The sequence below is a fragment of the Pimephales promelas genome, chromosome 9, assembly GCF_988280905.1.
Source record: "Pimephales promelas chromosome 9, fPimPro1.hap1.1, whole genome shotgun sequence".
NCBI classification, from domain to species: domain Eukaryota; kingdom Metazoa; phylum Chordata; class Actinopteri; order Cypriniformes; family Leuciscidae; genus Pimephales; species Pimephales promelas.
The window spans coordinates 2469526-2612787 of record NC_142777.1 but is presented as its reverse complement, the minus strand read 5'-3'; the positions used below and the strand labels follow the sequence as shown (position 1 = coordinate 2612787).

The 143262-nt window shown below is 41.0% G+C and overlaps 6 protein-coding genes and 1 pseudogene across 9 annotated transcripts in view; 5 read left to right on the top strand and 2 right to left on the bottom strand.

The window, feature by feature from the left end:
* The window catches only part of LOC120494801 (sialidase-3), a 6506-nt gene extending 2076 nt beyond the window's left edge, over positions 1 to 4430 (bottom strand). Inside the window, exons 1-2 of the mRNA XM_039694135.2 lie at positions 4373 to 4430; positions 1 to 236 (exon numbers count right to left, since the gene is read on the bottom strand). The exon at positions 1 to 236 is cut by the window's left edge and continues 25 nt beyond it. Of these exons, the coding sequence (XP_039550069.2) occupies positions 1 to 221 (221 nt within the window). The 5' untranslated portion in view covers positions 222 to 236; positions 4373 to 4430. The remainder of the gene's footprint in view (positions 237 to 4372) is intronic.
* A 1952-nt stretch (positions 4431 to 6382) lies between these two features.
* On the top strand, positions 6383 to 7877 carry LOC148977465 (uncharacterized; annotated as a pseudogene).
* Positions 7878 to 11858: 3981 nt separating this feature from the next.
* On the top strand, positions 11859 to 22713 carry LOC148977464 (uncharacterized). The gene is made up of 4 exons (XM_089134682.1): positions 11859 to 11974; positions 13355 to 13423; positions 13537 to 13656; positions 13743 to 22713. Exons 1-4 carry the CDS (start codon positions 11890 to 11892, stop codon positions 22658 to 22660), a joined length of 9192 nt encoding a protein of 3063 aa, XP_088990808.1. The 5' UTR covers positions 11859 to 11889; the 3' UTR covers positions 22661 to 22713.
* A 5355-nt stretch (positions 22714 to 28068) lies between these two features.
* Positions 28069 to 39659, top strand: LOC148977463 (uncharacterized). The gene is made up of 4 exons (XM_089134681.1): positions 28069 to 28155; positions 29561 to 29629; positions 29743 to 29862; positions 29951 to 39659. Exons 1-4 carry the CDS (start codon positions 28071 to 28073, stop codon positions 39604 to 39606), a joined length of 9930 nt encoding a protein of 3309 aa, XP_088990807.1. The 5' UTR covers positions 28069 to 28070; the 3' UTR covers positions 39607 to 39659.
* Positions 39660 to 45387: 5728 nt separating this feature from the next.
* plp1a (proteolipid protein 1a) lies at positions 45388 to 65780 on the top strand. Of its 2 annotated transcripts, none has more exons than XM_089134678.1 (7): positions 45388 to 45576; positions 52662 to 52848; positions 53051 to 53207; positions 54281 to 54449; positions 55455 to 55528; positions 55634 to 55699; positions 65465 to 65780. In XM_089134678.1, exons 1-7 carry the CDS (start codon positions 45573 to 45575, stop codon positions 65624 to 65626), a joined length of 819 nt encoding a protein of 272 aa, XP_088990804.1. In that variant the 5' UTR covers positions 45388 to 45572; the 3' UTR covers positions 65627 to 65780. The 2 variants fall into 2 exon arrangements, with proteins under 2 accessions (XP_088990804.1, XP_088990805.1); XM_089134679.1 differs by lacking the exon at positions 65465 to 65780 and adding an exon at positions 57146 to 60920 and having other exon boundaries at positions 45401 to 45576.
* rab9b (RAB9B, member RAS oncogene family) lies at positions 65779 to 74191 on the bottom strand. 2 transcript variants are annotated; one of them, XM_039694120.2, is made up of 2 exons: positions 74101 to 74191; positions 65779 to 70872 (listed from the first exon to the last, which is right to left on the bottom strand). In XM_039694120.2, exon 2 carries the CDS (start codon positions 70848 to 70850, stop codon positions 70242 to 70244), a length of 609 nt encoding a protein of 202 aa, XP_039550054.1. In that variant the 5' UTR covers positions 70851 to 70872; positions 74101 to 74191; the 3' UTR covers positions 65779 to 70241. The 2 variants fall into 2 exon arrangements, with proteins under 2 accessions (XP_039550054.1, XP_039550055.1); XM_039694121.2 differs by having other exon boundaries at positions 65779 to 70902; positions 74101 to 74189.
* Positions 74192 to 74935: 744 nt separating this feature from the next.
* Positions 74936 to 85098, top strand: pofut4 (protein O-fucosyltransferase 4). Of its 2 annotated transcripts, none has more exons than XM_039694132.2 (4): positions 74936 to 75042; positions 76502 to 77174; positions 79919 to 80541; positions 82509 to 85098. In XM_039694132.2, the coding sequence occupies exons 2-4, from the start codon at positions 76509 to 76511 to the stop codon at positions 82654 to 82656; spliced, it is 1437 nt and encodes a 478-aa protein (XP_039550066.2). In that variant the 5' UTR covers positions 74936 to 75042; positions 76502 to 76508; the 3' UTR covers positions 82657 to 85098. The 2 variants fall into 2 exon arrangements, with proteins under 2 accessions (XP_039550066.2, XP_088990803.1); XM_089134677.1 differs by lacking the exon at positions 82509 to 85098 and adding an exon at positions 80701 to 80930.
* The last annotated feature ends 58164 nt before the right edge of the window (positions 85099 to 143262 follow it).

The following is a 143262-nucleotide window of genomic DNA, read 5'->3' as shown; positions in this document are numbered from 1 at the left end:
AATCCTCTTCTCATCACAAGCACTTTTGCATCAATATCTTCAGGAGTGTCCCGCTTTTCAGCGAAGGCAAGGTAGGTTTTTTCGGCACTGCTGTAGATGAGAGCTGGAATTCTGTACGTCACCTGCTTTTTTTTAACTTTTGGCTCCTGTTTGAATAATGTTGTTGCTGTTATGTTGTTGGGAGGAATTGAATTCCTTTTTGAAGATGTGATGTTACCCATTGTAAAATTCTTGCTCTATAAACAGAAAGAATAAATAGAAGTATCAGTAACAGTATCACCATGCACTTCTACAACTTGTTTGAATGTATAAATTACATTGCTTGAGATACCAACTCAAATCAAATCAAAATGATTTAGACCTTTTCTTAGAATTATGTTGGCTTGATAAAAGTCCTATAGACTTTCATTGAGGGGGTCAACACTTTTAAACAATAACCGTTCTATGCTTGGTTTCACAGACAGGGCTTAGATTGATTCAGTGTTAGGCCTTAGTTCAAGTGACCTATTGGTAAGCCCCTCCCCTCGAACACAGATGAGCCAATGGCAGTTGAATATCAGTTGTACTGGGACCAGAAATCCGACATCTTTAGGTTTCAGCACCATAGAGAAACGTTGGAATCGGCCAAAATTGATCAAACACATCTTGAGACAAGGTGACATTTGTGACATCCAAGTAGCTATAAACATATGGGTCAGATATTTCAGTGCAAATTGCTTTCAGTTTAAACTATAGAATGTAAAAAAATATGGAGGTATTATCCGTGACGTCACCCGTAGGTTTCTAAAGAGCGTTTTTGAAGCCTAAAGTGGGCGGGGCCGGCCGTCGCCATCTTGGCAGCGCGTCACCTCTCGTCACTATCGGATAAAATTAAATGGGCAAAGTGGCGGAACGTGGGTGCCTCGGGCTAAAGCTAAAGATAAACTTAATTCAGAAATTTGCATCTGTTTGAGTTCAATGATTCAGGTCAAATCATTGTGATATAATGATTATGTTAAAACACAACCAATATCCACAGATCACATTTTCTAGTTGATTATCCGGCTGTTATAACTCAGACAAAATCAAAACTAAATAATGTGGGGGTCAAGAGCCCAACTAAAACAAATACTCATCTCCATAATGGTTACCTTAAATTCCGGTTTTCTCCTTCAGTGATTCTGCTTGTTAACATCAGGTGTCTTCAATAATGCTCAATCATCACTCAGTTATTCACTTAATTGTCTCATTAACTTTAACACTGCTTCAGTGTTCATTTAACACTCAGCTCAGAGTTTGATTGGATGGCTTAAAATGACTTCCATGATGTTGAAGTTACATGAACAAAGAACAAATTATGTTTGTTGACCAAAACGGTCCCACTTTATATTAAGTGGCCCTAATACCTGTGAACTTACATGGTTACTAGATATGTACTAAGTATGTAAGTACAGTGTACGTACACATTGGTACATAGTATTTACAGCTGTAATATGTGTGTAACTACACAAATGTAATAACACACTGAAAGGTATGGGTGAGTACAAATGTGTAACAGGACATTAGTAACAACACTTTTTTAACTAGAGTAAGTACACATGTGTAACAGGCACTATGTAACTACATTTTGTAACAACAATGTATTTACACACGTTCTTCCACTTCCACACAGTCTTCAATACTGTAGTTACTAGTTTGGAAGGCACTGAAACTCCACTGAAATCATGATAATTCCTATGTGTATACCATGTATTTATTGTATGACTGGCAGGACTCACGCTGAATTACAGCTAAAGTTTCCCCTTGTGGTATCAGTGTACTGTACTTACACGGTAACTCCTCTGCACTTGATAGAATGTGTTAAACAATCATAACTTACTGTGTATAATAAAAACAACCAAACCTCTGTACAACTCTGTATTAACAGTGTACTTACACGGTAACTCCTCAGGAAGTGTCCACTTAATATAAAGTGTAAAAGGGCCATAACTTACTGTGTATAATAAAAACAACCAAACCTCTGTACAACTCTGTATTAACAGTGTACTTACACGGTAACTCCTCAGGAAGTGTCTACTTAATATAAAGTGTAAAACGGCCATAACTTACAGTGTAATATACAAAACCCAAAGCTGTGTGCAACACTCTATTAACAGTGTTACATGGTAACTCCTCAGTAACTCTGCACTTGATACAAAGTGTAAAACGGCCATAACTTACTGTGTATTATACAAAACCCAAACCTCTGTACAACACTGTATTAACAGTCTACTCGCGTTGTAACTCCTCAGGAATGGTCCACTTGATGCAGTGTAAAACGGCTTCAACTTAACGAGTAATATAAAAAAAAAACACAAACCTCTGTGCAACACTGTATTAACAGTGTTACATGGTAACTCCTCAGTAACTCTGCACTTGATACAATGTGTGAAACGGCCACAACTTACGGAATCATCATGATTTCAATGGAGTTTCAGTGCCTATTGAAGACTGTGTGGAAGTGGAAGAACGTGTGTAAATACATTGTTGTTACAAAATGTACTTACACAATGCCTGTTACACATGTGTACTTACTGTAGTGAAAAAAAGTGTTGTTACTAATGTCCTGTTACACATTTGTACTTACCCATACCTTTCAGTGTGTTATTACATATGTGTAGTTACACACATACTACAGCTGTAAATACTATGTACCAATGTGTATTTACACTGTACTTACATAAGTACATATCTAGTAACCATGTTCACAGGTATTAGGGTCACTTAATATAAAGTGGGACCAACAAGGCAAAGTTATGTGCAACCGGTGGAACCTGTTTACATGAAAAAGTTAAGTAAAGCCAACACATCATTTTTTTCAGTGAACTACCACTATCATCTGTGGGCAATTACTAGTTTGTTAATCAGAGTTTCTTGTTAGTTAATAATAGTTACTAGATTGTTAATGTTGTGTTACTTATTGGTTCTTGTGTAGTTATTCATTAACGAAGGAACCGTATTGTCATTTTTAGAATATTTGTAGAGAATGTTATCCTATCTTTTGAGAAGAGCATTCAAAGAATAAAAAAAAAAACTTTCCGCTAAAAACATTCCAAGAATGTTAAGGGATAATGTTCTAAAAATGTTATGATTAAACATTTATAGAAGGTCATCTTTAAAATGTTCTTTAAAATATTTGTAAAATATTTAAGAGAATGTTATCCTATAGGAGAACGCACCGGGAACAAAAATAAAACTACCTACTGAAAACATTATTAGAAAACTGCATGGTAATGTTCCCAGAACATTTTTAGAACAAAAAAAAAATGTTCCTGGGAAGTAGAATAAATATACTTAGACCTCTCTTTAATAAAGTAAAGTATACATAAGTGCAATTTTAAGTATATTTATTGAATATATATAACTTTAAGTATATTTTAGAGAAGTATAAAAAGTTGACAGGAAAGTACTTTCTTGTTTTTAGTTTAAAAGAAGTATAATAGCACACTTTAATAAACTTATTTTTCGTAAGGGGCTGTCTTTTCAAACTGTTCCAAATTTTCACAGTTTTCCTGAAAAACTATGATCAAAACTCGGAAAAACTCCCATAGACTTACATCGACGGAATGTTCAGACTTTTCAAACTCCAACTGTCAAAAACTCAAATCCAAACTCCCTGAACCCCATTAGGCTCACTTACAGTTCCATTATTTGTACTATTTCTATTAAAATAAACTCAAACTCTAATCATATGCTCTAAACGGTAACACTTTGCGGTAAGGGTACAATGTGCTATTAATGGTGGCATAACTGTGAACAAAGAAAACATGAAACTATGATCATGCGTAATAAATCATAATTCATGATGATCATCTTAGTTAATGTTTTACTTAAGGTGTTGTTTATTCATGAAGTCATGAATAAAAAATGTTGAACTTGTGTTAGTTTCTGATGATTCATGAGATATTAATGCATGAATAAAAACTAATTCATGTACCCTTACCGTAAAGTGTTACCCTCTAAACTAATATACTCAAAATCTAAACTCAAAAACTCTAAACTTAAACTTTAAATTCATAAACTCAAAATCAAACTCTAAACTATCTCTAAACACTATCTATCTATCTATCTATCTATCTATCTATCTATCTATCTATCTATCTATCTATCTATCTATCTATCTATCTAGATTTTAAAACTACAAACTAAACCTTCAAACTTTAAAAATACTTCAAACTTTCTGGCTAGACTTTTTTAAGCCAAGTTAAATGTTGTAAACAAACGTTTTATATTGTTATTATTACAGTTATTATTATCTAATTTATACTTAAATTGTTGTTTACCATAACCTGTACTGCCATGGTCTCTGTCCTTGTTGATAATTCTCCAATAAACTATGAAAAGCAATACTCACAAGAAAGGTTGTTTTCTGCAGCTATGGATTCTTACAGCAGGTTTTTCTCCACTCTTATGAGGTTTAACCAAAGCATCCTGTATTTATAATAATTCATCAACCAGGAAACAACCTCAAATCTTTAGCTTTTGACTGGTGATTGTTGAAATTTGCCTACCTCCCACACACACACACACACACACACACATGCACACACATACAGAGACGCACCACATACTGTAAGTGACTTCAGCCTATCCTAGAATATCAGAGGTGCACAAAACAGCAAACAATCTCACAGCAATTACAGTTTTTCTGAATTGGTAAAACACATTTCTTGAAATCATAAAGTTTCTCAGTTTCTCAAAACCTTAAACTAAAAAATAAAATAAAATAAAAAAATTCAAACCATATTCAGAGAACTTGTGACTTATCTGGCAAAATCAAACAACTGCCCTCAGATCATTTTATCTGTGCACAAAAACAAAACGTGACATTGAAATTGATATGGGTCTGTGTAACGCTTTGCAGTTCTTTGTTCTGACAACAATCGCTAGATGACACTGGTGTAGCGCTGTCGCCATTTTGGACTGAACCAACGGTTTTACCTGTAATTATACAGCATTTTGTCTGGAAATAACTAGAAACAAAGAAAACAGGGTTCTGCCATCAATGCAAACAGTACATTTTGCAGAGTTAAATTATCTCTATAAGAGTTAAATAAACACTTGGTCCGAGTGTATTTGGTCCCACTCAGAATTGGTGATAAATTCACTCTACTCATGGTGTCAAATTTTCAACACTGCTCTACACTGAACAGTGTTACCACAGTTTAACACTAGGGGAAATTAACTCTGTTTGGTGTTACCATAGTTTAACAATAGGGGAAATTAAATCTGTTTGGTGTTACTATAGTTTAACAATAGGGGAAATTAAATCTGTTTGGTGTTACTATAGTTAACAATAGGGGAAATTAAATCTGTTTGGTGTTACCACAGTTTAACAAATCAGAAATTAACTCTTATTGGTGTTAATATTTCATTAATGTAGAGTTTATTTAAATTTTTAATAGTGAAAAATTCTTGCTCAAGGTAAAATTCTTAAAATCCATTGTGGTGCAACAGGTGAGTAAGTATCAGTATTTTTCATTGTGGTGCAAGTACAGTAAAATAGTTAATCATCCACAATGTCAAATTAACTCTAAAAACAAGTTTTCAAAACAAAGAAAACACATGTCACATTTAAAACATTTATTAAAACAATGAACATTCAGGCTCAGGAAACACTCTTTAACAAAACATACAGTTTCCATCAGTGTTCCACACAACAACACATTGTTGTCTTTCACAGCAATAGTCTTGATCTTACAAAACACTGGCATCTCACATGTTACTTCTGTACAGATAATAAAGTCAGGGCGATACTCAGTGCCGTGGTGTTTGATCCACTTTACAGAATAGACAGCTTCTGACAAACCCACTCCTAGTTTGGAAGCGATCTCTTGGCCACATTTAAGTTCAGAGAGTTCTACCATTTTTCCTGGACCAAGAGACAGTCTGTACTGGCTAAAAGACCCCCTAAGTACGTCACAATACAACATTGGTGCTTTTTGGCTAGTGTTTTGGTGATGTTTTTGAAACTTTTAAATTGCGTTTTAAAAAAATGTTTAGCGCATGTTTAGCTTCATAACGCATACATCACGTGTGAAGAATTGGTCAAATTTTTCTTATAAACTGTGGGTAATGTATCATTATATGATGCTTTGGCAAAAGATTTCTTTCAGGAAATATTTTTTTTAAAGCTGGTGATGTTCAATTATTAAAAAATAAGATAAATGCTCATGCCTTCTGTTAGGACTGGTGAAAATACAATGTTGACAATCTGCAAAAGTAAAAGCAAAAGATGCCAGTGTTTATCATCTCTTTGGACTAAATCAACAAATAATAGGGGCATATTGTGCAATAAGCACCAAGATTGGATTGCATTTAAACCCAAATTGTTGCTTCCATCAAACAGTTTGACCACTGGATGATGGTTCTTCTGCTGATTCTAACTGCACGTCCTGATTTTGCCAAGTGGGAGCTGTCCTGAGACCAATATCTTTATGATGACCCTGGAACAACAACTGCCTCGGCCAATCAACGTTTATGATGTCATCAGAGTGTGCCCCCCATCGAGTCCGCCAAATTTAAAATAAAAAAAACACACACACACCAACAAGCACACAAGTTACAAGGTAAGACCAACGGCTTCTTACATTCTCTTATTAATTAACAGCAGTCTTGTACCACGACTAAACATACTTGTTTTTAGAAAAACGTTAGCATTTTTCCACCACTGAAGTTATGTAACGCTAATAATCTGAACAGTAAAATGAGCAATTGATCAGCATCGCTGACATTCTGGCTCTTAAAATAAAAACTATAAAAGATGAAATTACTGTTTAGATATTTTTTATAGTGTGCCTAGCTAAAAAAAAAAAGGAATTTAGTTTTTTTTTTTACAAAAAACAAACAAACTGGTGCAACAGAAATGTTTACTAAAATCTCTTTAAGTAACATTACGTTAGCATTTGCACATCACACTGACCATTCAGCTTGGTCAGACTGTAGCCTACAGCGTGATTTGCTGCGAGATCCAGGGAGAAACGTTTGAATTAGCTTATTTATTCTGATGTTGTCCTCAGACAATCATATGAATACGTTGACCTCAAGTCGTCTCTGATTTATTCTGTTACATGATGTTGTCCTCAGACCATCATATGAATATGTTGACCTCAAGGTTGATGGGAAGCTAACAGTATCCAACAATGTCCCTGCTGAGGTTGATGGGAAGTTGACCGCATCCAGCCAAGTCCCTGCTGAGGTCGATGGGAAGCTAACAGTATCCAACAATGTCCTTGCTGAGGGTGATGGGAAGCTAACAGTATCCAACAATGTCCCTGCTGAGGTTGATGGGAAGCTCACTGAATCCAGCCATATTCCCGCTGAGGTTGATGGGAAGCTAACAGTCTCCAACAATGTCCCTGCTCAGGTTGACGGGAAGTTGACGGCATCCAGCCGAGTCCCTGCTGAGGTTGATGGGAAGGTCACTGAATCCAGCCATATCCCTGGGATATGGGAAGCTATCCAGCCAAGTCCCAGCTGAGGTTCATGGGAAGCTAACAGTATCCAACAATGTCCCTGCGGAGGTTGATGGGAAGTTGACCGCATCCAGCAAAGTCCCTGCTGAGGTTGATGGGAAGCCAATAGTATCCAACAATGTGCCTGCTGAGGTTGATGGGAAGCTAACAGTATCCAACAATGTCCCTGCTGAGGTTGATGGGAAGCTAACAGTATCCAACAATGTCCCTGCTGAGGTTGATGGGAAGCTAACAGTATCCAACAATGTCCCTGCTGAGGTTGACGGGAAGCTATCGGTATCCAACAATGTCCAGAATGAAGTTAAATTTGCCAGACTTGAGCACAAGCACTCAGAGGTTAATTGATTTAACTTTCAGATCTTGATTTTAGTCAATAAAACAGCTTTTTTACTGGAAAATATCTGCTCTTTTGTTTGATTTATCCTCTTTTGCAATGTGTCCTAATGAACATCTACTGTCCTCAAATATTCCAATGAGGTTTTCATTGCAACTTTAAATGTCTGTCACGATTCCTGTCTTGTGTTTTCCTTGTCTTGTGTGGACTTTAGTTATTTCCTCTTTCTGTGCCATGTTTTGTAGTCCTTTGTAGTTTTTCTTGTTTATAAGTTTCCCCAGGTGTTTCTGATTTACCACACCCCCTTGTTCCCTCATTTAGCTTGTTTGTCTGTGTATTTAAACCCCTGTGTTTCAGTTGTTGGGTGTCGGTCGATGTTTCACTGTAGCGTTGTTTCGAGTTCTTGTTTCTGAGTTTTGTTCTGAGTTCCTGTTTCCAAGTTCTTTGTTCTCCGTGGATTTCCCTTTTTGTTTTGTTTATTATTATTATTAAAAACTGCTTACTGCATTTGGATTCCTCCTTGCTTCCTCAACGTTACAGAGAAACATCGACCGACACCCAACAACTGAAACACAGGGGTTTAAATACACAGACAAACAAGCTAAATGAGGGAACAAGGGGGTGTGGTAAATCAGAAACACCTGGGGAAACTAACAAGAAAAACTACAAAGGACTACGAAACATGGCACAGAAACAGGAAATAACTAAAGTCCACACAAGACAAGGAAAACACAAGACAGGAATCGTGACAATGTCCAAGTCTGATTTGTTTTGGGGCCTGAGAACTGGTTCTGAAGTGGAAGATTTTGAAAATGAACATGTAATATGCATTTGTAGTTTGCACAGATGATAAATTGAGTACATGAGTACTTAACCAAAAGAATAATGGTGGACTTTGTGCTGCAGTTTAACACTTCTCCAATGTGTAGCTTTACTAAAAACAGTGGAGATCTATTTAAATGCATATAAGAATGCTTGTGCACAGGCATGTATAAGGGATAGCCAAATACTGGCCAGGCAGCAGAATGGTGTTTTTGTTGATATGTGCAACCCGGTCTCATCCCAAATCGTCATATAACTGACGTTTTGGGACGTCTTTTGACCATACGTCAATATTCGCCTTTTTAGGGCCCCCTTAAACGTCGGTAGATGAGGTTATGGGATCCTAACTCTACCCCATACCTAAACTTAACCCTAAACCTAACCCGTCACCTAACTGACGTTAAAGGTAAAGCGTCAGTTGTATGACGGCCCGGGATCGCCATCTACCGACGTTTAAGGGGGCCCTAAAAAGGCGGATATTGACGTATGGTCAAAAAACGTCCCAAAACGTCAGTTATATGACGATTTGGGATGAGACTGTGTTAATATGTGAATGGAAATCTCTTGTGGCTGTGATGCCGTCTGTATGTAGAACCTCACATATCTTTTAGTACTTTGTTGATTAAAATGCATCCTAAAACTGCATTTAAAAATTGGCACAATGTGGGTTTTTGGTGAGTATTGCATGTCCCTGTGCAGAATGTGAAGTCACCTTTTTGAAGCACTTTATACAAGTTGTTTGAAAAGCGCTTTACAATGTGCATTTAAGGTGAAGCCAGTTCAGTTGAAAATAAATCATTACATTAATTTAATCTGTAAAGCAGTTGCAAAAAAGTCATCCAATTCAGTTTTCATACAGCATTGTTATTAGATCAAAAATATTGTTGAATTTAAGTATTGTTAAACTTTTACTGATAATTTACTCACCCCCGTGTCATCCAAGATGTCCATGTCATTCCTTCTTCATTCAAAAAGAAATTAAAGTTTTTGATCAACATTCCAGAATTTTTCTCCATATAATGAACTTTACTGGGCACCAAACGGTTCAAAGTCCAAAATACAGTTACAGTGCAAACTGTTCAAATGGCTTTAAACGATTCCAGACGATGAATAAGTGTCTTATCAAGCGAAACGACCGGTCATTTATAAAAAATAAATACAAAAGTTTAAGTTTTATAAGCTGAAATGTTCACCTTGCTCTGTTCTGTGATGCGTGTTTGTGACTATCCTGTTTGAACTCGTTCATCAAAACGAACACATTTTTTTCGAGTCATTTGGTTGATTAAACAAATGAAATGAACGAATTGACTTGGAAAAAGATTCATTAATTTTGATGTTTGCACTGAAACTGTCTTTTGGATCTTGAACCGTTTGGTGCCCAGTAAAGTGATTTATATGGAGAAAAATCATGGAATGTTTTCATCAAAAACCTTAATTTCTTTTCAAGTGAAGAAAGAAAGACATGGACTTTTCTTTATAGTCCCTACCCTGCCCCCAAGGTTGTTTCTCTAAGCCAAATGAAGATATACCTTAACCATAACTAACACTTTGTTAGATTTGCTTATCTTATAGTGGAGGCCCTCTGTCTCGGTCATACTCATCAGCCACACATTACTTTTTGTCAAGCAATGTATACAAGGTCATACAAATTATTCTGTTCTGACCAATTGCGTAGGTTGAGCAAAGCCAGCAAACTGTCATATGCAATGGTGAAAGAATTAAATTAGTCAAGTCTTGTTTGTCTTAAAAAACAGTTTGCATGTTCTTCACTGTACGAAAACAGAACAGACATCATATTTAATGGTGAAGCAATCAAATCTGTGACACATGTTAAATATTTAGGAATAATAATAGAACAACACCTGTCATTTAAAAAGCAAGTAAGAAGGGTTATAAAATAATGTTAAATATAATTTAAATAATTTTTAATTTCTCAATCAGCTGCACTATTTTTGTACATACTCTGATCCTCCCTCACTTGTCTTAGTGTATAACAACTTGGTCACAAGGAGGTGCAACTTCACTTAAGCTGGTGTACTTCCCCCATAAACAAATTATGAAAGTGCTTGACAAAAAAACAAGGGACTATCATCATTGTCCTATTTTATAATGGTTCAATTTTTAAAATTTTAATAATTTTGTATTTTATACTGTTGTAAAAAATGTATTCATAATCTTGCTCCCCCTTCTCGTGCCTGGCCCATAACGGAAGCACTTTGGACTACAGCATCTGCCTGGTGAGATTGGAGATTTTTCGGTTAGAGTAGTGGGGATATGGAGTTCCTTACCCACAAAAATCCGAAGCACTGATAGCTCCTCAATTTTAAAAAAACATGCTCAAGTACTGGCTACTAGAACAAATCTGCAACCATTAATGACTGTGTTGTAAATTATCGGTTTTATATACTGATGTAGTAAATCTTACATTCCTGGACATATGTATTGTTATGTTTTATGTGGTCTATATGTAATATTGTTTGCTTTTTTATTTGTTTACCTGCCCAGATGTAAAGGTAGCAGATGTAAATGAGCTATTAGCTTACTCTGCTGCAATTACTTTTAATTGTGCATTGTCCCTGTAAAAACAAACAATAAAATGAACTGAAATTAAAGGCTTAACAGACTTAGCATATACAACTTGAAAAAAGAACTCCAGAAATAGGTTTGCTGGATTTGCTTCTCAATATTTTTTTCTATATTGTTCATATTTACCAACACATAGCCAGCTTAACATTAAGTCAGTCACCTCAGAAAAATTAAATTACTTCTAATATTATATTCCTTATTACACTGGCAGAATCTGTTCTTGTGTTCAGCATAAACTCATCATGATGGTTTTTCATACAACAAGACTTGTAATAATATGTCATCTTGATTCTCAAGTAAATGTATCTTGATTTAAGAATGTTTAGATTCTCAGGAAGAAAATCTTTTTATTAATATTTGTATTTTTCCATCTTCATGACAAAAACCTTTGATTTGTTCACTGCTTGCAGAATAGTGCTCTGGTAAAAGTAGCAACAGTAATATCTTGACTATTTTTTTTTTATGTTTGACAGTAGTTTTTAAAATAAAGTAGTGCAATGAGCTCAATAATTTTTCAACCAACCAATCAGTGCACGGGAATGTTAACGAGCAGATCCTCTGTCACTAATTTCACAGGAACAAACCCAGGTGATGAAAATCTGTGTTTTTTTTAAAGCCTTGGCTTGAAGACTGTTTTAAATAAGCACAGAGAGGATGGTGGTTGTGTCATCTGTAATCAAGATGGCAATTTTATACTTTATGCTTTTGGTCTTTTTGTGTCATCAACTGGTGCCCAATGGTAAAGCTGTTTTCACGTTAGTGTAATGTTTTAAATGTGAAATACTGGGTGTGATTGGGGGGTTAATAGGGAAACGATGCTGCTAATTTTTCAGGCAGTGATTAGATCTGCTCTAGATTCTGGGTGCTTAGTATATGGATCTGCTTCCAAAACTGTTCTAGATAGGTTACATGCGGTGCAAGCAAGGGCTTTGGTGCTTTGCTGTGGAGCCTTTAGTTCCTGCACTATTCATTGAAATGGGAGAAATGCCCTTATGGTTAAGATGTATTAAATTAGGTCAACAGTACTGGGTAAAACTTAGTGGGTGTAATCACACCTTCCCAGCAAGGTGTCTGTAACAAGAGGTTGCTGGACCTAATAGATATAATAGATTTTTTTTTTTTGTCATAGTAAATCAGTGGACCGGGAAGATGAGCATGGATCAGGGAGGTGTTGTAGAGCACACAAGTTGGTTACCAATACCATATTGGGTGTTGCCTGAAATGACTATTGAGCTTGGTTTTCTACAGGGAAAAAAGATAAGTGGGAAGTGGCACCAAAAATAGAGGAATATCTTAATTTAATTGGAGCACAATGATTGTTTTTACAGCTGGATCTCGAGTTCCAGTTAGTGGGGTGTATGTGGAGTAGCTAGGGTTGGCATATTTATAATGGAAGCTCTGTCTTCACTGCTGAATTAATGGCAATTGTATGGGCTCTATGGTGGATTGAGGAAGTCAAACCTAGAGAAGTTATTATATGCTCTGATTCTGTTGGTGCTCTAGATAATTTAAAAGTAGGAAAATCTAAAGCTCGTCCTGACCTTGTCAATGATGTGTTGAATGTGGTTTTTAGTACTAGGTTTATTTGCAACATCAGTTTTTGCTGGGTTCCTGGGCACGCTGGGAGGAGGGGTAATGAATGGGTGGATAATATTGCAAAGGAGAGCTTAGGAAGAGAAGTAGATGTCCACGTATTATTAGGGAGAGTGGAATTTGAAGAGGGATCATAAAAGAATTGCAGAGAGGGTGGGGAAAGGATATTAGGGGTATAATTACTTTTCTATACAACCTGAATTTAGGAAAAGATGCTCGTAACATTTTGTTCTGCAGGCACTCTGTTAAAATGTGCAGATTGAGATTGGGGCACTATGGGTTAAATTATTCTTTGCACATTGTAGGGAAGCATGTTTCTGGCTTGTGTGACTGGGAGTCTTGAGACTATGTGTAGGGCATGTTTTCCTGTAATGCAGTGATGAACATAAACTGATTGTAAGAATTTAGTTCAAACTTTGACCTGTGGTGGGCAGTAATACGCTCAGCAGCGTCTACACTGCTGGAGTCTTACAAGAAGATGAAGTGTAAATACATTTGTAACTTTTACTTTGCATCTTGTTTTCAGGATTTGCCTCTCCAGTTGGGCGTCATTTTTTCCAGACTGATATTGAACAAGCACGCTTGGAGAGCAAAGGTTTGTAACTATGGTTAACATTGTTTTCTTCTGTTGTTGTTTTCTTATATTATGCAAAGATAACTTAACAAGGCCTGATTACTTGTATTCAAATAACACGTCTTATTTTCCAGATGGTCCCTTGTCTGTCCCTTGTGTGAACGGACAAAATTCAACAGGGCCAGTGGTAGTGAAGTGTAAAATGGCTGTTGAGATGTCTTTGCCAAATGCATCTGGGCTAACTATCCAAAAAGGTGACTTGTGCTGATGTTATGAAGTTGACAAAGAAACTGAGGAAAGATACTTTTTTTCTCTCTTTATTAAAACCAATATTTTTTAGGCATTGATTGGAAATTGATGGAGATTCCTGCTGAGGTGGATAAGAAATTAACAGCATCAAGCAGTGTCCCAGCTGAAGCGTCCAACCGTGACGGAGCTGAGGTTGATGGGAAGTTGACAGCATCCAGCCATGTCCCTGCTGAGGTTGATGGGAAGCTAACAGTATCCAACAATGTCCCTTCTGAGGTTGATGGGAAGTTGACCACATCCAGCCAAGTCCCTGCTGAGGTTGATGGGAAGCTAAAAGTATCCAACAATGTCCCAGCTGAGGTTGATGGGAAGTTGACCGCATCCAGCCAAGTCCCTGCTGAGGTTGATGGGAAGCTAAAAGTATCCAACAACGTCCCCACTGAGGTTGATGGGAAGTTGACCGCATCCAGCCAAGTCCCTGCTGAGGTTGATGGGAAGCTAAAAGTATCCAACAGTGTCCCTGCTGAGGTTGATGGGAAGCTAACAGTATCCAACAATGTCCCCACTGAGGTTGATGGGAAGTTGACCACATCCAGCCAAGTCCCTGCTGAGGTTCATGGGAAGCTAAAAGTATCCAACAATGTCCCAGCAGAGGTTGATGGGAAGTTGACCGCATCCAGCCAAGTCCCTGCTGAGGTTGATGGGAAGCTAAAAGTATCCAACAATGTCCCAGCTGAGGTTGATGGGAAGTTGACCGCATCCAGCCAAGTCCCTGCTGAGGTAGAAGGGAAGTTGACCGCATCCAGCCAAGTCCCTGCTGAGGTTGATGGGAAGCTAACAGTATCCAACAATGTCCCCGCTGGGGTTGATGGGAAGTTGACGGCATCCAGCCAAGTCCCTGCTGAGGTTGATGGGAAGCTAAAAGTATCCACCAATGTCCCAGCTGAGGTTGATGGGAAGTTGACCGCATCCAGCCAAGTCCCTGCTGAGGTTGATGGCAAGCCAACAGTATCCAACAATATCCCTGCTGAGGCTGATGAGAAGCTAAAAGTATCCAACAATGTCCCCACTGAGGTTGATGGGAAGTTGACCACATCCAGCCAAGTCCCTGCTGAGGTTGATGAGAAGTTAACAGTATCCAGCCATATCCCAGCTGATGTTAATGGGAAGATAACAGTATCCAACAATGTCCCTGCTGAGGTTGATGGGAAGCTAACAGTATCCAATAATGTCTCTGAGGCTAATGGGAAATGGACAGCATCCAGCCAAGTCCCCGCTGAGGTTGATGGGAAGCTAACAGTATCCAACAATGTCCCCGCTGAGGCTGATGGGAAATGGACAGCATCCAGGAGTGTCCCAGCTGAAGTTGATGGGAAGCTAACACCATCCAACAATGTCCCTGCTGAGATTGATGGGAAGCTAACAGCATACAACAATGTCCCAGCTGAGGTTGATGGGAAGCCAACAGTATCCAATGTCCCAGCTGAGGTTGATGGGAAGCCAACAGTATCCAATGTCCCTGCTGAGGTCGATGGGAGGTTGACCACATCCAGCCACGTCCCTGCTGAGGTTGATGGGAAGCTAACAGTATCCAACAATGTGCCTGCTGAGGTTGATGGGAAGCTAACTGTATCCAACAATGTCTCCACTGAGGTTGATGGGAAGCTAACACCATCCAACAATATCCCCACTGAGGTTGATGGGAAGCTAACAGTATCCAACAATGTCCCTGCTGAGGTTGATGGGAAGCTAACAGTATCCAACAATGTCCCTGCTGAGGTTGATGGGAAGCTAACAGTATCCAACAATGTCCCTGCTGAGGTTGATGGGAAGCTAACAGTATCCAACAATGTGCCTGCTGAGGTTGATGGGAAGCTAACAGTATCCAACAATGTCCCTGCTGAGGTTGATGGGAAGCTAACAGTATCCAACAATGTGCCTGCTGAGGTTGATGGGAAGCTAACAGTATCCAACAATGTCCCTGCTAAGGTTGATGGGAAGCTAATAGTATCCAACAATGTCCCTGCTGAGGTTGATGGGAAGTTGACCACATCCAGCATTGTCCCTGCTGAGGTTGATGGGAAGCTAACAGTATCCAACAATGTGCCTGCTGAGGTTGATGGGAAGCTAACAGTATTCAACAATGTCCCTGCTGAGGTTGATGGGAAGCTAACAGTATCCAACAATGTGCCTGCTGAGGTTGATGGGAAGCTAACAGTATCCAACAATGTCCCTGCTGAGGTTGATGGGAAGGTAACAGTATCCTACAATGTCCCTACTGAGGTTGATGGGAAGCTAACAGTATCCAACAATGTCTCTGCTGAGGTTGATGGGAAGCTAACAGTATCCAACAATGTCCCTGCTGAGGTTGATGGGAAGCAAACAGTATCCAACAATGTCCCTGCTGAGGTTGATGGGAAACTAACAGTATCCAACAATGTCCCTGCTGAGGTTGATGGGAAGCTAACAGTATCCAACAATGTCCCTGCTGAGGTTGATGGGAAGCTAACAGTATCCAACAATGTGCCTGCTGAGGTTGATGGGAAGCTAACAGTATCCAACAATGTCCCAGCTGAGGTTGATGGGAAGTTGACCGCATCCAGCCAAGTCCCTGCTGAGGTTCATGGGAAGCTAAAAGTATCCAACAATGTCCCAGCAGAGGTTGATGGGAAGTTGACCGCATCCAGCCAAGTCCCTGCTGAGGTTGATGGGAAGCTAAAAGTATCCAACAATGTCCCAGCTGAGGTTGATGGGAAGTTGACCGCATCCAGCCAAGTCCCTGCTGAGGTAGAAGGGAAGTTGACCGCATCCAGCCAAGTCCCTGCTGAGGTTGATGGGAAGCTAACAGTATCCAACAATGTCCCCGCTGGGGTTGATGGGAAGTTGACGGCATCCAGCCAAGTCCCTGCTGAGGTTGATGGGAAGCTAAAAGTATCCACCAATGTCCCAGCTGAGGTTGATGGGAAGTTGACCGCATCCAGCCAAGTCCCTGCTGAGGTTGATGGCAAGCCAACAGTATCCAACAATATCCCTGCTGAGGCTGATGAGAAGCTAAAAGTATCCAACAATGTCCCCACTGAGGTTGATGGGAAGTTGACCACATCCAGCCAAGTCCCTGCTGAGGTTGATGAGAAGTTAACAGTATCCAGCCATATCCCAGCTGATGTTAATGGGAAGATAACAGTATCCAACAATGTCCCTGCTGAGGTTGATGGGAAGCTAACAGTATCCAATAATGTCTCTGAGGCTAATGGGAAATGGACAGCATCCAGCCAAGTCCCCGCTGAGGTTGATGGGAAGCTAACAGTATCCAACAATGTCCCCGCTGAGGCTGATGGGAAATGGACAGCATCCAGGAGTGTCCCAGCTGAAGTTGATGGGAAGCTAACACCATCCAACAATGTCCCTGCTGAGATTGATGGGAAGCTAACAGCATACAACAATGTCCCAGCTGAGGTTGATGGGAAGCCAACAGTATCCAATGTCCCAGCTGAGGTTGATGGGAAGCCAACAGTATCCAATGTCCCTGCTGAGGTCGATGGGAGGTTGACCACATCCAGCCACGTCCCTGCTGAGGTTGATGGGAAGCTAACAGTATCCAACAATGTGCCTGCTGAGGTTGATGGGAAGCTAACTGTATCCAACAATGTCTCCACTGAGGTTGATGGGAAGCTAACACCATCCAACAATATCCCCACTGAGGTTGATGGGAAGCTAACAGTATCCAACAATGTCCCTGCTGAGGTTGATGGGAAGCTAACAGTATCCAACAATGTCCCTGCTGAGGTTGATGGGAAGCTAACAGTATCCAACAATGTCCATGCTGAGGTTGATGGGAAGCTAACAGTATCCAACAATGTGCCTGCTGAGGTTGATGGGAAGCTAACAGTATCCAACAATGTCCCTGCTGAGGTTGATGGGAAGCTAACAGTATCCAACAATGTGCCTGCTGAGGTTGATGGGAAGCTAACAGTATCCAACAATGTCCCTGCTAAGGTTGATGGGAAGCTAATAGTATCCAACAATGTCCCTGCTGAGGTTGATGGGAAGTTGACCACATCCAGCATTGTCCCTGCTGAGGTTGATGGGAAGCTAACAGTATCCAACAATGTGCCTGCTGAGGTTGATGGGAAGCTAACAGTATTCAACAATGTCCCTGCTGAGGTTGATGGGAAGCTAACAGTATCCAACAATGTGCCTGCTGAGGTTGATGGGAAGCTAACAGTATCCAACAATGTCCCTGCTGAGGTTGATGGGAAGGTAACAGTATCCTACAATGTCCCTACTGAGGTTGATGGGAAGCTAACAGTATCCAACAATGTCTCTGCTGAGGTTGATGGGAAGCTAACAGTATCCAACAATGTCCCTGCTGAGGTTGATGGGAAACTAACAGTATCCAACAATGTCCCTGCTGAGGTTGATGGGAAGCTAACAGTATCCAACAATGTCCCTGCTGAGGTTGATGGGAAGCTAACAGTATCCAACAATGTGCCTGCTGAGGTTGATGGGAAGCTAACAGTATCCAACAATGTCCCAGCTGAGGTTGATGGGAAGTTGACCGCATCCAGCCAAGTCCCTGCTGAGGTTGATGGGAAGCCAACAGTATCCAACAACGTTCCCACTGAGGTTGATGGGAAGTTGACCGTATCCAGCCAAGTCCCTGCTGAGGTTGATGGGAAGCTAAATGTATCCAACAATGTCCCCACTGAGGTTGATGGGAAGTTGACTGCATCCAGCCAAGTCCCTGCTGAGGTTCATGGGAAGCCATCAGTATCCAACAATGTCCCCACTGAGGTTGATGGGAAGTTGACCGCATCCAGCCAAGTCCCTGCTGAGGTTCATGGGAAGCTAAAAGTATCCAACAATGTCCCAGTTGAGGTTGATGGGAAGTTGACTGCATCCAGCCAAGTCCCTGCTGAGGTTGATGGGAAGCCAACAGTATCCAACAATGTCCCCGCTGAAGCTGACGGGAAGCTAACAGTATCCAACGATGTCCCCGCTGAGGTTGATGGAAAGTTGACCGCATCCAGCCAAGTCCCTGCTGAGGTTCATGGGAAGCTAAAAGTATCCAACAATGTCCCAGTTGAGGTTGATGGGAAGTTGACCGCATCCAGCCAAGTCCCTGCTGAGGTAGAAGGGAAGTTGACCGCATCCAGCCAAGTCCCTGCTGAGGTTGATGGGAAGCTAACAGTATCCAACAATGTCCCCGCTGAGATTGATGGGAAGCCAACACTATCCAACAATGTCCCCGCTGGGGTTGATGGGAAGTTGACGGCATCCAGCCAAGTCCCTGCTGAGGTTGATGGGAAGCTAAAAGTATCCACCAATGTCCCAGCTGAGGTTGATGGCAAGCCAACAGTATCCAACAATGTCCCTGCTGAGGCTGATGAGAAGCTAAAAGTATCCAACAATGTCCCCACTGAGGTTGATGGGAAGTTGACCACATCCAGCCAAGTCCCTGCTGAGGTTGATGGGAAGTTAACAGTATCCAGCCATATCCCAGCTGATGTTAATGGGAAGATAACAGTATCCAACAATGTCCCTGCCGAGGTTGATGGGAAGCTAACAGTATACAACAATGTCCCCGCTGAAGTTGATGGGAAGCTAACACCATCCAACAATGTCCCTGCTGAGGTTGATGGGAGGTTGACCACATCCAGCCACGTCCCTGCTGAGATTGATGGGAAGCTAACAGCATCCAACAATGTTTCAGCTGAGGTTGATGGGAAGCCAACAGTATCCAATGTCCCAGCTGAGGTTGATGGGAAGCCAACAGTATCCAATGTCCCTGCTGAGGTCGATGGGAGGTTGACCACATCCAGCCACGTCCCTGCTGAGGTTGATGGGAAGCTAACAGTATCCAACAATGTCCCAGCTGAGGTTTATGGGAAGCTAACTGTATCCAACAATGTCTCCTCTGAGGTTGATGGGAAGCTAACAGTATCCAACAATGTCCCTGCTGAGGTTGATGGGAAGCTAACAGTATCCAACAATGTCCCTGCTGAGGTTGATGGGAAGCTAACAGTATCCAACAATGTCCCTGCTGAGGTTGATGGGAAGCTAAAAGTATCCAACAATGTCCCAGTTGAGGTTGATGGGAAGTTGACCGCATCCAGCCAAGTCCCTGCTGAGGTAGAAGGGAAGTTGACCGCATCCAGCCAAGTCCCTGCTGAGGTTGATGGGAAGCTAACAGTATCCAACAATGTCCCCGCTGAGGTTGATGGGAAGCCAACACTATCCAACAATGTCCCCGCTGGGGTTGATGGGAAGTTGACGGCATCCAGCCAAGTCCCTGCTGAGGTTGATGGGAAGCTAAAAGTATCCACCAATGTCCCAGCTGAGGTTGATGGCAAGCCAACAGTATCCAACAATGTCCCTGCTGAGGCTGATGAGAAGCTAAAAGTATCCAACAATGTCCCCACTGAGGTTGATGGGAAGTTGACCACATCCAGCCAAGTCCCTGCTGAGGTTGATGGGAAGTTAACAGTATCCAGCCATATCCCAGCTGATGTTAATGGGAAGATAACAGTATCCAACAATGTCCCTGCCGAGGTTGATGGGAAGCTAACAGTATCCAACAATGTCCCCGCTGAAGTTGATGGGAAGCTAACACCATCCAACAATGTCCCTGCTGAGGTTGATGGGAGGTTGACCACATCCAGCCACGTCCCTGCTGAGATTGATGGGAAGCTAACAGCATCCAACAATGTCCCAGCTGAGGTTGATGGGAAGCCAACAGTATCCAATGTCCCAGCTGAGGTTGATGGGAAGCCAACAGTATCCAATGTCCCTGCTGAGGTCGATGGGAGGTTGACCACATCCAGCCACGTCCCTGCTGAGGTTGATGGGAAGCTAACAGTATCCAACAATGTCCCAGCTGAGGTTTATGGGAAGCTAACTGTATCCAACAATGTCTCCTCTGAGGTTGATGGGAAGCTAACAGTATCCAACAATGTCCCTGCTGAGGTTGATGGGAAGCTAACAGTATCCAACAATGTCCCTGCTGAGGTTGATGGGAAGCTAACAGTATCCAACAATGTCCCTGCTGAGGTTGATGGGAAGCTAATAGTATCCAACAATGTCCCTGCTGAGGTTGATGGGAAGTTGACCACATCCAGCATTGTCCCTGCTGATGTTGATGGGAAGCTAACAGTATCCAACAATGTGCCTGCTGAGGTTGATGGGAAGCTAACAGTATCCACTGAGGTTGATGGGAAGTTGACCGCATCCAGCCAAGTCCCTGCTGAGGTTCATGGGAAGCTAAAAGTATCCAACAATGTCCCAGTTGAGGTTGATGGGAAGTTGACTGCATCCAGCCAAGTCCCTGCTGAGGTTGATGGGAAGCCAACAGTATCCAACAATGTCCCCGCTGAAGCTGACGGGAAGCTAACAGTATCCAACGATGTCCCCGCTGAGGTTGATGGAAAGTTGACCGCATCCAGCCAAGTCCCTGCTGAGGTTCATGGGAAGATAAAAGTATCCAACAATGTCCCAGTTGAGGTTGATGGGAAGTTGACCGCATCCAGCCAAGTCCCTGCTGAGGTAGAAGGGAAGTTGACCGCATCCAGCCAAGTCCCTGCTGAGGTTGATGGGAAGCTAACAGTATCCAACAATGTCCCCGCTGGGGTTGATGGGAAGTTGACGGCATCCAGCCAAGTCCCTGCTGAGGTTGATGGGAAGCTAAAAGTATCCACCAATGTCCCAGCTGAGGTTGATGGGAAGTTGACCGCATCCAGCCAAGTCCCTGCTGAGGTTGATGGCAAGCCAACAGTATCCAACAATGTCCCTGCTGAGGTTGATGGGAAGTTGACCACATCCAGCCAAGTCCCTGCTGAGGTTGATGGGAAGTTGACCACATCCAGCCAAGTCCCAGCTGAGGTTGATGGGAAGTTAACAGTATCCAGCCATATCCCAGCTGATGTTAATGGGAAGATAACAGTATCCAACAATGTCCCTGCTGAGGTTGATGGGAATCTAACAGTATCCAACAATGTCCCCGCTGAAGTTGATGGGAAGCTAACACCATCCAACAATGTCCCTGCTGAGGTTGATGGGAGGTTGACCACATCCAGCCACGTCCCTGCTGAGATTGATGGGAAGCTAACAGCATCCAACAATGTCCCAGCTGAGGTTGATGGGAAGCCAACAGTATCCAATGTCCTTGCTGAGGTTGATGGGAAGCCAACAGTATCCAATGTCCCAGCTGAGGTCGATGGGAGGTTGACCACATCCAGCCACGTCCCTGCTGAGGTTGATGGGAAGCTAACACCATCCAACAATATCCCCGCTGAGGTTGATGGGAAGCTAACAGTATCCAACAATGTCCCTGCTGAGGTTGATGGGAAGCTAACAGTATCCAACAATGTCCCTGCTGAGGTTGATGGGAAGCTAATAGTATCCAACAATGTCCCTGCTGAGGTTGATGGGAAGTTGACCACATCCAGCATTGTCCCTGCTGATGTTGATGGGAAGCTAACAGTCTCCAACAATGTGCCTGCTGAGGTTGATGGGAAGCTAACAGTATCCAACAATGTCCCTGCTGAGGTTGATGGGAAGCTAACAGTATCCAACAATGTCCCTGCTGAGGTTGATGGGAAGGTAACAGTATCCTACAATGTCCCTACTGAGGTTGATGGGAAGCTAACAGTATCCAACAATGTCCCTGCTGAGGTTGATGGGAAGCTAACAGTATCCAACAATGTCCCTGCTGAGGTTGATGGGAAGCTAACAGTATCCAACAATGTCCCTGCTGAGGTTGATGGGAAGCTAACAGTATCCAACAATGTCCCCACTGAGGTTGATGGGAAGCTAACAGTATCCAACAATGTCCCTGCTGAGGTTGATGGGAAGCTAACAGTCTCCAACAATGTCCCTGCTCAGGTTGATGGGAAGTTGACCGCATCCAGCCAAGTCCCAGCTGAGGTTGATGGGAAGCTAACAGTATCCAACAATGTCCAGAATGAAGTTAAATTTGCCAGACTTGAGCACAAGCACTCAGAGGTTAATTGATTTAACTTTCAGATCTTGATTTTAGTCAATAAAACAGCTTTTTTACTGGAAAATATCTGCTCTTTTGTTTGATTTATCCTCTTTTGCAATGTGTCCTAATAAACATCTACTGTCCTCAAATGTTCCAATGAGGTTTTCATTGCAACTTTAAATGTCCAAGTCTGATTTGTTTTGGGGTGTGAGAACTGGTTCTGAAGTGGAAGATTTTGAAAATTAACATGTAATATGCATTTGTAGTTTGCACAGATGATAAATTGAGTACATGAGTACTTAACCAAAAGAATAATGGTGGACTTTGTGCTGCAGTTTAACACTTCTCCAATGTGTAGCTTTACTAAAAACAGTGGAGATCTATTTAAATGCATATAAGAATGCTTGTGCACAGGCATGTGTAAGGGATAGCCAAATACTGGCCAGGCAGCAGAATGGTGTTTTTGTTGATATGTGAATGGAAATCTCTTTGTGATGCCCTCTGTATGTAGAACCTCACATATCGTTTAGTACTTTGTTGATTAAAATGCATCCTAAAACTGCATTTAAAAATTGGCACAATGTGGGTTTTTGGTGAGTATTGCATGTCCCTGTGCAGAATGTGAAGTCACCTTTTTGAAGCACTTTATACAAGTTGTTTCAAAAGCGCTTTACAATGTGCATTTAAGGTGAAGCCAGTTCAGTTGAAAATAAATCATTACATTAATTTCATCTGTAAAGCAGTTGCAAAAGTCATCCAATTCAGTTTTCATACAGCATTGTTATTAGATCAAAAATATTGTTGATTTTAAGTATTGTTAAACTTTTACTAATAATTTACTCACCCCTGTGTCATCCAAGATGTCCATGTCATTCATTCTTCAGTCAAAAAGAAATTAAAGTTTTTGATCAACATTCCAGAATTTTTCTCCATATAATGAACTTTACTGGGCACCAAACGGGTCAAAGTCCAAAATACAGTTACAGTGCAAACTGTTCAAACGGCTTTAAATGATTCCAGACAATGAATAAGTGTCTTATCAAGCGAAACGACCGGTCATTTATAAAAAAATAAATACAAAAGTTTAAGTTTTATAAGCTCAAATGTTCACCTTGCTCTGTTCTGTGATGCGTGTTTGTGACTATCCTGTTTGAACTCGTTCATCAAAACGAACACATTTTTTTCGAGTCATTTGGTTGATTAAACAAATGAAATGAACGAATTGACTTGGAAAAAGATTCATTAATTTTGATGTTTGCACTGAAACTGTCTTTTGGATCTTGAACCGTTTGGTGCCCAGTAAAGTGATTTATATGGAGAAAAATCATGGAATGTTTTCATCAAAAACCTTAATTTCTTTTCAAGTGAAGAAAGAAAGACATGGACTTTTCTTTATAGTCCCTACCCTGCCCCCAAGGTTGTTTCTCTAAGCCAAATGAAGATATACCTTAACCATAACTAACACTTTGTTAGATTTGCTTATCTTATAGTGGAGGCCCTCTGTCTCGGTCATACTCATCAGCCACACATTACTTTTTGTCTAGCAATGTATACAAGGTCATACAGATTATTCTGTTCTGACCAATTGCGTAGGTTGAGCAAAGCCAGCAAACTGTCATATGCAATGGTGAAAGAATTAAATTAGTCAAGTCTTGTTTGTCTCAAACAGTTTACATGTTCTTCACTGTACGAAAACAGAACAGACATCATATTTAATGGCGAAGCAATCAAATCTGTGACACATGTTAAATATTTAGGAATAATAATAGAACAACACCTGTCATTTAAAAAGTAAGAAGGGTTATAAAATAATGTTAAATTTAATTTAAATAATTTTTAATTTCTCAATCAGCTGCACTATTTTTGTACATACTCTGATCCTCCCTCACTTGTCGTAGTGTATAACAACTTGGTCACAAGGAGGTGCAACTTCACTTAAGCTGGTGTACTTCCCCCATAAACAAATTATGAAAGTGCTTGACAAAAAAACAAGGGACTATCATCATTGTCCTATTTTATAATGGTTCATAATAATTTTGTATTTTATACTGTTGTAAAAAATGTATTCATAATCTTGCTCCCCCTCCTCGTGCCTGGCCCATAACGGAAGCACTTTGGACTACAGTATCTGTAGATGTAGTAAATCTTACATTCCTGGACATATGTATTGTTATGTTTTATGTGGTCTATATGTAATATTGTTTGCTTTTTTATTTGTTTACCTGCCCAGATGTAAAGGTAGCAGATGTAAATGAGCTATTAGCTTACTCTGCTGCAATTACTTTTAATTGTGCATTGTCCCTGTAAAAATAAACAATAAAATGAACTGAAATTAAAGGCTTAACAGACTTAGCATATACAACTTGAAAAAAGAACTCCAGAAATAGGTTTGCTGGATTTGCTTCTCAATATTTTTTTCTATATTGTTCATATTTACCAACACATAGCCAGCTTAACATTAAGTCAGTCACCTCAGAAAAATTAAATTACTTCTAATATTATATTCCTTATTACACTGGCAGAATTTGTTCTTGTGTTCAGTATAAACTCATCATGATGGTTTTTCATACAACAAGACTTGTAATAATATGTCATCTTGATTCTCAAGTAAATGTATCTTGATTTAAGAATGTTTAGATTCTCAGGAAGAAAATCTTTTTATTAATATTTGTATTTTTCAATCTTCATGACAAAAACCTTTGATTTGTTCACTGCTTGCAGAATAGTACTCTGGTAAAAGTAGCAACAGTAATATCTTGACTAATTTTTTTTAATGTTTGACAGTAGTTTTTAAAATAAAGTAGTGCAATGAGCTCAATAATTTTTCAACCAACCAATCAGTGCACGGGAATGTTAACGAGCAGATCCTCTGTCACTAATTTCACAGGAACAAACCCAGGTGATGAAAATCTGTGTTTTTTTTTAAAAGCCCTTTTTGTTGATATGTGAATGGAAATCTCTTTGTGATGCCCTCTGTATGTAGAACCTCACATATCGTTTAGTACTTTGTTGATTAAAATGCATCCTAAAACTGCATTTAAAAATTGGCACAATGTGGGTTTTTGGTGAGTATTGCATGTCCCTGTGCAGAATGTGAAGTCACCTTTTTGAAGCACTTTATACAAGTTGTTTCAAAAGCGCTTTACAATGTGCATTTAAGGTGAAGCCAGTTCAGTTGAAAATAAATCATTACATTAATTTCATCTGTAAAGCAGTTGCAAAAGTCATCCAATTCAGTTTTCATACAGCATTGTTATTAGATCAAAAATATTGTTGATTTTAAGTATTGTTAAACTTTTACTAATAATTTACTCACCCCTGTGTCATCCAAGATGTCCATGTCATTCATTCTTCAGTCAAAAAGAAATTAAAGTTTTTGATCAACATTCCAGAATTTTTCTCCATATAATGAACTTTACTGGGCACCAAACGGGTCAAAGTCCAAAATACAGTTACAGTGCAAACTGTTCAAACGGCTTTAAATGATTCCAGACAATGAATAAGTGTCTTATCAAGCGAAACGACCGGTCATTTATAAAAAAATAAATACAAAAGTTTAAGTTTTATAAGCTCAAATGTTCACCTTGCTCTGTTCTGTGATGCGTGTTTGTGACTATCCTGTTTGAACTCGTTCATCAAAACGAACACATTTTTTTCGAGTCATTTGGTTGATTAAACAAATGAAATGAACGAATTGACTTGGAAAAAGATTCATTAATTTTGATGTTTGCACTGAAACTGTCTTTTGGATCTTGAACCGTTTGGTGCCCAGTAAAGTGATTTATATGGAGAAAAATCATGGAATGTTTTCATCAAAAACCTTAATTTCTTTTCAAGTGAAGAAAGAAAGACATGGACTTTTCTTTATAGTCCCTACCCTGCCCCCAAGGTTGTTTCTCTAAGCCAAATGAAGATATACCTTAACCATAACTAACACTTTGTTAGATTTGCTTATCTTATAGTGGAGGCCCTCTGTCTCGGTCATACTCATCAGCCACACATTACTTTTTGTCTAGCAATGTATACAAGGTCATACAGATTATTCTGTTCTGACCAATTGCGTAGGTTGAGCAAAGCCAGCAAACTGTCATATGCAATGGTGAAAGAATTAAATTAGTCAAGTCTTGTTTGTCTCAAACAGTTTACATGTTCTTCACTGTACGAAAACAGAACAGACATCATATTTAATGGCGAAGCAATCAAATCTGTGACACATGTTAAATATTTAGGAATAATAATAGAACAACACCTGTCATTTAAAAAGTAAGAAGGGTTATAAAATAATGTTAAATTTAATTTAAATAATTTTTAATTTCTCAATCAGCTGCACTATTTTTGTACATACTCTGATCCTCCCTCACTTGTCGTAGTGTATAACAACTTGGTCACAAGGAGGTGCAACTTCACTTAAGCTGGTGTACTTCCCCCATAAACAAATTATGAAAGTGCTTGACAAAAAAACAAGGGACTATCATCATTGTCCTATTTTATAATGGTTCATAATAATTTTGTATTTTATACTGTTGTAAAAAATGTATTCATAATCTTGCTCCCCCTCCTCGTGCCTGGCCCATAACGGAAGCACTTTGGACTACAGTATCTGTAGATGTAGTAAATCTTACATTCCTGGACATATGTATTGTTATGTTTTATGTGGTCTATATGTAATATTGTTTGCTTTTTTATTTGTTTACCTGCCCAGATGTAAAGGTAGCAGATGTAAATGAGCTATTAGCTTACTCTGCTGCAATTACTTTTAATTGTGCATTGTCCCTGTAAAAATAAACAATAAAATGAACTGAAATTAAAGGCTTAACAGACTTAGCATATACAACTTGAAAAAAGAACTCCAGAAATAGGTTTGCTGGATTTGCTTCTCAATATTTTTTTCTATATTGTTCATATTTACCAACACATAGCCAGCTTAACATTAAGTCAGTCACCTCAGAAAAATTAAATTACTTCTAATATTATATTCCTTATTACACTGGCAGAATTTGTTCTTGTGTTCAGTATAAACTCATCATGATGGTTTTTCATACAACAAGACTTGTAATAATATGTCATCTTGATTCTCAAGTAAATGTATCTTGATTTAAGAATGTTTAGATTCTCAGGAAGAAAATCTTTTTATTAATATTTGTATTTTTCAATCTTCATGACAAAAACCTTTGATTTGTTCACTGCTTGCAGAATAGTACTCTGGTAAAAGTAGCAACAGTAATATCTTGACTAATTTTTTTTAATGTTTGACAGTAGTTTTTAAAATAAAGTAGTGCAATGAGCTCAATAATTTTTCAACCAACCAATCAGTGCACGGGAATGTTAACGAGCAGATCCTCTGTCACTAATTTCACAGGAACAAACCCAGGTGATGAAAATCTGTGTTTTTTTTTAAAAGCCCTGGCTTGAAGACTGTTTTAAATAAGCACAGAGAGGATGGTGGTTGTGTCATCTGTAATCAAGATGGCAATTTTATACTTCATGTTTTTGGTCTTTTTGTGTCATCAACTGGTGCCCAATGGTAAAGCTGTTTTCACTTTAGTGTAATGTTTTAAATGTGAAATACTGAGTGTGAGTGGGGGGTTGATAGGGAATCGATGCTGCTAATTTTTCAGGCAATGATTAGATCTGCTCTAGATTATGGGTGCTTTGTATATGGATCTGCTTCCAAAACTGTTCTAGCTAGGTTACGTGTGTTGCAAGCAAGGGCTTTGGGGCTTTGCTGTGGAGCCTTTAGAACTTCCCCAGTTCCTGCACTACTCATTGAAATGGGAGAAATGCCCTTATGGTTAAGATGTATTAAATTAGGTTAACAGTACTGGGTAAAACTTAGTGGGTGTAATCACACCTTCCCAGCAAGGTGTCTGTAACAAGAGGTTGCTGGACCTAATAGATATAATAGATTTTTTTTTTTTTGTCATAGTAAATCAGTGGACAGGGAAGATGAGCATGGATCAGGGAGGTGTTGTAGAGCACACAAGTTGGTTACCAATACCATATTGGGTGTTGCCTGAAATGAATATTGAGCTTGGTTTTCTACAGGGAAAAAAGATAAGTGGGAAGTGGCACCAAAAATAGAGGAATATCTTAATTTAATTGGAGCACAATGATTGTTTTTACAGCTGGATCTCGAGTTCCAGTTAGTGGGGTGTATGTGGAGTAGCTAGGGTTGGCATATTTTTAATGGAAGCTCTGTCTTCACTGCTGAATTAATGGCAATTTTATGGGCTCTATGGTGGATTGAGGAAGTCAAACCTAGAGAAGTTATTATATGCTCTGATTCTGTTGGTGCTCTAGATAATTTAAAAGTAGGAAAATCTAAAGCTCGTCCTGACCTTGTCAATGACGTGTTGAATGTGGTTTTTAGTACTAGGTTTATTTGCAACGTCAGTTTTTGCTGGGTTCCTGGGCACGCTGGGAGGAGGGGTAATGAATGGGTGGATAATATTGCAAAGGAGAGCTTAGGAAGAGAAGTAGATGTCCACGTATTATTAGGGAGAGTGGAATTAAGAGAGAAAATTTGAAGAGGGATCATAAAAGAATTGCAGAGAGGGTGGGGAAAGGATATTAGGGGTAGAATTACTTTTCTATACAACCTGAATTTAGGAAAAGATGCTCGTAACATTTTGTTCTGCAGGCACTTGGTTAAAATGTGCAGATTGAGATTGGGGCACTATGGGTTAAATTATTCTTTGCACATTGTAGGGAAGCATGTTTCTGGCTTGTGTGAGTGGGAGTCTTGAGACTATGTGTAGGGCATGTTTTCCTGTAATGCAGTGATGAACATAAACTGATTGTAAGAATTTAGTTCAAACTTTGACCTGTGGTGGGCAGTAATACGCTCAGCAGCGTCTACACTGCTGGAGTCTTACAAGAAGATGAAGTGTAAATACATTTGTAACTTTTACTTTGCATCTTGTTTTCAGGATTTGCGTCTCCAGTTGGGCGTCATTTTTTCCAGACTAATATTGAACAAGCACGCTTGGAGAGCAAAGGTTTGTAACTATGGTTAACATTGTTTTCTTCTGTTGTTGTTTTCTTATATTATGCAAAGATAACTTAACAAGGCCTGATTACTTGTATTCAAATAACACGTCTTATTTTCCAGATGGTCCCTTGTCTGTCCCTTGTGTGAACAAACAAAATTCAACAGGGCCAGTGGTAGTGAAGTGTGAAATGGCTGTTGAGATGTCTTTGCCAAATGCATCTGGGCTAACTATCCAAAAAGGTGACTTGTGCTGATGTTATGAAGTTGACAAAGAAACTGAGGAAAGATACTTTTTTTTCTGTCTTTATTAAAACCAATATTTTTTTAGGCATTGATTGGAAATTGATGGAGATTCCTGCTGAGGTGGATAAGAAATTAACAGCATCAAGCAGTGTCCCAGCTGAAGCGTCCAGCCGTGACGGAGCTGAGGTTGGTGGGAAGTTGACAGCATCCAGCCATGTTCCTGCTGAGGTTGGTGGGAAGCTCACTGAGGCAAGCTATGTCCCTGCTGAGGTTGATGGGAAGCTAACAGTATCCAACAGTGTCCCTGCTGAGGTTGATGGGAAGCTAACAGTATCCAACAATGTCCCCACTGAGGTTGATGGGAAGTTGACCGCATCCAGCCAAGTCCCTGCTGAGGTTGATGGGAAGCCAACAGTATCCAACAATGTCCCCACTGAGGTTGGTGGGAAGTTGACCACATCCAGCCAAGTCCCTGCTGAGGTTGATGGGAAGCCAACAGTATCCAACAATGTCCCCACTGAGATTGATGGGAAGTTGACCGCATCCAGCCAAGTCCCTGCTGAGGTTGATGGGAAGCCAACAGTATCCAACAATGTCCCAGCTGAGGTTGATGGGAAGTTGACCGCATCCAGCCAAGTCCCTGCTGAGGTTGATGGGAAGCTAAAAGTATCCAACAATGTCCCAGCTGAGGTTGATGGGAAGTTGACCGCATCCAGCCAAGTCCCTGCTGAGGTTGATGGGAAGCCAACAGTATCCAACAATGTCCCCACTGAGGTTGATGGGAAGTTGACCACATCCAGCCAAGTCCCTGCTGAGGTTGATGGGAAGCTAAAAGTATCCAACAATGTCCCCAGTGAGGTTGATGGGAAGTTGACCACATCCAGCCAAGTCCCTGCTGAGGTTGATGGGAAGCTAAAAGTATCCAACAATGTCCCAGCTGAGGTTGATGGGAAGTTGACCGCATCCAGCCAAGTCCCTGCTGAGGTTGATGGGAAGCCAACAGTATCCAACAATGTCCCCACTGAGGTTGATGGGAAGTTGACCGCATCCAGCCAAGTCCCTGCTGAGGTTGATGGGAAGCCAACAGTATCCAACAATGTCCCAGCTGAGGTTGATGGGAAGTTGACCGCATCCAGCCAAGTCCCTGCTGAGGTTGATGGGAAGCCAACAGTATCCAACAATGTCCCAGCTGAGGTTGATGGGAAGTTGACCGCATCCAGCCAAGTCCCTGCTGAGGTTGATGGGAAGCCAACAGTATCCAACAATGTCCCCACTGAGGTTGATGGGAAGTTGACCGCATCCAGCCAAGTCCCTGCTGAGGTTGATGGGAAGCCAACAGTATCCAACAATGTCCCAGCTGAGGTTGATGGGAAGTTGACCGCATCCAGCCAAGTCCCTGCTGAGGTTGATGGGAAGCTAAAAGTATCCAACAATGTCCCAGCTGAGGTTGATGGGAAGTTGACCGCATCCAGCCAAGTCCCTGCTGAGGTTGATGGGAAGCCAACAGTATCCAACAATGTCCCAGCTGAGGTTGATGGGAAGTTGACCGCATCCAGCCAAGTCCCTGCTGAGGTTGATGGGAAGCCAACAGTATCCAACAATGTCCCCACTGAGGTTGATGGGAAGTTGACCGCATCCAGCCAAGTCCCTGCTGAGGTTCATGGGAAGCTAAAAGTATCCAACAATGTCCCAGTTGAGGTTGATGGGAAGTTGACCGCATCCAGCCAAGTCCCTGCTGAGGTTGATGGGAAGCCAACAGTATCCAACAATGTCCCCGCTGAAGCTGACGGGAAGCTAACAGTATCCAACGATGTCCCCGCTGAGGTTGATGGAAAGTTGACCACATCCAGCCAAGTCCCTGCTGAGGTTGATGGGAAGTTAACAGTATCCAACAATGTCCTGACTGAGGTTGATAGGAAGCTAACAGTATCCAACAATGTCCCGAATGAGGTTGATGGGAAGCTAACAGTATCCAACAATGTCCCCGCTGAGGTTGATGGGAAGCTAACAGTATCCAACAATGTCCCTGCTGAGGTTGATGGGAAGCTAACAGTATCCAACAATGTCCCTGCTGAGTTTGATGGGAAGTTGACCGCATCCAACAATGTCCCTGCTGAGGTTGATGGGAAGCCAACAGTATCCAACAATGTTCCTGCTGAAGCTGACGGGAAGCTAACAGCATCCAACGATGTCCCTGCTGAGGTTGATGGGAAGCTAACAGTATCCAACAATGTCCCCGCTGAGGTTGATGGGAAGCTAACAGTATCCAACAATGTCCCTGCTGAGGTTGATGGGAAGCTAACAGTATCCAACAATGTCCCCGCTGAGGTTGATGGGAAGTTGACCGCATCCAACAATGTCCCTGCTGAGGTTGATGGGCAGCTAACAGTATCCAACAATGTCCTGACTGAGGTTGATGGGAAGCTAACAGTATCCAACAATGTCCCCGCTGAGGTTGATGGGAAGTTGACCGCATCCAACAATGTCCCTGCTGAGGTTGATGGCAAGCCAACAGTATCCAACAATGTCCCTGCTGAGGTTGATGGCAAGCCAACAGTATCCAACAATGTCCCCGCTGAGGTTGATGGGAAGTTGACAGCATCCAGCCAAGTCCCTGCTCAGGTTGATGGGAAGTTGACCACATCCAGCCAAGTCCCTGCTGAGGTTGATGGAAAGCTAACAGTATTCAACAATGTCCCTGCTGAGGTTGATGGGAAGTTGACCACATCCAGCCAAGTCCCTGCTGAGGTTGATGGGAAGCTAACAGTATCCAACAATGTCCCAGCTGAGGTTGATGGGAAGGTAACAGTATCCAACAATGTCCCGACTGAGGTTGATGGGAAGCTAACAGTATCCAACAATGTCCCGACCGAGGTTGATGGGAAGTTGACCGCATCCAACAATGTCCCTGCTGAGGTTGATGGGAAGCTAAAAGTATCCAACGATGTCCCTGCTGAAGCTGACGGGAAGCTAACAGCATCCAACAATGTCCCTGCTGAGGTTGATGGGAAGCTAACAGTATCCAACAATGTCCCCGCTGAGGTTGATGGGAAGCTAACAGTATCCAACAATGTCCCTGCTGAGGTTGATGGGAAGCTAACAGTATCCAACAATGTCCCCACTGAGGTTGATGGGAAGTTGACCGCATCCAACAATGTCCCTGCTGAGGTTGGTGGGAAGCTAGCAGTATCCAACAATGTCCCGACTGAGGTTGATGGGAAGCTAACAGTATCCAACAATGTCCCCGCTGAGGTTGAAGGGAAGCTAACAGTATCCAACAATGTCCCTGCTGAGGTTGATGGAAAGCTAACAGTATCCAACAATGTCCCTGCTGAGGTTGATGGGAAGCTAACAGTATCCAACAATGTCCCCGCTGAGGTTGATGGGAAGCTAACAGTATCCAACAATGTCCCAGCTGAGGTTGATGGGAAGCCAACAGTATCCAACAATGTCCCCACTGAGGTTGAAGGGAAGTTGACCGCATCCAACAATGTCCCTGCTGAGGTTGATGGGAAGCTAACAGTATCCAACAATGTCCCGACTGAGGTTGATGGGAAGCTAACAGTATCCAACAATGTCCCCGCTGAGGTTGATGGGAAGCTAACAGTATCCAACAATGTCCCTGCTAAAGTTGATGGGAAGCTAACAGTATCCAACAATGTCCCAGCTGAGGTTGATGGGAAGCTAACAGTATCCAACAATGTCCCTGCGGAGGTTGATGGGAAGTTGACCGCATCCAACAATGTCCCTGCTGAGGTTGATGGGAAGCTAACAGTATCCAACAATGTCCCCGCTGAGGTTGATGGGAAGTTGACCGCATCCAGCCAAGTCCCTGCTGAGGTTGATGGCAAGCCAACAGTATCCAACAATGTCCCTGCTGAAGCTGACGGGAAGCTAACAGCATCCAACAATGTCCCTGCTGAGGTTGATGGGAAGCCAACAGTATCCAACAATGTCCCTGCTGAAGCTGACGGGAAGCTAACAGTATCCAACAATGTCCCCGCTGAGGTTGATGGGAAGTTGACCGCATCCAACAATTTCCCTGCTGAGGTTGATGGGAAGCTAACAGTATCCAACAATGTCCCCGCTGAGGTTGATGGGAAGCTAACAGTATCCAACAATGTCCCTGCTGAGGTTGATGGGAAGCTAACAGTATCCAACAATGTCCCAGCTGAGGTTGATGGGAAGCCAACAGTATCCAACAATGTCCCCACTGAGGTTGAAGGGAAGTTGACCGCATCCAACAATGTCCCTGCTGAGGTTGATGGGAAGCTAACAGTATCCAACAATGTCCCGACTGAGGTTGATGGGAAGCTAACAGTATCCAACAATGTCCCCGCTGAGGTTGATGGGAAGCTAACAGTATCCAACAATGTCCCTGCTAAAGTTGATGGGAAGCTAACAGTATCCAACAATGTCCCAGCTGAGGTTGATGGGAAGCCAACAGTATCCAACAATGTCCCCACTGAGGTTGATGGGAAGTTGACCGCATCCAACAATGTCCCTGCTGAGGTTGATTGGAAGTTGACAGCATCCAACAATGTCCCTGCTGAGGTTGATGGGAAGCCAACAGTATCCAACAATGTCCCCACTGAGGTTGATGGGAAGTTGACCGCATCCAACAATGTCCCTGCTAAGGTTGATGGGAAGCTAACAGTATCCAACAATGTCCCCGCTGAGGTTGATGGGAAGCTAACAGTATCTTACAATGTCCCTGCTGAGGTTGATGGGAAGCTAACAGTATCCAACAATGTCCCTGCTGAGGTTAATGGGAAGCAAACAGTGTCCAACAATGTCCCGACTGAGGTTGATGGGAAGCTAACAGTATCCAACAATGTCCCCGCTGAGGTTGATGGGAAGCTAACAGTATCCAACAATGTCCCTGCTGAGGTTAATGGGAAGCTAACAGTATCCAACAATGTCCCGACTGAGGTTGATGGGAAGCTAACAGTATCCAACAATGTCCCCGCTGAGGTTGATGGGAAGCTAACAGTATCCAACAATGTCCCCGCTGAGGTTGATGGGAAGCAAACAGTATCCAACAATGTCCCGACTGAGGTTGATGGGAAGCTAACAGTATCCAACAATGTCCCTGCTGAGGTTGATGGGAAGCTAACAGTTTCCAACAATGTCCCTGCTGAGGTTGATGGGAAGCTAACAGTATCCAACAATGTCCCAGCTGAGGTTGATGGGAAGCTAACAGTATCCAACAATGTCCCAGCTGAGGTTGATGGGAAGCCAACAGTATCCAACAATGTCCCCACTGAGGTTGATGGAAAGCTAACAGTATCCAACAATGTCACTGCTGAGGTTGATGGGAAGCTAACAGTATCCAAAAATGTCCCCGCTGAGGTTGATGGGAAGCTAACAGTATCCAACAATGTCCCCGCTGAGGTTGATGGGAAGCCAACAGTATCCAACAATGTCCCTGCTGAGGTTGATGGGAAGCTAACAGTATCCAACAATGTCCCTGCTGAGGTTGATGGGAAGCTAACAGTATCCAACAATGTCCCTGCTGAGGTTGATGGGAAGCTAACAGTATCCAACAATGTCCCTGCTGAGGTTGATGGGAAGCTAACAGTATCCAACAATGTCCCAGCTGAGGTTGATTGGAAGCCAACAGTATCCAACAATGTCCCTGCTGAGGTTGATGGGAAGCTAACAGTATCCAAAAATGTCCCCGCTGAGGTTGATGGGAAGCTAACAGTATCCAACAATGTCCCCGCTGAGGTTGATGGGAAGCCAACAGTATCCAACAATGTCCCTGCTGAGGTTGATGGGAAGCTGACAGTATCCAACAATGTCCCAGCTGAGGTTGATGGGAAGATAACAGTATCCAACAATGTCCCTGCTGAGGTTGATGGGAAGCTGACAGTATCCAACAATGTCCCAGCTGAGGTTGATGGGAAGATAACAGTATCCAACAATGTCCCTGCTGAGGTTGATGGGAAGCTAACAGTATCCAACAATGTCCCAGCTGAAGTTGATGGGAAGCCAACAGTATCCAACAATGTCCCAGCTGAGGTTGATGGGAAGCTAACAGTATCCAACAATGTCCCTGCTGAGGTTGATGGGAAGCCAACAGTATCCAACAATGTCCCCGCTGAGGTTGATGGGAAGCTAACAGTATCCAACAATGTCCCTGCTGAGGTTGATGGGAAGCTAACAGTATCCAACAATGTCCCTGCTGAGGTTGATGGGAAGCTAACAGTATCCAACAATGTCCCTGCTGAGGTTGATGGGAAGCCAACAGTATCAAACAATGTCCCTGCTAAAGTTGATGGGAAGCTAACAGTATCCAACAATGTCCCCGCTGAGGTTGATGGGAAGCTAACAGTATCCAACAATGTCCCTGCTGAGGTTGATGGGAAGCCAACAGTATCCAACAATGTCCCTGCTGAGGTTGATGGGAAGCCAACAGTATCCAACAATGTCCCAGCTGAAGTTGATGGGAAGCCAACAGTATCCAACAATGTCCCTGCTGAAGTTGATGGGAAGCTAACAGTATCCAACAATGTCCCTGCTGAGGTTGATGGGAAGTTGACCACATCCAGACAAGTCCCTGCTGAGGTTGATGGGAAGTTAACACCATCCAACAATGTCCCAGCTGAGGTTGATGGGAAGCTAAAAGTATCCAACAATGTCCCTGCTGAGGTTGATGGGAAGTTGACAGTATCCAACAATGTCCCTGCTGAGGTTGATGGGAAGCTAACAGTATCCAACAATGTCCCAGCTGAAGTTGATGGGAAGCCAACAGTATCCAACAATGTCCCTGCTGAAGTTGATGGGAAGCTAACAGTATCCAACAATGTCCCCCCTGAGGTTGATGGGAAGCTAACAGTATCCAAAAATGTCCCCGCTGAGGTTGATGGGAAGCTAACAGTATCCAACAATGTCCCCGCTGAGGTTGATGGGAAGCCAACAGTATCCAACAATGTCCCTGCTGAGGTTGATGGGAAGCTAACAGTATCCAACAATGTCCCTGCTGAGGTTGATGGGAAGCTAACAGTATCCAACAATGTCCCTGCTGAGGTTGATGGGAAGCTAACAGTATCCAACAATGTCCCTGCTGAGGTTGATGGGAAGCTAACAGTATCCAACAATGTCCCAGCTGAGGTTGATTGGAAGCCAACAGTATCCAACAATGTCCCTGCTGAGGTTGATGGGAAGCTAACAGTATCCAAAAATGTCCCCGCTGAGGTTGATGGGAAGCTAACAGTATCCAACAATGTCCCCGCTGAGGTTGATGGGAAGCCAACAGTATCCAACAATGTCCCTGCTGAGGTTGATGGGAAGCTGACAGTATCCAACAATGTCCCAGCTGAGGTTGATGGGAAGATAACAGTATCCAACAATGTCCCTGCTGAGGTTGATGGGAAGCTGACAGTATCCAACAATGTCCCAGCTGAGGTTGATGGGAAGATAACAGTATCCAACAATGTCCCTGCTGAGGTTGATGGGAAGCTAACAGTATCCAACAATGTCCCAGCTGAAGTTGATGGGAAGCCAACAGTATCCAACAATGTCCCAGCTGAGGTTGATGGGAAGCTAACAGTATCCAACAATGTCCCTGCTGAGGTTGATGGGAAGCCAACAGTATCCAACAATGTCCCCGCTGAGGTTGATGGGAAGCTAACAGTATCCAACAATGTCCCTGCTGAGGTTGATGGGAAGCTAACAGTATCCAACAATGTCCCTGCTGAGGTTGATGGGAAGCTAACAGTATCCAACAATGTCCCTGCTGAGGTTGATGGGAAGCCAACAGTATCAAACAATGTCCCTGCTAAAGTTGATGGGAAGCTAACAGTATCCAACAATGTCCCCGCTGAGGTTGATGGGAAGCTAACAGTATCCAACAATGTCCCTGCTGAGGTTGATGGGAAGCCAACAGTATCCAACAATGTCCCTGCTGAGGTTGATGGGAAGCCAACAGTATCCAACAATGTCCCAGCTGAAGTTGATGGGAAGCCAACAGTATCCAACAATGTCCCTGCTGAAGTTGATGGGAAGCTAACAGTATCCAACAATGTCCCTGCTGAGGTTGATGGGAAGTTGACCACATCCAGACAAGTCCCTGCTGAGGTTGATGGGAAGTTAACACCATCCAACAATGTCCCAGCTGAGGTTGATGGGAAGTTGACAGTATCCAACAATGTCCCTGCTGAGGTTGATGGGAAGTTGACAGTATCCAACAATGTCCCTGCTGAGGTTGATGGGAAGCTAAAAGTATCCAACAATGTCCCTGCTGAGGTTGATGGGAAGTTGACAGTATCCAACAATGTCCCTGCTGAGGTTGATGGGAAGCTAACAGTATCCAACAATGTCCCAGCTGAAGTTGATGGGAAGCCAACAGTATCCAACAATGTCCCTGCTGAAGTTGATGGGAAGCTAACAGTATCCAACAATGTCCCCCCTGAGGTTGATGGGAAGCTAACAGTATCCAACAATGTCCCCCCTGAGGTTGATGGGAAGTTAACACCATCCAACAATGTCCCAGCTGAGGTTGATGGGAAGCCAACAGTATCCAACAATGTCCCAGCTGAGGTTGATGGGAAGTTAACACCATCCAACAATGTCCCAGCTGAGGTTGATGGGAAGCTAAAAGTATCCAACAATGTCCCCGCTGAGGTTGATGGGAAGCTAACAGTATCCAACAATGTCCCTGCTGAGGTTGATGGGAAGCCAACAGTATCCAACAATGTCCCTGCTGAGGTTGATGGGAAGCTAACAGTATCCAACAATGTCCCAGCTGAAGTTGATGGGAAGCCAATAGTATCCAACAATGTCCCTGCTGAAGTTGATGGGAAGCTAACAGTATCCAACAATGTCCCTGCTGAGGTTGATGGGAAGTTGACCACATCCAGACAAGTCCCTGCTGAGGTTGATGGGAAGTTAACACCATCCAACAATGTACCCCCTGAGGTTGATGGGAAGCCAACAGTATCCAACAATGTCCCAGCTGAGGTTGAAGGGAAGCCAACAGTATCCAACAATGTCCCAGCTGAAGTTGATGGGAAGCCAACAGTATCCAACAATGTCCCAGCTAAGGTTGATGGGAAGCTAACAGTATCCAACAATGTCCCAGCTGAAGTTGATGGGAAGCCAACAGTATCCAACAATGTCCCAGCTGAGGTTGATGGGAAGCCAACAGTATCAAACAATGTCCCTGCTGAAGTTGATGGGAAGCTAACAGTATCCAACAATGTCCCTGCTGAAGTTGATGGGAAGCCAACAGTATGCAACAATGTCCCAGCTGAGGTTGATGGGAAGTTGACCACATCCAGACAAGTCCCTGCTGAGGTTGATGGGAAGTTAACACCATCCAACAATGTCCCAGCTGAGGTTGATGGGAAGCTAAAAGTATCCAAAAATTTCCCTGCTGAGGTTGATGGGAAGCTAACAGTATCCAACAATGTCCCTGCTGAGGTTGATGGGAACTTGACCACATCCAGCAGTGTCCCCAATGAAGGTACTGGAAAGTGGACTGTATCCAACAATGTCCCACCTAAGGTTGATGGGAAATGGACCGCATCCAGCAGTGTCCCAGCTGAGGTTGATGGGAAGCTAACCGTATCCAACAATGTCCCCGCTGAGGTTAATGGGAAGTTGACTGCATCCAGCAATATCCTCTCTGAACAGTCCACCCAAATCCCTTTTGAGTTTGAGGGGTATTTGACTGCATCCAGCCAAGTCCCTGCTCAGGATAATGGGAAGTTGCTTGAGCACAAGCATTCAGATTAATTGATTTGACTTTTAGATCTTGATTTTAGTTAATAAAACCAGCTTTTTTTCTCTCGAAAGTTTCTTCTCTTGTTTGATTATTCTCTTTTGCATAACATGTCCTAGTTATCTAATGTTTTCAAAAAAGAATTCCAAAAAGGTTGTATCATATTTCATTGTTTTTTAAAGGTCCAAGTCTGCTTTGTTTTGGGCCATGAAAATTGCGTCTTAAATGCAAGTTTGAAAGAATGTATCATCTGTGAACTACAAATACATATTACATGTTCAGAGCACTTGTTAAATGAACAATGGTGGACTGTTTGTGCTGCTCACTAAATAGTTTATTAACACTTCTTTAGCAAAGTTTAGGTTTACTACAAACAGTGGAGATGTATTTAAATGCATATAAGAATGCTTGGCATGCACAGGCATGTAGAAGGGATATAGGCAGGGCTCGACTGGGACAAATCAGGCCTGGACACTTCATCCAGACCGGCCCACTATGCATGTAAACACGCATACATACACGCATCTACAACCCGGTCTCACCCCAAGACGTCATATAACTGACGTTTTGGGACGTCTTTTGACCATACGTCAATATTCGCCTTTTTAGGGCCCCCTTAAACGTCGGTAGATGAGGTTATGGGATCCTAACTCTACCCCATACCTAAACCTAACCCTAAACCTAACCTGTCACCTAACTGACGTTAAAGGTAAAGCGTCAGTTGTATGACGGCCCGGGATCGCCATCTACCGACGTTTAAGGGGGCCCTAAAAAGGCTGATATTGACGTATGGTCAAAATACGTCCCAAAACGTCAGTTATATGACTTTTTGGGATGAGACTGTGTTAGCATCTACACATGCATTAATCTGCATGTAAAAATGACTGATTAGATTGTATTTACTATCAAAACCAAGAAAAAAACTATTAAACTAAAAAACAAAGAAAATGGAAATGATTTTACAAGGCTTTATTGTAAATAATTGGTCTTAATTTAGTGTATGTGCAGCTTATTCTAATAGAAATATTAATGCTTAGGGTATACTGTGTGTATATATATATATACACAATGCAGTTTTCATTATGATAATTATTTAATGACACAAATGAAAATATAATAAACATCATGTAATATACTGCACATATTTAGCAAAATACTCCTCTATAGCTGTTTTTCAACTCAACTATGTGCTGTGGTGGTTAAATACCTGCAGGTAATGAACCTGCGTGAAGTTGGCCCCCACCCAACGCAAAACGTCGTCAAAATATGCTCAATCGTTTGTGCTCCGTTTGTGCTGGTTTGTGCTGTAAAAAGTTTTGTTTGTGCTGCTTCGGTTTTTTAGATATTAAAATAATATTTTTAGGTCATTCTGAGGTCACTCAGCCCCCCCACATGATCAAAATTCACCCAAAATAGTTAATATCACTTAAGTCTTTTGCTGGCCTTCCAGCAAATAATTCATTTATTTTAACACATCTGCCTCAAGTTCTTGTCGTTTTGTCTCTCTCAACTTCTCAGCCCCCCGTTTACATTTAGAGATTTTATGCTTTAACATGAATTTCGTTGCACATGAAAAAGCGGCCGCTTTTCAAGTCTAGAACTTGAATTTGATTCCGATTGGCCAATGTTGAGTGAACACGTCATGTGTCCTCTTCACACAGTTAGATCTGTCAGTCTCGCAGCTCACGTCAGCTTCATGCGACTTCATGAGAGAGACACATAAGCCAGGAATTGGACAATACAACAATGTATTTACGATAGTGATGTACTTGCGATATTTACAATTAATAATGATTTAAAAACAAAATACAAAACATGCAAGCCCAACCAGACCGCGGCCCACCGGGAATCTTCCGGTAGTTCCGCTGGCCAGTACATGCCTGGATATAGACAGCAGAATGTTGATCTATGTGAATGGGGATCTCTTGTGGCTGTAATGTCATCTGTATGTGAAACCTCACATACCTTTTAGTACTTTGTTGTTGATAAAATGCACCCTAAAACTGCATTTAAAAATTGGCACAATGTGGGTTTTAGGAGAGTATTGCATGTCCCTGTGCAGAATGTGAAGTCACCTTTATGAGTTGCTTTATACAAGTTATTTCAAAACCGCTTTACATTGATAACAGGAAAATTATGCATTTCAGCTGAATTCAGTTCAACACTCAAAAAAATGAACTAGGGAGGTTGTGCACTTTACATAATATATTTATATATAGTTTACTTATAATAATTATATTTTTTGAGTTTAAAGAGTTTAAATGTTAAATGTTTTCTATTAAGGTCTATGTAATTGTGTCTCAACTTAACAGTACAAAATCCTAATGAGTTGTCTAAACACAAACCATTTATGTTAAATAAAAAAGTGTGTACATCCAGAGGGTGGCAGTATAGTGCGAGCTGACTGCCATTTTGCCTGAACTTAATTTTATTGTGTTCAATCTGCTTAAATCTATGAACAACATAAGTTTACTTAATCCGTTTGTGTTGGATTACATGATTGATTTGTGTTGCCTTAACTGAAACTGGGCAGTGCTTTTAGTTCCCAGCATGCTTTGCATATGGTTGAATTAAGAGAGAATAAATGTTAAAATTAAGTGTTATTTTATGGGTTTCTAGAAAAGGGGAAGACTTGATAGTGTGTAATAGTGTTTAATGTTAAATTACATTGGAATTATTAAACCATTTAAATTACAGTGGGTTACCATTGTGGAGAAGAGTAGAGCATTTTGTTTGTCTGTCGACTGATTTTCATTATTTTCAATTGCTTTGAATTAAGAAGCATGTAAATCTTAGCATTCAAGATGCTAAGATGTGCTTCTGCTAGCAAATAGCTAGTTAAGGTCTATCAATTTAATTAAATGTAATATGTAATATGTAATATTAAATGTAATATTTCAAATGAAATATAAATGGATGAATGAATATAATAAAATGCCTTTGAATCATGGCAAGAAGCCTTTAGAAATTCACGTTGAGACTACTTAAATTGGGTAATTTAAAATTACATAATTCCATTATGTTGAAGTTACATGAACAAATTATGTTTGTTTAATGTAATCCAGTTATGTGGAACCTGTTGACAAATTAAAATTAATTAAAGCCAACATATTATTTTTTTTGAGTGAATGTTGATTCAGTTGAAAAGATAAATTATTTTTTAAATTAAATTAATTTCATCTGTAAGGCAGTTATAAAAATGTCATCCAGTTCAGTTTTTCACACAGCATTGTTGTCAGATAAATAATTTTGTTCAATATTACTTGTTGCTATTGGTAACATGCTGTTGCTCAAGCTTTTTGGGTACTGGCAACATGCTTGTTGCCTTGGCTTACTCAGGTACATTCAGATTTGCTCTGTCAGTTTTATGTTGGGAGATATTGGCATTTGGTTTTGTTTTGGGGGATTATTGCTGCTCCCTGCTCTTATCCATATTAGGCTGCCTGGATCCACAGGGAGTTCTTGCCCAGAAAGGACCCATACCGCCAATCCAAACTGTGCGCTAATTGTCAATTTGACGATAGTGGTCCTGACAGAAATCAGATGCCATTTTTCTTGTGGTGCAACGAGTACATAAGGATTTAAAGGAAGAGTTCCCGGTTCCGGCTGACATAATCTATGCAGCCTAAAACTGAAATATAAAAAATGTATTATGTTATCTGTATGCAAGGTCAAAGAGATGTGTGATTTATATTTAAACTGAGAGAGTGTGTCTGCTGCCCGGACAATGTTTGGAAGACTGTTCCAAAGTTTGGGTGCTAAATAGGAAAAGGATCTAGTGCCAGGAGTCGATTTTGATGTTTTAGGTGTTATCAACTGTCCGAATTTTGAGATCGCAATAGACATGAAGGACTATAATGTGTTAAAGGGATGGTAAAATGCCATTTTCACAAGATGTAAAATAAATCTCTGATATCCCCAGAGTGTGTGTGAGAATTTTTAGCACAAAATACCCCCCAGATATTTTGATATAGCATGTTAAAGTAATCACTTTTTGAGGGTTTTCAAAAACGCACAGTTTTGTGCCTGGCCCTTTAAAATTCAAATGAGCAGCTGCAGAGGGCGGGGTTTCAAGAGCTCGTGTGTGTTAGCAGCTGCGATTTCCACACGCTGACACACTAAAATGTCAGAAACTGTTCTCCCTTTAATGTTAAAATGGAGTCAGTCAAAGATGGAGAGACTCAAGAAGAAGTGACAACATGTAGAATGAAAAAGGACGTCAATGATTAGTTGATGAGTAGGGCTGTCAAACGATTAATCGCGATTAATCGCCTCCAAAATAAAAGTTTGTGTTTACATAATATATGTGTTGGTGCACTGTGTATTATTATTTTATATATATAAATACACACACATTCATGTATAGATTTAAGAAACACTTTCATGTATATAGTGTATAAAGATTTATGTATAATTTATATTATATATAAATATAAATATTTTATATATAAATGATTTTTTTTACTTAAATATAGATGCATGTGTGTGTATTTACGTATATACAAAATAATTATATGTAAACACAAACTTTTATTTTAGATGCGATTAATCGCGATTAATCGTTTGACAGCCCTATTGATGAGTTTGTTGCTGATGTGGAGTTAACTATCTTCAATTCAGATATTCTTTCATTGTAATCTATAAATCGCTCATATAGGAACAGTTTTTAGACCCACTCAGAGTGACTTTCTATTGCATGTGAAAAGATGGATGCTAAAGTTTGAGCTGACTCACAAATGTACTCTTATAGACCTCATGCACCAGAGAAACGTGGGCACCGTCATCTTTAGAATATTGTCTTTGAACTTCCGTTTTTGCGGTCGCTCTGTATGTCTATGGCATCGCTGTCGATGAGTAATTAGCAGGTGAATAAGATTTAGGCTACTTATTGTAGAGTTAACAAAAGTTATCATGAGCTAATGTATATCATCAGCATTGTAGAGCAGATGTATTACAAATGTCGACCGGGAAATCAGTTCCGCATCAGGAAATCGGGAAAATTAGTTCTGCATTTGACGCAAGGATGCTCTTCAGTTTCCGGTTGGGGAGATTAAGCGGAGGAAAACCAAGGAAAACGGGATTATGGCAGAGTCTTCAAAATTTACTGTCCTCCTGTCTTTGAAACGAAACTTTCATATGTTTAGATGTAATTTTATATACAGTTATGTTTATTTAATATAATTTTAAAAAGAAGCATAAACATAACGAGGGGTGTCTGTTTTGTCTGTTTTTGTGCCTAACGTTTCTTTAGTATAACCATGGAGTATAAAATTCAATATAAATTCTCGGTATTGCATTGGACTCTACGATCGCCGGAAGTTATCGAGCAGACCTTCACCGGAAATACCGCCGTGCATAGAGCCCAAATACACAACATAGGATAAGTTCGTTCCTGCTTCTTTTTTATGTTCTGAAGATTTAAAAAATGTATTTATCAATTTATAAATTTCACTGTAAACTATGAAAGAAATGTATGTACATTTTTAGAATAATACATTTCGACATTAAACACAACAATGCACGCCATCGCATTCGCGACTCTATGAAAGCTCTCTTCCCAAGCAGTTTGAGGTGTGAACACTAGAGGTCAGCAGAGAGTCGGATAGATCTCATAGAAATCCACACCAAACAAAGATTTAGCTCATTAGCAGTACCTTTTTCCACAGCTGTATACTTTACAATCTTATATTGAACTTAAATTAAGGGTAAATAAAATTACAAACACATTAGGTTTTTAATAAAATTAAGATTTAACACTCAATAGACTGAGCTGAAAGTGTAATTCTTTATCTTGAAGCTGCTGCTGATACTTGTCTTCAGAGAGCATGTTTCTGCATCATCATGACCCTGTCAGTCTGCTCCCTGAACTCTGAGCCTGTCCTTTGAAAAGACACATTGTTTCTTAAGGCTGTTCTCTGAGTCTGTGTAGGAGAGACTGAGAGCAGCATTACACTGAAGCACAGCACTGCTGCCTACAGACATGGGTAAGCTCAGCATTTCTACTCTTTAAAAGGGACGTTTTGGCCAATTTTGTTTATGATTTGAGTGAAAAATGTTATCTGTAGTTTGATTAACTAGTACACACTTGTATATCTCATTTTTGAGAGTGTCTGAATGTCACTGCAATACTAAATTCCTGCACAGGGGAGTTGCTCAGAACTAACTTTTCATTCATTCATAATTTTAGCATGTGTTTTAGTGGATGTTTGAAGTCAGTTCCTCACACAGGTGTAGATCATAGCTTTAACAATCATTCACTAACGCCATTGCTTTTTGAACAGTATATGCCTTGTGGAATGCTTTGCTTGTGCTGTATTTCTTGAAAATCAAATTGCATTTTGTTTGATTTTTGGATATGTTAACTAGTGCTGTGTATGAATAGCTTTCTTTGTGTCTGTAGTAATTCAAATTATATCATTTTTCATTAAGTTTAACCAACTTTTCATACGCCGCTGTTCGAAAAGTGAGGAATCTGTAAGATTTAAAATGAGCTGCTCACCAAGGCTGCATTAATTTGATCAAAAATAGTAATATTGTGAAATACTTTTACCGTTTAACATAAAATATAATTTATTTCTGTGATCAAACAGAATTTTCAGCATCATTACTCCAGTCTTCAGTGCCACATGATCCTTCAGAAATCAGTCTAAGATCATTTCTGATTATCAATGTTGAAAATAGTTGTGCTGCTTCATATTACAAAATTACAAAAATAACGTTTTATAATATGATATTGCTGAGTCACAACTAGGGTTGGATATCGTTTTAATTTTAGCGATTCCGATTCTTATGGATTCCTAACTTTAGTCTTTAGTTTAAAAATACCTCGCAAAAACAACTAACCTATCAAATATAAATTAAATTATTTTATTTTATTTTATTTTTTCCCCCTCTGGCTTAATTTATTTATTTATTTATTTAAGTGTATTTAAGGAGCCCTGTACTCATTGTGTTATGAATTGTTTCTGCCTTTCCTGTTTTAACCTGTGAAGCACATTGGGTTGTTCAGTTAAATGTGCTATACAAATAAAATGACTTGACTTGACTTATTTTAATAAATAAATATTGTTATTTATATTATTTAAATACTCAGTAATTAAAATAAAAAAAATAAACAAATTATCAAAGCATACCTGAACATTAGAAATAGATAGAAATAAACAGTGTTTTAAGACGTTCAGACTGTCTTTAATTGTTTGGTTAACCTTAATATAGAGACGACAGCTGGAATAATAGGCTGCTGTCGCTTTAAGAGCTGCACGGATCCAATATACTACTGACACATGTCTATTTTCTTTTTCAACTGTTTACAATAATTTAAGACATAACCGACTCTGTTTACGAGAATATTTTGACATATTTTTGTGTGTAATTGTCCGTTCAAGTGCAGAGAACTCAGTTCAGTATATCGTGCACTATACAGTATGAGTGGTGGCTTTCTGTGTGTGTGCTTTCAGAAAACAGCGCACGAGTCTTCTTGAGCTTGAATGGTTTAAATATGCACACAAATGAAATCTAAAAGCGGAATCTAAATTTTAATTTTGCAATAAGAATCTGATTCCTGACCTTAAAGCCTAGTTCACACTACATGATTTTAAAACGTCGGGCTGAACCGTGTGGCTCACATTACGTGACTTGCTCTCTGTGAAATCAGGAGTGTTCAAGTTGTTGAGCTGTTCACACCACACAACACAACGTGATCGATCCGCAACTGGAGGTAACGCACTATTCGAGTTGACAACGATTCTATCTTGTCTACAAACCACGTATTGTCACGAAAAAATCACACGATAAAACGAATCGGAAATACCCAGCGAGGAAGATGAAGAACACAACATGCGAATATGGACGTCAGACAGAAACTAGAGCTGGGAACTGTTTGCGTGATGATTTGCTCTGAGAGAAAATTTAAAAAATACGATTTACCCCGTGACCTCAACCCATGCCTTGCTCTGATTGGCTGTAGCTCATGACATCACTGAGGTTGAGTCGTGCGACCACTCTGGATAACTAGCTTGCTAGATATTTTTCTGGGCCTGGCGAGGCGTCTGCGAGCGTCTTTGATGCGTTGATGGCTCTTTCATACTAACAGATTGGCGAGCGTTCATCATCCGCTAATCCCCCGATAACACCCTGACCTGTCCGCGAGCTCAACGATTTGCAAATCGGGCTTAATCATGTAGTGTGAACTAGGCTTAAGGCAAATAACCTTTATTTATATAGCACTTTTAAGAGTAGAGATTGTTTTACAGTGATAACAGGAAAATTATCCAACTTAAAGGGATAGTTCACTTTGAAATTAATGTTTGGTATGTTTTATCTTACCTCAAGGGCATCCAAGATGTAGGTGTCTTTGTTTCCGCAGTATTTTCAATTTTGATATTTTTAGGTCAAACCGTTCTTGTCAGTCAGTCATATAATGGAGGTTTAGGGGGTCCACCTCAAAGAGCATGCACAGAGAAGTCCAAATTAAACATGATTTAATGACTCGTAAATGTAAGTACACATTGATGGCCTAAGACAACACATTCTTACCCCAAAAAGTCATATAACTGACTTTTTTGGGACGTCTTTTGACCATACATCAATATTTGCCTTTTTAGGGTACCCTTAAACGTCGGTAGATGGCGATCCCGGGCTGTCATACAACTGACGCTTTACCTTTAACGTCAGTTAGGTGACGGGTTAGGTTTAGGTCTGGGGTAGAGTTAGGATCCCATAACCTCATCTACCGACGTTTAAGGGGGCCCTAAAAAGGCGAATATTGACGTATGGTCAAAAGACGTCCCAAAACGTCAGTTATATGACTTTTTGGGGTGAGACTGCGCTGCCTAAGACACGAAACGAGCGGTTTGTGTGAGAAAACAAACAGTATTTATATCGGTTTTACCTCGTGTAACCACAGTCACGTCCTGAGGGCGCGGGCACTTCGGTCTGCGCAAGTGCCGGAAGTGATCTCTCGCGTGTGTACGTCACTCATTGTTTACACAGATTTCGGAAGTTTTATCCTTTCACTGTGAAGATCTAAACATATTTAGATTACGACTGATAGACAAGAACGGTTTGACCTAAAAATATCAAAATTGAAACTACTGTGGAAACAAAGACACCTACATCTTGGATGCCCTTGAGGTAAGATAAAACATATCAAAAACTAATTTCAAAGTGTGAACTATCCCTTTAAGTATTTGATCTTCGATTCCTAACCTTAGTCACACAATGCATTTAATTCAAATTTGACGGGATTAAAAAAAAATAATGATTCAAACAAAACCAGATATTCCTCTGTTGATAAATCAAACAGCATGGGTGATTTAACCCTCAGCGCAGTCGAAGCACCCCCTCGGTGTTGACTCTGGTTCCTCCCCTAGGCTCATGTCAGTCCGTCTGTAGGGCCTGCGGTGGCACCGGCTCTTTGTTTGCGTGCCATTGCTGGCCCTTGTGTGGCATCGAGACAAAGGCTATTGTCAGTGCAGCCACAAAAAGAGACACTCTGGCTCTTGGTCCTCCTTATTTTCTCACACTCCTCATGCCGTGGTACGGAGCAGCTCCGTCGCTCCCCCACACACACACACACCAGCACATGATCCGGGTGGAGGAAGAATCACACACACTCACACTCGCACTCCTCGCTGCAGCTGCTGCTTTGTCGCAGTGTTTCAGATTTGGCACATGTGAATGGATTGTGAATAGACATCTATGAGAGTATGGGCTTGTTATATTGTTTTAGGTTTGAATGAGCACTGTTTGCTGTGTGTATTATTAGTCTATATTATTTACTACGCTGATGTTGAATTCTTAAGCACTGAGCAGGCATTACTAATCACACTAACAATACATCTAGCACCAGTGCTCAATAAATGTATTTTGGGTTATACGCAATAACCCTCGCTATATGCAATACAAGTTGTATTTGTGTAGCGCTTTTCACAATAATAGTTTCAAAGCTGCTTCACCGAAATGCATGTTTAACTGATGCAGTGTCATTTGGCCCTAATGAATCTAGCATTAAAGGCACACTATGCAGGAATCCCGTTTTTGTCAAACATTGCCCCCTAGTGTAGCTGTGGAGTACTTGTGTTTAACGTTGTGAATACCACTCACACATAGACTGGTGTCTGCACTCACGGCAGCTTTGAAGCTGTTGTATTAAAGGGTTAGTTCACCCAAAAATTAAAATTAAGTCATTAATTACTCACCTCCATGCTGTTCAACCCCGTAAGACCTTCGTTCGTCTTCTGAACACAAATGAAGATATTTTTGATTAAATTTGAGAGTTGGATCACTGCTACATATGGCGCTTTTCCACTGCATAGTACGGTACGGTTCGGCCCAGTACGCTTCGACTCGGCGCGGAACAGTTCGGATCGCTTTGCGTTTCCATTGCAGTAGTACCCCTTCCAAGTGTGTGGGACTGATCGTTATTTGCGCGCGCCTCTACTGCCATGACATCATCTTAAAAGCGCCACATTTTCAAACTCACAACACAGGAACAATGGAGACTATCGAGGGGATGGTGTTCCTGATTCTCGGTATGTGGTTGTTTTTAACTGCTAGACTTAAAAATGTGTTTAAAATGAGGCTGATGGCAGCAAAACAAAAATACTGCTAAAAAAGTGTCTCGTGTCGCAAATTTAATGACGCTAGTAGTGACGCTGGTAGTGACGATTCTGTCTGACCAATCAGTTATCTGCAGTGTTTCACGTCACATTTTAGTACCGGTACGGTACGCTTGGAACCTCAACAGACCAGGTACCATTTAAAGCGACCCGAAGCGAACCGTACTGTACCGTACCATGCAGTGGAAAAGCACCACAAGTGAGCCGTACCGAACCGAACCGTACCGTACTATGCAGTGGAAAAGCGCCTATAGACTGCCTAAGGGATTGAAACTTGACAGCCCAGAAAGTCAATGAAGAAAATGTTTAAATATTCCATGTGACTACCGTGGCTCAACTATAAGTTTATCAAGCGACGAGAAAAAATTTTGTGCGAAAAAACAAACAAAAATAACGACTTTATTCGACTATTCCTTTTCTTCCTTCTGGGCCTGAGATTTCCACGACGTATGCGCAAGAATTGCGATCTCCTTCAACTAATTCAGTTCAGTTCTCGCGCATGCATCGTGGAATTATGCGTCGTTATTTTTGTTTGTTTTTTCGACACAAAAACAAGTATTTGCGTCGCTTGATAACCTTATAGCTGAGCCACTGTTATAAGATTTTCTTCAATGGCTTTCTTAGCCGTCAAGTTTCAATCCCTTATTTTCATTTTTGGGTGAACTGTCTCGAGTATCGAGCTTTTTCCATCGTCGAGTATCACCTCTGAAATGCGCGCAATTGTCTTCCTGCTTCATCGGTTGTGGTTGATGTGTGTGACATCGTTGGTATAAAGCATGTTGTGATACTCGCGAGATTTGTCGCTCCTCTCAAACTTGCATTGCTGATTTTTTCCTTCGGCGTCCCCCTCAAGTTTTACTACCAGGAGGATTCGGCCTAATACGAGTTTGTTAACCACCGAAATGACTTTGAAGCTGTTATGTTAAATTACAATTCTTGCATTGTGTGGCTTTAAAGGTCAACTTATGACGTTCGCTTGGTTTTTGCATTCAAAAACATCAAAATGAATAAGTAATAGGCTATTTTCTACCCTTTCTCAAAAACGCTGGGTTTTATATGTGTGTTTTGCACTGAAGACTTGGAAGTAAACGCCCACTGCTGTGAGTGGATAACAGTTTTGCGTATTATAATGAGTTTCGACTCACCCGTCAGTGCACGTGGGGGAAATTGTTTTGAAAATGTCCAATGTTGTAAAATGGCAACAGGTCTGCAAATCCAGTCTTGTTTCCAAAACAATCCTCAGTGAAATGAAGCGAACAGACGGACAATGTTTTACCCTCATCAGCTGGAACGTCATTAAAAATAAAGTTTATCCATGCAGTCCTATTGGAATCCAGAGGAAGCTTAAGCAGCGACTGTCTTCTTCCACAACCAGGCGCTATATTCAGAAAACAGTTATATACAAAGTAGCAAGACCGCTTCGGACCTTATAAGCTAGTGTTTAGCAATATTTTATCATCGATGCGGGACTTAACAAGCAGCCATTATAGAGTTATGACCTAAAAACTCTAACCCCGGTTTCACAGAAAGGCTTAAGCCTAGTCCCAGACTAAAATGCAATGAGCTGCTTTACCTGAAAGCATATCTTAAAATATGTCACTGTCATTGTTTTGTCTCAAGATTTTTTTTATTTTTTTTCTTTCCTAAGGCACGTTTATAAAAGTTTGGAACTAATACTGGTTTCATCTAAGCCCTGTTTGTGAAACCGGGGCTATAAACTGCAAGCTGTCTAGATGGAAATTAGGTTGTAAGATACTATGTGTACATGTTTTTGGTTAAGGGAATAATGTCTCTGTTTTATCAGAATTAAATAGAGCAGTGTAAATAAATGAATGTCAATTTAATGGCAATGGTAATGTAACGACATGTTGACTGGTTAAAAGTAAGTTCCATGTGGAAATGTAGTTTAAGAAAAAAAGGCAATAAAATGTTGTTAAATTTACAGTGTTAAAAAAAAATCCCAGAATTCCATGTTTCTTAGTTGTTTTTTTATCAGCTTTATAAACTACGATTTTATTCTTAACTTGTTGTTAAATTAATGTTTATTGAATTGTTTTGCATCATGTGTGTTACCATAATGGTGTTGTGTGTGTGTGAGGACTGGACTTTTGAAATTCAGTTTTGAAATTCGGTGAAGGAAATTACTGGTCATCCAAATATTTAATCTCTTTAATACACTCTGTTAACTTGGATAATTTTGACATTACTTGAAGAAATACACAATATATCAGCATAATAATGGAAACTAATCTTGTGTTTACTAATAATGTTTCCAATGGGAAGCTTGTATAAGCAAACAGCAGAGGGCCTAACACAGAGCCTTGCTGCACTCCATCCCTTCCTGGTGTCACATTAGACGGTTCCTCTTTTGAACAGAGGATATGATGTGTGTGAAGGTCTGATATAGTACATAAGCTGACCTTTCATGTGGCGTTGTTCTGAATCCCCAGGTTGTTATGAATGCTGTATGCGCTGTCTGGGAGGAGTGCCGTACGTCTCTCTCATGGCCACTCTACTGTGTTTCTCTGGCATTGCTCTGTTCTGCGGCTGTGGACATCAGGCCCTTACAGAGAGCGAAAGACTCATCGAGACTTACTTCGCCCGTGACCATCAGGACTACATCACCCTAGCGTACCTGTGCGTGACAGAAGTATCTCTATGTGCTGTTTTAAAACAATTTTTTCGCCTATAATCAAAAGCTTCACAATAAAAATCTGAAAAGGGAAGTTTAATTAAAGAATGTTAAGGTGTCAAAAGTGAATTTGTGCTAAAATTAGTAGTCCATGTTTGTATGTTTGAAACGATCAATCATTTTAACATCTTTCTCTCTCTCTGGTAGTATTGAGTATTTTCAGTACATCATCTATGTCCTGGCCTCCTTCTTCTTCCTGTACTGTATAGTCCTGCTGGCTGAAGGCTTTTACACCACCAGTGCAGTTCGCCAGTCATTTGGAGAATTTCGTAGTACAGTTTGCGGTCGCTGTCTCAGTACAACGGTGAGTGATTCGCAATGTAGGCTGCAGTTTGTATTGGCTACTTTCCACACACATTTGCTTTACTTTCTTCCTGACTGCAAAATGAGAAATTTTGCTGAAGTTTTGAAGAACGCTGCACATTTCCATTCAATTAATCTACTTAGCTTCCAAAGGCAGTCCAATTCAAAAAGTTGATATTCACTGAATATGTTCCCCTATATCACTGCTATGTATTCAAAATTGGTGCTACATTTTTAGTTTAATGTGTCGTTGATGTTAAACCTGGTGAAATGGATCACTTGAATAAGCATAAGTGCAATTATTTATTATTAAAGGAGTAGTTCACTTTTTAAAAAACTTTTGCTGATAATTTACTAACCCCCATGTCATCCGAGATGTCCACGTCTTTCTTTCTTTCTTCAGTCGAAAAGAAATTACTGAATTACATTACATTTTCTCCATATAATGAAGTCCATTATATGGAGTATTATGGACTCCCATTGAAGTCCATAATTCTCCATATAATGGACTTCAATGGGAACCAAACGGTTCAAGGTCCAAAAGACAGTTTCAGTGCAAATTGTTCAAAGGGCTTTAAACGATTCCAGACGATGAATAAGAGTCTTGTCTAGGACCCTTCCAGTCATGATTCGAAAAAAGATTCGTTCATTTTGATGAACGAGTTCGAACAGGAGAGTCACAGAAGAGAGCAAGGCGAGCATTTGAGCTTATAAAACTTAAACTTTGTTATTTATTTATTAAATGAGCGATCGTTTCGCTTGATAAGACCCTTATTCATCGTCTGGAATCGTTTAAAGCCCTTTGAACCGTTTGCACTGAAACTCATTTAGACCTTGAACCGTTTGGTTCCCATTGAAGTCCATTATATGGAGAAAATCCTGGAATGTTTTCATTAAAAACCTTAATTTCTTTTTGACTGAAGAAAGAAAGACATGACATCTTGGATCACATGGGGGTGAGTAAATTATCAGCAAACGTTTTTTTTTTTTTTTTTAAAGTGAACTACTCCTTTAAATACTATTGAATTAAAATAAAATGCATCAAACTGATATGTGTATGCATTCGTCCCACAGTTCATCGTGATCACATATGTCCTGGTTGTTGTCTGGTTGCTGGTGTTCTCCCTGTCTGCGATTCCCGTGTATTTCTTCTACAACATGGCAAACACCTGTCAGACTATCAACTTCCTCTCTGAAACGCCCTCCAGCATCAACCAGCTGTGCATTGACACCAGACAGTACGGTAATGACCCCACGATGCATTCAAACAGTTTGGACATCAGATATCACAGCTCTGTAATAATCCTGTTGATGAAGTGTCCTGATGTTCTCCGGAAAGCAGCGTATGAAAAAGAAACACTTGATTTCACATTTTGCTGTTATCTGAAATGTGTCAGATCACTTAATTCACGTGCATTGCCACATGAGGTGCTATTTTGTGCATTCGCCATGTGTGTGTGCTTCTCAAATGTTTAATTTTCAATTTAAGCCTTCCTGCTGGCTTGAAACATGTTTTTAATTTACAAATTAAAATGTTTATTTTGCAGTCAACTATCCTGACATCATAATTAAGATAAAAACCCAATAAAAGAAGGCGTTTTTTGAAAAGGAATTATTTGGTTTGATGTTTTTTTTTTTTCTTTTTTTTTTTTTTTTAATACAATATTGATATTTTTAAAATACGTATTTTTAAAAACACAAAACTGGAGAGTATGTCATAGAGACTGTGTGTCAAGGTCAATAATTTATGTCTCTAAAAAATATAAAATATAATAATTCAACCTTTTTATGACATGTGAGGTCAATTTTAGTTCTCATAAGGTGACAAGCTTTCTCCCACAGAATAAAACAATTACCCTTTTAATGGCGAAAATATTCCATAGGTGTGTCTAAAAATCGAATTAGTAATAAATAACAATTATTTAAAATCATTTTTCTTACCTTAATAATGATGTTCAAAATATAAGGTGGAAAGTAGGATACTTGCTTGACATTTTAGAGTCACTACTAGTAATTTTTTTGTAAAAAGAATATACGTCCATCGCCATAATAAACCAAATACACAGAGGACATTTCTAGGAACTTGGCGTGTAAGTAACCTAGATTGAAAAAAAAAAGATTTGTCCATTTTGGGCATTATTATTTGTCATTGACCCACGTGTGTAAATGTAAATCTCAATAAAACTGTAAAATTGTGCCTTGATCTCTTTCATGCTGTTACAGTGTGTTGTGTCTCTGTCTCTCTAAGGTTTACTTCCATGGAACGCAGTCCCAGGAAAGGTTTGTGGGATGACCCTGTCGAATGTGTGCAAGACAAGAGAGGTAAGATTCAGTGCCTTGCCCTAACTCCTTAGAAAACTTCCTCGAAGCTGAGATCAAACATTGAGTGTTCAGGACGTCACGTTTCGTTTCTGACTTGTTTTCCAGTTTTTCTTGACCTATGACCTGTACATCGCTGCCTTCGCTGGAGCGGGGATGACGGTCTTGGCTCTGGTGAGTGTGTGCAGAACTGAACACAATCACAGTGTGTTTTCATGACGCCATTCCTGTAGGTGTCGAGGAATTCTCTCCCTGCATTTATTAAAGGGCTGGCTGTCATTTATTGTTCTCAAATGCCTTGGATGATTGTGAGAACCGCTTATTTCGCGTTTGGAGGGAGCACTGTGAAAATGTCATGACCGCACATGTGACTTTCTCATATCTGACGTTTGAGTTTCTGCTGAGCTTTCTTATAAAGTGCAATGTGATTTTCATTAAAAGGTTAGTTCACTCAAAAATGAAAATTCTGTCAGTATTTACTCACCCTCATGTTGTTCCAAACCTCTATGTGTTTATTCGTTCGGCTGAACACAAAGGAAGATATTTGGAAGAATGTTTTAATGAAACAGATCTCAATCCCCATTGACTTCCATAGTAGGAATGGTAGTCAATGGGGAATGAGATCTATATGATTAAAACATTCTTCCAAATACCTTCCTTTGTGTTCAGCCGAACAAATAAACACATAGAGGTTTGGAACAACATGAGGGTGAGTAAATAATGACAGAATTTTCATTTTTTGGGTGAACTAACCCTTTAAAGTAAAGGAGTAGTTCACTTATGAAAAAACTTTTGCTGATTAATTTACTCGCCCCCATGTCATCCAAGATGTCCATGTCTTTCTTTCTTCAGTCGAAAAGAAATGAAGGTTTTTGATGAAAACATTCCAGGATTTTCCTCCATATAATGGACTTCAATGGGGACCAAACGGTCCAAGGGCCAAAAGACAGTTTCAGTGCAAACTGTTCAAAGGGCTTTAAACGATTCCAGATGATGAATAAGGGTCTTATCAAGCAAAACGATCGCTCATTTAATAAATAAATAACAAAGTTTAAGTTTTATAAGCTCAAATGCTTGCCTTGCTCTGTTCTGTGATGCGCGTTTGTGACTCTCCTGTTCGAACTCATTCATCAAAATGAATGAATCTTTTTCCGAGTCATTTGGTTCATTCAGCGAACGAGAAAAAGATTTGTTTGAAATATTTAATTAATGAGTGATTGTTTCGCTTGATAAGACCCTTATTCATCGTCTGGAATCGTTTAAAGCCCTTTGAACAGTTTGCACTGAAACTGTCTTTTGGACCTTGAACCGTTTGGTTCCCATTGAAGTCCATTATATGGAGAAAATCCTGAATGTTTTCATCAAAAACCTTAATTTCTTTTCGACTGAATAAAGAAAGACATGGACATCTTGGTTGACATGGGGGTGAGGAAATTATCAGCAAAAGTTTTTTTGAAAAGTAAACTACTCCTTTAAGGACGGTACTCAAGTAAATTTACTTTGTTACTGTCCACATGAGATCTCATCACACCCCTAAGTAACAACCACCCAGAACATTAGCATTGTGGGTTGGGTTTTTCTGATTGGTTTTATCTTTTGTTTCTGTCTTTCTGTCTTCAGCTCACATATACTGTGTCCACCACCTATAACTTTGCGGTTCTGCGGTATCTGGGGAGGAAAGGCATCAGTCCGCGGTGTTAACATCTCTTCTGTCCTGGTGTCCACTGGTCCCTCTACCCTCAATAACAGCACTATTTCTCATCTCGTGCTTTTCCACAACACCGTTTCCTGGCTGTTTTTTACATATTTGGATTTAAGGGTTTAGATTTTGAAATCTTTTCTCCAAACTATCTCCTTTTTCCACCTATACCCCTCCCGTCCACCAGGGGAAGTATTCTGCCTTCAAGTCTTCTGGGACGTTATACAAAACGGGTGTGCAAAAGATCCATGTATTTTTCATTCTTGTGCTGCTACAACGAATGACGGCAGTTGTAGTTTTGGTCTCAGTCGCCTCATAATCCAGCTAAACAAGTCGTTTTTTTCATGTTTTCAAGCCAACTTTATCAATATTCTTCTTCAGCAGTACACAACTAAACTATACAGTCAACTTATGACCTAGCATAGGCCTAGATAGTGATTTTGAACTGACTGTAAAACACTGACTGTAAAATATTTATCTATGGGGTGGCATATTTTGAGTTTTGATCATTTTACCGGGCTAGTTTTGTTACACAGAGCTAACGACTGTGATCATGCCAACACAACTTGAAGTCAACTATAAGCATTGGATTCCATTTTTTACCCTTTATAATTTTTTGTTTTTGAGATGTGATATTATAGATCATAGATGTACATATATGCCTCATTAGTGGCAGTTTCTATGAGTCGCTTTACATAAGAGGTCCGCCATATTGGAACAGTCAAAGCAGGTCCATGAACATTTGAGAGCAAGTTGATTGGGCGTCTGTAACTTTTTGAATGAATATCTATATATGAAATAGACTTCAGCAGATGATTTTACTGAACTAACACAATAAGACAAGATGAAGGCGTCAGCTAACATGACATTAAAAAGTTACCATAATATAAGTAAAAACATTGAGACAAACCAACACATTCTCATCTGTGAAAGGTTCTCCCATTTCTTTAGGAATTTAAATCTGGGTAGTTTCACAACGAGAAGCTGTGCAATGTCGTGGCATCACTGGCCCTGTTTACTCCTGGTGTTAAGGTGTGTTTTGTTCGATCGGATCACAAGTAGACGAATAAGACACATTCCCGTTTACACCCAGTGTTTTAATCCGTCTCTTTTGTCCACTTTCAACCACTTCTGTCCACTGTCATTGTCTATAGGCGGGAAATGGAATAGGTTTTCAGATCTTTCGATCTAATGGACAAAATAAGCTCATGCAATTTACATATGAACGCGCCCGGAGACCGCAAGACCAGCCGAACGCTGTGAGTGTGTGTCAGAGATCAGAAATGGTGAGAGAACTTTGTGCTTGGTACGTTTTTCATCTTCAAACCAAACTTGGGTCTCCAGCCAACAAAGTTTATCTCCTGTCTGGTTACCGTTCTTCCCATAATGTTCACTCATTAGATCAGGAGAGCAGACGATTTTTTATGGCTGTTTCAACGCATTCGACCCCATGAGCGTTTCCACCCCAGGAACTTTCCCCAGGAACTAGGAACTTTGGTTCGCGGTGTAAACGCAGTAAGCAAGCGGTCTGGGGCAAAAAAAGTTCCTATGAAAGAAGTTCCTGGGTGAAATAGTTCCTGGTAATTGCGGTGGAAACGTGGCTTATGTTGCTGTCTGGGAAGTGGACAAGCTCAAAATGTTTTAGACCCTGTTTACAAATGTATTTGGCGAAAACCACGTGATCCGATCGACCAAAGTGGAGATGGTCCTCACTGCGGAACATGAAATCCATGGGGAGGAGTCGGATCCAGATCCAACTCCTCCCACCTTACATACACCTAAACCTAACCAACTCCGCCCCCTGATCCCTAAACCCAACCCTAATCCTACCCGTCTCCACCCCTTGGATCGTGATCCGACTCCTCCCCGTGGTTCTCATGTTCTGCATTGAGGTGCTATTGCCAAAGTGCTTCATAATAAAACCAGCTTTAATTCTTACGGTGAGTGACAAAATGCTGACTGTTCCAAGATGGCGGGAGCGCCGACATGTCTAATATGGCATCTACGTATACATATCTATGCTATAGACTTTACATGCCAGAGAAACAAGTGCTCTTTAGATCGCTGTCGAAGAGTAACTAGCTGAAGTGGATCTACTTACTGTTGAGTTAACGAAAGTTTAGCATTGTAATGTTTGAAGCCGATGTCATAAGAAATGTCAGAAGACCAGGAAGATTTTCATGCTGTGGGAATACAAACCGGAAGACCGGACACAACGAGCACAGAGCTGAAAAGGGGTGGAGCTACATGAGGTCAATAGCAGGATAGTTTGATTGTTTCTTTATGAAATATTAGTTTACAGTCCATTTGACGCCGTCTGCTGGTCTATTCATGACTGAAATTACTTGATTGGACAGCTTTAGAAAATAAAAAACAAAATGGCTACAACTTTATTATTGAGGTGTCCGTGTTACAATTATGCATTTAAGTAATGAGTAATAATTAACTACATGTACTTACTATAAAGTTAGGTGCATGTTATTAAGCTTGGTGGTGGTGATGGCTCAGTGGATAAGACACATGCCTTTGGTGTGAGAGTCCCGGGTTCGAATCCACTGTGAGACACCAATGTGTCCCTGAGCAAGACACTTAACCCCTAGTTGCTCCAGAGGCGTGCGACCTCTGACATATATAGCAATTCTAAGTCGCTTTGGATAAAAGCATCAGCTAAATGTAAATTTTAATTTACTCTAAGTATGTAGCATGTAACAAGGACACCGTAAAATAAAGTGGTACCAACAAAACCATTGGGTTGTAATACCACAACATCAGATTTTTAGACCCTCAATCGTGGTGATCCCTGGTTTCCATGGTGACCATCCCTCACATCTGGTTGCCATGGAAAGAGAGACAGCAATGTGTGACCCCAGAACTTTTTTCTCACAGTCTCTTGAAAGGACTGAGTAAAGCCTAAACAATGGACCCGCCCCTCTTTGTTGGAGGAAAGCCCACTCCACAGGGGTCAGTTTACGCGTCACAAGATATCGCCCGCGCACAAAGAGGCTTCTGGGACTTTCAGCCGCTTGAATAAAAGCCTGTGCACAGATGGGGCAAATGATGTCTAATGCATAGAGGGTGTCAGTGCTAATAGTGTTTCACGCCTGGGATATTTCACTCATAATTGAGAGCAAAAATGTAGAAAAGTCTTCCTAGCCGTAGCTTAATTTAGTTTTGTTTTCTGTATATAGATTTTTTTTTTTTCATAACAAAAGTTAACCAATTCAGGGATTGATTATTTGAACTTTTTTTTTTTTACAATGAAAGTGTTTTGTTGGCTGCTTGATCGCCCCCTAGTGTTTGGTGACAGCAGGATTCTAGTGTAGATTTAAAGCAGTAGTTCACCTAAATAGTTCACAAATGAAAACGGTCATCAGTGAATCGCCATACGTCGTTTCAAACCGCCTCACTAAAAAACAATGTTAGGCAGTGAAGTATGCACTATATTCCAAGTCTTCTGAACTCGCACTAAATCTAAGATTTTTTTTATTTCCCTGGAAAAAACATGCCCTTTACCATGGGTTTTCATCTCATTTGTGCTTCCTCCTATTCAAATTTAGCTCAATGCAATTTTGAGTAATTTGAAAACAATCCTGTCAGGATCCATCATAGAAGACTTGAAATTATATGGACAACTTTAATTACGCCTTTATGTCATGATGGAGCTTTTGCTTGCTATTCCTGTTTGAAAAAGAACAGCGTGAACATTCTTAGAAATATCACTAAAAATGTATACTCAAGTGATCACATTTAGTTAATATAGAGCTTCATATAAGGATTGTTTCAAACTAAGCAGGTTCACATTAATAAACAGGAAAATAACAGTGTTGGGGCTTCTTCAGCTGGTTGCTGTTAAAAATGCGAGATGAGGTCAGTGGAACAAAAAAAAGCGGAACTTTTTAAAAGTTGAACTTATTATAACTTGAGGGCCATGTTTTTAGAATGCTGTCTTTAGAATGCTGTGTTTATCACGCTATATCTTTAGAACACCATGTCTTTAGAAGACCATGTTTTTAGAACGCCGTGTCTTTAGAATTCTGCGCTGTGTTTTTAGAACGTAGGCTGTGTTTTTAGAATTCTGCGCTGTTTTTAGAACGCTACGCTGTGTTTTTAGAACGCTGCCCTGTGTTTTTAGAATGCTACGCTGTGTGTTTAGAATGCTAGCCTGTGTTTTTAGAATTCTGTGCTGTGTTTTTAGAATACTACGCTGTGTTTTTTTAGAACGCTGCCCTGTGTTTTTAGAATGCTACACTGTTTTTAGAACACTAGGCTATTTTTAGAATGCTAGGCTGTGTTTTTAGAACGCTACGCTGTGTTTTTAGAACACTAGGCTGTTTTTAGAACGCTACGCTGTGTTTTTAGAACACTAGGCTGTTTTTAGAACGCTACGCTGTGTTTTTAGAACACTACTCTGTTTATAGAACACTGCCCTGTGTTTTTAGAATGCTATGCTGTTTTTAGAACGCTACGCTGTGTTTTTAGAATGCTACGCTGTGTTTATAGAACACTGCGCGCGCTGTGTTTTTAGAACGCTGCCCTGTGTTTTTAGAATGCTGTGCTGTTTTAAGAACGCTGCCCTGTGTTTTTACAACGCTGCCGTGTTTTTTTAGAACGCTGCACTGTGTTTTTAGAACGCTGCGCTGTGTTTTAAGAACACTGGCTTGTGTTTTTACAACGCTGCCCTGTGTTTTTACAACGCTGCCGTGTTTTTTTAGAACGCTGCGCTGTGTTTTTAGAACGCTGCCCTGTGTTTTTAGAACGCTGCCCTGTGTTTTTACAACGCTGCCCTGTGTTTTTACAACGCTGCCCTGTGTTTTTACAACGCTGCCGTGTTTTTTTAGAATGCTGCGCTGTGTTTTTAGAACGCTGCCCTGTGTTTTTACAACGCTGCCCTGTGTTTTTAGAACGCTGCCCTGTGTTTTTAGAATGCTACGCTGTGTGTTTAGAATGCTAGCCTGTGTTTTTAGAATTCTGTGCTGTGTTTTTAGAATACTACGCTGTGTTTTTAGAATGCTAGCCTGTGTTTTTAGAATTCTGTGCTGTGTTTTTAGAACGCTACGCTGTGTTTTTAGAACACTAGGCTGTTTTTAGAACGCTACGCTGTGTTTTTAGAACACTAGGCTGTTTTTAGAACGCTACGCTGTGTTTTTAGAACACTACTCTGTTTATAGAACGCTGCCCTGTGTTTTTAGAATGCTATGCTGTTTTTAGAACACTACGCTGTGTTTTTAGAATGCTACGCTGTGTTTATAGAACACTGCGCGTGCTGTGTTTTTAGAACGCTGCCCTGTGTTTTTAGAATGCTGTGCTGTTTTAAGAACGCTGCCCTGTGTTTTTACAACGCTGCCGTGTTTTTTTAGAACGCTGCGCTGTGTTTTTAGAACGCTGCGCTGTGTTTTTAGAACGCTGCCCTGTTTTTACAACGCTGCCCTGTGTTTTTACAACGCTGCCGTGTTTTTTTAGAACGCTGCGCTGTGTTTTTAGAACGCTGCCCTGTGTTTTTAGAACGCTGGCCTGTGTTTTTACAACGCTGGCCTGTGTTTTTAGAACGCTGCCCTGTTTTTACAACGCTGCCCTGTGTTTTTACAACGCTGCCCTGTGTTTTTAGAACGCTGCCCTGTGTTTTTACAACGCTGCCCTGTGTTTTTAGAACGCTGCCCTGTGTTTTTACAACGCTGCCCTGTGTTTTTAGAACGCTGCCCTGTGTTTTTAGAATGCTGCCCTGTGTTTTTACAATGCTGCCCTGTGTTTTTACAACGCTGCGCTGTGTTTTTAGAACGCTGCCCTGTGTTTTTACAACGCTGCCCTGTGTTTTTAGAACGCTGCCCTGTGTTTTTACAATGCTGCCCTGTGTTTTTAGAACGCTGCCCTGTGTTTTTAGAATGCTGCCCTGTGTTTTTAGAATGCTGCCCTGTGTTTTTAGAATGCTGCCCTGTGTTTTTACAATGCTGCCCTGTGTTTTTAGAATGCTGCCCTGTGTTTTTACAACGCTGCCCTGTGTTTTTTTAGAACGCTGCCCTGTGTTTTAAGAACGCTGCCCTGTGTTTTTTTAGAACGCTGCCCTGTGTTTTTTTAGAACGCTGCCCTGTGTTTTAAGAACGCTGCCCTGTGTTTTTTTAGAACGCTGCCCTGTGTTTTTACAACGCTGCCCTGTGTTTTTAGAACGCTGCCCTGTGTTTTTTTAGAACGCTGCCCTGTGTTTTTACAACGCTGCCCTGTTTTTACAACGCTGCCTTGTGTTTTTAGAACGCTGCCCTGTGTTTTTACAACGCTGCCCTGTGTTTTTACAACGCTGCCCTGTGTTTTTTTAGAACGCTGCCCTGTTTTTAGAACGCTGCCCTGTGTTTTTACAACGCTGCGCTGTGTTTTTAGAACGCTGCCCTGTGTTTTTACAACGCTGCCCTGTGTTTTTAGAACGCTGCCCTGTGTTTTTACAACGCTGCCCTGTGTTTTTAGAACGCTGCCCTGTGTTTTTACAACGCTGCCCTGTGTTTTTAGAACGCTGCCCTGTGTTTTTAGAATGCTGCCCTGTGTTTTTACAACGCTGCCCTGTGTTTTTAGAATGCTGCCCTGTGTTTTTACAATGCTGCCCTGTGTTTTTAGAATGCTGCCCTGTGTTTTTACAACGCTGCCCTGTGTTTTTTTAGAACGCTGCCCTGTGTTTTAAGAACGCTGCCCTGTGTTTTTTTAGAACGCTGCCCTGTGTTTTTTTAGAACGCTGCCCTGTGTTTTTACAACGCTGCCCTGTGTTTTTAGAACGCTGCCCTGTGTTTTTTTAGAACGCTGCCCTGTGTTTTTACAACGCTGCCCTGTTTTTACAACGCTGCCTTGTGTTTTTAGAACGCTGCCCTGTGTTTTTACAACGCTGCCCTGTGTTTTTACAACGCTGCCCTGTGTTTTTTTAGAACGCTGCCCTGTGTTTTTACAATGCTGCCCTGTGTTTTTACAACGCTGCCCTGTGTTTTTAGAACGCTGCCCTGTGTTTTTAGAACGCTGCCCTGTGTTTTTACAACGCTGCCCTGTGTTTTTTTAGAACGCTGCCCTGTGTTTTTAGAACGCTGCCCTGTGTTTTTAGAACGCTGCCCTGTGTTTTTACAACGCTGCCCTGTGTTTTTTTAGAACGCTGCCCTGTGTTTTTACAACGCTGCCCTGTGTTTTTAGAACGCTGCCTTGTGTTTTTAGAACGCTGCCCTGTGTGTTTAGAACGCTGCCCTATGTTTTTACAACGCTGCCCTGTGTTTTTACAACACTGCCCTGTGTTTTTAGAATGCTGCGCTGTTTTAAGAACGCTGCCCTGTGTTTTTTTAGAACGCTACGCTGTATTTTTAGAACGCTATGCAGTGTTTGTAGAACGCTACACTGTGTATTTAGAATTCTGCACTGTGTTTTTACGACTGCCCTGTGTTTTAAGAACGCTGCCCTGTGTTTTTTTAGAACGCTGCCCTGTGTTTTTACAACGCTGCCCTGTGTTTTTACAACGCTGCCCTGTGTTTTAAGAACGCTGGCCTGTGTTTTTACAACGCTACCCTGTGTTTTTAGAAAGCTACGCTGTATTTTTAGAATGCTATGCAGTGTTTGTAGAACGCTACACTGTGTATTTAGAATTCTGCACTGTTTTTAGCGCTGTGTTACGTGCAAGAAACTTTAAAAGATGTGAGCACAACACTCAAACACATCAGTCTAGTGTGTGTTTGCACTGAAAAAGAATGCACAGTAATAGCACACAAATAGCACAGTGGAATGAAAACACGCGTTCTTAGTGAACGGCCCTTTAATGTTGCAAAATGAATCAAGTATAAAACAAATTCCGTTTCAGCAGTTAAGCAGCCCCGCAGAAGACAAAAGTGTTATTATATTCAGCTCAACTCAGTTCAAGTAGTGTTCCCATTGTGTCAGTGCAGTCAAATCGATAATATTAGCATCTTTTTAAGGGGACCAAAACAAAAATGAGGTTTGGAACGACATGTGACTGTGACAAAATATCTGAACCGTGACCTATTTTGTTATGTAACTCTAATTATCAGGAGATTATTGTAGTTATTGTATAACTCTTTCTTTTTCTTCAATTAATCAGTGATTTTCTCTCATCAAAGGACTTTTTTAGTTTGTTATTTGCTGTTATTATCACTATCAGTATTTAGTTGTGTGTGTACAGACACACAGGTACTGTAAAACTGGAGAATAAAGCTCAATGCCTTGCAGCGGGGGTGGAGTTGTGTGTTAATGTGTGTGTTGTGTTGTAGATCCACTGTCCACTGCACCTCACAGCATGGCAGCTCGTGTTAGCAGAGCGAGATCGCAGAGAGAAGGAGGAGAGGAGACTACATGCGCTCTTCGGACGAGTGTTAGATGAGCACAGAGGAACCCTGCGTTCCCCTTACGATCTTCACACACCAGATGTGTGACTCCAGATCACATATTGACTTGATTTGTTATAAACCAAACGCTATATTTGAGTTGCAAAGTTTGTTACCTGGCTAAACAGGACAGAGCATTTTGTTTAACATAGTTTTGTTTAAAACTATAACCGTTAAAGCATAAACCACACATTATATGATTGCTGTTGCAGTTTGTTTATTCGTCGCACTGGATTCTTGCAAAGTAAAGCAGTCTTGACCTCCTTATTGCATCGGAGATGATGTGAAACAGACATAGTCAGGGATTATAACACAACCCCTGCTTCCCACACACTCATTTGGTCCGTTTAAAGCATGTCAGTGAATAATACAGGATTGATTGAACACTGGGGTACCAAGCTTATACCAATCACACGGTAGAAAGTGACAGTTAGTACATTCAATGCAGTAATGCCCTTAATTCACTCACCACACAGCTGAAAAATAATAAAGAATACACTAATATTAATGCAATTCAACACTCCTGTGAACTGTAACATGATAAATACTGCGTCAGGAACACTGAATCTCACCAAAAACATCCAGGATAAACTTCACAACCAAATACATAAAAAAAATTATAATATCGTGCAAAAGTTATCTTTTTGATGATTATGGCGTACGGCTTATGAAAACCCCAAATTCAAAATCTCAGAAAATTTCAATAATCACATGAAATCAATAAAAAAAAGGATTTTAAATACAGAAATGTTGGCCCTTTGAAAAGTATAATCATGCATATAGTAGAGGCAGACCGATATTATCGGCATTTTCCAAACTGCAGTTATAATGGCCGATAGACTAATTTTTCAAAAATAAAATAAAACCGGACGATACACACTTTTTGCAAGAATTGCAAGTTTGAAAATTTTTGAAAAGTCAAAATCTTGCAATTTTTTTTTTAAACATCGGCCGATATATCGGATTTTAAAACCAACAAATATTTGTATCTGTATCGGCCTTCAAAATCCTTTATGGGTCGGGCTCTAGCATATAGTTATATACTAAATATATTAGTTTCATCGATTAATTTGAATTACTGAAATACACAAACTTTTGCACGATATTCTAATTTCTGGAGTTTGACCTGTATATAAGTGTATGTATAATATACACACATGCGTACTGTATGTCCATCATTGTGTCTAGATTTTCATTTAGCTAGCAAGTAATTGCTTTCGAAAAAAAGTTTAATTGTCATAAAATCAGAATGCAATGGTTTCATTTCTTTCTTTTGCTCGTGTGGTGAAACATGCCCTGCACATTTCTCTGTGAGATTCACTGCTTATTGCAAAGCTTTAGTTCACTTATCAAGTTGGCATTTCCACTGACTATGACTAATCAAAAGACTTTAGTAACAAAGAAACACGTAAAGAGTCTTTCCATCACGTAACGAGATCTGACGTAACATTTCTTCACTGTAAACCCAGACGTTCGGTACCTTCGTTTACTGGAAAACACAATCCGATATTAGGAATGAATATGTTCAGCAGTTTGACACAGTGTTGCATCTATTTCACAGTGTACCAAAAACCAAGTAACAACAAACAATTTCCTGTGTTTTACATGTATAACAAATGCATGATACGCGAAGGTCTGTAAATGGAAACATGTGACCACGACCAGTGGTGGAAAGCTGTCAGAACATCAGGCTGCGAGCTGTAGCAGTACAGGTGTAGAAAACATTCATATATGGCGGAAAGCACTAGGAAATGAGTCGATATTATAAAAGAGAGAAGTGAAATAAGTACCTATAATGCAAAAAAGTGCCCTCTAAGCAGGGTCAAAGGTCAGTGCAAGATACTGGGTACCATGTGCTTAGGCTTCGTATCAACCCTGAACTGAAACTGAGGAAACATGAGGGCCAGTGAAGCTGCAGACGGTGTTGTTGAACGGTTCAACTGTGTGTGTCTACCCATCAGTGAGACAGAATATAAAGCACAAAGTATATTGCGTTTTAAACACACGAGTGCAGTCGAACGTGTTTCCTTTACAAAGTTTACTCCGCATGATACGTGCGCTCTGGGAAGTTTCATCTTCGCCCAGCGTCTGCGCTGTTTTTCTCCAGAAGTTATGAGCGTTAAAAATCATCATATTCATAACACACGCGTTGGTCAGTGCGGGGGTCTGTTGCTGTCGGAGTCTCCGGGATTTTGATGTGCCTCCGTCTCTTTAGTATGGAAGCTTGTTTTCGCCACAGAATAAAACATTTAAAAAAGTTTACGACTTTATATCTCGCAATTCTGAGAAATAACGTCAGAATTGCGTGATATAAAGTCAGAATTAATAAACGAAACTAAAAAAGTCAAATCTATGTTAAAAAAAGACTTTTCTTCAGGATTGTGAGTTTATATCTCACAATTCTGACTTTATATCACGCAGTTGCCTGTTTTAAAATCAGAATTGGAAGATAAACGTGCAATTCTGCGGAAAAAAAGTCAGGTGACTTCCCAGATAGCACAGGTACGTCTGCAAGATGTCTGTTAAAGACCACTTCATCTGGAAAGCATCTGCTGTTTACTAATATATCTGATAGACATCTTAAAGATGTCAGTTTAACATATTACATTGTAAATCATTACATCTTAAAGACATCTTCTAAACGTCTATTTGACATCTGACAGGAAATGTCCTGAGAAATAATGTCAGAATTGATTGATATAAAGTCGCAATTGCGTGTTATAAAGTCAGAATTGCGAGAAATAAACTAAACAACTTTTTTTTTTTTCAGGATTGTGACTTTATAGGCTATCTTCCAATTGCCTAGGCCTAAAGTCAGAATTGGAAGATAAACATGCAATTCTAAGAAAAGAAGTCTGGTGACTTTATATCATGCAATTGTGACTTTATATCACACAATTCGGAGATGAAAAGTCAAAATTGTGAGGTAAAAAGTCACAATTACCTTTTTATTTTTTATTCTGTGGTGGGAAAAGAACTTCCATATTTTAGTTTAGTTTTTTTTCTGTTAAAAACAACGGCCCGGGACAGTGTTGCCACCTAGTGGAACGAATGATTAATGCAAAACAAATTCAGAGTGCGTGTGTACAAAAATGCCAAATAGTTATTTCGGAAACGAAAGAAAGACACACTTTACGCACACTCTCACATGTAAAAACCACAGTATACTTTGTGCTTCACCCTCAAACAAACACGTACACCTCACACAACAAGAGACTTTCTCTCTTCAGCGCAGCCTTCAATAAGACACTGTAAAATTGCTCAAATATACACAACACAGGCTGACAACTGAAACTAAATCATTAAAAAATAATAATAATAATATCTGACACCAACTCTCTGTACCTCACAAAACAAAACAATGGTTAACTTCGATCGAAAGAAAAAGAAACATGTAGCTCGTTAGCAATATGCTAATCTGAGGTTGTGTTTTACCACACACGTACCATAACGTAAGTGAATCTAACGAAGAAATGGTCATATTTCATCCCAAAATCAACTTTAAGGTTTTTCGTACTAGAATTAATTTGTCCTGTCTGGACACAATTATTTTTAATCATTACTGAAACAATACAAAAACAAAAACGCTACAATAATTTACAGTTTAAATAATGTTATGAAACTTTTTTTTCATATTACAGTAATGATCATCCAATGTTTTTTTGTTTGTTTTTTTACATTACGATAATGAGAATGTGTTTAAAATGTGTAATGATAATGACACATTATCAAACATGTGGTGAATTTGTGCTGAAATATGACCCAAACATATTCTCATCAGACTTTACCCGAAGAATAACTTATGAGCAAAATAAATTAAAAATGCCTTATTTCTTTCAATACCACATAAATGCCCTTTCTCTTATATCACTGACAGCAGTGGTCAACAATGTGTCACTCTCTAAGGTTATGCATCATAAAATATCAGACAAAACAAGTACCACAACACAGTAATGTGCATTTAAAACAGCAGGATGTAGAAGAGCGGCCGATCTGCGCTGAAACTCAACACACACACCGCGAGCAGAAAAGCCTTCAACTGGGGAAAGATCACGATTAATCACATCCAGAATAAAACTTTGTGTTTACATAATATATGTGTGAATAATTACCTTGTAGTATCTTGTATTAAAGAAAAATGAGTTACACAAAATAATTACACACAGTACATACACATATATTAAGTAAACACAAACTTTTATTCTGGATGCGATTGCTCGTTGCTCGCTACTTTGTGCCAGACTGTGGGGAGATGAGTGTGTGTAGCTCGCGAGACGCGTCCGGTCCGGAAAGCTCTCAGGCACATCAGCGGGAGAGGGCGAGTCCACACGGGCTAGAGTTGACGAAAGTACCGACTTCGGTACCAAGTCGAGGCTGAAATTTAAAAAATGTGGCGCTTTGAGTGGAATCGTAACCGCCTCTGATTGGCCGTTGTACTCGCGCGCTCATCAAACGTGTCTGTGATTGGCTACACGCGAGCGTCTATCAGCGGTCGGATCGGTTCAAACGCTCACTGATCATTACAGCCAATCACAGACATATCCGATGAGCTCGTGAACACAACGGCCAAATCAGAGGCGTTTACGATTCCGCTCAACAGATTTTTTTAAACTGAAGTCGGTACTTTCAACTCTAACCCGACAGGAGCGGTTGGAAAGACACCTCAGCAACAGGACGAGCGAGACACTTTACGGTTCCCGTGAAGATCGATGGAGCTGCTCAGGAGAGCGTGATCAATCGGGTCCTCGCTAGCCAGGACTTCCCGAACCGCAGCCTCGAAAGCCGCCCCCACGTTCATGTCGTCTTTAGCGCTGGTCTCGAAGTACGGACAGCACCCGTTCTCCTCACACCACGCCCTGGCCTCGTCCTCCCCGACCTCGCGCTCCTCCTTGTCCACCTTGTTTCCCAGCACCACGAAGGGGAAGCGCTCGGGGTCTCGTACGTCCGAGTAGTACATGAACTCCTTCTTCCAGCAGCCCAGGTTCTGGAAGCTCTGCAGGTCGTCCACGGCGAAGGTTAGCAGGCAGCAGTCGGCGCCGCGGTAAAAGGGCGTGCGCAGGCTCTTGAAGCGCTCCTGGCCCGCCGTGTCCCAGATCTGCAGCGTCACCAGCCGGCCTTCGATCTCCAAGTCCCGGTTCAGGAACTCCACGCCGATGGTGTGGAACGACTGCGAGTCGAAGCGGTCCGTCACGTAGCGGTTCATGAGGGAGCTTTTGCCCACGCCGCCGTCCCCCAGCAGAATGACCTTCAGCAAGAGGCTCTTCCCACTCATAGCGGCACGCGCTCAGTGCAGCCTGACAAACACACATGCACACAAGCGTACACTACATGAAGCACAACACACATTAAACACACATTAAAGGGTTAGTTCACCCAAAAATTAAAATTCTGTCAGTATTTACTCACCCTCATGTTGTTCCAACCCCGTAAGACCTTCGTTCATCTTCGTTCAAGATATTTAAGATATTAAGATCGCTCCTGCATACTAGTCCATTGGCTTCTTGAGGGAATGACACTTGCTGGCCTCGAAAAGTCATTAAAGACATCGTTAAAATAGTCCAAGTGACTACAGCGGCTCAATCTTAAGTTTATCAAATGACGAGAACACTTTTTGTGCGCAAAAAACAACAAAAATAACGACTTTATTTCAACTATTGGTTTATTTCTCCCTCTGCCTTGAGTCAGGTTACTAGTTTAATAGCGTAAGCTTCTGTTATTGTACGTCACACGCATCACACACACATGACCAGCATCGGCCAATAGTGAGCCTTCGTGTGACGTAGCTCTACGCTATCAGACTACGTTAACTGACTACAGGCCCATAGAGAAGGAAGTGAATAGTTGAAATAAAGTCGTTATTTTTGTTTGTTTTTGCGCACAAAAAGTATTCTCGTCGTTTGATAAAGTTAAGATTGAGCCACTGTAGTCACTTGGACTATTTTAACGATTTAACTTTAATGACTTTTCGAGGCCCTCAAGAAGCCTATGGACTAGTATGCAGGAGCGATCTTAATATCTTAAATATCTTAATTTGTGTTCCGAAGATGAACGAAGGTCTTACGGGGTTGGAACAACATGAGGGTGAGTAAATACTCACAGAATTTTTGTTTTTGGGTGAACTAACCCTTTAAAGGAGTAGTTCACTTCAGAATTTAAATACTCTCCCCATGCCTTTCTTCGGTCGAAAAGAAATGAACGTTTTTGAGGAAAACGTTCCAGGATGTTTCTCCATATAGAGACTTCAATGGGGTCCAACGGGTCGAGATGTGAGTTTCAGTGCAGCTTCAAAGTCTCGACGCGATCCAGCCGAGGAGTAAGAGTCTGATCTAGACGAACCAGCGGACATTTATCAGGGTTCCAGACTGCGAACAAATTCGTTGCATATGTGACCATTTTTTGAGAATGTACGAGTTCAAATTGTATGTGGTCAAACGCAAATAGATAATTGTATATAATTAAAATGTAAAATGCTTAAAATTGCATATTACAATTACTGTCCAAAATCCATCAAAATCCTGAAATTTGCCAATGATAATTAAAGGGGTGATGAACTGAGAAATCAAATTTTCCTTGAGCTTTTGACATCTAAGAGGTCATCATATTATAAGAATATCCTGTAAGTTTCAGAACTGAAAACGTCCTTATTAGTCCAATAAAAGCTTTTATTGACAACAGCCTCAGCAAACGGCATGTAGCAAAAAAAAAAAAAAAAAAAAAAGTGCGACCAAATCAAATTGAGAAAGTTGGTAGCACCAGTTCAACCAGTGGAAAAGTTAGTCTGGAGCCCTGTTTATAACAAAATACACATTTATATACTTTTAACCACTAATGCTGGTCTTGCACGCGCTGTGATGCGACACACATCACATGTTTCGGTTCAGAAATGTAGAGTGGGGTGAAAAACTCCATCTCATTTTCTCCTCCAACTTCTAAATCGACCAACATCGTTATTTTACCTTTTAATTTATTTATTTTGTAAATGGCACTTGACTTAATCTTTTCACATTCGCTCTGTAAACACTAGGTCTGTTCTTCACACGTGACCTTTCAACCCGTTTACGTAATGCATGAAGTCATGGTCGTTCAAGACCAGCATTAGTGGTTAAAAGTATATGTGTATTTTGTTCTAAATGTCGCTGGTTTGTCTAGATCAGACTCTTATTCCTCAGCTGGATCTTGTCGAGACTTTGAAGCTGAAACTCACATCTGGACCGTCGACCCGTTGGACCCCATTGAAGACACTATATTGAGAAACATCCTTAAAAACCTTCATTTGTTTTCAACTGACGAAAGAAAGACATGAACATCTTGGATGACATGCGGGAGAGTAAATTATCACTATTCCAATATAGTCCAATTCTCACTATTATGCCTTTTACCTCAATAAACTCCTAATAAATGCTTATCAATAGTTAGTAAGGTAGTTGTTAAGTTTAGGATTAAGGGATGTAGAATAGTCATGCAGAATAAAGCATTAATATGTGCTTTTAAACAGCCAATATCATAGTAATATGCATGCTAATAAGCAACTTTTTAATAGTGTGAAGTTAAACTCCTATGGAAATTGGAAAATGCCAGAACTGATTGATCTGTATTTTCGAAAAGGTTGTGTTCACACTTCACAGATGATCTCTAAGCTGTAATATAGCTACCGGTCATTTAAAAAGTCTATGAGTAAAAGGCTCATTTGACTTTCCAGGTTAAATAAACAGACATTGATTCACAGCAGATTAACAGTTTACAATTAATTAGCAGATTACATATTAAAAATGACAGTTTAGACTATTTTTAATACTTTTCTAGAATTTTTATGGTCTTAAATTTGATAAGTAGATTTTTTTTTTTTAAAAGGACTAACCTAATTAATTTATCCGGTAAAATAAATAGCCTTCAATTGTTTTTTCCACTATATAGTAAGCTATACATATTTTACATTAATATCGTTAGTATGTACTTTGTATAATCATCAACCGACAGTTGATAGAGACCCGATTTCATGGGAGAACCCAATGCGACCTGACACGTTATTACACAGGGCGAAATAGTTGACTACTCTGGATTTAAACAGTTTTGGGGGAATTTTGGATAATGTAAATACACAAGTCAAAATACTTGGATATTTTAACCGAAAACCCGTATATTATGCACCAAGAGCAGGAAACAGATGATCGCTCCCTGCGCATGCGCAAACCTGCATGACAGCTGTGTTTTTAGCATACGAGTGCTCAAGCTATGGTTTATCATTATTACTCTGTCTTCAATAACTCCAACTCAACTCTTATCAAGACTAATAGACACAACTGATATTTTTATGTTCGCCTTTGGTGTTTTTAATTATTCACACATCCTCAGCCCCGTTAGCTATATAGCCCCATGATTAGCACAGGTTTGGATGCTTTATTAAATTAACTGCAGCACTGTTACACATTCGCGACCTCACACACAGGAGAAATACAACTCTGCGGAAATAATCACTCTGGTTTTAAAAGACTTCAATGATGTAAAAATACTCTCTGAATTACCTCATATTGTACCGCGAGCAGTGCTGCTGTCAGCCGAGATTTCACGCGCTGCGTGTGTGTGTGTGTTTCGCAGAGGGAGAGAAAGAGTGTGTGTGTGTGTGTGTGGTGGAGGGGAAATAGAGAGAATGCTCAGCAAATTTCAGAAACTGTGGTCAAAATCCTGTAATTAAAGGAAGGTTTTTTCTCCATTATGTTGTTTCTGTACATACCAGTCAGAAACAATCTTGCATTTATTTTTCAGTTACACTCAAATATTTTTTTAGTCTAAAGGCTCATTATTTTAATTTATTTTGATGTTTTGTTTTGTTTGTTTGTTTGTTTGTTTGTATTTTACAATAACTGATACATGGTCTCGTTTATAGAACACGATACTGGTTTAGTGGAGATAATATAATACATTTTTTAAAAGAAAATTCATGTCAGTTGTACCAAAATAAGACAGTTCTTTTCCAAATGACTTTAATCTTTAATTCCTCAATAATCTCGATAAAGAACAACCGTAAATTGAGACCTCTCTGCTGTTGAAAAAGATAATGTATATTACAATTAGTTTAAAAAAAAAGAAAAGAAAAAGATAAGATTTGTGATGGCTCTGTGTTCCTCTACTGTAAATTCAATAATAAAGAGTGTTCAGAAAAATGTAATTGATTATTGAATGTATAATTTTATTCAATTGTTTGATTACACAAGTTAAAATGAGAAAATATTAAAAGTCAGATAGTTTATGGTTTATGCAGTTCTTCTCATAGACTGTAAAGGTTCTTCTACATCTCATCCAGAACTGTAGGTGGCGGTAATGCTCAGATTTTTCCTCAGTCATTCCTCAAAGCAGGAAGAGCATTCACGCCACAAGCATCAATCCTGATCCATTCTGATCCTGATCCTACAGGAGGAGAAACAGTGGGAAAGCAACAACACACCATGCGTTTATCCTGAACTAAAGTAAGAAATCAAGGAAAACCAGCGCCTGTCTTTGTGGGAAATGTGTTAGTAACTTAGATTCTTAGGCTGTGCTAGTAAACCAAAATACATTTTTTGAAATAATAGTTGCATATGATGCCCACAATTATTTTGTATGCAGGCTGCTTACTGAATTTTGGTACGATGATACTCAAAGATGTGGACTAACTTCGCCACCTTAGTAGATTTTGGAAATCTTTTTCTGTTTAATATGTACCCAACTTACCCGGATGGGATTCCCAGTTTTACTTTTTTACTTGCCCAATTTTTTCACTTGACCTGCTAAAAAAATAAATAATAATAATAATAAATAGCTTTCGTTGTTTTTGACTGTTGTATGCTGGTAAATTAGGGTGTTACGACACAAAAAATGTTAACGATAGACACCAGTGATTTCTCAATTCTTTATTTCGAGGCAAAGGCAAAGACTACCAGGCTAATATCGTTTAAATGAACAAATTACAAGAAACAAGACCTTATCAGGTCACAAACGGAGAATTTAAAAAACTTGTCCTCGTCTAATAGCGACTTAAAAAAATAGATAAATATAATATAAAATGTACATTTTAAACACAAGTAATCAATCTGTAATAAAATAAGAAAAAGGTTTGTTAGGTTTTGCAGCCAGATCTAACACAATCTATATTAAATATAGATGAATCCTCAATAAAGTTGCAGAAGTTATTCAGTTTCAGCAATTTCTTCTTTTTTTTTCTTTTTCTTTCTTTTTTTTTTTTTTTTTTTTTTGCAGTGAGTCTTGTGTTGTTTGACTAACAGTATAAACAGACAGCAGCTTTAGGGATAGAAAAGAAATTATGTTTTTTGAGGAAAGCATTTCAGGATTTTTCTCCACACAATGGACTTCAACTGTTGCCAAATTGTTGAAGTCCTAATCAATGCAGTTTCAAAGAGATTTGAAGAGCTGGACGTTGTCTGAAGTTCCAAATTGAATTGTATGTTGAATTACATATTTATGTCTTTGTGTCAGTTTATTGTTTAAAATGGTACTTTTGTGCACGTATCCTGTATGTTTAAATCAATGGGGTGGTACTTCCACCTGTGTCCAGCATGACCTCTCCAACGTGATGACGTAATGCCCGATGAACAACTGTGGTTAAAAAGTGTAGAAATGTTTATTATATTTAGAAAATGGCTGCTGGTTTCGCTAGATAAGACCCTGTTCCTTCTTCAAACTCCTTTGAAACTGCATTGATTGGGACCTTGGTTACAGTTGAAGTCCTTTGTGTGGAGAAAAATCCTGAAATTTTTTTGTCTAAAAAGAAAAAAGAAAGTTATGAACATCTTGCATGACATTGGGTAGAGTAAATTATCAGGAAATTTGTATTTTGAGGTGAACTACTCCTTTAATAATATTCCCAATCACAGTCTGGTGTAGATGTACAGCAGCAGTTTAAGGGTGAAGTGTCCTTTCCCTCCTCAGGTTGGCGATGGCGCTCCGCCTGTGGTGTATCGCGGCGTTCCCGCTGTTGTGCGGGGCGCAGGGGCCGGCGGACGCAGGGGACGGCGGTGTTTTCCAGCCCCAGAGTGCCCTCACTGACATGGAGTTCGCCTCAGTCAGCTCCTACCGCGGCCCTGGAAACACTGACCTTCGGCCCAATAAAGAGCTGCCCATCCTCCTGTGGTGGAGCGCCAACCTCTTCCCGCACTTCCCAGGAGACATGGAGCGTGTGGACTGTTCCCGCTCGTCCTGCCTAGTCACGAGCAACCGGAAAGTTCAGTTGTATCGCCGCACGGCGTCCGTTATTTTCTACGGCACAGACTTCCGTGCGTACGAGGCTCCGCTGCCACGAATGCCCCATCAAACCTGGGCGCTTTTCCACGAAGAGTCTCCCATGAACAACTACCTCCTGTCTCACAGTGTTGGGATCCGGCTGTTTAACTACACGGCCACGTTCAGGCGGGAGTCGGACTATCCGCTGACGCTGCAGTGGTTGCCCTCGCTGGATTATCTTCTGGCGCCGACGGCCGTCCCGCTGTCGGAGAAGAACCGCTGGAGACGGGCCGGTCTCGCCCCTGTGCTCTACATGCAGTCCCACTGTGACGTGCCTTCGGACCGGGACCGCTACGTTCAAGAGCTCATGAAGCATATAGAGGTGAGGACTCCCTGTAATCAATCCTGTAAAACTCATCTGTCATCCCAAAAAAGATATATTTAAATGTTTTTTCCTTGGAAAAAAATTCATGTCTTAAAATATCTTGAATGTAACTCGAAACCCTTGCCTCATTTAGTATGTGCGGAATATGCAAATGAGCCCCGCCTCCACTCACTCACTCAGAGATCCACTGGTTTACGATCACACGTTGATCTGATTGGTTACAAGGTGGTTTGTGACGTCAGAAACACCAGCGATTTCAAAGCGTGTTTTTTTGGTTCACTGCAGTTTTAAGGAGGAAATACTCAGCAATGCTTTCCACTTATCAACTTACACATGGTGTGTGTTAAAGCGGATTAAAAACACCACATACACACATAAACAACATTAAACACTGGATTTTCTCCACAGGGGGACTTACTGCTTTCATTTTTAGTTTTTACAATAACCACGCATAAACAATATTCTCTCAAAAATACAAACATGTATATACATGTTGCTCACATATTATGGTAGCCCTGTTTGCGTTAAATAGTGTAATTTCATTAATATGTTTATGAGCACCTGAAAAAAGTACAAATGTCAGGGCATGTCTGAACATCTCGAGGACCCCAAACACGCCTTAGACCCCAGAGGGTTCAAGCCATTGTGAAATTCTCCATAAAGACACACTTGTGACCTCATCACATCAGTATTATACTGCCCCTCTGCGTTCGTGTTACACTTTTGTTGCTGTGTTTAATTTACCAAACCCTAATTAATCAATTAATTAAAATTATATTTTTTTTCTTTAACCCTCAGGTGCTCTTCGTTTCGGAGTCACACTTGTTATCTTCCCGGACCGGACACCTAAAAATGAAACTTTCTCCATCCCAGTAAAACCAATGCAATTTATTTTAGTTCTATAATATTTATTCTTTTTAATTTAGTATTTTGAGACAATTTAAATGAATTTATTAATATTTATGCAATATTTATGGTTTATTTTTGCCATGGAAAAATATATATTATTTTCTATATATATATATATATATATATATATATATATATATACAGTATGTATATATATATATATATATATATATATATATACAGTATGTATATATATATATATATATATACAGTATATATATATATATATATATATATACAGTATATATATATATATATATATATATATATATACAGTATATATATATATATATATATATATATATATACAGTATATATATATATATATATATATATATATATATACAGTATATATATATATATATATATATATATTATTTTTTTCCAAAAAATATTAATGCAGTATTTTAGTTTAATATAGAGTCTAGGCCTTCAGAAAAAAAATATTTTTTGAAGAAAATTAGCACCATCTGGTTACAGTATAGAGAAAAAGCGTAGAATCATGGTGTAACCACTAGATGGCATGTACAGCTCTCTATTGGGAGGCATGTGAATTCCCCAGCTGTTTATGAACACATTTTTTTGTTGTTGTTGGTGGATTTGTGTATATATAGTTGAAACAATCTCAAAAAATATTTCTTATAAAAAAAATGACAATTAAATATTCACAAATTTTTTTTTTTCCATTTTTTTACAATTTCCCATTCATTTTCTACAGGGGGTCATTTTTGACCAAAGACCACAAGTGTGACTATTTTTTTAAGACCACTTAGCAAGCTCAGATCAAGACCTCAATTTTTTTGTGTGTTCACATAGATAATGCCATAAAAGTCACCAAGTTTCGTAACATCGTGATAAAAGCTGTGATTTAAAAAAATTCAAAACATACTTTTTGTAATCAAAATTTATTGGTGTGTATGTGTATAAAAGTGTGTTTGTATGTATGTGTGTGTGTGTGTTGGTGGGTGTGTCTGTTTTGCACTCTAGATGTTGTAGAGTGTCACCCCTTTCTTGCGGTGTACTTTTTTTTAGAATTGTGGCCGATTTGTAGATTGTACATACAAAAATTCAGAGAATTTTTTTTGTGTGTCAATTTCCCATTCATTTCCTATGGGTCGTCATTTTTGACAGAAGAGCAAAAGTGTGACTCATTTTTTTACGACCACTTAAATTGCTCGAATCATGACCTCAATTTTTTTTGTGTGTTCACATACCCAATGCCATAAAAGTCACCAGGTTTCGTAATTTTCTGAAGAAGCTGTGATTTTTAAATGTTCAAAACAGATTTCTTTAATCACACTTTATTGGTGTTTTTTGTGTATAAAAGTGTGTGTGTAGGGGTGGGTTTGTCTGTTTTGCACTCTTGATATTTTAGAGTGTCATCCCTTCAATGCTGAGCACTTTTTTTCTGCATCGTGGCCGATTTGTAGATTGTACACACAAAAATTCTCAAAGTTTTTGTGTTTTTGTCAATTTCCCATTCATTTCCTATGGTCGGTCATTTTTGACCGAAGAGCACAAGTGTGACTATTTCTTTACGACCACTTAGCCTGCTCAGATCATGAGCTCAATTTTTTTTGGTGTGTTCACATACCCAATGCCATAAAAGTCACCAAGTTTCGTAACATTACGATGAAGCTGTGAAATTTTTTGCTGAAATTTTTTAATAATGTGACTGGTTTTGTGGTCCAAGGTCACAAATCCCAGTAAACCACCGCTTCACACTGTACACGTATGAGACTTTCTATAGTGCATGTGTTGAGTGCCTTAGTTCACACACACTTTCAAATGAAGTATGCTTTGTCTCATAGTAACTTGTCTCGCCTCCTCAGATTGACTCGTATGGGAAGTGCCTCAACACGAGACCCCTGCCTGAGCATCTGGAGGACACGAGCACGGCCACCGGCGAGGACGGGCGCTTCATGAGCTTCGTGGGCCGCTATAAGTTCCACCTGGCGCTGGAGAACGGCCTGTGCCCGGACTACATGACGGAGAAGCTGTGGCGGCCCATGCACCAGGGCTGTGTGCCCGTGTACAGGGGCTCGTCCTCGGTGTCCGACTGGCTGCCGAACAACCGCTCCGCCATCCTCGTCGACGACTTCCCTTCTCCTCGAGAGCTAGCGGAGTTCATAAAGGCTCTGGATCAAGACGACAAGGAGTACTCGCGTTATCTGGAGTACAAAACGCCCAGTCGCATCACTAACCTGCGTCTGCTGGAGGGGCTGGAGAGCAGAGAGTGGGGCGTCAATGACATGAGCAAACCCAACTACCTGAACGGCTTCGAGTGCTTCGTGTGTGACCGTGAGAACGAGCGTCTGGCAGCGGTGAAAGCGCACCGGAAGAACCCGGACCTGAACCCGCCGCCCCAACCCAAGATGGCCAACAGCGCACACATGGGCTGCCCGCTGCCCAGTCCTGGACTCGGCCCGGTGGAGAGCGTCGACCCAAATGACAGGTGAACACCGCTTTCGTTCAGCACCGATTCTGTGCATTTCACTCTTAAAGGGATAGTTCACTTTGAAATTAGTTTTTGATATGTTTTAGCTTACCTCAAGGGCATCCAAGATGTAGGTGTCTTTGTTTCCACAGTATTTTCAATTTTGATATTTTTCAGTCAAACCGACACTGGAGGCTTAGGGGGTCCACCAAAAAGCATGCAGAGAAGTCCAAATTAAACATGATTTAATGACTCGTAAATGTAAGTACACATTGATGGCCTAAGACACGAAACGAGCGTTTTTTTTGTGAGAAAACTAACAGTATTTATATCGTTTATATCAAAACTAAAAATCTTAGCATCAAATTTTGATAATGCAATCAATGTTCAAGATAAATGGCAAAAATACCTCTATCTACTCTATATTAAGTGATACAAATATAAAAGGCAATCAAAATCACATTAAGAGTGACTTTTTTTCTCCAAATATCGCATTCAAAAGTTCAATAAACAAGTGCATATGAACTAATATTAACATTTTAGACACAATATTGCCTGTTTTTGCACCGTTACACCAATAAAAACAGTTCCAGACAAAACCACAGGACAGTTTTGCGTTTGAGAAACACACAGCGGTGTTTCATTACTGAATGAATGATTCGCTCATTAACAGTGACTTACATTTCACATTTAAAGTATCTTTCAATATTCATTGTTTCATGTTTGAAACACTATCCCTGCAGTGCCAACATGAGTCTTCTTAAAACTGATGTGATTTGATTGGTAACAGCACTATAGTGTCTTATCATTATAATATAATTAATTGATTAAATGTAAGAATTTGAGACAGAGGATGCAGGTAAAATCAATGTAAACTGGTTGGAAAAGATGAACACATCACAGAACATGAAGGATATCAGAAACTTCAGGAGCCCTAAATCTGCCATGGTACATACACAATAACGCAGCAAATTATTGTTATTGATAAAATCCCTGCAAGTATTGAGATATAAGAGATATAAGAGACATCAGAGTTTGGTTCAGGCGTCAGAAACAAGTCTCGGCGCAGCAAATCTTCATTTGTGTGTGAATGTTTTACTCCTTTACACATTTTATAAACTCTTCTTGAGTTCTCAGCTGGTCAAAACACTGTCGTATGAACACGCATAGTTTCGTATTAACCCTAAAACCGTATTCTGGACAAATGTGGGCAAATTAGTTTTGATTTATTTTTAAAAATACTTCCCTTGATCTGAGTACAAGACTTGCCTACTTTTCCTCAGTTTGCCTCCTGAACACACACAATTTTTTTTTTTTTTTTTTTTTTACTCAATTCTACAATGTTAAGTGGGTGAAAAAAAACAAAACTCCTCAATCTTGTATTTGGGTCAAAAATGGGCACCCATAGAAATGAATGGGAAAAACTGTAATTTAGAGCATTCTAAAATAAGCCAAAATAAGACACCGGGTGATCTTTAGGTTTTAGATCTAAGACCTTATTGGAATGATATTTTAATGTAGTTAAAAAAAATAATAATATAAAAATAAGCATAATTTACATAGAAAATACGGTACTTTTTGAAGTAAATAAATTCAAAAATACCCCCAAAATAAAAAGAAACACCATAAATGGATAGACAAAACTTTATCGAAGACAGTGATATAATATTTATAATAAATAAAAATTAGGATCACACCCAAGACCTGTACCCACATTTGTCCACAATTACAGGATTAAGGGCTATAAACTGAATACGGTTTGAGGGCTACAAAAAAAAAAATTGTAAAAGTCATTGTTCTGTGTTAAAAATGACAGTGGTTGCGAAGAAAACCAGGACTAAATGTATTTATCTTCTTTTTTTGGTTCTGATCAAATGAACCAAGAAAACTGAACTACTACAAGTTTGAACACACCCTAACAAAACATGGCAAAGATGTGTTGCCACTTCTGTTTCATGTTGCTTCGTGTTTGTGTGTGTCCTCAGCTGGCTCCAGATGTGGCCGCAGGACTACTGGCAGAGTCTGGATCAGGCCGAGGGTTTGGAGTCGCTCCTCCGGCACAACGAGTCGGACCCGTCGCTGCTGTGGCGGCACATCCAGAGCATCGCCGTGAGGAGAGCCAGACGACCCTGACCTCATGCTAATCCACCCACGGATGAGCCTCTCTGGACGTTTGTGCACATATTGTAATATCTCTAACTAAACGGACACGATCACAATCAATAATCTCCTTCAATGCCGATATTTCCCATCAGTATTATGGATTAAGCTCAAGATGTTGCTCTGAGGGCTTCGGCTGATGTCAGTCACAGTTATGATCAACACTTACTTGAATGTCATCATCAGGTCACATTTTTAGGGATGCATGACGTCACATATCGGTATCGGCCGATATATGTTTATATTTAATGTTAGGTGACCGGCTCGATAAGAATATTTGGCCGATATATATATTTAATTAAAGCCGATAGATTTCTCAGATTTCAGATTCGCAGTGTTCATCATGATGGTTTTAAATTGCTTGAAATATGATTGGAATCACTTCAAAAAAAAGGAAAGTCCGTCATATCGGCTACATACAATATTATGATAATCATCAATTAGTTCTCATAATATTGTGTGTTTGGGTCGTAGCATTTAATGAGGAGACTTGTTTTTCCTAATCAGGCTCTCAAAAATGATAGAAATATTTGGATTTAGATTTATCTGCATATATATCGGTTATCGGCTTTCAAATATAAAGAATTATCAGTGTTAATATCGGTGCATCTCTACACATTTCACTTCATAAATCCAAAGGAAAAGATTGTTTTTAGGACCATTATGTGGAGTGGAGAGAGGGTCGACTTTTTCATGGGAGTTATACAGTGATGTGAATAAGTTTTGACCCCCATGCTAAAGTTGCCTAAAAAGAGGAATAAAAAAATCATCTTTTGGATTTTGATCTTAATGCCTTAATTAGAAAAATGAGGAAAACTCCAACCTTTAAGGACACAAATTTTCTTTGTGAATGAATAATGTATCATAAATAAATAAATGTTTTTCCTTAAAATACAGGGTGCTTAAGTCAGGACACCCCTATGTTAAATTTCAATGCAAATCAAACCAGCTATTAGGCTAACTGAAGTAAAACCATGCCAATCTCTAGGTGTGGTGGAAGGTGTGTGATGATGTGGGGATATTTTAATTCCAAAGGCCAAGGGAACTTTATCAGGATGCATATTATCCTGGATCCATGAAATAACTGGCTTTTAAAAATAAAAATCTGCCTGACTCTATGGGAATTTAACATAGGGGGGCAATGACTTATGCACCCTGTATTTTAAGGAAAAACATTTATTTATTTATTTATTTATGATACATTATTCATTCACAAAGAAAATTTGTGTCCTTAAAGGTTGGAGTTTTCCTCATTTTTATAATTAAGGCATTAAGATCAACATCAGAGAGAGGATATGAGGCACAACCCATCAAACTGACAGGTTTATTGCCCCTCATAAAAATAAGCCCCGCCCCCTTTTACCCCTCCCACCCCTCCCATTTATGAACTGTACGTACACCATGGGAAAATTCCCACGGTCTCCCTCCTCTTTCCACCCCTCACCACCACCACCACCACTTCTGGACTGGTCACGTGATTGTGGGAAAATTTTCCCACGATACGGAACCCCTCACCAGCACCACCCCACTTCTGGAGAGGTCATGTGACCGTGGAAAATTATCCCACGAACCACATTTGATGATGTACTTTTACACAATTACACGCCGTTTAAAAGTATTAAAATACACGTATCTTTAGTGTTCAAACACTTTCAAACGTTTAGACATAAAATAATTAATAAATTTAAAAATATAATTCAATAATTAACGTTATCAAAATGCGTATTAAAACAGCGTGTATTTAAATTACATCAAACAATTATTTAAGCATATCAAAACTTAAAAGCATAAAAACTGACTTACCTTCTGTTTTCTTGGTGAAAGAAGAACAAAATTATCCTGTTTAAAGATTAATCACCTCCAAAGATATGTCCAACAGCACGCTTTAATCCAAAAGGTATCCAACAGCAACGCTTTATCCAAAAGATATATCCAAAACTTTAGAGATATTCCAAAAGTCCTCCGATTCAAACTTGTGTAAATGTAATTCCGGGGAGCCCAACGAAACACGTCTGAACACTCCTGAAACAACCCAAGAATGACATCTCGAACCTCTGTACTGTGACCAGACTCAAACTCCGCCTCTTAGATCCCTCCCACAACACGTGATGAAGAGGGGCGTGGAAATAGAAAGTTCCCACGCCTCTTCACGCAGGATTAGAGGAGGAGCGTCCTTGTAGCTCCTCCCAATTCTACAACCATTAATACCAAAAAATTTACAAAATGGTGGAAAAACAATACATTTTCAATCTTTAAGGACGACATAAAACAAATAGGTTTAGTGATTTTTATTAAAAGAAAAATCTTTTACACAGACTTGAAGTTGTACAAACAATATTTAAAACAATAACAAATATTACAAGTTTCAAATACAATAACGTTGTAATATCTTTTAGTGTTCTATTAAAAAAGTTTTCTAAAATAAATTTGTTATTAGTAATACTTTTAGTGTAAATACACAGCTTCATATATATTTTATGTAAAAAACCTTTAAAACAGTTTAAAAATGCATTAAAAAGTCAAAGATCGGACATTTTACAGAAAAAAGTCAAACAAGTGGGTTTTTCATTAAAGAAAACTGTTTTTCTAAACCATATTTGAATGACTTACGTTTTACAAAACAATATTTAAAACTATAACAAATATTACAAGTTTCAAATACAATAACGTTGTAATATCTTTTAGTGTTCTATTAAAAAAGTTTTCTAAAATACATTTGTTATATTAGTAATATCTTTTAGTGTTTCATTAAAAATACACGGCTTCATATATATTTTATGTTAAAAAACTTTAAAACAGTTTAAAAATGCATTAAAAAGTCAAAGATCGGACATTTTACAGAAAAAAGTCAAACAAATGGGTTTTTCATTAAAGAAAACTGTTTTTCTAAACCATTTTTTAAAAGACTTACGTTTTACAAAACCGTGTTTAAAACTATAACAAATATTACAAGTTTCAAATATCAAATATTATAATATCTTTTAGTGTTCTATTAAAAAAGTTTTCTAAAATACATTTGTTATAATATCTTTTAGTGTTTCATTAAAAAAAAATACACTGTTTCATACATATGTAAATGTTAAAACCTTTAAAACGGTTTTAAAAATGCATTCATATGTGAAAAAAGTCAAAGACCGGTCATTTTACAGAAAAAGTCAAACAAGACAGTTTTTCATTACAGACTTACGTTTACAAAAATTATCTTGTTTTAAAGATCCAACAGCAACGCTTTATCCAAAACTTTAGAGATATTCCAACAGTCCTCCGATTCAAACTTGTGTAAATGTAATTCCGGGGAGCCCAACGAAACACGTCCGTTCAGGTCAGCGGGAGAAAACGATAGTGGCTGTTTGAATGTGTGCGCGGAGCCACACGCAGACTCCTCCCACGACACTCCCACATCACGTGACCCCTGTGCATGCGGTATCCACACATACAACATGCCCACCCGCCAACGTCATACGGCGGACCGTTTTAAAACGTCCGTTCACCTTGAAGATCTGTCATGAAATGCCACCGCTGTACAGAGCACACGGACCCGGGGTGACTCCGCCTCCTTGCCCGCCCTAGATGACTCATGCACGACGCATTGGTCCACGCTCTATTCACGCCCCTTAACACATTGGTTCTCGCTTCGTAGAGACACACGTAAACACCTCCCACACTCCGACAGCGGCTGTTTCAAAAGCCAGCAGCTCACAGACTGCAGACAGTGCGGATTTTAAGGATCAGCTCAACGGATTGAATTTTGGATCTATACGGATTTATTATTGTGTAAATTTGGGGGCTTAATTTAAAGTTGAGTTCATCGATTATCAACATTGTTCAGCGTGTGGAAATATGTGGATTTATCATCATGTTTGTTCATTCTGAATCACGAAAACAGTTCATTGGGTTTTGAGGATTATGCCGTTTCGGTATTTGTGGAATATCATGCATTCATCACTAGGAAATCCGAGACATGAAGTTTTATAATTTCAATAGTGAGGATTATGTGCTTTATCAACGCTGTGTTATTAATTTGATTGTTATTATTTGTATTCATTTGACTGTTATTTCACAGTTGTTATTTGTATTAATAGTTCGGATGTTGTTATTAAAACCTCTTCAACGTCATCGCCCCCATCGGTGGGATCCATCCTCAAAACCATTACCTATTTAAATTCAGTAATATCCTATACTAAAGCTAGACTAATCTTGACAAACCACATATCATTTGAAATCTTACAATCTCTAGTTTTTCATATTTGACTGATTGTTTTTTATTAATTTGACTGTTATTTGTATTATTGCTATGGTTTGTTGTTAAACATTATCCATCATTAATATCATCTATGGATGGTGAAGGTGTTGGAGCATTCGTTTATAGTCTATAATGCGCAAATAGTCAAAGCTACAGAGTCTGATAGGTCTAGTGTGCGCGTATAGAGGTAGGTGACGCATATAGGGACTGTTCCCCCCACACAGATACCATTACGCGTAATAAGAGGACTTTCACATTGCACAATAGATCAATCGTGAAAAGTTTCAGACTTGTGTACAATAAGCGTGTACTCCAACCAGATTATACGACCTAGCCTTACGGGTTTTAACAATACTTTGAAAATGTGTGAAACAGATGTTTTTGACTGCAGACTGCAACATCCGTTTTTGGCTGTTATTAGCGGCCCAAGCAATAGCGGGAAGACTTTTTTTGTAAAGACTCTAATGTATAATTCGGACAAAATGTGTTCTGTGAAGTTTGATAATTATGTGTACATTTATACATGCTGGCAGCCTTTATATGATGAACTGTTAAATGCTTTTGATATTAAATTGATTGAAAAAATCCCAAAGAAATTAAATGATGATTCATTATTCCCACCAGGTAAAAAATCCCTATTAATTTTGGACGACGTTATGGATCAAGCTGCGTCCAATTCTGAAGTCGAGAAGATTTTTACGCAATGCATCCATCATAAAAATATCACCTGTTTGCTACTGATACAGAATCTATTTTTACAGGGTAAATCTGCCAGAACAATAGGACTTAATGCAAATTATTTAATAATATTTAAAACCCCCCGAGATAAGCAGCAGAAAGGTGTTTTGGGTCGTCAGATGTTTCCCGGTAATACAAAGTTTTTTATTGAAGCTTACCAGGATGCAACTAGTCTTCCTTTCAGCTATCTGCTAATAGATTATAAAACACAGACTCCTGAAAGATTTCGACTCAGAACAGATTTACTGTCTGACTATCCAGTGGTCTACGTCCAGAAGGGAGTTTAAAATGAGTTCGAGACTTTCCAGAAATCTTTACCTTTTAAAGTTATTATACAAGAGCTCGCCCAAACAACGAAAGGTTATTTTGCATTCAGCCCCCGACGAGCTCATACTGGCCCTGTGTGAAGTGGCCCTCAATATTGTTTATGGCAAGATCCCTCTAACTGCAAAACAGCACGGATCTTTAAAAAGGAGAAAGACCGAAATAAAATACGTTGCTAATAAAAAGATCAATATTGCAAGATATATGATAAACCAAAAAGGAGGCTTTTTACTACCTCTTCTAAGCATAGCCTTACCTTTCATAACTAGCCTGTTAACTAGAAACTGAATCTGAAGAGAAAAAATGCAGCATACTGAAAAATTGTATCTAGAGCCAAAGCATCAAATGGATAGACTAAGGAATGCGCTGCCCAAGGCACCCGTCCAGCTCGTCACTAGACGTGGTGCCAGGAGTCTCGGATGCAACAGTAGCAGCAGCGGCGGCACAAACGTCAGTCCCGTAGCTCGTGAGGAATGCGAGATTGTAAAATCCAAGTTCCATACAAAATTTATTTAGCCAGTCGATGCATTGGTGGGGGTATCCATTTGTAGCATATCCATCAACAGAATGACTCAACATCAATAGAATGACTGTGTGGGAGGGTATTAACGGTTGTAGAATTGGGAGGAGCTACAAGAACACACCTTTTTTTTCCGTTTTTGGGCGAAAAATTAAGTTTCTCCAATCTTCTCAAAACACTGGATTATGATAGAGGGCCACAAGACTTTGACCTGAGTGCAAAAATGGAGGATCTAGACCCTTCCAGAGCTGAGATATCAAAATTCAAAATTTCAACCCGAAAAAAAAACAACAGTGTTACCCCTTTCGTTATTTTTTGTTTTCGGGGGAAAAATTAAGTTTCTCCAATCTTCTCAAAACTTTGGATTATGATAGAGGGCCTTGAGACTTTGACCTGAGTGCAAAAATGGAGGATCTAGACCCTTCCAGAGCTGAGATATCAAAATTCAAAATTTCAACCCGAAAAAAAAACGACAGTGTTACCCCTTTAGTTTTTTTTCATTTTCGGGCGAAAAATTAAGTTTCTCTAATCTTCTCAAAACTCTGGATTCTGATAGAGGGCCACGAGACTTTGACCTGAGTGCAAAAATTGAGGATCTAGACCCTTCCAGAACTGAGATATCAAAATTCAAAACTTCAACCCGAAAAAAAAAACGACAGTGTTACCCCTTTCGTTTTTTTTTTCATTTTCGGGCGAAAAATTAAGTTTCTCCAATCTTCTCAAAACTCTGGATTGTGATAGAGGGCCGTGAGACTTTGACCTGAGTGCAAAAATGGAGGATCTAGACCCTTCCAGAGCTGAGATATCAAAATTCAAAATTTCAACCCGAAAAAAAAAACGACAGTGTTACCCCTTTCGTTTTTTTTTTCATTTTCGGGCGAAAAATTAAGTTTCTCCAATCTTCTCAAAACTCTGGATTGTGATAGAGGGCCGTGAGACTTTGACCTGAGTGCAAAAATTGAGGATCTAGACCCTTCCGGAGCTGAGATATCGAAATTCAAAATTTCGACATGAAAAAAAAAACGACAGTGTTACCCCTTTCGTTTTTTTTTTGTTTTCGGGTGAAAAAAGATGTTTCTCCAATCATTCTCTTAAAACTCTGGATTCTGATAAAGGGCCACGAGACTTTGACCTGAGTGCAAAAATGGAGGATCTAGACCCTTCCAGAGCTGAGATACAAAATTCAAAATTTCGACCCGAACAAAAATTACTGTGTTACCCCTTTTGTTTTTTTTCATCTTCGGGCGAAAAATTAAGTTTCTCCAATCTTCTCAAAACTCTGGATTATGATAGAGGGCCACAAGACTTTGACCTGAGTGCAAAAATGGAAGATCTAGACCCTTCCAGAGCTGAGATATCAAAATTCAAAATTTCGACCCGAAAAAAAAAACGACAGTGTTACCCCATTCGTTTTTTTTTTTCGTTTTCGGGCGAAAAATTAATTTTCTCCAATCTTCTCAAAACGCTGGATTCTGATAGAGGGCTGTGAGACTTTGACCTGAGTGCAAAAATGGAGGCTCTAGACCCTTCCAGAGCTGAGATATCAAAATTAAAAATTTCGACCCGAAAAAAAAACGACAGTGTTACCCCTTTCGTTTTTTTTTTTTTTTCGTTTTCGGGCGAAAAATTAAGTTTCTCCAATCTTCTCAAAACTCAGGATTCTGATAGGATTCTGATAAGGCTGTGAGACTTTGACCTGAGTGCAAAAATGGAGGATCTAGACCCTTCCAGAGCTGAGATATCAAAATTCAAAATTTCAACCCGAAAAAAAAAACGACAGTGTTACCCCTTTCGTTTTTTTTTTCATTTTCGGGCGAAAAATTAAGTTTCTCCAATCTTCTCAAAACTCTGGATTGTGATAGAGGGCCGTGAGACTTTGACCTGAGTGCAAAAATTGAGGATCTAGACCCTTCCGGAGCTGAGATATCAAAATTAAAAATTTCGACCCGAAAAAAAAACGACAGTGTTACCCCTTTCGTTTTTTTTTTGTTTTCGGGTGAAAAAAGATGTTTCTCCAATCTTCTCAAAACTCAGGATTCTGATAGGATTCTGATAAGGCTGTGAGACTTTGACCTGAGTGCAAAAATGGAGGCTCTAGACCCTTCCAGAGCTGAGATATCAAATTTCAAAATTTCGACCCGAAAAAAAACGACAGTGTTACCCCTTTCGTTTTTTTTTTTTCGTTTTCGGGCGAAAAATTAAGTTTCTCCAATCTTCTCAAAACTCAGGATTCTGATAGAGGGCCACCAGACTTTGACCTGAGTGCAAAAATGGAGGCTCTAGACCCTTCCAGAGCTGAGATATGGAAATTCAAAATTTCGACCCGAAAAAAAACGACAGTGTTAACCCTTTCGTTTTTTTTCGTTTTCGGGCGAAAAATTAAGTTTCTCCAATCTTCTCAAAACTCTGGATTCTGATAGAGGGCTGTGAGACTTTGACCTGAGTGCAAAAATGGAGGCTCTAGACCTTTCCAGAGCTGAGATATCAAAATTCAAAATTTCGACCCGAAAAAAAAAACGACAGTGTTACCCCTTTCGGTTTTTTTTTCGTTTTCGGGCGAAAAATTAAGTTTCTCCAATCTTCTCAAAACTCTGGATTATGATAGAGGGCCGTGAGACTTTGACCTGAGTGCAAAAATGGAGGATCTAGACCCTTCCAGAGCTGAGATATCGAAATTCAAAATTTCGACCCGAAAAAAAAACGACAGTGTTACCCCTTTCGTTTTTTTTTTCCGTTTTCGGGAGAAAAATTAAGTTTCTCCAATCTTCTCAAAACTCTGGATTCTGATAGAGGGTTGTGAGACTTTGACCTGAGTGCAAAAATGGAGGCTCTAGACCCTTCCAGAGCTGAGATATCAAAATTCAAAATTTCGACCTGAAAAAAAAATGACAGTGTTACCCCTTTCGTTTTTTTTTTGTTTTCGGGCGAAAAATTAAGTTTCTCCAATCTTCTCAAAACTCTGGATTGTGATAGAGGGCCACGAGACTTTGACCTGAGTGCAAAAATGGAGGCTCTAGACCCTTCCAGAGCTGAGATATCGAAATTCAAAATTTCGACCCGAAAAAAAAACGACAGTGTTACCCCTTTCGTTTTTTTTTTTCGTTTTCGGGAGAAAAATTAAGTTTCTCCAATCTTCTCAAAACTCTGGATTGTGATAGAGGGCCACGAGACTTTGACCTGAGTGCAAAAATTGAGGCTCTAGACCCTTCCAGAGCTGAGATATCAAAATTCTAAATTTCGACCCGAAAAAAAAAACGACAGTGTTACCCCTTTCGTTTTTTTCGTTTTCGGGCGAAAAATTACGTTTCTCCAATCTTCTCAAAACTCAGGATTCTGATAGAGGGCCACCAGACTTTGACCTGAGTGCAAAAATGGAGGATCTAGACCCTTCCAAAGCTGAGATATCAAAATTTCGACCCGAAAAAAAAAAACGACAGTGTTACCCCTTTCGTTTTTTTCGTTTTCGGGCAAAAAATTTAGTTTCTCCAATCTTCTCAAAACTCGGGATTCTGATAGAGGGCCACCAGACTTTGACCTGAGTGCAAAAATGGAGGCTCTAGACCCTTCCAGAGCTGAGATATGGAACTTCAAATTTTCGACCCGAAAAAAAAAACGACAGTGTTACCCCTTTCGTTTTTTTTCGTTTTCGGGCGAAAAATTAAGTTTCTCCAATCTTCTCAAAACTCTGGATTTTGATAGAGGGCCGTGAGACTTTGACCTGAGTGCAAAAATTGAGGATCTAGACCTTTCCATAGCTGAGATATCAAAATTAAAAATTTCGACCCGAAAAAAAAACGACAGTGTTACCCCTTTCGTTTTTTGTCGTTTTCGGGCGAAAAATTAAGTTTCTCCAATCTTCTCAAAACTCTGGATTGTGATAGAGGGCCGTGAGACTTTGACCTGAGTGCAAAAATTGAGGATCTAGACCCTTCCGGAGCTGAGATATCGAAATTCAAAATTTCGACCTGAAAAAAAAAAACGACAGTGTTACCCCTTTCGTTTTTTTTTGTTTTCGGGTGAAAAAAAATGTTTCTCCAATCATTCTCTTAAAACTCTGGATTCTGATAAAGGGCCACGAGACTTTGACCTGAGTGCAAAAATGGAGGATCTAGACCCTTCCAGAGCTGAGATACAAAATTCAAAATTTCGACCCGAAAAAAAACGACAGTGTTACCCCTTTCGTTTTTTTTTTTTTTCGTTTTCGGGCGAAAAATTAAGTTTCTCCAATCTTCTCAAAACTCTGGATTCTGATAGAGGGTTGTGAGACTTTGACCTGAGTGCAAAAATGGAGGATCTAGACCCTTCCAGAGCTGAGATATGGAAATTCAAAATTTCGACCCGAAAAAAAAAAACGACAGTGTTACCCCTTTCGTTTTTTTCGTTTTCGGGCGAAAAATTACGTTTCTCCAATCTTCTCAAAACTCAGGATTCTGATAGAGGGCCACCAGACTTTGACCTGAGTGCAAAAATGGAGGATCTAGACCCTTCCAAAGCTGAGATATCAAAATTTCGACCCGAAAAAAAAAAACGACAGTGTTACCTCTTTCGTTTTTTTCGTTTTCGGGCAAAAAATTTAGTTTCTCCAATCTTCTCAAAACTCGGGATTCTGATAGAGGGCCACCAGACTTTGACCTGAGTGCAAAAATGGAGGCTCTAGACCCTTCCAGAGCTGAGATATGGAACTTCAAATTTTCGACCCGAAAAAAAAAACGACAGTGTTACCCCTTTCGTTTTTTTTCGTTTTCGGGCGAAAAATTAAGTTTCTCCAATCTTCTCAAAACTCTGGATTTTGATAGAGGGCCGTGAGACTTTGACCTGAGTGCAAAAATTGAGGATCTAGACCTTTCCATAGCTGAGATATCAAAATTAAAAATTTCGACCCGAAAAAAAAACGACAGTGTTACCCCTTTCGTTTTTTGTCGTTTTCGGGCGAAAAATTAAGTTTCTCCAATCTTCTCAAAACTCTGGATTGTGATAGAGGGCCGTGAGACTTTGACCTGAGTGCAAAAATTGAGGATCTAGACCCTTCCGGAGCTGAGATATCGAAATTCAAAATTTCGACCTGAAAAAAAAAAACGACAGTGTTACCCCTTTCGTTTTTTTTTGTTTTCGGGTGAAAAAAAATGTTTCTCCAATCATTCTCTTAAAACTCTGGATTCTGATAAAGGGCCACGAGACTTTGACCTGAGTGCAAAAATGGAGGATCTAGACCCTTCCAGAGCTGAGATACAAAATTCAAAATTTCGACCCGAAAAAAAACGACAGTGTTACCCCTTTCGTTTTTTTTTTTTTCGTTTTTGGGCGAAAAATTAAGTTTCTCCAATCTTCTCAAAACTCTGGATTCTGATAGAGGGTTGTGAGACTTTGACCTGAGTGCAAAAATGGAGGATCTAGACCCTTCCAGAGCTGAGATATGGAAATTCAAAATTTCGACCCGAAAAAAAACGACAGTGTTACCCCTTTCGTTTTTTTTTTTTCGTTTTCGGGCGAAAAATTAAGTTTCTCCAATCTTCTCAAAACTCTGGATTCTGATAGAGGGCTGTGAGACTTTGACCTGAGTGCAAAAATGGAGGCTCTAGACCTTTCCAGAGCTGAGATATCAAAATTCAAAATTTCGACCCGAAAAAAAAACGACAGTGGTACCCCTTTCGGGTTTTTTTTCGTTTTCGGGCGAAAAATTAAGTTTCTCCAATCTTCTCAAAACTCTGGATTCTGATAGAGGGTTGTGAGACTTTGACCTGAGTGCAAAAATGGAGGCTCTAAACCCTTCCAGAGCTGAGATATCAAAATTCAAAATTTCGACCCGAAAAAAAAAAACGACAGTGTTACCCCTTTCGTTTTTTTTTTAGTTTTCGAACGAAAAATTAAGTCTCTCCAATCTTCTCAAAACTCTGGATTGTGATAGAGGGCCGTGAGACTTTGACCTGAGTGCAAAAATTGAGGATCTAGACCCTTCCAGAACTGAGATATCAAAATTCAAAACTTCAACCCGAAAAAAAAACGACAGTGTTACCCCTTACGTTTTTTTTTGTTTTCGGGTGAAAAATTAAGTTTCTCCAATTTTCTCAAAACTCTGGATTCTGATAGAGGGCCAAGAGACTTTGACCTGAGTTCAAAAATTGAGGATCTAGACCCTTCTAGAACTGAGATATCAAAATTCAAAACTTCAACCCGAAAAAAAAACGACAGTGTTACAACTTTCGTTTTTTTTCATTTTCGGGCGAAAAATTAAGTTTCTCCAATCTTCTCAAAACTCTGGATTATGATAGAGGGCCGTGAGACTTTGACCTGAGTGCAAAAATTGAGGATCTAGACCCTTCCAGAGCTGAGATATCAAAATAAAAAATTTAGACCCCCAAAAAAAACGACAGTGTTACCCCTTTCGTTTTTTTTCATTTTCGGGCGAAAATTTAAGTTTCTCCAATCTTCTCAAAACTCTGGATTCTGATAGAGGGCTGTGAGACTTTGACCTGAGTGCAAAAATGGAGGCTCTAGACCCTTCCAGAGCTGAGATATCAAAATTCTAAATTTCGACCCGAAAAAAAACGACAGTGTTACCCCTTTCGTTTTTTTTTTCGTTTTCGGGCGAAAATTTAAGTTTCTCCAATCTTCTCAAAACTCTGGATTCTGATAGAGGGCCACCAGACTTTGACCTGAGTGCAAAAATGGAGGCTCTAGCCCCTTCCAGAGCTGAGATATCGAAACTCAAAAATTCGGCCCGAAAAAAAAAACGACAGTGGTGCCCCTTACGTTTTTTTTTTTTTGGGCGAAAAATTAAGTTTCTCCAATCTTCCCAAAACTCTGGATTCTGATAGAGGGCCATGAGACTTAGACCTGAGTGCAAAAATGGAGGCTCTAGACCCTTCCAGAGCTGAGATATCGAAACTCAAAAATTCAGCCCGAAAAAAAAAAAACGACAGTGGTACCCCTTACGTTTTTTTTTTTGGGTGAAAAATCAAGTTTTTCCAATCTTCCCAAAACTCTGGATTCTGATAGAGGGCCATGAGTCTTAGACCTGAGTGCAAAAATGGAGGCTCTAGCCCCTTCCAGAGCTGAGATATCGAAACTCAACAATTCGGCCCGAAAAAAAAAAAAAACGACAGTGGTACCCCTTACGTTTTTTTTTTTTTGGGTGAAAAATTAAGTTTCTCCAATCTTCCGAAAACTCTGGATTCTGATAGAGGGCCACGGGAATTTGACCTGAGTGCAAAAATGGAGGATCTAGACCCTTCCAGATCTGAGATATCGAAATTCAAAATTTCGACCCGAAAAAAAAAAACGACAGTGTTACCCCTTTCGTTTTGTTTCGTTTTTGGGCGAAAAATTAAGTTTCTCCAATCTTCTCAAAACTCAGGACTCTGATAGAGGGCCACCAGACTTTGACCTGAGTGCAAATATGGAGGCTCTAGACCCTTCCAGAGCTGAGATATCAAAATTCAAAATTTCGACCCGAAAAAAAAACGACAGTGTTACCCCTTTCGTTTTTTTCGTTTTCGGGCGAAATTTTAAGTTTCTCCAATCTTCTCAAAACTCTGGATTCTGATAGAGGGCCACCAGACTTTGACCTGAGTGCAAAAATGGAGGCTCTATAGCCCCTTCCAGAGCTGAGATATCTAAACTCAAAAATTCGGCCCGAAAAAAAAACATCAGTGGTACCCCTTACGTTTTTTTTTTTTGGGCGAAAAATTAAGTTTCTCCAATCTTCCCAAAACTCTGGATTCTGATAGAGGGTCATGAGACTTAGACCTGAGTGCAAAAAATGGAGGCTCTAGCCCCTTCCAGAGCAGAGATATCGAAACTCAAAAATTCGGCCTGAAAAAAAAACGACAGTGTACCCCTTACATTTTTTTTTGGGGCGAAAAATTAAGTTTCTCCAATCTTCCCAAAACTCTGGATTCTGATAGAGGGCCATGAGACTTAGACCTGAGTGCAAAAATGGAGGCTCTAGCCCCTTCCAGAGCTGAGATATCGAAACTCAAAAATTCGGCCCGAAAAAAAAAACGACAGTGGTACCCCTTACGTTTTTTTTTTTGGGCGAAAAATTAAGTTTCTCCAATCTTCCCAAAACTCTGGATTCTGATAGAGGGCCATGAGACTTAGACCTGAGTGCAAAAATGGAGGGTCTAGCCCCTTCCAGAGCTGAGATATCGAAACTCAAAAATTCGGCCCGAAAAAAAAAAACGACAGTGGTACCCCTTACGTTTTTTTTTTTTGGGCGAAAAATTAAGTTTCTCCAATGTTCCCAAAACTCTGGATTCTGATAGAGGACCATGAGACTTAGACCTGAGTGCAAAAATGAAGGCTCTAGCCCCTTCCAGAGCTGAGATATCGAAACTCAAAAATTCGGCCCGAAAAAAAAAACGACAGTGGTACCCTTAACGTGTTTTTTTTGGGCGAAAAATCTAGTTTCTCCAATCTTCCCAAAACTCTGGATTCTGATAGAGGGCCATGAGACTTAGACCTGAGTGCAAAAATGGAGGCTCTAGCCCCTTCCAGAGCTGAGATATCAAAATTCAAAATTTCGACCCGAAAAAAAAAAAACGACAGTGTTACCCCTTTCGTTTTTTTTTCGTTTTCGGGCGAAAATGTAAGTTTCTTCAATCTTCTCAAAACTCTGGATTCTGATAGAGGGCCACCAGACATTGACCTGAGTGCAGAAATGGAGGCTCTAGCCCCTTCCAGAGCTGAGATATCGAAACTCAAAAATTCGGCCCGAAAAAAAAACGACAGTGGTACCCCTTACGTTTTTTTTTTTTTGGGCGAAAAATTAAGTTTCTCCAATCTTCCCAAAACTCTGGATTCTGATAGAGGGCCATGAGACTTAGACCCGAGTGCAAAAATGGAGGCTCTAGCCCCTTCCAGAGCTGAGATATCGAAACTCAAAAATTCGGCCCGGAAAAAAAAACGACAGTGGTACCCCTTACGTTTTTTTTTTTTGGGCGAAAAATTAAGTTTCTCCAATCTTCCCAAAACTCTGGATTCTGATAGAGGGTCATGAGACTTAGACCTGAGTGCAAAAAATGGAGGCTCTAGCCCCTTCCAGAGCTGAGATATCGAAACTCAAAAATTCGGCCTGAAAAAAAAACGACAGTGTTACCCCTTTCGGTTTTTTTTTCGTTTTCGGGCGAAAATTTAAGTTTCTCCAATCTTCTCAAAACTCTGGATTCTGATAGAGGGCCACCAGACTTTGACCTGAGTGCAAAAATGGAGGCTCTAGCCCCTTCCAGAGCTGAGATATCGAAACTCAAAAATTCGGCCCGAAAAAAAAAAACGACAGTGGTACCCCTTACGTTTTTTTTTTTGGTCGAAAAATTAAGTTTCTACAATCTTCCCAAAACTCCGGATTCTGATAGAGGGCCATGAGACTTAGACCTGAGTGCAAAAATGGAGGCTCTAGCCCCTTCCAGAGCTGAGATATCGAAACTCAAAAATTCGGCCCGAAAAAAAAACGACAGTGGTGCCCCTTACGTTTTTTTTTTTTGGGCGAAAAATTAAGTTTCTCCAATCTTCCCAAAACTCTGGATTCTGATAGAGGGCCATGAGACTTAGACCTGAGTGCAAAAATGGAGGCTCTAGCCCCTTCCAGAGCTGAGATATCGAAACTCAAAAATTCAGCCCGAAAAAAAAAACGACAGTGGTACCCCTTACGTTTTTTTTTTGGGTGAAAAATCAAGTTTCTCCAATCTTCCCAAAACTCTGGATTCTGATAGAGGGCCATGAGACTTAGACCTGAGTGCAAAAATGGAGGCTCTAGCCCCTTCCAGAGCTGAGATATCGAAACTCAACAATTCGGCCCGAAAAAAAAAAAACGACAGTGGTACCCCTTACGTTTTTTTTTTTTTGGGCGAAAAATTAAGTTTCTCCAATCTTCCCAAAACTCTGGATTCTGATAGAGGGCCACGGGAATTTGACCTGAGTGCAAAAATGGAGGATCTAGACCCTTCCAGATCTGAGATATCGAAATTCAAAATTTCGACCCGAAAAAAAAAACGACAGTGTTACCCCTTTCGTTTTGTTTCGTTTTAGGGCGAAAAATTAAGTTTCTCCAATCTTCTCAAAACTCAGGACTCTGATAGAGGGCCACCAGACTTTGACCTGAGTGCAAAAATGGAGGCTCTAGACCCTTCCAGAGCTGAGATATCAAAATTCAAAATTTCGACCCGAAAAAAAAACGACAGTGTTACCCCTTTCGTTTTTTTCGTTTTCGGGCGAAATTTTAAGTTTCTCCAATCTTCTCAAAACTCTGGATTCTGATAGAGGGCCACCAGACTTTGACCTGAGTGCAAAAATGGAGGCTCTAGCCCCTTCCAGAGCTGAGATATCTAAACTCAAAAATTCGGCCCGAAAAAAAAACATCAGTGGTACCCCTTACGTTTTTTTTTTTGGGCGAAAAATTAAGTTTCTCCAATCTTCCCAAAACTCTGGATTCTGATAGAGGGTCATGAGACTTAGACCTGAGTGCAAAAAATGGAGGCTCTAGCCCCTTCCAGAGCAGAGATATCGAAACTCAAAAATTCGGCCTGAAAAAAAAAACGACAGTGGTACCCCTTACGTTTTTTTTTTTTTGGGCGAAAAATTAAGTTTCTCCAATCTTCCCAAAACTCTGGATTCTGATAGAGGGTCATGAGACTTAGACCTGAGTGCAAAAAATGGAGGCTCTAGCCCCTTCCAGAGCAGAGATATCGAAACTCAAAAATTCGGCCTGAAAAAAAAACGACAGTGGTACCCCTTACATTTTTTTTTGGGGCGAAAAATTAAGTTTCTCCAATCTTCCCAAAACTCTGGATTCTGATAGAGGGCCATGAGACTTAGACCTGAGTGCAAAAATGGAGGCTCTAGCCCCTTCCAGAGCTGAGATATCGAAACTCAAAAATTCGGCCCGAAAAAAAAAAACGACAGTGGTACCCCTTACGTTTTTTTTTTTTGGGCGCAAAAATTAAGTTTCTCCAATCTTCCCAAAACTCTGGATTCTGATAGAGGGCCATGAGACTTAGACCTGAGTGCAAAAATGGAGGCTCTAGCCCCTTCCAGAGCTGAGATATCAAAATTCAAAATTTCGACCCGAAAAAAAAAAAAACGACAGTGTTACCCCTTTCGTTTTTTTTTCGTTTTCGGGCGAAAATTTAAGTTTCTTCAATCTTCTCAAAACTCTGGATTCTGATAGAGGGCCACCAGACATTGACCTGAGTGCAGAAATGGAGGCTCTAGCCCCTTCCAGAGCTGAGATATCGAAACTCAAAAATTCGGCCCGAAAAAAAAACGACAGTGGTACCCCTTACGTTTTTTTTTTTTGGGCGAAAAATCAAGTTTCTCCAATCTTCCCAAAACTCTGGATTCTGATAGAGGGCCATGAGACTTAGACCTGAGTGCAAAAATGGAGGCTCTAGCCCCTTCCAGAGCTGAGATATCGAAACTCAAAAATTCGGCCCGGAAAAAAAAACGACAGTGGTACCCCTTACGTTTTTTTTTTTGGGGCGAAAAATTAAGTTTCTCCAATCTTCCCAAAACTCTGGATTCTGATAGAGGGCCATGAGACTTAGACCTGAGTGCAAAAATGGAGGCTCTAGCCCCTTCCAGAGCTGAGATATCGAAACTCAAAAATTCGGCCCGGAAAAAAAAACGACAGTGGTACCCCTTACGTTTTTTTTTTTTGGGCGAAAAATTAAGTTTCTCCAATCTTCCCAAAACTCTGGATTCTGATAGAGGGTCATGAGACTTAGACCTGAGTGCAAAAAATGGAGGCTCTAGCCCCTTCCAGAGCTGAGATATCGAAACTCAAAAATTCGGCCCGAAAAAAAAAAAACGACAGTGGTACCCCTTACGTTTTTTTTTTTTGGGCGAAAAATTAAGTTTCTCCAATCTTCCCAAAACTCTAGATTCTGATAGAGGGCCATGAGACTTAGACCTGAGTGCAAAAATGGAGGCTCTAGCCCCTTCCTGAGCTGAGATATCGAAACTCAAAAATTCGGCCCGAAAAAAAAACGACAGTGGTACGTACCCCTTACATTTTTTTTTTGGGCGAAAAATTAAGTGTCTCCAATCTTCCCAAAACTCTGGATTCTGATAGAGAGCCATGAGACTTAGACCTGAGTGCAAAAATGGAGGCTCTAGCCCCTTCCAGAGCTGAGATATCGAAACTCAAAAATTCGGCCTGAAAAAAAAACGACAGTGGTACCCCTTACAGGTTTTTTTTGGGGCGAAAAATTAAGTTTCTCCAATCTTCCCAAAACTCTGGATTCTGATAGAGGGCCATGAGACTTAGACCTGAGTGCAAAAATGGAGGCTCTAGCCCCTTCCAGAGCTGAGATATCGAAACTCAAAAATTCGGCCCGAAAAAAAAACGACAGTGGTACCCCTTACGTTTTTTTCTTTTTGGGCGAAAAATTAAGTTTCTCCAATCTTCCCAAAACTCTGGATTCTGATAGAGGGCCATGAGACTTAGACCCGAGTGCAAAAATGGAGGCTCTAGCCCCTTTCAGAGCTGAGATATCGAAACTCAAAAATTCGGCCCGAAAAAAAACCGACAGTGGTACCCCTTACGTTTTTTTTGGGGGGGCGAAAAATTAAGTTTCTCCAATCTTCCCAAAACTCTGGATTCTGATAGAGGGCCATGAGACTTAGACCTGAGTGCGAAAATGGAGGCTCTAGCCCCTTCCAGAGCTGAGATATATTGAAACTCAAAAATTCGGCCCGAAAAAAAAACGACAGTGGTACCCCTTACGTTTTTTTTTTTGGGGCGAAAAATTAAGTTTCTCCAATCTTCCCAAAACTCTGGATTCTGATAGAGGGCCATGAGACTTAGACCTGAGTGCAAAAATGGAGGCTCTAGCCCCTTCCAGAGCTGAGATATCGAAACTCAAAAATTCGGCCCGAAAAAAAAAACGACAGTGGTACCCCTTACGTTTTTTTTTTTTTTTTGGGCGAAAAATTAAGTTTCTCCAATCTTCCCAAAACTCTGGATTCTGATAGAGGGCCATGAGACTTAGACCTGAGTGCAAAAATGGAGGCTCTAGCCCCTTCCAGAGCTGAGATATCTAAACTCAAAAATTCGGCCCGAAAAAAAAACGACAGTGGTACCCCTTACGTTTTTTTTCTTTTGGGCGAAAAATTAAGTTTCTCCAATCTTCCCAAAACTCTGGATTCTGATAGAGGGCCATGAGACTTATACCTGAGTGCAAAAATGGAGGCTCTAGCCCCTTCCAGAGCTGAGATATCGAAACTCAAAAATTCGGCCTGAAAAAAAAAACGACAGTGGTACCCCTTACGTTTTTTTTTTTTTTTTGGGGGCGAAAAATTAAGTTTCTCCAATCTTCCCAAAACTCTGGATTCTGATAGAGGGCCATGAGACTTAGACCTGAGTGCAAAAATGGAGGCTCTAGCCCCTTCCAGAGCTGAGATATCGAAACTCAAAAATTCGGCCCGAAATAAAAAACGACAGTGGTACCCCTTACGTTTTTTTTTTTTGGGCGAAAAATTAAGTTTCTCCAATCTTCCCAAAACTCTAGATTCTGATAGAGGGCCATGAGACTTAGACCTGAGTGCAAAAATGGAGGCTCTAGCCCCTTCCTGAGCTGAGATATCGAAACTCAAAAATTCGGCCCGAAAAAAAAACGACAGTGGTACGTACCCCTTACATTTTTTTTTTTGGGCGAAAAATTAAGTTTCTCCAATCTTCCCAAAACTCTGGATTCTGATAGAGGGTCATGAGACTTAGACCTGAGTGCAAAAAATGGAGGCTCTAGCCCCTTCCAGAGCTGAGATATCGAAACTCAAAAATTCGGCCCGAAAAAAAAAAACGACAGTGGTACCCCTTACGTTTTTTTTTTTTGGGCGAAAAATTAAGTTTCTCCAATCTTCCCAAAACTCTAGATTCTGATAGAGGGCCATGAGACTTAGACCTGAGTGCAAAAATGGAGGCTCTAGCCCCTTCCTGAGCTGAGATATAGAAACTCAAAAATTCGGCCCGAAAAAAAAACGACAGTGGTACGTACCCCTTACATTTTTTTTTTGGGCGAAAAATTAAGTGTCTCCAATCTTCCCAAAACTCTGGATTCTGATAGAGAGCCATGAGACTTAGACCTGAGTGCAAAAATGGAGGCTCTAGCCCCTTCCAGAGCTGAGATATCGAAACTCAAAAATTCGGCCTGAAAAAAAAACGACAGTGGTACCCCTTACAGGTTTTTTTTGGGGCGAAAAATTAATTTTCTCCAATCTTCCCAAAACTCTGGATTCTGATAGAGGGCCATGAGACTTAGACCTGAGTGCAAAAATGGAGGCTCTAGCCCCTTCCAGAGCTGAGATATCGAAACTCAAAAATTCGGCCCGAAAAAAAAACGACAGTGGTACCCCTTACGTTTTTTTTTTTTGGGCGAAAAATTAAGTTTCTCCAATCTTCCCAAAACTCTGGATTCTGATAGAGGGCCATGAGACTTAGACCCGAGTGCAAAAATGGAGGCTCTAGCCCCTTTCAGAGCTGAGATATCGAAACTCAAAAATTCGGCCCGAAAAAAAAACGACAGTGGTACCCCTTACGTTTTTTTTGGGGGGGCGAAAAATTAAGTTTCTCCAATCTTCCCAAAACTCTGGATTCTGATAGAGGGCCATGAGACTTAGACCTGAGTGCGAAAATGGAGGCTCTAGCCCCTTCCAGAGCTGAGATATCGAAACTCAAAAATTCGGCCCGAAAAAAAAACGACAGTGGTACCCCTTACGTTTTTTTTTTGGGGGCGAAAAATTAAGTTTCTCCAATCTTCCCAAAACTCTGGATTCTGATAGAGGGCCATGAGACTTAGACCTGAGTGCAAAAATGGAGGCTCTAGCCCCTTCCAGAGCTGAGATATCGAAACTCAAAAATTCGGCCCGAAAAAAAAAACGACAGTGGTACCCCTTACGTTTTTTTTTTTTTTTGGGCGAAAAATTAAGTTTCTCCAATCTTCCCAAAACTCTGGATTCTGATAGAGGGCCATGAGACTTAGACCTGAGTGCAAAAATGGAGGCTCTAGCCCCTTCCAGAGCTGAGATATCTAAACTCAAAAATTCGGCCCGAAAAAAAAACGACAGTGGTACCCCTTACGTTTTTTTTCTTTTGGGCGAAAAATTAAGTTTCTCCAATCTTCCCAAAACTCTGGATTCTGATAGAGGGCCATGAGACTTATACCTGAGTGCAAAAATGGAGGCTCTAGCCCCTTCCAGAGCTGAGATATCGAAACTCAAAAATTCGGCCTGAAAAAAAAAACGACAGTGGTACCCCTTACGTTTTTTTTTTTTTTTTGGGGCGAAAAATTAAGTTTCTCCAATCTTCCCAAAACTCTGGATTCTGATAGAGGGCCATGAGACTTAGACCTGAGTGCAAAAATGGAGGCTCTAGCCCCTTCCAGAGCTGAGATATCGAAACTCAAAAATTCGGCCCGAAATAAAAAACGACAGTGGTACCCCTTACGTTTTTTTTTTTTGGGCGAAAAATTAAGTTTCTCCAATCTTCCCAAAACTCTAGATTCTGATAGAGGGCCATGAGACTTAGACCTGAGTGCAAAAATGGAGGCTCTAGCCCCTTCCTGAGCTGAGATATCGAAACTCAAAAATTCGGCCCGAAAAAAAAACGACAGTGGTACCCCTTACGTTTTTTTTTTTTGGGCGAAAAATTAAGTTTCTCCAATCTTCCCAAAACTCTGGATTCTGATAGAGAGCCATGAGACTTAGACCTGAGTGCAAAAATGGAGGCTCTAGCCCCTTCCAGAGCTGAGATATCGAAACTCAAAAATTCGGCCTGAAAAAAAAAACGACAGTGGTACCCCTTACAGGTTTTTTTTGGGGCGAAAAATTAAGTTTCTCCAATCTTCCCAAAACTCTGGATTCTGATAGAGGGCCATGAGACTTAGACCTGAGTGCAAAAATGGAGGCTCTAGCCCCTTCCAGAGCTGAGATATCGAAACTCAAAAATTCGGCCTGAAAAAAAAACGACAGTGGTACCCCTTACAGGTTTTTTTTGGGGCGAAAAATTAATTTTCTCCAATCTTCCCAAAACTCTGGATTCTGATAGAGGGCCATGAGACTTAGACCTGAGTGCAAAAATGGAGGCTCTAGCCCCTTCCAGAGCTGAGATATCGAAACTCAAAAATTCGGCCCGAAAAAAAAACGACAGTGGTACCCCTTACGTTTTTTTTTTTTGGGCGAAAAATTAAGTTTCTCCAATCTTCCCAAAACTCTGGATTCTGATAGAGGGCCATGAGACTTAGACCCGAGTGCAAAAATGGAGGCTCTAGCCCCTTTCAGAGCTGAGATATCGAAACTCAAAAATTCGGCCCGAAAAAAAAACGACAGTGGTACCCCTTACGTTTTTTTTGGGGGGGCGAAAAATTAAGTTTCTCCAATCTTCCCAAAACTCTGGATTCTGATAGAGGGCCATGAGACTTAGACCTGAGTGCGAAAATGGAGGCTCTAGCCCCTTCCAGAGCTGAGATATCGAAACTCAAAAATTCGGCCCGAAAAAAAAACGACAGTGGTACCCCTTACGTTTTTTTTTTTGGGCGAAAAATTAAGTTTCTCCAATCTTCCCAAAACTCTGGATTCTGATAGAGGGCCATGAGACTTAGACCTGAGTGCAAAAATGGAGGCTCTAGCCCCTTCCAGAGCCGAGATATCGAAACTCAAAAATTCGGCCCGAAAAAAAAAACGACAGTGGTACCCCTTACGTTTTTTTTTTTTTTTTTGGGCGAAAAATTAAGTTTCTCCAATCTTCCCAAAACTCTGGATTCTGATAGAGGGCCGTGAGACTTAGACCTGAGTGCAAAAATGGAGGCTCTAGCCCCTTCCAGAGCTGAGATATCGAAACTCAAAAATTCGGCCCGAAAAAAAAACGACAGTGGTACCCCTTACGTTTTTTTTTTGGGCGAAAAATTAAGTTTCTCCAATCTTCCCAAAACTCTGGATTCTGATAGAGGGCCATGAGACTTAGACCTGAGTGCAAAAATGGAGGCTCTAGCCCCTTCCAGAACTGAGATATCGAAACTCAAAAATTCGGCCCGAAAAAAAAACGACAGTGGTACCCCTTACGTTTTTTTTTTTTGGGCGAAAAATTAAGTTTCTCCAATCTTCCCAAAACTCTGGATTCTGATAGAGGGCCATGAGACTTAGACCTGAGTGCAAAAATGGAGGCTCTAGCCCCTTCCAGAGTTGAGATATCGAAACTCAAAAATTCGGCCCGAAAAAAAAACGACAGTGGTACCCCTTACGTTTTTTTTTTTTTGGGCGAAAAATTACGTTTCTCCAATCTTCCCAAAACTCTGGATTCTGATAGAGGGCCATGAGACTTAGACCTGAGTGCAAAAATGGAGGCTCTAGCCCCTTCCAGAGCTGAGATATCGAAACTCAAAAATTCGGCCCGAAAAAAAAACGACAGTGGTACCCCTTACGTTTTTTTTTTTTTTTTGGGCGAAAAATTAAGTTTCTCCAATCTTCCCAAAACTCTGGATTCTGATAGAGGGCCGTGAGACTTAGACCTGAGTGCAAAAATGGAGGCTCTAGCCCCTTCCAGAGCTGAGATATCGAAACTCAAAAATTCGGCCCGAAAAAAAAACGACAGTGGTACCCCTTACGTTTTTTTTTTTGGGCGAAAAATTAAGTTTCTCCAATCTTCCCAAAACTCTGGATTCTGATAGAGGGCCATTAAACTTAGATCTGAGTGCAAAAATGGAGGCTCTAGCCCCTTCCAGAGCTGAGATATCGAAACTCAAAAATTCGGCCCGAAAAAAAAACGACAGTGGTACCCCTTACGTTTTTTTTTTTGGGCGAAAAATTAAGTTTCTCCAATCTTCCCAAAACTCTGGATTCTGATAGAGGGCCATTAAACTTAGATCTGAGTGCAAAAATGGAGGCTCTAGCCCCTTCCAGAGCTGAGATATCGAAACTCAAAAATTCGGCCCGAAAAAAAAACGACAGTGGTACCCCTTACGTTTTTTTTGGGGGGGCGAAAAATTAAGTTTCTCCAATCTTCCCAAAACTCTGGATTCTGATAGAGGGCCATGAGACTTAGACCTGAGTGCGAAAATGGAGGCTCTAGCCCCTTCCAGAGCTGAGATATCGAAACTAAAAAATTCGGCCCGAAAAAAAAACGACAGTGGTACCCCTTACGGTTTTTTTTTTTGGGCGAAAAATTAAGTTTCTCCAATCTTCCCAAAACTCTGGATTCTGATAGAGGGCCGTGAGACTTAGACCTGAGTGCAAAAATGGAGGCTCTAGCCCCTTCCAGAGCTGAGATATCGAAACTCAAAAATTCGGCCCGAAAAAAAAACGACAGTGGTACCCCTTACGTTTTTTTTTTGGGCGAAAAATTAAGTTTCTCCAATCTTCCCAAAACTCTGGATTCTGATAGAGGGCCATGAGACTTAGACCTGAGTGCAAAAATGGAGGCTCTAGCCCCTTCCAGAGCTGAGATATCGAAACTCAAAAATTCGGCCCGAAAAAAAAACGACAGTGGTACCCCTTACGTTTTTTTTTTTTGGGCGAAAAATTAAGTTTCTCCAATCTTCCCAAAACTCTGGATTCTGATAGAGGGCCATGAGACTTAGACCTGAGTGCAAAAATGGAGGCTCTAGCCCCTTCCAGAGTTGAGATATCGAAACTCAAAAATTCGGCCCGAAAAAAAAACGACAGTGGTACCCCTTACGTTTTTTTTTTTTTGGGCGAAAAATTACGTTTCTCCAATCTTCCCAAAACTCTGGATTCTGATAGAGGGCCATGAGACTTAGACCTGAGTGCAAAAATGGAGGCTCTAGCCCCTTCCAGAGCTGAGATATCGAAACTCAAAAATTCGGCCCGAAAAAAAAACGACAGTGGTACCCCTTACGGTTTTTTTTTTTTTGGGCGAAAAATTAAGTTTCTCCAATCTTCCCAAAACTCTGGATTCTGATAGAGGGCCATGAGACTTAGACCTGAGTGCAAAAATGGAGGCTCTAGCCCCTTCCAGAGTTGAGATATCGAAACTCAAAAATTCGGCCCGAAAAAAAAACGACAGTGGTACCCCTTACGTTTTTTTTTTTTGGGCGAAAAATTACGTTTCTCCAATCTTCCCAAAACTCTGGATTCTGATAGAGGGCCATGAGACTTAGACCTGAGTGCAAAAATGGAGGCTCTAGCCCCTTCCAGAGCTGAGATATCGAAACTCAAAAATTCGGCCCGAAAAAAAAACGACAGTGGTACCCCTTACGTTTTTTTTTTTTTTGGGCGAAAAATTAAGTTTCTCCAATCTTCCCAAAACTCTGGATTCTGATAGAGGGCCGTGAGACTTAGACCTGAGTGCAAAAATGGAGGCTCTAGCCCCTTCCAGAACAGAGATATCGAAACTCAAAAATTCGGCCCGAAAAAAAAAACGACAGTGGTACCCCTTACGTTTTTTTTTTTGGGCGAAAAATTAAGTTTCTCCAATCTTCCCAAAACTCTGGATTCTGATAGAGGGCCATTAAACTTAGATCTGAGTGCAAAAATGGAGGCTCTAGCCCCTTCCAGAGCTGAGATATCGAAACTCAAAAATTCGGCCCGAAAAAAAAACGACAGTGGTACCCCTTACGTTTTTTTTTTTGGGCGAAAAATTAAGTTTCTCCAATCTTCCCAAAACTCTGGATTCTGATAGAGGGCCATGAGACTTAGACCCGAGTGCAAAAATGGAGGCTCTAGCCCCTTTCAGAGCTGAGATATCGAAACTCAAAAATTCGGCCCGAAAAAAAAACGACAGTGGTACCCCTTACGTTTTTTTTGGGGGGGCGAAAAATTAAGTTTCTCCAATCTTCCCAAAACTCTGGATTCTGATAGAGGGCCATGAGACTTAGACCTGAGTGCGAAAATGGAGGCTCTAGCCCCTTCCAGAGCTGAGATATCGAAACTAAAAAATTCGGCCCGAAAAAAAAACGACAGTGGTACCCCTTACGGTTTTTTTTTTTGGGCGAAAAATTAAGTTTCTCCAATCTTCCCAAAACTCTGGATTCTGATAGAGGGCCGTGAGACTTAGACCTGAGTGCAAAAATGGAGGCTCTAGCCCCTTCCAGAGCTGAGATATCGAAACTCAAAAATTCGGCCCGAAAAAAAAACGACAGTGGTACCCCTTACGTTTTTTTTTTGGGCGAAAAATTAAGTTTCTCCAATCTTCCCAAAACTCTGGATTCTGATAGAGGGCCATGAGACTTAGACCTGAGTGCAAAAATGGAGGCTCTAGCCCCTTCCAGAGCTGAGATATCGAAACTCAAAAATTCGGCCCGAAAAAAAAACGACAGTGGTACCCCTTACGTTTTTTTTTTTTGGGCGAAAAATTAAGTTTCTCCAATCTTCCCAAAACTCTGGATTCTGATAGAGGGCCATGAGACTTAGACCTGAGTGCAAAAATGGAGGCTCTAGCCCCTTCCAGAGTTGAGATATCGAAACTCAAAAATTCGGCCCGAAAAAAAAACGACAGTGGTACCCCTTACGTTTTTTTTTTTTTGGGCGAAAAATTACGTTTCTCCAATCTTCCCAAAACTCTGGATTCTGATAGAGGGCCATGAGACTTAGACCTGAGTGCAAAAATGGAGGCTCTAGCCCCTTCCAGAGCTGAGATATCGAAACTCAAAAATTCGGCCCGAAAAAAAAACGACAGTGGTACCCCTTACGGTTTTTTTTTTTTTTGGGCGAAAAATTAAGTTTCTCCAATCTTCCCAAAACTCTGGATTCTGATAGAGGGCCGTGAGACTTAGACCTGAGTGCAAAAATGGAGGCTCTAGCCCCTTCCAGAGCTGAGATATCGAAACTCAAAAATTCGGCCCGAAAAAAAAAACGACAGTGGTACCCCTTACGTTTTTTTTTTTGGGCGAAAAATTAAGTTTCTCCAATCTTCCCAAAACTCTGGATTCTGATAGAGGGCCATGAGACTTAGACCCGAGTGCAAAAATGGAGGCTCTAGCCCCTTTCAGAGCTGAGATATCGAAACTCAAAAATTCGGCCCGAAAAAAAAACGACAGTGGTACCCCTTACGTTTTTTTTGGGGGGGCGAAAAATTAAGTTTCTCCAATCTTCCCAAAACTCTGGATTCTGATAGAGGGCCATGAGACTTAGACCTGAGTGCGAAAATGGAGGCTCTAGCCCCTTCCAGAGCTGAGATATCGAAACTAAAAAATTCGGCCCGAAAAAAAAACGACAGTGGTACCCCTTACGGTTTTTTTTTTTGGGCGAAAAATTAAGTTTCTCCAATCTTCCCAAAACTCTGGATTCTGATAGAGGGCCGTGAGACTTAGACCTGAGTGCAAAAATGGAGGCTCTAGCCCCTTCCAGAGCTGAGATATCGAAACTCAAAAATTCGGCCCGAAAAAAAAACGACAGTGGTACCCCTTACGTTTTTTTTTTGGGCGAAAAATTAAGTTTCTCCAATCTTCCCAAAACTCTGGATTCTGATAGAGGGCCATGAGACTTAGACCTGAGTGCAAAAATGGAGGCTCTAGCCCCTTCCAGAGCTGAGATATCGAAACTCAAAAATTCGGCCCGAAAAAAAAACGACAGTGGTACCCCTTACGTTTTTTTTTTTTGGGCGAAAAATTAAGTTTCTCCAATCTTCCCAAAACTCTGGATTCTGATAGAGGGCCATGAGACTTAGACCTGAGTGCAAAAATGGAGGCTCTAGCCCCTTCCAGAGTTGAGATATCGAAACTCAAAAATTCGGCCCGAAAAAAAAACGACAGTGGTACCCCTTACGTTTTTTTTTTTTTGGGCGAAAAATTACGTTTCTCCAATCTTCCCAAAACTCTGGATTCTGATAGAGGGCCATGAGACTTAGACCTGAGTGCAAAAATGGAGGCTCTAGCCCCTTCCAGAGCTGAGATATCGAAACTCAAAAATTCGGCCCGAAAAAAAAACGACAGTGGTACCCCTTACGGTTTTTTTTTTTTTTGGGCGAAAAATTAAGTTTCTCCAATCTTCCCAAAACTCTGGATTCTGATAGAGGGCCATGAGACTTAGACCTGAGTGCAAAAATGGAGGCTCTAGCCCCTTCCAGAGTTGAGATATCGAAACTCAAAAATTCGGCCCGAAAAAAAAACGACAGTGGTACCCCTTACGTTTTTTTTTTTTTGGGCGAAAAATTACGTTTCTCCAATCTTCCCAAAACTCTGGATTCTGATAGAGGGCCATGAGACTTAGACCTGAGTGCAAAAATGGAGGCTCTAGCCCCTTCCAGAGCTGAGATATCGAAACTCAAAAATTCGGCCCGAAAAAAAAACGACAGTGGTACCCCTTACGTTTTTTTTTTTTTTGGGCGAAAAATTAAGTTTCTCCAATCTTCCCAAAACTCTGGATTCTGATAGAGGGCCGTGAGACTTAGACCTGAGTGCAAAAATGGAGGCTCTAGCCCCTTCCAGAACTGAGATATCGAAACTCAAAAATTCGGCCCGAAAAAAAAAACGACAGTGGTACCCCTTACGTTTTTTTTTTTGGGCGAAAAATTAAGTTTCTCCAATCTTCCCAAAACTCTGGATTCTGATAGAGGGCCATTAAACTTAGATCTGAGTGCAAAAATGGAGGCTCTAGCCCCTTCCAGAGCTGAGATATCGAAACTCAAAAATTCGGCCCGAAAAAAAAACGACAGTGGTACCCCTTACGTTTTTTTTTTTGGGCGAAAAATTAAGTTTCTCCAATCTTCCCAAAACTCTGGATTCTGATAGAGGGCCATGAGACTTAGACCCGAGTGCAAAAATGGAGGCTCTAGCCCCTTTCAGAGCTGAGATATCGAAACTCAAAAATTCGGCCCGAAAAAAAAACGACAGTGGTACCCCTTACGTTTTTTTTGGGGGGGCGAAAAATTAAGTTTCTCCAATCTTCCCAAAACTCTGGATTCTGATAGAGGGCCATGAGACTTAGACCTGAGTGCGAAAATGGAGGCTCTAGCCCCTTCCAGAGCTGAGATATCGAAACTAAAAAATTCGGCCCGAAAAAAAAACGACAGTGGTACCCCTTACGGTTTTTTTTTTTGGGCGAAAAATTAAGTTTCTCCAATCTTCCCAAAACTCTGGATTCTGATAGAGGGCCGTGAGACTTAGACCTGAGTGCAAAAATGGAGGCTCTAGCCCCTTCCAGAGCTGAGATATCGAAACTCAAAAATTCGGCCCGAAAAAAAAACGACAGTGGTACCCCTTACGTTTTTTTTTTGGGCGAAAAATTAAGTTTCTCCAATCTTCCCAAAACTCTGGATTCTGATAGAGGGCCATGAGACTTAGACCTGAGTGCAAAAATGGAGGCTCTAGCCCCTTCCAGAGCTGAGATATCGAAACTCAAAAATTCGGCCCGAAAAAAAAACGACAGTGGTACCCCTTACGTTTTTTTTTTTTGGGCGAAAAATTAAGTTTCTCCAATCTTCCCAAAACTCTGGATTCTGATAGAGGGCCATGAGACTTAGACCTGAGTGCAAAAATGGAGGCTCTAGCCCCTTCCAGAGTTGAGATATCGAAACTCAAAAATTCGGCCCGAAAAAAAAACGACAGTGGTACCCCTTACGTTTTTTTTTTTTTGGGCGAAAAATTACGTTTCTCCAATCTTCCCAAAACTCTGGATTCTGATAGAGGGCCATGAGACTTAGACCTGAGTGCAAAAATGGAGGCTCTAGCCCCTTCCAGAGCTGAGATATCGAAACTCAAAAATTCGGCCCGAAAAAAAAACGACAGTGGTACCCCTTACGGTTTTTTTTTTTTTTGGGCGAAAAATTAAGTTTCTCCAATCTTCCCAAAACTCTGGATTCTGATAGAGGGCCGTGAGACTTAGACCTGAGTGCAAAAATGGAGGCTCTAGCCCCTTCCAGAGCTGAGATATCGAAACTCAAAAATTCGGCCCGAAAAAAAAAACGACAGTGGTACCCCTTACGTTTTTTTTTTTGGGCGAAAAATTAAGTTTCTCCAATCTTCCCAAAACTCTGGATTCTGATAGAGGGCCATTAAACTTAGATCTGAGTGCAAAAATGGAGGCTCTAGCCCCTTCCAGAGCTGAGATATCGAAACTCAAAAATTCGGCCCGAAAAAAAAACGACAGTGGTACCCCTTACGTTTTTTTTTTGGGCGAAAAATTAAGTTTCTCCAATCTTCCCAAAACTCTGGATTCTGATAGAGGGCCATGAGACTTAGACCTGAGTGCAAAAATGGAGGCTCTAGCCCCTTCCAGAGCTGACATATCGAAACTCAAAAATTCGGCCCGAAAAAAAAACGACAGTGGTACCCCTTACGTTTTTTTTGGGGGGGGGGGTGAAAAATTAAGTTTCTCCAATCTTCCCAAAACTCTGGATTCTGATAGAGGGCCGTGAGACTTAGACCTGAGTGCAAAAATGGAGGCTCTAGCCCCTTCCAGAGCTGAGATATCGAAACTCGAAAATTCGGCCCGAAAAAAAAAACGACAGTGGTACCCCTTACGTTTTTTTTTTTTTGGGGGCGAAAAATTAAGTTTCTCCAATCTTCCCAAAACTCTGGATTCTGATAGAGGGCCGTGAGACTTAGACCTGAGTGCAAAAATGGAGGCTCTAGCCCCTTCCAGAGCTGAGATATCGAAACTCAAAAATTCGGCCCGAAAAAAAAACGACAGTGGTACCCCTTACGTTTTTTTTTTTGGGCGAAAAATTAAGTTTCTCCAATCTTCCCAAAACTCTGGATTCTGATAGAGGGCCATGAGACTTAGACCTGAGTGCAAAAATGGAGGCTCTAGCCCCTTCCAGAGTTGAGATATCGAAACTCAAAAATTCGGCCCGAAAAAAAAAACGACAGTGGTACCCCTTACGTTTTTTTTTTGGGCGAAAAATTAAGTTTCTCCAATCTTCTCAAAACTCTGGATTCTGATAGAGGGCCATGAGACTTAGACCTGAGTGCAAAAATGGAGGCTCTAGCCCCTTCCAGAGCTGAGATATCGAAACTCAAAAATTCGGCCCGAAAAAAAAACGACAGTGGTACCCCTTACGTTTTTTTTTTTTGGGCGAAAAATTAAGTTTCTCCAATCTTCCCAAAACTCTGGATTCTGATAGAGGGCCATGAGACTTAGACCTGAGTGCAAAAATGGAGGCTCTAGCCCCTTCCAGAGCTGACATATCGAAACTCAAAAATTCGGCCCGAAAAAAAAACGACAGTGGTACCCCTTACGTTTTTTTTTTTTTGGGGGCGAAAAATTAAGTTTCTCCAATCTTCCCAAAACTCTGGATTCTGATAGAGGGCCGTGAGACTTAGACCTGAGTGCAAAAATGGAGGCTCTAGCCCCTTCCAGAGCTGAGATATCGAAACTCAAAAATTCGGCCCGAAAAAAAAACGACAGTGGTACCCCTTACGTTTTTTTTTTTGGGCGAAAAATTAAGTTTCTCCAATCTTCCCAAAACTCTGGATTCTGATAGAGGGCCATGAGACTTAGACCTGAGTGCAAAAATGGAGGCTCTAGCCCCTTCCAGAGCTGAGATATCGAAACTCAAAAATTCGGCCCGAAAAAAAAACGACAGTGGTACCCCTTACATTTTTTTTTGGGCGAAAAATTAAGTTTCTCCAATCTTCCCAAAACTCTGGATTCTGATAGAGGGCCATGAGACTTAGACCTGAGTGCAAAAATGAAGGCTCTAGCCCCTTCCAGAGCTGAGATATCGAAACTCAAAAATTTGGCCCGAAAAAAAAAAACGACAGTGGTACCCCTTACGTTTTTTTTTTTTGGGCGAAAAATTAAGTTTCTCCAATCTTCCCAAAACTCTGGATTCTGATAGAGGGCAGTGAGACTTAGATCTGAGTGCAAAAATGAAGGCTCTAGCCCCTTCCAGAGCTGAGATATCGAAACTCAAAAATTCGGCCCGAAAAAAAAAACGACAGTGGTACCCCTTACGTTTTTTTTGGGGGGTGAAAAATTAAGTTTCTTCAATCTTCCCAAAACTCTGGATTCTGATAGAGGGCCATGAGACTTAGACCTGAGTGCAAAAATGGAGGCTCTAGCCCTTTCCAGAGCTGAGATAACGAAACTCAAAAATTCGGCCCGAAAAAAAAAAAACGACAGTGGTACCCCTTACGTTTTTTTTTTTGGGCGAAAAATTAAGTTTCTCCAATCTTCCCAAAACTCTGGATTCTGATAGAGGGCCATGAGACTTAGACCTGAGTGCAAAAATGGAGGCTCTAGCCCCTTCCAGAGCTGAGATATCGAAACTCAAAAAATTCGGCCCGAAAAAAAAAACGACAGTGGTACCCCTAGGCTTGCCGCGATAGACGGTGTTGACGGTGTTACCGGTTTTAAGCCCCATCACCGGTGACATCACTTTCCCACCGTGACACCGCGATGTCTTGACTTTTTTTTTTAAAGTATTCGTTTTTGCTAAAATATTTATTTGAATTAATTTAAAATAATAATTTTCAATTATTTAGTTCTGAAGAGAGCATTATAATTAAAAATGAACTGCGCAACGCGTGTCGTCACGTCACAGATCAGCAAGCATCAGGATTCCATTTAGCACGTGTGGAGACGAGAACGAGTCAAATTACAGAAAAGCAAGATAATGCCGAAAGATTTGGTGTCAAAACGCAATGCAAAAGCGCCTGTTTGGCAATATTTTGGCCAATATATATTAATGTTAATAAATGCCAATTTATAGTGTTTTACTTTTTTTTAGAGTGCTGTCATTTATGTAGGCTAAGGTCCTTTTTAAAGTTTTTATTTTATATTCGTCTCTTTTTATTTGGTTTTATCTTATTTAAACTTTGTTTAATTTATTTAGGCCTATTTTGTTTTCTTATTCGTTAATAAACTTTTTATTTTTTTTGGGCCCACAGTTTGCCGATTTTCACTTTTTTCAGCCTATGCATGGGGTTATTTTTATTCGTTCGTTATGCTAATAAAAGTTCTGTCTATATTTCATTCGTTTATTATTCTAATAAAAGTGCTGTCTAAATAAAAGTTTATTGTCAGCGAGTTGTTTTTTTTTTTTTTTTTTTTTTTTTTTGTCCATTCCAGCAATTGACGCTGAATTGCAATTGACGGCTTATTTCGAAAGTGAAAGTATAACATTTATGTAGGCTAAGGTCCGTTTTGAAGTTTTTATTTTATATTCGTCTCTTTTTAATTGGTTTTATCTCATTTAAACTTTGTGTAATTTATTTAGGCCTATTTTATTTTCTTATTCGTTAATAAACGTTTTATGGTTCTTATTTGTTTGGCCCCACATTTTGCCGATTTTCACTTTTTTCAGCCTATGCATGGGGTTATTTTTATTCGTTCGTTATGCTAATAAAAGTCTATAAATAAAAGTTTTATTATCAGCGAGTTGGGTTTTTTTTGCCCATTCAAGCAATTGACGCTTATTTCGAAAGTGAAAGTATAACGCGCTTGATTTAAAAGCTATTTAACCCCCCGCCCTGCCCTCCACGGTGACACCGGGATTACCGGTGTTGTCACACGTCGATTAACCGGTGGGAAATTTTTCTCACCGCGGCAACCCTAGGTACCCCTTACGTTTTTTTTTTTTGGGCGAAAAATTAAGTTTCTCCAATCTTCCCAAAACTCTGGATTCTGATAGAGGGCCGTGAGACTTAGACCTGAGTGCATAAATGGAGGCTCTAGCCCCTTCCAGAGCTGAGATATCAAAACTCAAAAATTCGGCCCGAAAAAAAAAACGACAGTGGTACCCCTTACGTTTTTTTTTTTTGGGCGAAAAATTAAGTTTCTCCAATCTTCCCAAAACTCTGGATTCTGATAGAGGGCCGTGAGACTTAGACCTGAGTGCAAAAATGGAGGCTCTAGCCCCTTCCAGAGCTGAGATATCGAAACTCAAAAATTCGGCCCGAAAAAAAAAACGACAGTGGTACCCCTTACATTTTTTTTTTGGGGGGGTGAAAAATTAAGTTTCTCCAATCTTCCCAAAACTCTGGATTCTGATAGAGGGCCATGAGACTTAGACCTGAGTGCAAAAATGGAGGCTCTAGCCCCTTCCAGAGTTGAGATATCGAAACTCAAAAATTCGGCCCGAAAAAAAACCGACAGTGGTACCCCTTACGTTTTTTTTTTTGGGGGGTGAAAAAATAAGTTTCTCCAATCTTCCCAAAACTCTGGATTCTGATAGAGGGCCATGAGACTTAGACCTGAGTGCAAAAATGGAGGCTCTAGCCCCTTCCAGAGTTGAGATATCGAAACTCAAAAATTCGGCCCGAAAAAAAAAACGACAGTGGTACCCCTTACGTTTTTTTTTTGGGCGAAAAATTACATTTCTCCAATCTTACCAAAACTCTGGATTCTGATAGAGGGCCATGAGACTTAGACCTGAGTGCAAAAATGAAGGCTCTAGCCCCTTCCAGAGCTGAGATATCGAAACTCAAAAATTCGGCCCGAAAAAAAAAACGACAGTGGTACCCCTTACGTTTTTTTTTTGGGGCGAAAAATTAAGTTTCTCCAATCTTCCCAAAACTCTGGATTCTGATAGAGGGCCATGAGACTTAGATCTGAGTGCAAAAATGGAGGCTCTAGCCCCTTCCAGAGCTGAGATATCGAAACTCAAAAATTCGTCCCGAAAAAAAAACGACAGTGGTACCCCTTACGTTTTTTTTTTTTGGCCGAAAAATTAGGTTTCTCCAATCTTCCCAAAACTCTGGATTCTGATAGAGGGCCATGAGACTTAGACCTGAGTGCAAAAATGGAGGCTCTAGCCCCTTCCAGAGCTGAGATATCGAAACTCAAAAATTCGGCCCGAAAAAAAAACGACAGTGGTACCCCTTACGTTTTTTTTTTTGGCCGAAAAATTAAGTTTCTCCAATCTTCCCAAAACTCTGGATTCTGATAGAGGGCCATGAGACTTAGACCTGAGTGCAAAAATGGAGGCTCTATCCCCTTCCAGAGCTGAGATATCAAAACTCAAAAATTCGGCCCGAAAAAAAAAACGACAGTGGTACCCCTTACGTTTTTTTTTTTTGGGCGAAAAATTAAGTTTCTCCAATCTTCCCAAAACTCTGGATTCTGATAGAGGGCCATGAGACTTAGATCTGAGTGCAAAAATGGAGGCTCTAGCCACTTCCAGAGCTGAGATATCGAAACTCAAAAATTCGGCCCGAAAAAAAAAACGACAGTGGTACCCCTTACGTTTTTTTTGGGGGGGGTGAAAAATTAAGTTTCTTCAATCTTCCCAAAACTCTGGATTCTGATAGAGGGCCATGAGACTTAGACCTGAGTGCAAAAATGGAGGCTCTAGCCCCTTCCACAGCTGAGATAACGAAACTCAAAAATTCGGCCCGAAAAAAAACGACAGTGGTACCCCTTACGTTTTTTTTTTTTGGGCGAAAAATTAAGTTTCTCCAATCTTCCAAAAACTCTGGATTCTGATAGAGGGCCATGAGACTTAGACCTGAGTGCAAAAATGGAGGCTCTAGCCCCTTCCAGAGCTGAGATATCGAAACTCAAAAATTCGGCCCGAAAAAAAAAACGACAGTGGTACCCCTTACGGTTTTTTTTTTGGGGGTGAAAAATTAAGTTTCTCTAATCTTCCCAAAACTCTGGATTCTGATAGAGGGCCATGAGACTTAGACCTGAGTGCAAAAATGGAGGCTCTAGCCCCTTCCAGAGCTGAGATATCGAAACTCAAAAATTCGGCCCGAAAAAAAAACGACAGTGGTACCCCTTACGGTTTTTTTTTTGGGCGAAAAATTAAGTTTCTCCAATCTTCCCAAAACTCTGGATTCTTATAGAGGGCCATGAGACTTAGACCTGAGTGCAAAAATGGAGGCTCTAGCCCCTTCCAGAGTTGAGATATCGAAACTCAAAAATTCGGCCCGAAAAAAAAACGACAGTGGTACCTAGGGTTGTGCCGATAGACGATAGTATCGTGTATCGACGATAGTCTGACATATCGCCGATGGCAGATGCCTTTGACGATATCAATACGATAATTGGCTCGTTTTACCATAATGTATTAAATTATTATTATTAGGCCTATTATTATTATTATTATAAAGCTATTATTGTTATTAAATGAATATTAGGAACTACAATTAATTTGCCTTGCCTAAATTTACAACGACATCACCTCATAACAATTGCAACAACACCGACACGCACTAATGAGGACTCCTCTAAGAGAATGTTTTTAAAACAGACTAAAAAACATCCCACATCAAAATATAATTGCAAGGTGATCCATTCACAAATTATCAAGTGTGCTCGTTTTAACAGACGCAAAATTCAATTTCCTACAGATCCAAGATGAAAACGGCATCGTTGTTCGTCAGTATTTGTTTCCGTAACACATTAACAAAACGTTTAATGACACCAACACTAAAAACAATACAATTACTAAATAGTATTAATAATAATATCACTTAAATAGTATTATTAGTTACCGTTATCATCGTCGTCTCTGAGGGAACGCGGCGTTAATGCAGATGCCGAAAGCAGTCCGTTTTTACTTTCATTTTCAGAGATTAAGCGCGTTTACATGCAACGACGTTCTTAACCTGATTATGTTGAATAAACTTGACAATGCATGTGGTCATGTAAACGTTTCCTTAATTATCTGAGTCAAGTCATAAGTATAAGTATAAACCGATCGACTCAGCTAGACGTTTGGCCCTTGCTCTTGTTTCTCCCGGCATTTAAAACACATTAACCTGCGTACTTCGTGCTTACTGAAGTGCGCATGTGAAGTGCGCAGAGAGCGCACTGGTAGGGGGACACATATCGCAAACTCCGACTTTTTCTGACCCAAGAAATTATTAAAACGTGTTTTCATCTCGTGCAGAAATAGGCCCTAGTCAAAATGCTGCATGTAACGGCATGAAAATAGGCTAATGTGTCCGTAAATTTCCCGTTGACAAACAAAAGGATTAGGATCTCTTTTTTTTACCTCACTATACCAGGAAATAACCTGATCCTATTAATAAACACTCCACCTTTGCTAGCAAAATAGAAAAAAAGATTCTCGTATATAAAAAGAAGTAGGCTAATAAAACAAGCAAATTAATGAGTAGGCTGAATAATCAAGTTAATAATCAAATAAGTTAGCCCCGCCCCCTCACGATAATATCGTGTATCGCCGATCTCACAGGCTGACGATAGGACGATATGAAAATGGAGCATATCGCCCAACACTAGTGGTACCCCTTACGTTTTTTTTTTTTTGGGCGAAAAATTAAGTTTCTCCAATCTTCCCAAAACTCTGGATTCTGATAGAGGGCCATGAGACTTAGACCTGAGTGCAAAAATGGAGGCTCTAGCCCCTTCCAGAGCTGAGATATCGAAACTCAAAAATTCGGCCCGAAAAAAAAACGACAGTGGTACCCCTTACGTTTTTTTTTTTTTTGGGCGAAAAATTAAGTTTCTCCAATCTTCCCAAAACTCTGGATTCTGATAGAGGGCCTTGAGACTTAGACCTGAGTGCAAAAATGGAGGCTCTAGCCCCTTCCAGAGCTGAGATATCGAAACTCAAAAATTCGGCCCGAAAAAAAAAACGACAGTGGTACCCCTTACGTTTTTTTTTTTTGGCCGAAAAATTAAGTTTCTCCAATCTTCCCAAAACTCTGGATTCTGATAGAGGGCCATGAGACTTAGACCTGAGTGCAAAAATGGAGGCTCTAGCCCCTTCCAGAGCTGAGATATCGAAACTCAAAAATTCGGCCCGAAAAAAAAACGACAGTGGTACCCCTTACGTTTTTTTTTTTTTGGGCGAAAAATTAAGTTTCTCCAATCTTCCCAAAACTCTGGATTCTGATAGAAGGCCGTGAGACTTAGACCTGAGTGCAAAAATGGAGGCTCTAGCCCCTTCCAGAGCTGAGATATCGAAACTCAAAAATTCGGCCCGAAAAAAAAGCGACAGTGGTACCCCTTACGTTTTTTTTTTTGGGCGAAAAATTAAGTTTCTCCAATCTTCCCAAAACTCTGGATTCTGATAGAGGGCCATGAGACTTAGACCTGAGTGCAAAAATGGAGGCTCTAGCCCCTTCCAGAGTTGAGATATCGAAACTCAAAAATTCGGCCCGAAAAAAAAACGACAGTGGCACCCCTTACGTTTTTTTTTTTTGGGCGAAAAATTAAGTTTCTCCAATCTTCCCAAAACTCTGGATTCTGATAGAGGGCCATGAGACTTAGACCTGAGTGCAAAAATGGAGGCTCTAGCCCCTTCCAGAGCTGAGATATCGAAACTCAAAAATTCGGCCCAAAAAAAAAAACGACAGTGGTACCCCTTACGTTTTTTTTTTTTTCGGGCGAAAAATTAAGTTTCTCCAATCTTCCCAAAACTCTGGATTCTGATAGAGGGCCGTGAGACTTAGACCTGAGTGCAAAAATGGACGCTCTAGCCCCTTCCAGAGCTGAGATATCGAAACTCAAAAATTCGGCCCGAAAAAAAACGACAGTGGTACCCCTTACGTTTTTTTTTTTGGGCGAAAAATTAAGTTTCTCCAATCTTCCCAAAACTCTGGATTCTGATAGAGGGCCATGAGACTTAGACCTGAGTGCAAAAATGGAGGCTCTAGCCCCTTCCAGAGCTGAGATATCGAAACTCAAAAATTCGGCCCGAAAAAAAACGACAGTGGTACCCCTTACGTTTTTTTTTTTTTTTGGGCGAAAAATTAAGTTTCTCCAATCTTCCCAAAACTCTGGATTCTGATAGAGGGCCGTGAGACTTAGACCTGAGTGCAAAAATGGAGGCTCTAGCCCCTTCCAGAGCTGAGATATCGAAACTCAAAAATTCGGCCCGAAAAAAAAACGACAGTGGTACCCCTTACGTTTTTTTTTTTTGGGCGAAAAATTAAGTTTCTCCAATCTTCCCAAAACTCTGGATTCTGATAGAGGGCCATGAGACTTAGACCTGAGTGCAAAAATGGAGGCTCTAGCCCCTTCCAGAGCTGAGATATCGAAACTCAAAAATTCGGCCCAAAAAAAAAAACGACAGTGGTACCCCTTACGTTTTTTTTTTTGGGCGAAAAATTAAGTTTCTCCAATCTTCCCAAAACTCTGGATTCTGATAGAGGGCCATGAGACTTAGACCTGAGTGCAAAAATGGAGGCTCTAGCCCCTTCCAGAGCTGAGATATCGAAACTCAAAAATTCGGCCCGAAAAAAAACGACAGTGGTACCCCTTACGTTTTTTTTTTTGGGCGAAAAATTAAGTTTCTCCAATCTTCCCAAAACTCTGGATTCTGATAGAGGGCCATGAGACTTAGACCTGAGTGCAAAAATGGAGGCTCTAGCCCCTTCCAGAGCTGAGATATCGAAACTCAAAAATTCGGCCCGAAAAAAAACGACAGTGGTACCCCTTACGTTTTTTTTTTTTTTGGGCGAAAAATGAAGTTTCTCCAATCTTCCCAAAACTCTGGATTCTGATAGAGGGCCGTGAGACTTAGACCTGAGTGCAAAAATGGAGGCTCTAGCCCCTTCCAGAGCTGAGATATCGAAACTCAAAAATTCGGCCCGAAAAAAAAACGACAGTGGTACCCCTTACGTTTTTTTTTTTTGGGCGAAAAATTAAGTTTCTCCAATCTTCCCAAAACTCTGGATTCTGATAGAGGGCAATGAGACTTAGACCTGAGTGCAAAAATGGAGGCTCTAGCCCCTTCCAGAGCTGAGATATCGAAACTCAAAAATTCGGCCCGAAAAAAAAAACGACAGTGGTACCCCTTACGTTTTTTTTTTTGGGCGAAAAATTAAGTTTCTCCAATCTTCCCAAAACTCTGGATTCTGATAGAGGGCCATGAGACTTAGACCTGAGTGCAAAAATGGAGGCTCTAGCCCCTTCCAGAGCTGAGATATCGAAACTCAAAAATTCGGCCCGAAAAAAAAACGACAGTGGTACCCCTTACGTTTTTTTTTTTTGGGGCGAAAAATTAAGTTTCTCCAATCTTCCCAAAACTCTGGATTTTGATAGAGGGCCATGAGACTTAGACCTGAGTGCAAAAATGGAGGCTCTAGCCCCTTCCAGAGCTGAGATATCGAAACTCAAAAATTCGGCCCGAAAAAAAAAACGACAGTGGTACCCCTTACGTTTTTTTTTTTTGGGCGAAAAATTAAGTTTCTCCAATCTTTCCAAAACTCTGGATTCTGATAGAGGGCCGTGAGACTTAGACCTGAGTGCAAAAATGGAGGCTCTAGCCCCTTCCAGAGCTGAGATATCTAAACTCAAAAATTCGGCCCGAAAAAAAAAACGACAGTGGTACCCCTTACGTTTTTTTTTTTTGGGCGAAAAATTAAGTTTCTCCAATCTTCCCAAAACTCTGGATTCTGATAGAGGGCCGTGAGACTTAGACCTGAGTGCAAAAATGGAGGCTCTAGCCCCTTCCAGAGCTGATATATCGAAACCCAAAAATGCGGCCCGAAAAAAAAACGACAGTGGTACCCCTTACGTTTTTTTTTGGGCGAAAAATTAAGTTTCTCCAATCTTCCCAAAACTCTGGATTCTGATAGAGGGCCATGAGACTTAGACCTGAGTGCAAAAATGGAGGCTCTAGCCCCTTCCAGAGCTGAGATATCGAAACTCAAAAATTCGGCCCGAAAAAAAAACGACAGTGGTACCCCTTACGTTTTTTTTTTGGGCGAAAAATTAAGTTTCTCCAATCTTCCCAAAACTCTGGATTCCGATAGAGGGCCGTGAGACTTAGATCTGAGTGCAAAAATGGAGGCTCTAGCCCCTTTCAGAGCTGAGATATCGAAACTCAAAAATTCGGCCCGAAAAAAAAACGACAGTGGTACCCCTTACGTTTTTTTTGGGGGGGCGAAAAATTAGGTTTCTCCAATCTTCCCAAAACTCTGGATTCTGATAGAGGGCCATGAGACTTAGACCTGAGTGCAAAAATGGAGGCTCTAGCCCCTTCCAGAGCTGAGATATCGAAACTCAAAAATTCGGCCCGAAAAAAAAACGACAGTGGTACCCCTTACGTTTTTTTTTTTGGGCGAAAAATTAAGTTTCTCCAATCTTCCCAAAACTCTGGATTCTGATAGAGGGCAATGAGACTTAGACCTGAGTGCAAAAATGGAGGCTCTAGCCCCTTCCAGAGCTGAGATATCGAAACTCAAAAATTCGGCCCGAAAAAAAAACGACAGTGGTACCCCTTACGTTTTTTTTTTTGGGCGAAAAATTAAGTTTCTCCAATCTTCCCAAAACTCTGGATTCTGATAGAGGGCAATGAGACTTAGACCTGAGTGCAAAAATGGAGGCTCTAGCCCCTTCCAGAGCTGAGATATCAAAACTCAAAAATTCGGTCCGAAAAAAAAACGACAGTGGTACCCCTTACGTTTTTTTTTTTGGGCGAAAAATTAAGTTTCTCCAATCTTCCCAAAACTCTGGATTCTGATAGAGGGCCGTGAGACTTAGACCTGAGTGCAAAAATGGAGGCTCTAGCCCCTTCCATAGCTGAGATATCGAAACTCAAAAATTCGGCCCGAAAAAAAAAACGACAGTGGTACCCCTTACGTTTTTTTTTTTTTTTTTTGGGCGAAAAATTAAGTCTCTCCAATCTTCCCAAAACTCTGGATTCTGATAGAGGGCCATGAGACTTAGACCTGAGTGCAAAAATGGAGGCTCTAGCCCCTTCCAGAGCTGAGATATCGAAACTCAAAAATTCGGCCCGAAAAAAAAACGACAGTGGTACCCCTTACGTTTTTTTTTTTTGGGCGAAAAATTAAGTTTCTCCAATCTTCCCAAAACTCTGGATTCTGATAGAGGGCCGTGAGACTTAGACCTGAGTGCAAAAATGGAGGCTCTAGCCCCTTCCAGAGCTGAGATATCGAAACTCAAAAATTCGGCCCGAAAAAAAAACGACAGTGGTACCCCTTACGTTTTTTTTTTTGGGCGAAAAATTAAGTTTCTCCAATCTTCCCAAAACTCTGGATTCTGATAGAGGGCCATGAGACTTAGACCTGAGTGCAAAAATGGAGGCTCTAGCCCCTTCCAGAGCTGAGATATCGAAACTCTAAAATTCGGCCCGAAAAAAAAAACGACAGTGGTACCCCTTGCGTTTTTTTTTTTTTGGGCGAAAAATTAAGTTTCTCCAATCTTCCCAAAACTCTGGATTCTGATAGAGGGCCATGAGACTTAGACCTGAGTGCAAAAATGGAGGCTCTAGCCCCTTCCAGAGCTGAGATATCGAAACTCAAAAATTCGGCCCGAAAAAAAACAACAGTGGTACCCCTTACGTTTTTTTTTTTTTTTGGGCGAAAAATTAAGTTTCTCCAATCTTCCCAAAACTCTGGATTCTGATAGAGGGCCGTGAGACTTAGACCTGAGTGCAAAAATGGAGGCTCTAGCCCCTTCCAGAGCTGAGATATCGAAACTCAAAAATTCGGCCCGAAAAAAAAACGACAGTGGTACCCCTTACGTTTTTTTTTTTTGGGCGAAAAATTAAGTTTCTCCAATCTTCCCAAAACTCTGGATTCTGATAGAGGGCAATGAGACTTAGACCTGAGTGCAAAAATGGAGGCTCTAGCCCCTTCCAGAGCTGAGATATCGAAAGTCAAAAATTCGGCCCGAAAAAAAAAACGACAGTGGTACCCCTTACGTTTTTTTTTTTTGGGCGAAAAATTAAGTTTCTCCAATCTTCCCAAAACTCTGGATTCTGATAGAGGGCCATGAGACTTAGTCCTGAGTGCAAAAATGGAGGCTCTAGCCCCTTCCAGAGCTGAGATATCGAAACTCAAAAATTCGGCCCGAAAAAAAAACGACAGTGGTACCCCTTACGTTTTTTTTTTTTTGGGCGAAAAATTAAGTTTCTCCAATCTTCCCAAAACTCTGGATTCTGATAGAGGGCCATGAGACTTAGACCTGAGTGCAAAAATGGAGGCTCTAGCCCCTTCCAGAGCTGAGATATCGAAACTCAAAAATTCGGCCCGAAAAAAAAAACGACAGTGGTACCCCTTACGTTTTTTTTTTTTTTGGGCGAAAAATTAAGTTTCTCCAATCTTCCCAAAACTCTGGATTCTGATAGAGGGCCGTGAGACTTAGACCTGAGTGCAAAAATGGAGGCTCTAGCCCCTTCCAGAGCTGAGATATCTAAACTCAAAAATTCGCCCCGAAAAAAAAAACGACAGTGGTACCCCTTACGTTTTTTTTTTTTTGGGCGAAAAATTAAGTTTCTCCAATCTTCCCAAAACTCTGGATTCTGATAGAGGGCCGTGAGACTTAGACCTGAGTGCAAAAATGGAGGCTCTAGCCCCTTCCAGAGCTGAGATATCGAAACTCAAAAATTCGGCCCGAAAAAAAAACGACAGTGGTACCCCTTACGTTTTTTTTTTTGGGCGAAAAATTAAGTTTCTCCAATCTTCCCAAAACTCTGGATTCTGATAGAGGGCCATGAGACTTAGACCTGAGTGCAAAAATGGAGGCTCTAGCCCCTTCCAGAGCTGAGATATCGAAACTCAAAAATTCGGCCCGAAAAAAAAAACGACAGTGGTACCCCTTACGGTTTTTTTTTTTGGGCGAAAAATTAAGTTTCTCCAATCTTCCCAAAACTCTGGATTCTGATAGAGGGCCATGAGACTTAGACCTGAGTGCAAAAATGGAGGCTCTAGCCCCTTCCAGAGCTGAGATATCGAAACTCAAAAATTCGGCCCGAAAAAAAAACGACAGTGGTACCCCTTACGTTTTTTTTTTTTGGGCGAAAAATTAAGTTTCTCCAATCTTCCCAAAACTCTGGATTCTGATAGAGGGCCGTGAGACTTAGACCTGAGTGCAAAAATGGAGGCTCTAGCCCCTTCCAGAGCTGAGATATCGAAACTCTAAAATTCGGCCCGAAAAAAAAACGACAGTGGTACCCCTTACGTTTTTTTTTTTGGGCGAAAAATTAAGTTTCTCCAATCTTCCCAAAACTCTGGATTCTGATAGAGGGCCATGAGACTTAGACCTGAGTGCAAAAATGGAGGCTCTAGCCCCTTCCAGAGCTGAGATATCGAAACTCTAAAATTCGGCCCGAAAAAAAAAACGACAGTGGTACCCCTTGCGTTTTTTTTTTTTTTGGGCGAAAAGTTAAGTTTCTCCAATCTTCCCAAAACTCTGGATTCTGATAGAGGGCCATGAGACTTAGACCTGAGTGCAAAAATGGAGGCTCTAGCCCCTTCCAGAGCTGAGATATCGAAACTCAAAAATTCGGCCCGAAAAAAAACAACAGTGGTACCCCTTACGTTTTTTTTTTTTTTTGGGCGAAAAATTAAGTTTCTCCAATCTTCCCAAAACTCTGGATTCTGATAGAGGGCCGTGAGACTTAGACCTGAGTGCAAAAATGGAGGCTCTAGCCCCTTCCAGAGCTGAGATATCGAAACTCAAAAATTCGGCCCGAAAAAAAAACGACAGTGGTACCCCTTACGTTTTTTTTTTTTGGGCGAAAAATTAAGTTTCTCCAATCTTCCCAAAACTCTGGATTCTGATAGAGGGCAATGAGACTTAGACCTGAGTGCAAAAATGGAGGCTCTAGCCCCTTCCAGAGCTGAGATATCGAAAGTCAAAAATTCGGCCCGAAAAAAAAAACGACAGTGGTACCCCTTACGTTTTTTTTTTTTGGGCGAAAAATTAAGTTTCTCCAATCTTCCCAAAACTCTGGATTCTGATAGAGGGCCATGAGACTTAGTCCTGAGTGCAAAAATGGAGGCTCTAGCCCCTTCCAGAGCTGAGATATCGAAACTCAAAAATTCGGCCCGAAAAAAAAACGACAGTGGTACCCCTTACGTTTTTTTTTTTTGGGCGAAAAATTAAGTTTCTCCAATCTTCCCAAAACTCTGGATTCTGATAGAGGGCCATGAGACTTAGACCTGAGTGCAAAAATGGAGGCTCTAGCCCCTTCCAGAGCTGAGATATCGAAACTCAAAAATTCGGCCCGAAAAAAAAAACGACAGTGGTACCCCTTACGTTTTTTTTTTTTTTGGGCGAAAAATTAAGTTTCTCCAATCTTCCCAAAACTCTGGATTCTGATAGAGGGCCGTGAGACTTAGACCTGAGTGCAAAAATGGAGGCTCTAGCCCCTTCCAGAGCTGAGATATCTAAACTCAAAAATTCGGCCCGAAAAAAAAAACGACAGTGGTACCCCTTACGTTTTTTTTTTTTTGGGCGAAAAATTAAGTTTCTCCAATCTTCCCAAAACTCTGGATTCTGATAGAGGGCCGTGAGACTTAGACCTGAGTGCAAAAATGGAGGCTCTAGCCCCTTCCAGAGCTGAGATATCTAAACTCAAAAATTCGGCCCGAAAAAAAAAACGACAGTGGTACCCCTTACGTTTTTTTTTTTTTGGGCGAAAAATTAAGTTTCTCCAATCTTCCCAAAACTCTGGATTCTGATAGAGGGCCATGAGACTTAGACCTGAGTGCAAAAATGGAGGCTCTAGCCCCTTCCAGAGCTGAGATATCGAAACTCAAAAATTCGGCCCGAAAAAAAAAACGACAGTGGTACCCCTTACGGTTTTTTTTTTTGGGCGAAAAATTAAGTTTCTCCAATCTTCCCAAAACTCTGGATTCTGATAGAGGGCCATGAGACTTAGACCTGAGTGCAAAAATGGAGGCTCTAGCCCCTTCCAGAGCTGAGATATCGAAACTCAAAAATTCGGCCCGAAAAAAAAAAACGACAGTGGTACCCCTTACGTTTTTTTTTTTGGGCGAAAAATTACGTTTCTCCAATCTTCCCAAAACTCTGGATTCTGATAGAGGGCCATGAGACTTAGACCTGAGTGCAAAAATGGAGGCTCTAGCCCCTTCCAGAGCTGAGATATCGAAACTCAAAAATTCGGCCCGAAAAAAAAACGACAGTGGTACCCCTTACGTTTTTTTTTTGGGCGAAAAATTAAGTTTCTCCAATCTTCCCAAAACTCTGGATTCCGATAGAGGGCCGTGAGACTTAGATCTGAGTGCAAAAATGGAGGCTCTAGCCCCTTTCAGAGCTGAGATATCGAAACTCAAAAATTCGGCCCGAAAAAAAAACGACAGTGGTACCCCTTACGTTTTTTTTGGGGGGGCGAAAAATTAGGTTTCTCCAATCTTCCCAAAACTCTGGATTCTGATAGAGGGCCATGAGACTTAGACCTGAGTGCAAAAATGGAGGCTCTAGCCCCTTCCAGAGCTGAGATATCGAAACTCAAAAATTCGGCCCGAAAAAAAAACGACAGTGGTACCCCTTACGTTTTTTTTTTTGGGCGAAAAATTAAGTTTCTCCAATCTTCCCAAAACTCTGGATTCTGATAGAGGGCAATGAGACTTAGACCTGAGTGCAAAAATGGAGGCTCTAGCCCCTTCCAGAGCTGAGATATCAAAACTCAAAAATTCGGCCCGAAAAAAAAACGACAGTGGTACCCCTTACGTTTTTTTTTTGGGCGAAAAATTAAGTTTCTCCAATCTTCCCAAAACTCTGGATTCCGATAGAGGGCCGTGAGACTTAGATCTGAGTGCAAAAATGGAGGCTCTAGCCCCTTTCAGAGCTGAGATATCGAAACTCAAAAATTCGGCCCGAAAAAAAAACGACAGTGGTACCCCTTACGTTTTTTTTGGGGGGGCGAAAAATTAGGTTTCTCCAATCTTCCCAAAACTCTGGATTCTGATAGAGGGCCATGAGACTTAGACCTGAGTGCAAAAATGGAGGCTCTAGCCCCTTCCAGAGCTGAGATATCGAAACTCAAAAATTCGGCCCGAAAAAAAAACGACAGTGGTACCCCTTACGTTTTTTTTTTTGGGCGAAAAATTAAGTTTCTCCAATCTTCCCAAAACTCTGGATTCTGATAGAGGGCAATGAGACTTAGACCTGAGTGCAAAAATGGAGGCTCTAGCCCCTTCCAGAGCTGAGATATCGAAACTCAAAAATTCGGCCCGAAAAAAAAACGACAGTGGTACCCCTTACGTTTTTTTTTTTGGGCGAAAAATTAAGTTTCTCCAATCTTCCCAAAACTCTGGATTCTGATAGAGGGCAATGAGACTTAGACCTGAGTGCAAAAATGGAGGCTCTAGCCCCTTCCAGAGCTGAGATATCAAAACTCAAAAATTCGGCCCGAAAAAAAAACGACAGTGGTACCCCTTACGTTTTTTTTTTTTTGGGCGAAAAATTAAGTTTCTCCAATCTTCCCAAAACTCTGGATTCTGATAGAGGGCCGTGAGACTTAGACCTGAGTGCAAAAATGGAGGCTCTAGCCCCTTCCAGAGCTGAGATATCGAAACTCAAAAATTCGGCCCGAAAAAAAAACGACAGTGGTACCCCTTACGTTTTTTTTTTTTGGGCGAAAAATTAAGTCTCTCCAATCTTCCCAAAACTCTGGATTCTGATAGAGGGCCATGAGACTTAGACCTGAGTGCAAAAATGGAGGCTCTAGCCCCTTCCAGAGCTGAGATATCGAAACTCAAAAATTCGGCCCGAAAAAAAAACGACAGTGGTACCCCTTACGTTTTTTTTTTTGGGCGAAAAATTAAGTTTCTCCAATCTTCCCAAAACTCTGGATTCTGATAGAGGGCCATGAGACTTAGACCTGAGTGCAAAAATGGAGGCTCTAGCCCCTTCCAGAGCTGAGATATCGAAACTCAAAAATTCGGCCCGAAAAAAAAAACGACAGTGGTACCCCTTACGTTTTTTTTTTTTTGGGCGAAAAATTAAGTTTCTCCAATCTTCCCAAAACTCTGGATTCTGATAGAGGGCCGTGAGACTTAGACCTGAGTGCAAAAATGGAGGCTCTAGCCCCTTCCAGAGCTGAGATATCGAAACTCAAAAATTCAGCCCGAAAAAAAAAACGACAGTGGTACCCCTTACGTTTTTTTTTTTGGGCGAAAAATTACGTTTCTCCAATCTTCCCAAAACTCTGGATTCTGATAGAGGGCCATGAGACTTAGACCTGAGTGCAAAAATGGAGGCTCTAGCCCCTTCCAGAGCTGAGATATCGAAACTCAAAAATTCGGCCCGAAAAAAAAACGACAGTGGTACCCCTTACGTTTTTTTTTTGGGCGAAAAATTAAGTTTCTCCAATCTTCCCAAAACTCTGGATTCCGATAGAGGGCCGTGAGACTTAGATCTGAGTGCAAAAATGGAGGCTCTAGCCCCTTTCAGAGCTGAGATATCGAAACTCAAAAATTCGGCCCGAAAAAAAAACGACAGTGGTACCCCTTACGTTTTTTTTGGGGGGGCGAAAAATTAGGTTTCTCCAATCTTCCCAAAACTCTGGATTCTGATAGAGGGCCATGAGACTTAGACCTGAGTGCAAAAATGGAGGCTCTAGCCCCTTCCAGAGCTGAGATATCGAAACTCAAAAATTCGGCCCGAAAAAAAAACGACAGTGGTACCCCTTACGTTTTTTTTTTTGGGCGAAAAATTAAGTTTCTCCAATCTTCCCAAAACTCTGGATTCTGATAGAGGGCAATGAGACTTAGACCTGAGTGCAAAAATGGAGGCTCTAGCCCCTTCCAGAGCTGAGATATCAAAACTCAAAAATTCGGCCCGAAAAAAAAACGACAGTGGTACCCCTTACGTTTTTTTTTTGGGCGAAAAATTAAGTTTCTCCAATCTTCCCAAAACTCTGGATTCCGATAGAGGGCCGTGAGACTTAGATCTGAGTGCAAAAATGGAGGCTCTAGCCCCTTTCAGAGCTGAGATATCGAAACTCAAAAATTCGGCCCGAAAAAAAAACGACAGTGGTACCCCTTACGTTTTTTTTGGGGGGGCGAAAAATTAGGTTTCTCCAATCTTCCCAAAACTCTGGATTCTGATAGAGGGCCATGAGACTTAGACCTGAGTGCAAAAATGGAGGCTCTAGCCCCTTCCAGAGCTGAGATATCGAAACTCAAAAATTCGGCCCGAAAAAAAAACGACAGTGGTACCCCTTACGTTTTTTTTTTTGGGCGAAAAATTAAGTTTCTCCAATCTTCCCAAAACTCTGGATTCTGATAGAGGGCAATGAGACTTAGACCTGAGTGCAAAAATGGAGGCTCTAGCCCCTTCCAGAGCTGAGATATCGAAACTCAAAAATTCGGCCCGAAAAAAAAACGACAGTGGTACCCCTTACGTTTTTTTTTTTGGGCGAAAAATTAAGTTTCTCCAATCTTCCCAAAACTCTGGATTCTGATAGAGGGCAATGAGACTTAGACCTGAGTGCAAAAATGGAGGCTCTAGCCCCTTCCAGAGCTGAGATATCAAAACTCAAAAATTCGGCCCGAAAAAAAAACGACAGTGGTACCCCTTACGTTTTTTTTTTTTGGGCGAAAAATTAAGTTTCTCCAATCTTCCCAAAACTCTGGATTCTGATAGAGGGCCGTGAGACTTAGACCTGAGTGCAAAAATGGAGGCTCTAGCCCCTTCCAGAGCTGAGATATCGAAACTCAAAAATTCGGCCCGAAAAAAAAACGACAGTGGTACCCCTTACGTTTTTTTTTTTTGGGCGAAAAATTAAGTCTCTCCAATCTTCCCAAAACTCTGGATTCTGATAGAGGGCCATGAGACTTAGACCTGAGTGCAAAAATGGAGGCTCTAGCCCCTTCCAGAGCTGAGATATCGAAACTCAAAAATTCGGCCCGAAAAAAAAACGACAGTGGTACCCCTTACGTTTTTTTTTTTGGGCGAAAAATTAAGTTTCTCCAATCTTCCCAAAACTCTGGATTCTGATAGAGGGCCATGAGACTTAGACCTGAGTGCAAAAATGGAGGCTCTAGCCCCTTCCAGAGCTGAGATATCGAAACTCAAAAATTCGGCCCGAAAAAAAAAACGACAGTGGTACCCCTTACGTTTTTTTTTTTTTGGGCGAAAAATTAAGTTTCTCCAATCTTCCCAAAACTCTGGATTCTGATAGAGGGCCGTGAGACTTAGACCTGAGTGCAAAAATGGAGGCTCTAGCCCCTTCCAGAGCTGAGATATCGAAACTCAAAAATTCGGCCCGAAAAAAAAACGACAGTGGTACCCCTTACGTTTTTTTTTTTGGGCGAAAATTTAAGTTTCTCCAATCTTCCCAAAAATCTGGATTCTGATAGAGGGCCGTGAGACTTAGACCTGAGTGCAAAAATGGAGGCTCTAGCCCCTTCCAGAGCTGAGATATCTAAACTCAAAAATTCGGCCCGAAAAAAAAAACGACAGTGGTACCCCTTACGTTTTTTTTTTTTTGGGCGAAAAATTAAGTTTCTCCAATCTTCCCAAAACTCTGGATTCTGATAGAGGGCCGTGAGACTTAGACCTGAGTGCAAAAATGGAGGCTCTAGCCCCTTCCAGAGCTGAGATATCTAAACTCAAAAATTCGGCCCGAAAAAAAAAACGACAGTGGTACCCCTTACGTTTTTTTTTTTTGGGCGAAAAATTAAGTTTCTCCAATCTTCCCAAAACTCTGGATTCTGATAGAGGGCCGTGAGACTTAGACCTGAGTGCAAAAATGGAGGCTCTAGCCCCTTCCAGAGCTGAGATATCTAAACTCAAAAATTCGGCCCGAAAAAAAAAACGACAGTGGTACCCCTTACGTTTTTTTTTTTGGGCGAAAAATTAAGTTTCTCCAATCTTCCCAAAACTCTGGATTCTGATAGAGGGCCGTGAGACTTAGACCTGAGTGCAAAAATGGAGGCTCTAGACCCTTCCAGAGCTGAGATATCGAAACTCAAAAATTCGGCCCGAAAAAAAAACGACAGTGGTACCCCTTACGTTTTTTTTTTGGGCGAAAAATTAAGTTTCTCCAATCTTCCCAAAACTCTGGATTCTGATAGAGGGCCGTGAGACTTAGACCTGAGTGCAAAAATGGAGGCTCTAGCCCCTTCCAGAGCTGAGATATCGAAACTCAAAAATTCGGCCCGAAAAAAAAACGACAGTGGTACCCCTTACGTTTTTTTTTTTTGGGCGAAAAATTAAGTTTCCCCAATCTTCCCAAAACTCTGGATTCTGATAGAGGGCCATGAGACTTAGACCTGAGTGCAAAAATGGAGGCTCTAGCCCCTTCCAGAGCTGAGATATCGAAACTCAAAAATTCGGCCCGAAAAAAAAACGACAGTGGTACCCCTTACGTTTTTTTTTTTTTTGGGAGAAAAATTAAGTTTCTCCAATCTTCCCAAAACTCTGGATTCTGATAGAGGGCCATGAGACTTAGACCTGAGTGCAAAAATGGAGGCTCTAGCCCCTTCCAGAGCTGAGATATCGAAACTCAAAAATTCGGCCCGAAAAAAAAACGACAGTGGTACCTGTCACAAACTGCTCTGAGGCTTGTAGATGAGATCCAAACGCAGCTTTATTTGAGGGCAATCCAGAGGCGTAATCCAATGTACAGGCAAGGGTCATAAATAGATAGACAGTCCAAAACAGATAAACAAAGAAACAAACAAAACAGGCAGGGACCAGAGGCAAGAGAGTAATCCAGGGAACAGGGCAAGATATCCAAAACCAAGAGACCAGAAAACCATAAGAATGCTCAGAATTGCAGTGAAACACTTAAACAAGACTTCGCGGTGAGTGACTGAATGAACATGGTATATATAGCCAGACTAACAAGATGAGACAGGTGAATGCAATAGTGAATGAGGTACAGGTGAATGTGATCAGTGATGATGAGTCCGGGCAGTGAGTTCTGGGAAATGTAGTTTTAGTCTTATCTGGAGTGCCCTCTGGTGGCTCAATAGGGCACTCCAGCTGGTAACCGTTACATAGCCCCCCCTTTAAGGAGCGGATTCCAGACGCTCCTCAAAATGTCCAGGAGGGAGGTGGAACGGAGGCGGACCTGGGGGCGGGATGGAGGGCCAGGCCCGTGGAGCGGAAGAGGACCTGGAGACTGCGGCGGAGCTAGCTGTGGAGGTGACAAGGTCGGAGCAGGCTGTGCAGGCGGCCAGGGCGGAGCAGGATGAGCAGGCGGCCAGGGCGGAGCAGGATGAGCAGACGGCCAAGACGGTGAAGACCCCTCGGGCGGCCACGGCGGTGAAGACCCCTCGGGCGGCCACGGCGGTGAAGACCCCTGGGGCGGCCTCGGCGGTGAAGACCCCTGGGGCGGCCTCGGCGGTGAAGACCCCTCGGGCGGCCACGGCGGTGAAGACCCCTCGGGCGGCCACGGCGGTGAAGACCCCTCGGGCGGCCACGGCGGTGAAGACCCCTCGGGCGGCCACGGCGGTGAAGACCCCTCGGGCGGCCACGGCGGTGAAGACCCCTGGGGCGGCCTCGGCGGTGAAGACCCCTGGGGCGGCCTCGGCAGTGAAGACCCCTCGGGCGGCCTCGGCTGGTACACTGGGCCCCCCCCAAAAAAATATTTGGGCGGAGTCCCCGGATTAGAAGCAGACGGGGAGTGGACGGTCTCGGGCTGGACGGTCTCGGGCTCGGGCTGGACGGTCTCGGGCTCGGGCTGGACGGTCTCGGGCTCGGGCTGGACGGTCTCGGGCTGGACGGTCTCGGGATGGACGGTCACTGGCGTTGGCTGGACGGGACTGGTCGGAACCAGCGGTGAGGGGATTTCAGATTCGGGAAGGCTGGATGGAACCAGCGGTGAAGAGAGTTCATGCTCGGGGGGGCTGGACGGAACCAGCGGTGAGGGAAGTTCAGGCTCTGGAGGGCTAGACGGAACCAGCGATGAGGGAAGTTCAGGCTCTGGAGGGCTAGACGGAACCAGCGATGAGGGAAGTTCAGGCTCTGGAGGGCTAGACGGAACCAGCGATGATGAACGCTCGGGCCCGGCAGGGCTGACGCGGAGCGCAGGCTCGGCAGGGCTGATGTTGATATCTCGCATAATAACACGAATAACTGGCAGGGTGCAAAGATCTAGTTGAGCCCGCACATCCGACAGGATGCGCAGGTACTCAGACCAATCAGGCATAGCGGCAGTCATCCTGGGGATTCAGATCAGGCGAGGGCACCTACCAGATTTTCACTGAAGCTGAGATATTGAAACTCAAAAATTCGGCCCGAAAAAAAAACGACAGTGGTACCCCTTACGTTTTTTTTTTTTGGGCGAAAAATTAAGTTTCTCCAATCTTCCCAAAACTCTGGATTCTGATAGAGGGCCATGAGACTTAGACCTGAGTGCAAAAATTGAGGCTCTAGCCCCTTCCAGAGCTGAGATATCGAAACTCAAAAATTCGGCCCGAAAAAAAAAAACGACAGTGGTACCCCTTACGTTTTTTTTTTTTGGGTGAAAAATTAAGTTTCTCCAATCTTCCCAAAACTCTGGATTCTGATAGAGGGCCATGAGACTTAGACCTGAGTGCAAAAATGGAGGCTCTAGCCCCTTCCAGAGCTGAGATATCGAAACTCAAAAATTCGGCCCGAAAAAAAAACGACAGTGGTACCCCTTACGTTTTTTTTTTTTGGGCGAAAAATTAAGTTTCTCCAATCTTCCCAAAACTCTGGATTCTGATAGAGGGCCGTGAGACTTAGACCTGAGTGCAAAAATGGAGGCTCTAGCCCCTTCCAGAGCTGAGATATCGAAACTCAAAAATTCGGCCCGAAAAAAAAACGACAGTGGTACCCCTTACGTTTTTTTTTTTGGGCGAAAAATTAAGTTTCTCCAATCTTCCCAAAACTCTGGATTCTGATAGAGGGCCATGCGACTTAGACCTGAGTGCAAAAATGGAGGCTCTAGCCCCTTCCAGAGCTGAGATATCGAAACTCAAAAATTCGGCCCGAAAAAAAAAAACGACAGTGGTACCCCTTACGTTTTTTTTTTTTGGGCGAAAAATTAAGTTTCTCCAATCTTCCCAAAACTCTGGATTCTGATAGAGGGCCATGAGACTTAGACCTGAGTGCAAAAATGGAGGCTCTAGCCCCTTCCAGAGCTGAGATATCAAAACTCAAAAATTCGGCCCGAAAAAAAAACGACAGTGGTACCCCTTACGTTTTTTTTTTTTGGGCGAAAAATTAAGTTTCTACAATCTTCCCAAAACTCTGGATTCTGATAGAGGGCCGTGAGACTTAGACCTGAGTGCAAAAATGGAGGCTCTAGCCCCTTCCAGAGCTGAGATATTGAAACTCAAAAATTCGGCCCGAAAAAAAAACGACAGTGGTACCCCTTACGTTTTTTTTTTTTGGGCGAAAAATTAAGTTTCTCCAATCTTCCCAAAACTCTGGATTCTGATAGAGGGCCATGAGACTTAGACCTGAGTTCAAAAATGGAGGCTCTAGCCCCTTCCAGAGCTGAGATATCGAAACTCAAAAATTCGGCCCGAAAAAAAAAACGACAGTGGTACCCCTTACGTTTTTTTTTTTTGGGTGAAAAATTAAGTTTCTCCAATCTTCCCAAAACTCTGGATTCTGATAGAGGGCCATGAGACTTAGACCTGAGTGCAAAAATGGAGGCTCTAGCCCCTTCCAGAGCTGAGATATCAAAACTCAAAAATTCGGCCTGAAAAAAAAACGACAGTGGTACCCCTTACGTTTTTTTTTTTGGGCGAAAAATTAAGTTTCTCCAATCTTCCCAAAACTCTGGATTCTGATAGAGGGCCATGAGACTTAGACCTGAGTGCAAAAATGGAGGCTCTAGCCCCTTCCAGAGCTGAGATATCAAAACTCAAAAATTCGGCCCGAAAAAAAAAACGACAGTGGTACCCCTTACGTTTTTTTTTTTGGGCGAAAAATTAAGTTTCTCCAATCTTCCCAAAACTCTGGATTCTGATAGAGGGCCGTGAGACTTAGACCTGAGTGCAAAAATGGAGGCTCTAGCCCCTTCCAGAGCTGAGATATCGAAACTCAAAAATTCGGCCCGAAAAAAAAAACGACAGTGGTACCCCTTACGTTTTTTTTTTTTTGGGCGAAAAATTAAGTTTCTCCAATCTTCCCAAAACTCTGGATTCTGATAGAGGGCCATGAGACTTAGACCTGAGTGCAAAAATGGAGGCTCTAGCCCCTTCCAGAGCTGAGATATCGAAACTCAAAAATTCGGCCCGAAAAAAAAAACGACAGTGGTACCCCTTACGTTTTTTTTTTTGGGTGAAAAATTAAGTTTCTCCAATCTTCCCAAAACTCTGGATTCTGATAGAGGGCCATGAGACTTAGACCTGAGTGCAAAAATGGAGGCTCTAGCCCCTTCCAGAGCTGAGATATCAAAACTCAAAAATTCGGCCTGAAAAAAAAAACGACAGTGGTACCCCTTACGTTTTTTTTTTTGGGCGAAAAATTAAGTTTCTCCAATCTTCCCAAAACTCTGGATTCTGATAGAGGGCCATGAGACTTAGACCTGAGTGCAAAAATGGAGGCTCTAGCCCCTTCCAGAGCTGAGATATCAAAACTCAAAAATTCGGCCCGAAAAAAAAAACGACAGTGGTACCCCTTACGTTTTTTTTTTTTGGGCGAAAAATTAAGTTTCTCCAATCTTCCCAAAACTCTGGATTCTGATAGAGGGCCGTGAGACTTAGACCTGAGTGCAAAAATGGAGGCTCTAGCCCCTTCCAGAGCTGAGATATCGAAACTCAAAAATTCGGCCAGAAAAAAAAACGACAGTGGTACCCCTTACGTTTTTTTTTTTTGGGCGAAAAATTAAGTTTCTCCAATCTTCCCAAAACTCTGGATTCTGATAGAGGGCCATGAGACTTAGACCTGAGTGCAAAAATGGAGGCTCTAGCCCCTTCCAGAGCTGAGATATCGAAACTCAAAAATTCGGCCCGAAAAAAAAACGACAGTGGTACCCCTTACGTTTTTTTTTTTTGGGCGAAAAATTAAGTTTCTCCAATCTTCCCAAAACTCTGGATTCTGATAGAGGGCCATGAGACTTAGACCTGAGTGCAAAAATGGAGGCTCTAGCCCCTTCCAGAGCTGAGATATCGAAACTCAAAAATTCGGCCCGAAAAAAAAAACGACAGTGGTACCCCTTACGTTTTTTTTTTTTTGGGCGAAAAATTAAGTTTCTCCAATCTTCCCAAAACTCTGGATTCTGATAGAGGGCCATGAGACTTAGACCTGAGTGCAAAAATGGAGGCTCTAGCCCCTTCCAGAGCTGAGATATCTAAACTCAAAAATTCGGCCCGAAAAAAAAAACGACAGTGGTACCCCTTACGTTTTTTTTTTTTGGGCGAAAAATTAAGTTTCTCCAATCTTCCCAAAACTCTGGATTCTGATAGAGGGCCGTGAGACTTAGACCTGAGTGCAAAAATGGAGGCTCTAGCCCCTTCCAGAGCTGAGATATCTAAACTCAAAAATTCGGCCCGAAAAAAAAAACGACAGTGGTACCCCTTACGTTTTTTTTTTTGGGCGAAAAATTAAGTTTCTCCAATCTTCCCAAAACTCTGGATTCTGATAGAGGGCCGTGAGACTTAGACCTGAGTGCAAAAATGGAGGCTCTAGCCCCTTCCAGAGCTGAGATATCTAAACTCAAAAATTCGTCCCGAAAAAAAAAACGACAGTGGTACCCCTTACGTTTTTTTTTGGGCGAAAAATTAAGTTTCTCCAATCTTCCCAAAACTCTGGATTCTGATAGAGGGCCGTGAGACTTAGACCTGAGTGCAAAAATGGAGGCTCTAGCCCCTTCCAGAGCTGAGATATCTAAACTCAAAAATTCGGCCCGAAAAAAAAAACGACAGTGGTACCCCTTACGTTTTTTTTTTTGGGCGAAAAATTAAGTTTCTCCAATCTTCCCAAAACTCTGGATTCTGATAGAGGGCCGTGAGACTTAGACCTGAGTGCAAAAATGGAGGCTCTAGACCCTTCCAGAGCTGAGATATCGAAACTCAAAAATTCGGCCCGAAAAAAAAACGACAGTGGTACCCCTTACGTTTTTTTTTTGGGCGAAAAATTAAGTTTCTCCAATCTTCCCAAAACTCTGGATTCTGATAGAGGGCCGTGAGACTTAGACCTGAGTGCAAAAATGGAGGCTCTAGCCCCTTCCAGAGCTGAGATATCGAAACTCAAAAATTCGGCCCGAAAAAAAAACGACAGTGGTACCCCTTACGTTTTTTTTTTTGGGCGAAAAATTAAGTTTCCCCAATCTTCCCAAAACTCTGGATTCTGATAGAGGGCCATGAGACTTAGACCTGAGTGCAAAAATGGAGGCTCTAGCCCCTTCCAGAGCTGAGATATCGAAACTCAAAAATTCGGCCCGAAAAAAAAACGACAGTGGTACCCCTTACGTTTTTTTTTTTTTTGGGAGAAAAATTAAGTTTCTCCAATCTTCCCAAAACTCTGGATTCTGATAGAGGGCCATGAGACTTAGACCTGAGTGCAAAAATGGAGGCTCTAGCCCCTTCCAGAGCTGAGATATCGAAACTCAAAAATTCGGCCCGAAAAAAAAACGACAGTGGTACCTGTCACAAACTGCTCTGAGGCTTGTAGATGAGATCCAAACGCAGCTTTATTTGAGGGCAATCCAGAGGCGTAATCCAATGTACAGGCAAGGGTCATAAATAGATAGACAGTCCAAAACAGATAAACAAAGAAACAAACAAAACAGGCAGGGACCAGAGGCAAGAGAGTAATCCAGGGAACAGGGCAAGATATCCAAAACCAAGAGACCAGAAAACCATAAGAATGCTCAGAATTGCAGTGAAACACTTAAACAAGACTTCGCGGTGAGTGACTGAATGAACATGGTATATATAGCCAGACTAACAAGATGAGACAGGTGAATGCAATAGTGAATGAGGTACAGGTGAATGTGATCAGTGATGATGAGTCCGGGCAGTGAGTTCTGGGAAATGTAGTTTTAGTCTTATCTGGAGTGCCCTCTGGTGGCTCAATAGGGCACTCCAGCTGGTAACCGTTACATAGCCCCCCCTTTAAGGAGCGGATTCCAGACGCTCCTCAAAATGTCCAGGAGGGAGGTGGAACGGAGGCGGACCTGGGGGCGGGATGGAGGGCCAGGCCCGTGGAGCGGAAGAGGACCTGGAGACTGCGGCGGAGCTAGCTGTGGAGGTGACAAGGTCGGAGCAGGCTGTGCAGGCGGCCAGGGCGGAGCAGGATGAGCAGACGGCCAGGGCGGAGCAGGATGAGCAGACGGCCAAGACGGTGAAGACCCCTCGGGCGGCCACGGCGGTGAAGACCCCTCGGGCGGCCACGGCGGTGAAGACCCCTGGGGCGGCCTCGGCGGTGAAGACCCCTGGGGCGGCCTCGGCGGTGAAGACCCCTCGGGCGGCCACGGCGGTGAAGACCCCTCGGGCGGCCACGGCGGTGAAGACCCCTCGGGCGGCCACGGCGGTGAAGACCCCTCGGGCGGCCACGGCGGTGAAGACCCCTCGGGCGGCCACGGCGGTGAAGACCCCTGGGGCGGCCTCGGCGGTGAAGACCCCTGGGGCGGCCTCGGCAGTGAAGACCCCTCGGGCGGCCTCGGCTGGTACACTGGGCCCCCCCCCAAAAAATATTTGGGCGGAGTCCCCGGATTAGAAGCAGACGGGGAGTGGACGGTCTCGGGCTGGACGGTCTCGGGCTCGGGCTGGACGGTCTCGGGCTCGGGCTGGACGGTCTCGGGCTCGGGCTGGACGGTCTCGGGCTGGACGGTCTCGGGCTGGACGGTCTCGGGATGGACGGTCACTGGCGTTGGCTGGACGGGACTGGTCGGAACCAGCGGTGAGGGGATTTCAGATTCGGGAAGGCTGGATGGAACCAGCGGTGAAGAGAGTTCATGCTCGGGGGGGCTGGACGGAACCAGCGGTGAGGGAAGTTCAGGCTCTGGAGGGCTAGACGGAACCAGCGATGAGGGAAGTTCAGGCTCTGGAGGGCTAGACGGAACCAGCGATGAGGGAAGTTCAGGCTCTGGAGGGCTAGACGGAACCAGCGATGATGAACGCTCGGGCCCGGCAGGGCTGACGCGGAGCGCAGGCTCGGCAGGGCTGATGTTGATATCTCGCATAATAACACGAATAACTGGCAGGGTGCAAAGATCTAGTTGAGCCCGCACATCCGACAGGATGCGCAGGTACTCAGACCAATCAGGCATAGCGGCAGTCATCCTGGGGATTCAGATCAGGCGAGGGCACCTACCAGATTTTCACTGAAGCTGAGATATTGAAACTCAAAAATTCGGCCCGAAAAAAAAACGACAGTGGTACCCCTTACGTTTTTTTTTTTTGGGCGAAAAATTAAGTTTCTCCAATCTTCCCAAAACTCTGGATTCTGATAGAGGGCCATGAGACTTAGACCTGAGTGCAAAAATTGAGGCTCTAGCCCCTTCCAGAGCTGAGATATCGAAACTCAAAAATTCGGCCCGAAAAAAAAAAACGACAGTGGTACCCCTTACGTTTTTTTTTTTTGGGTGAAAAATTAAGTTTCTCCAATCTTCCCAAAACTCTGGATTCTGATAGAGGGCCATGAGACTTAGACCTGAGTGCAAAAATGGAGGCTCTAGCCCCTTCCAGAGCTGAGATATCAAAACTCAAAAATTCGGCCCGAAAAAAAAACGACAATGGTACCCCTTACGTTTTTTTTTTTTGGGCGAAAAATTAAGTTTCTCCAATCTTCCCAAAACTCTGGATTCTGATAGAGGGCCGTGAGACTTAGACCTGAGTGCAAAAATGGAGGCTCTAGCCCCTTCCAGAGCTGAGATATCGAAACTCAAAAATTCGGCCCGAAAAAAAAACGACAGTGGTACCCCTTACGTTTTTTTTTTTGGGCGAAAAATTAAGTTTCTCCAATCTTCCCAAAACTCTGGATTCTGATAGAGGGCCATGAGACTTAGACCTGAGTGCAAAACTGGAGGCTCTAGCCCCTTCCAGAGCTGAGATATTGAAACTCAAAAATTCGGCCCGAAAAAAAAACGACAGTGGTACCCCTTACGTTTTTTTTTTTTGGGCGAAAAATTAAGTTTCTCCAATCTTCCCAAAACTCTGGATTCTGATAGAGGGCCATGAGACTTAGACCTGAGTGCAAAAATGGAGGCTCTAGCCCCTTCCAGAGCTGAGATATCGAAACTCAAAAATTCGGCCCGAAAAAAAAAACGACAGTGGTACCCCTTACGTTTTTTTTTTTTTGGGCGAAAAATTAAGTTTCTCCAATCTTCCCAAAACTCTGGATTCTGATAGAGGGCCATGAGACTTAGACCTGAGTGCAAAAATGGAGGCTCTAGCCCCTTCCAGAGCTGAGATATCAAAACTCAAAAATTCGGCCCGAAAAAAAAACGACAGTGGTACCCCTTACGTTTTTTTTTTTGGGCGAAAAATTAAGTTTCTACAATCTTCCCAAAACTCTGGATTCTGATAGAGGGCCATGAGACTTAGACCTGAGTGCAAAAATGGAGGCTCTAGCCCCTTCCAGAGCTGAGATATTGAAACTCAAAAATTCGGCCCGAAAAAAAAACGACAGTGGTACCCCTTACGTTTTTTTTTTTTTTGGGCGAAAAATTAAGTTTCTCCAATCTTCCCAAAACTCTGGATTCTGATAGAGGGCCATGAGACTTAGACCTGAGTGCAAAAATGGAGGCTCTAGCCCCTTCCAGAGCTGAGATATCGAAACTCAAAAATTCGGCCCGAAAAAAAAAACGACAGTGGTACCCCTTACGTTTTTTTTTTTTGGGCGAAAAATTAAGTTTCTCCAATCTTCCCAAAACTCTGGATTCTGATAGAGGGCCATGAGACTTAGACCTGAGTGCAAAAATGGAGGCTCTAGCCCCTTCCAGAGCTGAGATATCAAAACTCAAAAATTCGGCCCGAAAAAAAAAACGACAGTGGTACCCCTTACGTTTTTTTTTTTTGGGCGAAAAATTAAGTTTCTCCAATCTTCCCAAAACTCTGGATTCTGATAGAGGGCCGTGAGACTTAGACCTGAGTGCAAAAATGGAGGCTCTAGCCCCTTCCAGAGCTGAGATATCGAAACTCAAAAATTCGGCCCGAAAAAAAAACGACAGTGGTACCCCTTACGTTTTGTTTTTTTTTGGGCGAAAAATTAAGTTTCTCCAATCTTCCCAAAACTCTGGATTCTGATAGAGGGCCATGAGACTTAGACCTGAGTGCAAAAATGGAGGCTCTAGCCCCTT

Excerpts from the sequence above, each read along its gene's own strand:
- plp1a (XM_089134678.1), top strand. Across the intron at positions 53,208-54,280 it reads GTCGCTGTCTCAGTACAACG|TTCATCGTGATCACATATGT; the intron begins GTGAGTGATTCG and ends TTCGTCCCACAG. Across the intron at positions 55,529-55,633 it reads ATGTGTGCAAGACAAGAGAG|TTTTTCTTGACCTATGACCT; the intron begins GTAAGATTCAGT and ends CTTGTTTTCCAG.
- pofut4 (XM_039694132.2), top strand. The coding sequence starts at position 76,509 with ATGGCGCTCCGCCTGTGGTGTATCGCGGCGTTCCCGCTGTTGTGCGGG. Across the intron at positions 77,175-79,918 it reads AGCTCATGAAGCATATAGAG|ATTGACTCGTATGGGAAGTG; the intron begins GTGAGGACTCCC and ends TCGCCTCCTCAG. Across the intron at positions 80,542-82,508 it reads AGCGTCGACCCAAATGACAG|CTGGCTCCAGATGTGGCCGC; the intron begins GTGAACACCGCT and ends GTGTGTCCTCAG.
- LOC148977463 (XM_089134681.1), top strand. The coding sequence starts at position 28,071 with ATGGTGGTTGTGTCATCTGTAATCAAGATGGCAATTTTATACTTCATG. Across the intron at positions 28,156-29,560 it reads TCATCAACTGGTGCCCAATG|GATTTGCGTCTCCAGTTGGG; the intron begins GTAAAGCTGTTT and ends TCTTGTTTTCAG. Across the intron at positions 29,630-29,742 it reads AGCACGCTTGGAGAGCAAAG|ATGGTCCCTTGTCTGTCCCT; the intron begins GTTTGTAACTAT and ends CTTATTTTCCAG.
- LOC148977464 (XM_089134682.1), top strand. The coding sequence starts at position 11,890 with ATGGTGGTTGTGTCATCTGTAATCAAGATGGCAATTTTATACTTTATG. Across the intron at positions 13,424-13,536 it reads AGCACGCTTGGAGAGCAAAG|ATGGTCCCTTGTCTGTCCCT; the intron begins GTTTGTAACTAT and ends CTTATTTTCCAG. Across the intron at positions 13,657-13,742 it reads TGGGCTAACTATCCAAAAAG|GCATTGATTGGAAATTGATG; the intron begins GTGACTTGTGCT and ends AATATTTTTTAG.
- rab9b (XM_039694120.2), bottom strand. The coding sequence starts at position 70,850 with ATGAGTGGGAAGAGCCTCTTGCTGAAGGTCATTCTGCTGGGGGACGGC.